We start from the raw sequence: 144,179 nt of genomic DNA, 5'->3' as shown, positions 1-144,179 counted from the left end.
CAGAATGGGAGAAAATATTTGCACGTTATACCTCCAATAAAGGTTTGATAACCAGAATCCACAGAGAACTCAAACGCATTAGCAAGAAAAGAACAAGTGATCCCATCTCAGGGTGGGCAAGGGACAACTCTTCAAGTTTCTCTTGAAGAGAAACTTCTCTAAAGAAGATAGATGTAAGATCTACAAACACATGGAAAAAAGCTCATCATTCTTAATCATCAGAGAAATGCAAATCAAAACTACTTTGAGATATCACCTAACCCCAGTAAGAGTAGCCCACATAACAAAATCACAAAAACAGAGATGTTGGCATGGATGTGGAGGAAAGGGTACACTTCTACACTGCTGGTGGGAATGCACACTAATACGTTCCTTCCAGAAGGATATTTGCAGAATCCTTAGGGACCTAAAAATAGACCTGCCATTCCATCCTATAATTCCTTTACTCGGTTTATACCCAGAAGACAAAAAAAATCACAATATAACAAAGACATCTGTACCAGAATGTTTATTGCAGCCCAATTCACAATTGCTAAGACATGGAAGAAGCCCAAGTGCCCATCAACTCACGAATGGACTAGCAAATTGTGGTACATGTATACCATGGAATATTATGCAGCCTTAAAGAAAGATGGAGACTTTACCTCTTTCATGTTTACATGGATGGAGCTGGAACATATTCTTCTTAGCAAAGTATCTCAGGAATGGAAGAAAAAGTATCCAATGTACTCAGCCCTACTTTGAAGCCAATTTATAGCTTTCATATGAAGGCTGTAACCCAACTATAGCACAAGAATATGGGGAAATGGCCAAGGAAGGGGAAGGGTGGGGGGAGGTTAGGGTGGAGGGCGGGTAATGGGTGGGACCACACCTACAGTGCATCTTAGATGGGTACAGGCGAAACTTACTAAATGCAGAATACAAATGTCTACATCCAATAACTAAAAAAATGCCATGAGGCTACATTGAACAGTTTGATGAGAATATTTCAGATTGTATATGAAACCAGCACATTGTACCTCTTGATTGCACTAATGTACACAGCTATGATTTAACAATAAGAAAAAAGTAATAAAATACAATGGAAAAAAAAAAAGTTCCCTAAGCTACCCTCTATTGTTATAGACAAAGAGACCAATATAGAGCAAGTGATTTGCCTGAAGGCACGTTATTTCTACATCTGAAATAGAAGTAGGGGCCTTAACATCAAACTCTATGCAGTTCCCTTAGCCCTAAACTAGCTGTAAGGACATTCCTTCTATTTATTTTTATATAAACAAAGAACCTCCACATTTATGTCTATGAAAATGAAAAATGGGAATTAAATGTATGCTGAACCCTATTTCATTATAGAAATTGGGCATATTTATGGATGGATACATGAACTGACTAGTGAAAAAATAAGTAGCTGCCAGTTTCATGGGAAATGTTCTTTCAACAAATTTTACTTTTATGTAGAATAATTGTTTCAATTTTTTTGTTGTTTTGAGCATTTATATCTGTTTTTGCATTTAAAGTCATGTAGTCACAGGAAATGGAAATTACAAAATAATTTAAGGTCTAGTGTGTATTTTTGTTATAGAAAAATGTGACAAGTTTTTTTCAAAAATAGAACAAAATAAGATAAAATTAGGAATGGGAAAGTAAAACAGAAATATAAGTACAAGGAGCTAACAAAACTATGTCAAACTTCTAACTAATAAGAAAAGTTCATATACATTTTTAATTAATTTTTACAATGTCTATAAGTTATCTTAAAATATTTCAAGGTATGTAGTATGTTTGGTTTGTTCCAATTAGTCTGAATTTTAACTATAGGAGAAGTTAGTTGCATTTATCAAAAAATTTACAATTCTGGGGTGGTCACACGGTGATTTAAAAGGAAAATCTCCCCACACCACCACCAAAATAAATAAATAGAAACCCTTAATTCAAATGCAACTAACAAAAGTGCCCTGCCATGCCTCCATCACAAGCAAGGCTTTCTAAATAATATTGTGAATGTCAGAGTGGGTTTTTAACTAATAGAAATATTGACCTGTTAAAAAAATAAAAATGAGAGAGAGGCAGAATTAAAAAAAAAAAAAAGAAAAAGAAAAAAGAAATATTGACCTGTTGATGTGGAAGATAGATATTAGAAATTGGCTCTTTGACATAATTAAAGGAATTCAAGATGTATAGTTTGGCTAAAAATACTTTAGAAACTCATCTATATTTCTATGAACAAGATACACAAAACCTTTATTTTTACACTTAGAGATAGTGCCCTCGGCTTTCCCTGAACCCTGACTCCAGCCATTGGTTTAACAGCAATACTAGATGGCTGGTACTGATTATTCATTAACAGAGTCCTGCCCAATATGCTGGAAAGCTGTTGTTGCCCTTAATGGAATCTTTTGGACAAAGAATAGTTGAAGCATCTTACTCATCAGGTACAATGTCAGGGTGTATGGCACACCTCTTGGGTGAAGGGCTCAGCTGCAACTTGGAATTTGTACAACAAATGCAAACAATGTAACCCAATTGTATGTACCCTTATATTAATCTGAAATTTAAAAAAAATATGTAACTTTTCCATTACCCCCCACACCCCGCCCCACTTTCCACATGCCCCTTTGCAGCCAGTCCCCGTCTTCTACCCCAGGCCCAGATAATCACTCATCTGATTCTTGCCCCTAATGCTTTGTCTTCTCTAAAATTTCACATAAATGGAATCGCACAATATAGAGGGGGGGAAAAGAGTAACCGAGCATATAAAAAAAGAGAGGACTGGTGTGTCATTGAGTCTACAGAATGAGTTGCTAAAATTGACTTGAAGCTGCTTTGCTACTAAATATTTGTTTCATCAATATCTGCATAGTGGCCAAATTTGGTAAGGTGAGTTTGTGAGGAATGGCTGTCACTCTTTCAATCATTTTTGCGTTTACCAGTACCATATCCATCACCATTTGATTGTGCTGTGCTTGAGCAAATTATCATCGGACAGTTGGCTAAATAAATGATGGACAGTGTCAATTGCTAGAGTGTCTGGATTCTATGGTACACATTTAACAGAATAACATAATCACATTAGAAATTACATTTGCAACAATTTACACATACAGGGGAAACAGTAGGTGTCAACTTCAAAATGTATAATGAAATCCACAGTTTTGCTGTAGTATTTTAAGTGGCAAATGAGTAAAACAATTTGACCATGATTGTTCTCAGCGACCTGCAGTTCAGTCTTGGCTAAGGACCCTCAATGTGTCTGCTAGACATGGCTTGTCTGAAGGCACCTATCACTTCTACCCTCCTCAGTTCAACCCCACTTGCCTCAATTGATTTGCCCTGGACAGAACAGCTCACCTGAACTCCCCTTAGCCTTCAGGTGCTGGAGCAGGGCAAAAACTACCCACAAACTGATTATGGTATGAGAAAGTGGTGGGAAGAGTTCTAGGAGGAAGTAAGACCTGGATGTCAGTGTGAAACCTGCACCTAGTGAACAGGCTACAGTGGGCACAGCAATCTCCCTTAGGGGCCAGTTCAGAAAGGCTGCCATGCACCCAGCAGAGCAGAGCTTTTGAGATCAGGAGATAGGACGAAAAGTCAGCTCTTCCACCAGAGAAGATCACTGGGTAATGGAGGGATTTGAAGTCTCTTGAGACAAGTAGTGTATAACCTTGATGCAAACTCAGGCTCTCCTTCCCCAGGCATAGAAATAGTCTGTGCAAGTGACGATTACAGCCAGAATGTTACTTCTAAAATACAAATGTATACATTTTTCTAACTTAATGACTTTCATGCTGACATTCAAACCCTTTAACTGATTGCACAAGAGCTTCGTGATCTGGCCTTTTTTTTAACCTGGCTTCGTCTCCTGCCCCTGCCAAGAAGCAGTCTACCAGCCATCCTCAGGAACCAGCAGGCCTCTAGCTGTGTCAGGCTGCAGCCCCACCTGTGGGGCTCTACAAATACCAGAGTGTGTGTGTCTGCCTGGAGATCCCTTTCTAGGGTTTCACCTAGCTAGCTCCTCTTCCTTCAAACCACAACTCAAGCATCAGCTCCCAGACCTCAAATTTTGAATTTTGTACTTCTTTGTGCCCCCAGGGCAACCATAATCTAACATTTATTATATTGTGCTGTATTTATTCATCCACTCACTTGCCAGCTATCCTTGTAATTTTCTAGTAGGCAAAGCCTGATACCCTGGAGGTAAATCAATAAACGAAAGAGGAAATGTTAATTATATAAATGAACAAAATAATTATATAAAAGGAGCTGGGAGATATAGGCATTGAGATAAGAAATAGCAGGACCTAAGAAATCTGGGTGAGGACAGGAAGAGGCAGAGACACAGAGGGGACCAGTGTCCTCCCCCCACCGGCTTCCCATTGCAAACCACAGGCCTCCATTCCTGCTTTGTGCTCTGTCATGACAGACCAGCAGGACTCAAAAACCAGCCCTGCCACTTAATAGCCGTGTAGCTTGGTGTGAATTACTAATCCTCTCTAAGCTCCAGTTTCCTCATCCTCTAAAATTTAAGTAATCATATGAACTTTCGTCATAGAGTTGTTATGAAGACTAAATCAGATAATTCTTATGATACATCTGACACTGTGCCTAGCACATAATAAACACACGAGGGTTGCTCACTGGAAATGTATTTCTAGCTCATGCTGACGAATAAGAGAAGACATTTTTCCCCAGGTCCCATGGGTTGGACTAGGATTTTGAACTAGTCTTATAAAAATGCTCTGAACCAGAACATTTTAGCTCAGTGCCGAACATGGCAGAGCAAACCCCAATTAGTAATGGAAACATCTATTTGATCCATTCTTTCACCAAAGGATGACAATAATGACAAGCTTGGGGATGGGGTTAGGAAGATTTTGATATTTCTGTGTTAACAATGTAATATTGGTGTCTTAGTCCTCAGAAAGAAATTTAAAAAAAAAAAAATCATATGAGGTTGATGAAAGATCAAAGGAGGACCCAGCCCCATAGCAACAGAAGCTACAGTAAGTGGAGCCTGAGCCACCCCAGCCTCCTAAAGTTGTCAAGAAATTCTTTTTCTTCTTGACTGAACAGTAACAGAGTGTTTTGCCTTCTGACCCTATCACTAGATTGTATTTGGAGGTAAACTATTATCTATCTGGATTATTTATTATATCACATTAGACCAAATTCCTTTACTATGCATCAGTTTTCTGGGTTGGTCACTTATTAATAATCATCATCTTGACATTCTAAACATGCTTCCTGCTTAGTAATTCCTGGTAGCAGTGGCTGATAGCAGTTACTGGAATCTCTGCTTACTGGTTGATTATGTATTAATAATATCTACACATAGCTGCACAGCTGGTCACAAGATGCCGTGATGTTTGGCCTAAAAGAGTGTCACATTCCCTGTACTGATTTCCTTATTATTCACTTAACGTGCTTCACTCTTCCCACCTTTCTCCCTTGCTCCCTCTTTTTCCTTCTCCAACAGCAGTAGCCTTTTTGCCTCTCTAATTCTTCAAATTCTAGAAGTCCTTTTAAGGCCCAATTCAAATGCTGCTTTTGTCCACCATCAACCAGAGTAAAAAATAACTTGTTTCTGAATTCCCACTGTACTTTATTTTATTTTCTGTACAGAGCTTTTTGCTTTATATCCTGTGTTCTCCTGAGGCACTAAGTGAGAGTTTATTGAAGTCATGAACTAGTGACCCACTACAACTAAGGCTACTATAAATTACTTGAAAATATAAATATATATATCATCTTTATGAAAAGAAAACACTTTATTTCCTGTGAGGAAGTCCTGCTTTGTAACCAACAGCTACGTCCATTTCCTGCTTATGTGCCTCTCAACGGCCTTGGGAATAGACTGCAGGCAGAATGAATTCTAGAAGTCCATTGACAGCTTATCACCAACACAGCTTGGCCTTGCTCTCACCTCATGGATATGGATGCACTGCCCTAAAGTAGTGCTAGTCAAGTTCAGAATTAAGGAAACTTAAATGGTGACTTTAAGTTAACGATTTGGACTGAAGAAAGAGCAAAGTACTCTCCACTTAGCCCCTTGGTGGATGTATTCATTTCTAGAAATAAGTCCTAGAAGAGTTAGCAGTAACAAGAGCTGGTTTAGGATAAAAACTGAGGGGTTAATAGAGGAGATTTATAGGGACTCAACATTCAAAGATATTCAGAAATTATTCTCATTGTTCTCAGATTGAGCAATGGCGTGGTTATTATGAAATGTAAGATCCTCACCACTTAAATATGCATGCTGCAAATTGACATGATTTCTGGGATTTGCATGAAATACTCAAGGGAAAAAAGGAGGAATGAAGAGAGATAAGGTTGGTAAAATATTGATAACTCTTGAATTGATTGATTGGTATATGGAAGCTCAATATAACCATTCTCACTTTTAAGTATCATAATATTTATACACTAAAGAGATTAAAAAGAAATAGTCTTTTAGGATAATAGTTATCTTCATATAGCTTATCTCCAAAGAAGAGTTTTGTCTGAAATGACAAATAAGGAGGAAAGGAAATTTTTATCTAAACAACCACCCTGCGCTGTTTGATTTAATCCAGAAAACTCTAAATCACTGCTATGTTATGAGCCTGTTAAGAAAGTCAAAAGCTATGTGTATACCCTGACCCAGAAAAGATAACTGTGGTTTTAATTTCAAACACACTAAAGTTATTTACATTATGTCCTAAGTTGAGATTTCAACCTTATCTCAGTAGACCAGTTCATTGGTGTCTGTTTTATGTTTTTTTTAGTGGATGGAGTAGAAAGAAGGGGAAATCAGAAGTAGCCTATAAGTTAATAAAATTTCTGACAGCATACTTGGTAATAACCTAGGCAAGCATTTAGTTATTCGGCATATCTGCCTTTATTTAAATTTAGCTCTGAGCCATTAATCAAATAATCTTCTACAGAAGTTAATTAATAACTCTCCCTTCTTCCACCTTTTCTTACAACATGAAGCAAAGGTCAAAGAAATTCAGAACTTTTCCCTTTAGCTTAAATCCAAATAACGCAAATTTCTAGTCGTGGAATAATCCAAGGACCAAATGGATGTGTCCCATTAAATGTTGCCTGTTGCCTTTTGTAAGTGTCACCAAGGACTGGGATCCTCATGTACCTGAAGAATGTTATCTCCTTCATTTCTAGAAAAACCTGTGCATTTTTAGTCCTGATTTAATAATCAGATGGTAGAAGATGGTAGAAGAAACAGGAAGTAGTTTCACTGACTCACCTAATAGAACTGGCTTGATAATGTATTTCATAAAAATGAATATTCTAGTTAAGTTTAAAAAATAAACAGAAAAACTTAGTAAGACCCTTCATCACGTGCTACTTGCATAGAACAAATTTTATAGGACATGAGGGCCTAATACTTTAGCAGATAGCTTTGGGAAGTGGAATTGTCTGAGCTAAACTTAAAGAAGCCAGCAGAAACATTGAAACTGGCAGGAGCCCACATTTTCACATTTCTCTGCACATTAGTCTATCATGTCCATTCAAATTCCTTCAGAAAAATCATCTAAGTCAGCATTTCCTAAACATGTTTACAGAACTGAGATATTACTGATCATTACCTGAAAAAGAGCTTCATGGTCAAATAAAGCTGGGGAAATTCAGGGTCAAACCAAGTTCAAATGTTTCTTTACTTTGGGACTCTCTAGTGTCTTTAATATGATAATAGGTATTGTGAATCTTCAAGAAGGGGAATGCTGTAAGACCAGAGCAGTGTTCAGAAATCATCTTGCAGAACTAGTGTCCCAAAAATATTTTGATGACTAATATCTGAAAACACACACACACACACACACACACACACAAGACAGGAGCACACTGGAAGGTGTTTGTGGACCATTTTCTTCATTGGTGTGAACAAATCTAAAGATGACTAAAATTTTGTGCCTCCCTGTCTTTCATTCAAAGAAACAGCAGCCCTTCAGACTGTGGATTTTAGGCAGCTGCTTCTCTCTCGCTCTAATGTTAGCAAATCCAGGAACTAAGAAACTGATAAAAAAGGAATGAGATGCCCTCCTTTCTGATTTTGGACAATGAATATTTTATTACTGTGACAAAGAAGCAGGCTCCCTATAAGCTCCAGGGAATTTACTAAGACCTGCCCCTAACTTACAGTAAAATTTAGAGAGCAATCAGTAAACAAATTGCTTTTTTCTTTCCTTTTATCGTTAGAATAGAGTATCATTTAGCTATCTCAAGGGCCATAGGTATTAATTCAAAGAGAATTTAGTAAGTTTATACCCTGAGTTATAATAATTACAGCTGCCAAATGGACTCTTGATGAATTGGACACTCGCGACTGTCCTGATATAACAGTCAAAATAATTCCACTCCAATGATCACAACTCAGTAACACATTCTTCTTAGCAAAGTATCTCAGGAGTGGAAGAAAAAGTATCCAATGTACTCAGCTCTACTATGAAGCTAAATTATAGCTTTCACATGAAGGCTATAACCCAACTATAGCACAAGACTATGGAGAAAGGGCCAAGGAAGTGGGAGGGAGGGGGGAGGTTTTAGTGGAGGGAGAGTAATGGATGGGGCCACATCTACTGTGCATCTTAGAATGGGTACAGGCGAAACTTACTAAATGCAGAATACAAATGCCTACATACAGTAACTAAGAAAATGCCATGCAGGCTACGTTGAACAGTTTGATGAGAATATTTCAGATTGTATATGAAACCCACACATTGTACCCCTTGATTGCACTAATGTACACAGCTATGACTTAACAATAAAAATAAATTTAAAAATAATAATAATAATTGAGATCATGACTAATGCTGATCCCTGAACTGGTAACCTATTTATTTAGACATTACATTTACAACCTCAGTTTCCTTTTCCATTTATTATTTGTTAAAAGGAAAATTAAAGCACAATAGCCTAAATTATTCATATCCTTGGGACACTCCACCAAGAGCTCATTTCCCCTCCATAGTCCTCCAAAGTAAATGCAAATTGTCATTGCCAACAATGCCAGCACCCTGACCCATCAGCCAACAATTTACCTCACTATAACTTATAATAGGAGAACAGGAGGGAGCATGGTAAAGCATCATTTAAAACCTATGAACACCTGAAACTTTTGGAATGCTTTCTTCTTTTTTGATTTTTTTTTCATTAAATATGAACATCTGTGGAGAATAATACATGCCTAGTATTACTTGTTGGACTTAGTTGGGTTTATTTCTTATCAGTTATATCACTAGCTAGATATAAGAAAAATGCCCATAGTGATCTTTTTAATATTTTAAGGAAATAAATTATTTTCTTTCTGGGAAAGTAAATAAAACATTAACTTCACTGGCATTACCCCACTGCTGCCATTATTTATTTTAGGATACCTGCCCTTCATGGCAAGGATCCTGTCTCCAGATATTCTCAAGGGTTCCACAGGGTGGAATACTAGAGAAATCAGTGCTGGGTTCTATAGGGAAAAGCAACTTCTCAACTGCAGTCCCAGGATGAAGGTAAAGGAGTAGACAGCAGAAAAGAGGGTGATAAGAAATTAACGGATGTGATCAAAAGGAAATGCAGAGGACTCCTGAAAGGAAACTAGAATATTTAAGTTTTGACAATTTCAAAACTATATGGTTATATATAAATTAGAACAGATTAAAAGGATACAGTAGCCTAGATACTCAATGCAAAGTACAAAGGCAATGCAAAGTACAAAGGCAATACAAACAACTGGTTGTGCCCCCATGAGCATAGCTCCATGTTTCTGAGCTCCTTACATGAGGATTTTGTTCTCCTGTGAATAAAAAATAATTGTTTTGTTGTTGTTTGTAAAAGTGAAAATTATAAACTCTAAATGTGAGCTATATCCATTTTGTTTGGCAACTAACCTTAACAATTAACTTGGAAACTCTTTGAAACTAAGTGTGTATGGACAGATATACCTGCACATAGTGGAGCTCAAGGATATCCTAACCAGCTCAGTGCCTGTAGCACAGTGGTTATGGCGCCAGCCACGTACACCAAGGCTGGTGGGTTTGAACCCAGCCCGGGCCAGCTAAACAACAATGACAACTGCAACAAAATAGCTGGGTGTTGTGGCAGACACCTGTAGTCCCATCTACTTGGGAGTCTGAAGCAAGTGAATCACTTAAGCCCAGGAGTTTGAGGTTGCTGTAAGTTGTAACGCCATGGTACTCTACTAAGGGCAACATAGTGAGACTCTGTCTCAAAAAAAAAAAAGGGATATCCTAACCAGTAAATGAGCCATCTGGGTAGAACAGAAATTGGGCATTTATTTTTTTGACATATATCCAACCCTTACAAATATGTATTATTTGAATTTACACTATAACCTTGAGAACACATTTTTAAGAACATATAAGGTAAAAAAAAATATGAACTCTATCAAGTTTTAATTTTGAATAATATGTAGCTGTCAGTTTCTAACTAATAAATTAATGGAAATTAGGTATTTCCAATTTAAGACCAGAGATAAAAATAACTTCCATACAATTTAGATAAAAATTAATATTTTATACTATCAGCATAGAACATCTTTCATGTTTTTCCCTTTTTCAGTTCTTCCGTTATACAAAGGAAAGATTTATTTCAGTAGAAAGTTATAAAAGAAGGCAGTCAGAGAGAATCCCTTATTTGGAAGCTGATGTATAATGCCAGCCCTGGGCATTATAGGCACAGAGATATAATGACTGTTAATATCAAACTAATTTGTATAAGCCCAGAAATCTACGCAATGTAACAACTTAATGGAAGGATCTGGGATAAGATAAATGGCAACGTTCAATCAAAATCTAAGAATAAAGCCAAAGTTATATTAAGCTGTGTTTACCAGTAGTCATATATTAGTGGCACAGGTACACAAATATACACAAACATACTTTTAAATATATATTACTTTAAATTTTTCTTTATAATGAGCTTTGTTAAATTGTTTGTGTTTAAGTAAGAAACTTTTTATGAAAAAAGTTAAAAGGTAAGAATATACGTTAATTTTAATTTATCAAAGATTTATACCTAGTTCCAGAATATAACTAGGGCTCCTCATTACTATACAACAGGAGCCTAATTACTTTAATTAAAAAGTAATTTAACCTTCTGAAAAGAGAATCTCCAAATCAGAAATGCTAAACAGTAATTTCAAATATCACAACTCCTTCAAAGTTTTCTAACTAGTGGTTACAACAGGCTAGAAAAAGGGCCCTTGAAACCTCAGTGAGCAAAAGGTCAGGTGCAATCCTACATGATGGAGGAACAGAATAAAAATTGAAGAGTGGAGGGTAAATTTCAATACGGCCAGAGGTAAGATCCAACCCTGACAATAATCTGCTATTTTTAGAGGGATAGTGATTGGGAAAGGAGGGGAAAGCAGCCAGAGCCTCAAGAACCACCATCAAACCTGATTTATTATTACAAAGCAAAGTACTAGCCATGGCAGAACAATGCAAACAGCAGGTTATCTGCAAGAATCACCAAAACATTATTATGCTATTGCCCACATGTTACTCTTCCCAGCAGAATATATCTCCCAACAACCTGAAGCTTTCTAGAATCATCACATTGAAGAAAATACCTGGAGGTCATAATAAGAAAGATATGAATTGAATCTTTGTCTTTTGCGAGTAAACATCCTGAAATGGATGAACTGGAAATGATTAATGCTTTTCTTCTTTCCTTGCCAAAAGACAGGCGTTTGTTTAATTGAATAGAGATAGAAAAACCTTTTTCTCCATATATGGAATGGAACCAAAGCTACTTTCATAGGCAGGAAAAGTGAAGTTCTCATCAGATTATCTGTGGAAGTGATCCAGCGCTGGAACAATAACACTCTCCTAGTAGTTTTCCATGGAACTATCACAATAGGTAGTTACGCATCAAATACAAAGCCAATTCAAGTGCATCCTCTTTACCATAACTCCATGAAGACCACAGAAACATGAGGATGGTACACAAGGTGAATGAGGACGAATAGAAAAAGAGGAACATAGAAGACATTGGAAAGATTTTGATGGAAGAAGTAGATGCATAAAGAGGATTTTTCTTTTCTCTGTGTCGTATTTCTGCCCTGTCTGTTTCCCTTCATGGTCATGTTTTCTTCTTACACCCATGAGAATCTAATTCAACTGAATTTCTTGCACACAACCTTTATTTATTTAGTATAGATTAAACTCTGCGTCAAAAGAATGAGTAATCAGATTAATGTGTAAAGTGAATATGTTTTATTGTTTTTCCCCCTCCTGGTATCTTAATGTCTTATCATTCTTTTTCACTTTCCAGAAGTTGAGGGAAATGCAAGTTATATGTAGGAAACTCTATGTGGTACACAATGAGTGGTTTTTCTTGATTGTGTTCTATGCACTCTGTAGAGTTTTTTGTGCTTTTTAAAATTTCACATAATCATTGGAAACTCAGGAAATGTATAGATCATTTTATTTCTACATTTGTTAATAAAATCCAACTAACTTTTCCTTATAAATCCTTCTTTTTTTCTGCCTGTGTGAGTTTGGAAGCTACAACAGTATCAATGTTATCTAAACATTAAATCTTAGTCAAAAAGGATTGTTTAGTAAACAATTCAAGCAATACAGAAAAATACGAAAAGAAGAATAATTACTACCTGAAGCTCAGTACTCAGAGATTTCCAATGTTAGCATTCTTTAGAACAGTGGTTCTCAATCTTCTAATGCCGCAACCCTTTAATACAGTTTCTTGTGTTGTGGTGATCCCCAACCATAAAATTACTTTCATTGCTACTTCATAACTGTAATTTTGCCACTGTTATGAATCATAATGTAAATATCTGATGGTCCTAGATGACCCCTGTGAAAGGGTCATTCGACCCCCAAAGGGGTTGCGACCCACAGGCTGAGAACTGCTCCAGAACATATACCTCAGTGTATCTCTGTGCCCACAGACACATACGAAAACAAATACAGAGTTTTACATGAAGGAGAAATTTCAACTCAGGCTGTTTAAATATACAGAAATTAAAAAAAAAAAAAACAACTACGTGCTACAATAAATATATTTTAAGTGTAATGATTCAGGTAAGTTAGAAACAAAAGAATAGAAAAAAATGTAACAGGCAAATATTATAGAAAGATTGGCTGTATATTATATTGACCTTCAGAAAAAAGAAAGTTTGTTGCAAAGAAAAATTTTGGGGTATGAAAAGAAACATTACTTACTGATAAAAGGATCAATAAATCAAGATGATATAATAAGCCTAACTATGTATTACCTAATAGCAGAACTTCAAACTACATGGGGCAGAAATAGATAGAATTAAAGCCACAATTAGAGACTTCAACACTCTCCCTCAGTAGTCCATAGAATAAGTATATAAATATTAGCAACAATTTAGAAAAAACAGAACTACACTATTAACTAACTGGAGTTAATTCACATTTATGAAACACCTTACAAAGTAACAGAATACACATATTTGAGATAGATCTTATCCTTGGTTAAAAAAACCTTAACAAATTTTTTTTAAATAAAACCATACAAAATATGTACTCTGATTATAATAGAATTAAATAGGAATTCAGTACTAGGAAGAGAACTAGAAAATCTCCAAATATCTTGTAATTTAATAACACAATTCTAAATAATCCATGGTTCCAAGAGGAAGTCATAAGGAAAATTAGAAAATATTTTTAACTGGATAAAAATGATAATTCAGCATATCAAAATTTGTGGAATGTAGCTGAAGTAGTGTTTAGAGAGAGAATTATAGCATTCAATACATCAGAAAAAATAAATTTCTCAAAAGAATAACTTAAATACTGACCATAAACTAGAAAAAGAAAACCAAAATATACCCAAAGCAAGCAGAAAGGAGGAAAAATAAATAAAAGGTATAAAATTGAAAACAAAATAAAATAGAAAATCAACAAAATGAAAAACCAGTTTATTGAAAGCAACAATAAAATTGATAAGCCTCTAACCAGATGTACACAGGAAAAAGCAAGAAGACACAAATTCCTGATATCAACAACAAAATAGGGGATATTCCTACAGAACCTTCAGACACCAAAAGGATAATAAGAGAATACTAAAAACAACTCTATACACAAAAATATAACAACACAAATGAAATGGATCAATTCCTTAAAAAACGCAAACTGCTACAACTCACCTAACGTGAAATACACATTAATAATTTGAATGACTCTGTCTATTAAAGAAACTGATTTCATAGTTAAAAAAAAACTTCCTAAAGTAAAAACTTCAGGCCCAAATGATTTTACTGATGAATTCTACTAAAGATTTAAAGAAAAATAACACTAACTCTATAAATGTCTTCCAGAAAATAAAAGAGAGAACACTTCTCAATTCATTGTGGATGGCCAGCCTTACCCTGATACCAAAACCAGACAGACAGTACAAGCAAGTAAATTACAGACCAATATACCTAATGAACATAGACACAAAAATTCTTTTGTTTTTAATTTTTCTATTTTTATTTCTATTTTATTTTATTATTAAATCATAGCTGTGTACATTAATGTGATCCTGGGGCACCATACCCTGGTTTTATAGACCATTTGACATATTTTCATCACACTGGTTAACATAGCCTTCCTGGCATTTTCTTAGTTATTGTGTTAAGACATTTATATTCTACATTTACTAAGTTTCACATGTACCCTTGTAAGAAAGGTACCATGGTGGGGTACCATGGTGGGGTACCATTGGTGTTATCCCACCAATCACCCTCCCTCCGCCCATTCTCCCCACTCCCTTTCTTCCCTCTCCCTCTTCCCCATATTCTTAGGTTATAACTGGGTTATAGGTTTCATATTAAAGCCATAAATTAGTTTCATAGTAGGGCTGAGTACATTGGATACTTTTTCCTCCATTCTTGAGATACTTTACTAAGAATATGTTCCAGCACCATCTTGCTCATGGCTGGGAAGAATCAACATTGTTAAAATGTCCATATTACCCAAAACAATATACAATTTTAATGCAATCCCTATTAAAGCTCCACTGTCATACTTTAAAGATCTTGAAAAAATAATACTTCGTTTTATATGGAATCAGAAAAAAACCTCGAATAGCCAAGACATTACTTGGAAATAAAAACACAACAGGAGGAATCACTCTACCAGATCTCAGACTATACTATAAATTGATAGTGATCAAAACACATGATACTGGCACAAAAACAGAAAGGTAGATGTATGGAACAGAATACAGAACCAAGTGATGAACCCAGCTACTTACCGTTATTTGATCTTTGACAAGCCAATTAAAAACATTCAGTGGGGAAAAGATTCCCTATTTAACAAATGGTGCTGGGTGAACTGGCTGGCAACCTGTAGAAGACTGAAACTGGACCCACACCTTTCACCATTAACTAAGATAGACTCTCAGTGGATTAAAGATTTAAACTTAAGACATGAAACTATAAAAATACTAGAAGAGAGTGCAGGGAAAACCCTTGAAGAAATCGGTCTGGGCGAGTATTTTATGAGGAGGATTCCCCACCCCCACCCCGGGCAATTGAAGCAGCTTCAAAAATACACTACTGGGACCTGATCAAACTAAAAAGCTTCTGCACAGACAAGAACACAGTAAGTAAAGCAAGCAGACAGCCCTCAGAATGGGAGAAGATACTTGCAGGTTATGTCTCCGACAAAGGTTTAATAACCAGAATCCACAGACAACTCACACGTATAAGCAAGGAAAGAACAAGTGATCCCATCGCAGGCTGGGCAAGAGACTTGAAGAGAAACTTCTCTGAAGAAGACAGGCGCACAGCCTACAGACATATGATAATCATCAGAGAAATGCAAATCAAAACTACTTTGAGATATCTAACTCCGGTAAGATCAGCCCAATCACAAAATCCCAAGACACAAAAATTCTTAACAAAATATTAACAAATCAATCCAGCAATATATAAAAATAATAATATGCCACTGTTTAATGAGATTTATCCCCCAAATGCAAAATTGATTAAATATTTGAAAATCAATAACCGTAATTCTTCATAGTAGTAACAAGTTAAAGAAGAAAAACCGCATGATCATATTAATTGATGTAGAAAAAGTATTCGACAAAATTCAAAAGTCACTCTTGATAAAAATTCAAAGCACTCTAGGAACTGAAGAAAACTTTGTTAGCCTTATAGAATGAATCCACAAAAATTCCACATCATACTTAAGGGTAAAGACTGAATGTTTTTCCCTAAGAACAAGTACAAGGCAAGGATTTCCACTCTCACCATTCCTATTCAGGATTGTACAGTATGTTCCAACCAATGCAATAGGCAAGGTAAAGGAATAAAGGCCTACAAATTAGAAACCTAACCAAAAAAAAAAAAAAACTATCTCTATTTGCAAATTTGATAACTATTACAGAGACAATCTGAAGGAATCTTTAAAAAAAAAAAAAAAAGGCGGAGGTGAAATCTTAGAACTAAAAAGTACATTCATCAAGACCTCAGCATCCAAGATCCAGATTTAAATATTCATAGCATTTCTGTACTCCAATAGTAAACCACTGGAAACTAAAATTTTTAAAAATATTATATAGAGAGATGGAGCCAAGATAGCAGACTAGAGACATTGCTTATCAGACCATCCAAGCAGGAAGGTAAGATGTTAGAGGAAAGTGAAGAGCCACAGCTCGGGTGTGGATCACAGAGAGGCAAGGAAGAGATGGCTGCAGACCCCACAGAGAAAAATTATGAAGCTGAGAAGGAAGAAGATAAAGAGGAGGAGATATTAGTGGGGATCAAACCCAGAGAGGCTTGAAGTCCAGTGAAAGGGTGAAGGGTTTCCCTCTCTCTCCAACATCCTTGGGTGAACAGCAGCCACTAAGTTTACTAAAGGCTTTGCCACCCACCAGGAGCCCGCACGGCAGCAAGTAAGCAACAGTGGGGTGAACTAGCATGTCCCCAGAGTTTGGGCAGTTTGTGAGGGGCTCCCCACAGCAGAGTGCCACAAGAGGCCAGAGTGCTGGCTTTCTTCCATCCAGACGCTTCATCCCCGGATCTTCCCTATCCCTGGCACAGGAGAAAGCAGTTCAAGCTCCGGCTGTCTGGGAGCTGCGGCCCCTCCCCCACCGGTTACAACCGTGAGAGCAGCTGGAGCCAGGAAGGGCGCGAATGGCTGCCTCTCTTTGGCAGGGGCCCCACTTCAGACTGAAGTCTCCCTAGAGACTGGGGTCCATAACTCTGCCTGTGAGGGCTTTTGAAACAGAGGTGCAAAACTTGGGAACTCCCCACCACACAGGCAGCTCAGATAAGCAAGCCAGTCCCAGTGTCCACCACACTCAAGAATTTTGAGCCCTACACAAGCCGCCACCCACTTCCTCTCTTCCTAAGACAAAGGATCTAATTAGGCACCCCAGACCCACCCGCCCACCCCAGTTCACACTTAAGGACCCTAACTTTCTGGGCAAACTATACAATTTGCCCATCCCCTATGGCCCCATATATAAGGGGTCTCTAACTGCCCCCAGATGCAGACACCACCTTAGCATTGCCAAGGTTCATCTCTGTCTCTGTCAATAAACCTGACCTAAACTTCTCTGCTCCCCTGCTGTCTCCTCTCTAGGCGTGACTACTTACACCTTTCAAAGAGGGGTACAGGGGGACAAAGGGTAGAAGTCCTGGAGCTGAACTTGGGTGGCAAGGAAGCCCAAACATAGATATCTGACAGTAGAGTGTGATAGGGTACTGAGGAATGGGGAATCCTAGAGCGTTGCCATTCCCTCAAATAACCACAGTGGATAAAGGTGTGGTATTTGAAGAGAAATAGCCTAGCCCCTGGTTGCATGGCAACCAAACACCTCACACCCAGGTAAGCTGGCTGAATGGGTGCTACAACCCCTCCCCATCTCATTACAATGGGAGATCAGTATGAACTGAGAAGTTTGCAAGCAGCTGTTATCTCTGGCACATGAGTGCTCCAGACTGAGGTTCCCACAGATTGTGGGGCCTAAACGTCTTACTTTGAAGATTTATAGAGGAAGAAAGGTGCACAGTCTGGGAACTCCCCACCTCCTGGTGTTTCATGGAGATGCATGCAAAAGGTTGAATGCTAGCCTGGGGGAGGATTCAAGGCTGGATTTGGGTAATAAGGGGGCCCACAAGAACTGACAGCAGTGTGCTGTGGGGGTCCAAAGAGCAGTGCTCTAGAGAAAAACTGTACTACTGGAGAAAGGCAAAAAGACCGGGGGCCATAGCATCCAGGTGTTTAAGACACTCCTCTGCAAACAACCCTCCTGGTTTGGAGACTTGCCCTGGCTCTCCTACCGGAAGCTCCCCCTAGTGGCTGAAAAAGCAACTTTACAAAGCCTTTCAGGTTCCCGCAACCTAGCCATGATCTGCCTTGTTCACCACCACCACCACTAGAGAGGTGGTGGAGATCAAGAAACCTCCCTGAAGCTACAAGGTTTCTCCTAAAGCGTGGGGTACTTAAATATTCCACAAAGGGACCAGAGCCTACCAGGGGCACCAAAGAACATCTTGACAACTGGCTGTTGCACACAAACATCACCCAATGACAGGGAAAATAACACTATAGCTCATCACAGCATCTTCCAACTCAAGCCAGCAGAATGTAGCTAGTTCGTATTCCTAAGTACCACCCACCATCTTAGAGATTAAGCTGGGAGACTCAACATAATTTACATTGCAGGGAAGAGGAACAACAGTAGGTCAGAGGCCACCCAAGAGGGTCAGCAAACATGCTTGAATACCCCATAGCATCAACAGAGTAAATAGCCTACAGAATGAGAGAAAATATTTGCTTGCTATACATCTTATAAAGTGCTAATAATCAGAAGCTACAAAGGAGCCCAAGCAAATCAGCAAGAAAAAAATCAAATAACCCCATAAAAAGTGGGCAAAAGATATGAAAAGAAGCTTTAAAAGACAAGATAGACTAATGGCTCAAAAACATGAGAAAATGCTCAACATCACTAATCATCAGGAAAATTCAAATCAAAACTAACTGATCAGCATTCAGGTGCATAGATAGAAGTAAAATTCAATGGAAATCAAGTAGGTGGGATAAGGGAGGAAGGGATGAGTGAAATAATGCCTAACAGGTACAATGTACACTGTATGATGAGCACACTTCAACTTTGACTCAAACCATACAAAAGCAATCCATATAACCAAAACATTTGCACCCCTCTAATATTCTGAAATAAAGTGTTCCCTGAAAAAATCAATTTTAAAAAGCATGCTAATTAAAAGACAAAAATAATACCACATAGAGCAGCTCCAACAAACAAATAAAAGAAATATTTAGGTATAAATCTAACGATATGTGTACAAAATGTTATGTCTGTAAAACTATAGAATGTTGATAAAAAAAAGTGATAAGTAAAAGGAGAGACATATATATTACTCAGGACTATAAAAAGAATACTGATGGAGCGGTGCCTGTGGCTCAAAGGAGTAGGGCACCGGCCCCATATACTGGAGGTGGCAGGTTCAAACCTGTCCCTGGCCAAAAAAATGCAAAAAAAAAAGAATACTGATGAAAGTGACAATATGAACAAATTTTTAAAACATTATGCCGAGCAAAAGAAGTCAAACATAAAGGAGCACATTATTATGTAATTTATAGGATGCAAAATTAATCCTTGTTGACTAATGTTCTGATCTCTCAGAATGTGAAAAATAGTAATTTTCTAGAAGGCAGCATAAGGAACTTTTGAGGGTTATGAAAAAGTTCTCTATCTTAATTTGTGCAGTAGTTATATAAATGCATTTATTCATCAAAACTCATTCAGTTTTACCCAGGGTATTTGTAAATTTCACCATAAACATATTTTCTTAGTTAATAATTATTTAGCAATTTGCCTTGGCACCAGTAGCTCAGCAGCTAGGGTGCCAGCCACATACACTGGAGCTGGCAGGTTCGAACCCAGCCAGGGCCTGCCAAACAACAATGACACCTACAACCAAAAAATAGCCGGGTGTTGTGGTGGGTGCCTGTAGTCCCAGCTACTTGGGAGGCTGAGGCAAGAGAATCACTTAAGCCCAGGAGTTTGAGGTTGCTGTGAGCTGTGATGCCACGACAATCTACCCACGGTGACATAGTAAAACTCTGTCTCAAAAAAAAAAAATTATTTAGTAATTTGTTTCTGTTTTTAGCTATTAAAGATTTAAAAATCTTGGTATCCAGATCCTATGCTCCTCATTAGAAATACAACTAAATTTTCTGTATACTTTGTGTTGCAGTTTCCAAGAAGAATATACTGTCATCAATTATAGCCTACTCTGTCTTCCTTGAGATATTGCACACTCTGAAAATGACTTTCTAGTCCAATCTTTTAATAAAGAGAATATGATAAAAACAAAAGCTGGGCCATGTGATGTACCAGGAAAATTAACTTTGTAAATTTTCTGAAGTAGCCCCTCACTAAATTTGAAACAAGTTCAGTGGGAAATGAAAGTATGGCATTACTAATAAACTATCTAATGAAAAAATTATCTAACAAAAAGAAAAAAGAAAGATCACAGCCCCTTATTTGATTAACCACCTGTGATTCAACTTCTTATCTTTAAGATTAACCACTGTGGCCTAAATTATTTTATTTGAGAGTTTATTTTTATAGCACTTAAAAAGAACTGAGATGATAAAAGGAGCCTGACTCTCCCCCATCTTCTGCTCTGGCCGGACCACATTATAAGGACCCTAATAAGCCAGACTATTGGAGAAGGAAAAAAGGGAAAGATAGATGCAGCCACTTCATAGCAGTCTCTTACTATCAACAGGCAACAATTACTTTTTCTCTTTCTCTTTATTCCCATAAAAATTCCCAGCCCCACATCCTTAGGGCTGGCACTTCTTTCTTTCCTGCTGTGCCCTTTCCCTCCCTTAGGAAGTAAAATAAATTTTCTTTCTTCAAAATTATTCTAATCTTTGTGTTGATAATTCTTTCTCAACTGGTATTACCAGTTCCACTCTAAATGGGAACTATTCATGAAAGAAATCAGAAAAGATAAAAAGAAAACTGATATTTGAACAAGTAGATCCTGATCTGAAGTTTGAAAATGAATGAAACTCCTCAAATCTGCAAGCTGCTGTTAATGAACTTGTCAGTGGAGAAAGTACAAGGGTAATAGCACAACTTAGGAAGGCAGCTGATAGAGATCAGTAGAATTAAGTTTTATTTCTACTTCTACAACTTTTCACCTTTACCCCTCTTTTCCATATAGGTCACCACTGAACAAAAGTGCTCTTATTAAAAGAATGTGTTTCAGATGATAATAGCCTTCTGTGTTAAGACAGCAAAACATATTGGTAGTGAGAGAAAGAAAACTTTTGCACAATACTCGATCCTTAATGTTTTACTGTGTATATACATGACTGCCTTTCAAATTCCATAAATCCTATTTGAAGATTACTAGTTTATACTCACAGATCCACTTTCTACCCCTGTCCATTTCTACCCCTGTCCCAAGAGCTGGTCTAGATTCTTGGAGATTTTTTGGTTTCTCCCCTCCTGCCAGGACTGTCCATCTCCAGCATCACCCCAGGTTTTTCTTCCCTCCATATCGCTTACCCTCATGGCTTGCCTGAGCCTTCTCATAGTGCCCCATGAAAAATACTATTTTATAATTCCTTCCTTGTGGACCTTTCTCTCAATTTAAATAGCTTCATAAACTAGTTCATGCTTAGGCAATTTGTGAATGCATGGAGTTGAAAGCTTCTGAAAACATCATGCATTGACACAAAGGGTTGGCTCTCAAAGTGGAGGGTGGAGGCACCCTGGTAAGCCTAGAACCTTGGTGAATAGAACTCAGAATGCAAGTGCCTTTTAGAACACCTTTCAAATTACATTATTCAATTGACCTGTTTACCTACTTTGGCCTTGGGTCAGTATGTTGATCGGTCTCCAAGGAATGTTGGGCTATCCTTAAGTGTTACCACAAGAGACGTAATATTTATGCATCTGACAAGACATTTATAAATACTAGGTCAAAAGAAATATGTTTGTTTTTCTCGCAACTGTGAAAGTTGTTAGAGTTCAAGGTAGGGTTGGTATCAGAGTCCATTTACTCTTTATCCATTCTGGGCCTTCTGCCAAGATATCACAAAAAATAACAGTTAATAGCGAAACTGGACATAATATAAGGCTCTGACTAATAGCTTGGCAAATATTTCCTTTTACCTCAGTGTAGGTCTCTGATAAAAACTGAACTGGCAAATGCAGGTGGAGTCATGAGACATGAATCAAAAATATGACTCCTTACCCCCTAAGAAAGAGAGCCTCAGGCAAGCAAACAGACTCTAATTTGCCCTATGGTCCATTCTTTGGGTTAGACTGGCTGCTGTGTCCCAGAGAAGAGCCCTTCTTTGTCTGCTTCCCATAAGCAACAAGAAAGAAAAGAAAAGTCCTCATCTCTTCACAAGGCCCTGGCTCTTTCTACATGTTTAAGGAAAAAAAGAAGATAGGCAGTCCCACCTCAGGAGACACTTATGTGCTGTATATAATGTCCCGCAGTCTGGACTCAGCTGACTGCTTCCTCACGATGTCATTTAACTTACCTTCTAGATACAGAAACGTTTATGTAACTAAGCTTAACTTCAATTCCCAAGAAAAAAATAATCAACGGCATCTCTTCAGTGTCTTTTTTTATTTGAGGGTTTTAATTAATTTTTATCACTCACTGAAGTTATCTATGCACATAGTTTTAATAGTGAAGTAGAACTAAAATGTTTACAGCAAAAAGCAATATTCTGGGTCACCCCCCTCCTTAGAAGCTACCACTTTGATCTCATTTAAGCTATTTTTTCTGGTAGTTACCCAGTTATATATTTATAAAGACATGAATGCATATATAAATGTGGTATAAATATGGTATATATTGAAAACATAAATACCTATATATGAATATGATATTTAACCCCTTGGTATTACTATTACTTTAAAAAACGTTTTGTTATGGAAAATTTCAAACATGTACAAAAGTTAGAGAGTAGCATGAAGAACCCACCCTATGTAGCTATCACTTAGTTTCAGTCATCATCAACACATAACCTCACTTCATCTATACATACACCCATTTATTCACCCACCCACCTCAACTGTATTATTTTGAAGCAGGACATGATCACGTAGCATTTTAACCATAAATATCTCACTCAGTGTACATCACTAAAAGAACAGGTCTCTTTTGAAATGTATATCACAATACCATTATAATAATTTAACAGTTATTCCTAAATATTATCAGATATCCAGTTAATGGTGTTATTTTTCCAATTGTTTCATAATTCTTCTTTATGGTTTTTATTAAGCTGCATTTTTCTGTATCATTTAAGTCTCCTTCCTTTTCTAATTGTGAAGGGGTTTGGGGTCACTAGATGAGGGGGTTTTGGCACAAGGAATGAAGAGGCTTGACACAAAGTCTGTGTCAGGGGACTGAGGAACTCTGGGGGAGCCCCCCTGAGTAAACCTCAGGTTGTATTTATTATCACAAAGCAGGAAAAAGTAGTTAAAAATTACTTATCAGACATCAACACTAGAAAGGAGGGACATGGAGAGTATCAGATAGGATGTCTCCAACTTGTTTTTGCAAAAGCTCAGACCTTACGCAAGACCTCTGCCTCTAGCATCAAGAGACCTTTAGAATCTAGAGAATCTTTACCATAACCATTAGGCCTGGAATTGCCACACCTCACATTTACATTCTCCCTTGGAGGCCGGTTTTCTGATCTCCTGCACATACACAACTCACACGCCAATTCTCGTGATTCTCTAGGGCTCTCAAGCAGGAAGCGAGTCAATACTAAAGATTCGGGCTCAGTTTGCCCTACAAATTGTATAGCCACGTCCTACCCAGATTACAGATTTATGAACAAAATGTTTGTTGTTATTTTAAGCCACAAAATTTTGAAGGCTTTGGTTAGGTGGCAATAAACACAACTGCATTCCGCATTATTCTTCTTTCCAATTTAGTCTTCACGTTCTTCATATAAAATGTATTATCAGTTTTGTCAATGGTAGATTCTGACTGGCATAATATTTAAAATATTGATTATTTGTGGAGAGAATTGATATCTTTATCATCTTTCCTTCCAAGAATACAGTATTGTATGTGTTGATATATTATGTTTTTCATTAAAGTTTTATACTGTTCTTCATATAAATAAGTCTTCCTAGACATTTTCTAGCTTATATTGCTATTGTTAATCATGATTTTTGGTACCAGTTATAAATAACTGAATAACCAACCACTCAAAATTTAGTCGTTTAAAATGCCAAACATGTCTTTGTTCAAAATTCTGTTGGTTGAAAATTTAGGCTAAGCTCAAATGGGATGAGGGTATACATTTTCTTTGTATGTGTGTGTGTGTGTGTGTGTGTGTGTAGTTTGCCTTTTTATTTTTTTATAGTATCTGTTCCTATAAATTTGTTTAAATTTCAGATTAATAAGGGTACAAATGATTAGGTTACAATATTTGCATTTTTTAGGTAAAGTCCAAGGTGCAGTTGAGCCCTTCGCCCAGGCAGTGTGCCATATACCCTTACACTGTGCCTATTAGGTGAGAGCACACCAATGCTCCCTCTCCATCCCCTCCCCCCACCCTTTCCCCTTCTCTCCTCCTCACTTGAGTTTAATTGTGCTTTTTTCTTATGTGGGCTTTACATCTTTATATTTACCTGGATGGACCTAAAGAACATTCTCCTTAGTGAAGTGTCACAAAAATGGAAAAGCAAGTATCCAATGTACTCAATACTAACATTAAACTAGTAGATGAACAACTACAGGCCTACATGAGGAATACTTTTTCTGATCTCACCAAGGTCACTCATGCTGCTGTGGTTACCTTGTGGTTCCACTGACACTAAATGTCCAAGATGGCTTTACTCATATGTCTGGTGGTTGGTGCTGCTTATCAGCTGGTTAGTTTACCAGGTATCCACTGATTCAGCTCACCTCTGCTCCATGTAGCCTTTTATCCCAGAGACTAGAGAATAGCACTGGACTCAACAAGACTAGAGACTAGACTTCTTCACATTGTGGTGTAGTGTTCCAAAAGAGCCAAAGTGAAAACTGCAAGACCTTGAAAGTGAGGTTCAAAATTCCATAGCATGGATTCCCTTCCATTCTGTTAGTCAGAGCAAGTTCAAAGCCAGCCCAGATTTATGAAAATGAAAAAATTAATGCCACTATCTTATGGAAGTGGCTGAAGGAATCTGTGATTATTTTAATATCATTAATAATCCTTTCCCCATCACATTTATAATTTGCTATTGATATAAGAGAAAATTTTTATTTGTACATATCAATCTTAATATGCACCAATGAACTGAGCTTCGTTTTACTGCTAATATTTTTAATGTATAGTCTCTTGGATTTTCTATGTATAAAATTATATCATTTGAAAATAATAATACCTTTTTTTCCTACCTAAAGTACATACTTTATATTTTATTTTCTTATTTATTGTATTGGCTAGAATGTCCAAAATTGTGATGATAATGAAAATATTTTAAACTTATTTCAGACACTAGAAAAAATATTAACTTTTAAAAAGCTAATATGATTTTTGATATTAGTTTCTGACATGTTTCCTCTTTTTCCAACCCCAAGTCCTGAATTAAATTAATCAAAATTCTTGGTTCATGATATATTTCTCATTATTGGGCTAAAGAATAGCCCTCTTTTCTGTTTTGTTTTGTTTTGTTTTTAGAGACGGGGTCTCACTATGTTGCCCATGCTGGAGTGCAGTGGCTATTCAGAGGCACCATTCCACTATTGATCAGCACGGGAGTTTTAACCTGCTCTGTTTCCGGCCTGGGCAGGTTCACCCCTCCTTAGGCAACCTGGTGGTCCCCAGCTCCCAGGATGTCACCATATTGATGCTGAACTTAGTGCGGACACCTGATCGGCATAGTACACTACAGCCCTGAACTCTAGCGATTCTCCTGTCTCAGCCTCCCAAGTAACTGGGATTATAGGTACACGTCACTGCGCCCAACCACTTTGGTTTTTTTTTAAGTGAACTTTTTTAAAATATCAGATTAATATGAGGGTACACACATTTAGGTTACACTGTTTGCATTTGTTAGGTAGAGTCCAAGTTTTAGTTGTACCCCTCCCTCAGGAGGAGTACCACATACCTTTACATTGTGCCTGTTAGATAAGAACACATCAATCTCCCTCTCTTCTCCCTTCTGCATCCCCTCCTCCACCTCACCCCACTTAAGTTTGTGTTTTTCTCTTGTGTGGGTATGTATTTCATCATTTACTCATTTCATATTAGTACTGAGTATATTGGATACTTGCTTTTCCATTCTTTACTTTCCTAAGTAAAATTTTCTCCAACTCCATCCAGGTTAATACAAAAAATGTAGTCTCCATCTTTTGTATGGCTGAATAGTGTACCATTGTACCCATATACCACAGTTTGTTAATCCGTTTATGTGTAGGTGGGCTCTTGGGTTGATTCTATGTCTTGGCAATTGTGAACTGAGCTGAGATAAATATTTTAATGCATATGTCCTTATGGAAAGTGATTTTTTTTTCTTCTGGATAGATATCTAGTAATGGAATTGCAGGATCAAATGGAAGATTGACTTTTAGTTCTTTGAGGATTCTCCATACTTCTTTCCACAGAGACTGTATTAATTTGCAGTCTCACCAACAGTGTAAAAGTGTTCCCTTTTCTCCACACCCTCGCTAGCACCTGTAGCTTTGGAACCTTTTTTTTTTTTTCTTTTTTTTTTTTTTTATTAAATCACAGTTGTGTGCTTTGGAACCTTGTGATGTGAGCTATTCTCAGTGGGATTAAGTAATATCTCAAGGTGCTTTTGATTTGCATTTGTCTGATAATTAGGGATGATGAGATTTTTTTATGTGTTTGTTGTTTGCTCTTTTGTTGTTGTTGTTGATTAATTTGAGTTTTCGGTAGATTCTGGTTATCAACCCTTGGTCAGATTTATGACTTGCAAATATCTTTTCCCATTCTGAAGGTTGTCTGTTTGCTTACCAGTACAGAATCTTTTTAGCTTATTTAAGTTCCATTTAAAATTTTTGTTGCTATTGTGATTGCCAATGGAGTCTTTTTCATAAAATTTTTCCCCAGGCTGATATCATTAAGCATTTTTCCCACACTTTCTTCTAGGATTTTTATCATTTCATGCCTTAGGGTCTGTTTACTGTGTTAAGGCTGTTCCTTCTATTCTTACTTTACTTTATATGGACATCAATAAAATTTCTTTATTTATTAATATGATTTTCCTCTTTTAATCCATTGTTGCATTACTTTTTGTTATGTTGGATTCCTAGATCAAATAAAATTTTACACATTATTTATAGAATACTTATTTGTAACTGATTTGCATATATTTGTTTAGATTTTTTTCATTTACAATTTTGCATGAATTTAGTTGTCTTTTTGTAACCTTACTGGGTTTTGTAATCAGGATGACTTATTCCTATTTTATTAAGGAGCCATACCTTGGTCAGTTTCAGATCAAGTCATCTCTTTAGTGAGGTAGAAACTTTGAATGAAGTAATTCAGCATCCCAAACGACCCACATAAGTTGGCTAACATGATTGTATAACTTAGGTCCATTAAACTATCAATATTCACTATTCCTTAAAGAAAATAATTATTTTTCTGTTCAACCCAGAACCCAGGTCTAGTCTCTGAATCTCTGAGGTAGTTGTTTAATGTTATTTATTTTGAGCCCCAATTTCTTTTTGCCAAAAATCTCTGTAGACTACGGTCTTCTCAGTTAGTGACAAAAATACACTACACAGAGGGAAATTCTATGGATCATCTTCCTCATATTATTTTCAAAATATGCACTTAAAGAACACCATCCATATACTTTATTTTTCTATGTCTTTGTCAGATAGTAATATTAACAGTTCTGCAGTAACAGCAGTTCAGCTCTTCTGTTTATTTCCTATGAATGGAGTTTACATTGATATTATGACTAGTTTGAAAGTTCATGGGATTTTGAATCTGAAGACTAGGTTCTAGTTTCTGTACTTCTCTAGTAACCAAGTCGAGTCCCTTAATTTTTTCCTCCTCCAATTGTAATAATGTCTACTTACTTATTTGACGCGTTTTCATAAGAAACATATGAGATAAGGTATATAAATGTTCTTTACTACATATTAAATGAAGGAAACTGCTAGTTATTATTTCAGCAAGCAATAATTCAAAATAACAATAGCTAGCATTACATGAAGTTCCGTGCTATGAACTCTACATGCATCATCTCAGTCCTCTTAAACTATGAGACAGATACCCTTGTTAGGTGAAGAACTGTAGAATTAAAAAACATAAATATTTTATTGAAGATTTCATTTTTGAAAGCTTAGGATTAAACTACATATATTAAAACAAGTTTGCCATCCTCCCTTTTGCTTCTTTTCTGAATTTCTTCTATAGTGTTCAGGATATGTTGTTTACTCTTACTACTTTTCCTCATCCTGCTTCGTGATGGGCAATACAGGCCTATATGGACAACATCAATGGACTCCCTTGTCCTCTGATTCTGGTTGGGCTCAGCCAGTGGACATTATGAAGCAACATATTTGTATTTCATTTGTGCTTAGGAAAAATTTCAAAAATATTGCTTAAATTTATACTACGTCCAGAAGTTACATAGCTCATCTTTCTCATCTTTTCCATCTTAAATCCTGGATGTCATTATTGTTCCTCTTTAAGAATTCCATAATTAAGAAATTATGTTATTTTTAAATATATATATCAAAATGATCCTAGTTATTTTTATCACAGCTTTGATTATTAAATAATTACTTTTAAATGCAGAACTTCTCAATTATTTTTAGAGATATGGCTTGACTATAAAATCAGTATTAAAGAATTGTTGTTCTGCTACCACAAAATGTATAGTAGATAGAATAAAAGAGGTAAAGTTTAATCTTGCCTGGTCAAGCCAGATATTCTCTGTGACCTCCCATTTTTAGAAGATCAGGGACAGGCCAGAGCAAGTTCAGGGAAAATGGACCTCAAACACCAAGAAAACATGAAATATGTCATATGAAGAATGATAAAATATCCTGAATGTGCTTAACCTGCAAGAGAGAATTTTGAGGGGGAGCAGGAAAAGAGCGCTGTCTTCAGAATTGGAAGGTCATATTGGAAGGGAATCATGCTTGTCCTTGTAGTCCTGATCAATGTAACAGAAACCTCTTGCGTGATAAATGTGGAGTGACTAATTGTAGCTCACTACAACCATGGTTTGAGTTCAAGCCCAACACTCCAAAGAGTCAGACCTTTAGGTCTGTCTAGTAAACCGGAAGGGACATGTCCAAGTCCATTTGCAAGAGAGATTAAAGAACTTCCTGAATGTCACCTCATTGTAAGTGATCAGTGGGCACAAAGCTGTCAACCCAAGGACAAAGCCTTCTTTAGCAAAGGGAGAGTGGACTCTGAGAAATGATGATGTCTTCTGATCTGGCCCCTTGAAAGAGTCATGACTAGATCTTAAGAAACAGAGTTGGATAGGTAGATGCGTGAGTGTCATAAGTAACAACCAAAAGTACCATTTTCTCTAACACTTCTATGAGACTTTGAGGCTAAGCAGCTCCAGTTTGGAGCTATACAGACTAAGTTATTTAAAGGGGAAAACATTTTTTCTGATGACTCACCACAGAGGAAGAAAGAAACAGGACAAGGAACACAGGCCACTCCATGGTAGCTGAACATGACTCACTGGCCTCATTTGTAAGCACATGTGAAACATCCCCTCAGTACACCTCAGTACATGGGGATCTGGGGGACATTTTAGGGTAATCGAGTCCTATATTATCAGGAGAGACATGACAAAGCAAAACTCAGGTTACTTAAGGAAGAGTTCTTCTACCAGTATGAAGTATCATAATATGAAATAAGCTGCCTAGAGAATACTCCCTCAGGGACAAAAAGGGCACATCCTCATATGTAACCCAGCACTGACATAGAGTCGGCTTTTAATAAATACTTGTTGAGTGGAAATTCAGCTTGTCTTACTGAAGATGTTTCTCTCTTCAAAGAAAGAAAAGAAAAGTTTGAGGAAGCACAAAAAGGAAAACTTAATCTGCCATTCTGTTATTTTCAACTTAATCCCAATAGACAATGAAGAGCTGGATGGTGAAGCAGAAGTGATAAGAATGTGTTAAAAAGTGGTGAGCATTCCTTGGACAACTGGTCAATTCCAGGACTGGGGTAGGAAAATACAAAAAAGAGTATTTTGTGGTGCTAGAAAATAAGAAATTTCTCAAAAATAACTATGCAAGAATACCAAAAGGACAAAGGAGCCTGAAAGAGTATCCAATGGCCAGCACTGAAAACCTTTAGCAAAAAATTAAATAACAATAATTTGGATTATAATCTTAATAATAAAAATAATATCCATGAACCCACCTTAATATAAATAAATAACTGAATAAATAAATGGGGAAGAAGAAACAACTCTTCCTTACAGAAAGACTTCAATTAATAGAAAATAACCACTATTATTGATAGTGATAGTAATTCTTTTATTGTTGTAGGCAAGGTCCATCAAAGTATGCTAAAACTAGCGAGTAAAAATTTAAGGAGAAACAGTATATTTGCAAATTCTAAAAGTACCTACCCCCAAATAGTGAGTAATGAAAAGAGGAAAACATTAATATTATAAGTGGAGATCCTGGCAGACCTCATCCTGGCCATGTGGTCAAAGTTAACATCACCCATAGTACATATGAACATCCTGTACCCCCTGACACGAGGCACTGAGAAGGGCACTTCATGTCTGAGGTATTCTTTCCAGTAAAGCAGAACGTCAATCTAATCATGAGAAAACATCAGACAAACCCAAGCTAAGGAGATACCTACAAAAAATAACTGACCGGTACTCTTTAAAAGTCAGGAAAGACAAAGAAAAACTGTGGAATAGTCACAGATTGGAGGAAATAAGGAGACATTACAACTATAAGAGGTAAGAAAAACCAAACCGTTTTTTCTACTCTCACACACAACACTCACCATACAACACAGTACACTACTTACACTAGATGGGAGGTGGAGTTCCATACACCAAGCAGTTCTCCACTGGACAACAACTATGTGTCCTATAATTCAATTCGCCGTTGGGCATCATCTACCTAGAGTTATAATCAGATCCTACAGGATAAGGTTCAGTCCCAAAATACTGCCCTCTACTTCAGATACCAATAACTAGTTGTAGGTTGTCACCTATACGTCTGACTGACTGGCTGTAACTTGGAGTATGCATGACTCCCTTCCCAGGTTCAATTAATTTGCCAGGACAGTGCACAACAACAAACACATTTGCCATTTTTTTGTATTAACAAAAGATATGATAAAGGATACAGGTGAAGGACCACATGGAAGACAGGCATAGGACAGTGCATGTGTGAAGGTGCTTGGAGCTTCCATTCTCTCTTCGGGTACACCACCTTCCAGCTACCTCCAAGTTCCCAGCAATCTGGAAGCTCTCAGAACCCTGCCTTTTTAGGTCTATGGAAGTTTCATTTTGCATTACATAGGCATAATTGATCACATCGTTGGTCATCAGTGATCAACTCAACCTTCTTCCCCCTCCCCTGTCCCCTTCCTGGATGGTGTGGCTGGGGATTCCAACCCTCAAATCACGTGGTTTGTTTCTGTGATAATCAGCCTCATCTTGAGATTGCCCAGGAGTCCACCGATGCTCAACATATTAGAACAAAAGATTCTCCCATCACCAAAGAACTCCCAAGAGATTTAGAAGCTTTGTGTCAGACACTTGTATTTCTCAGGAAATTGCAAAGATTTGAGGAGCTCTCTGTCAGGAACTGGGGTCCAAGACCAAACAATAGGGAAAAAGGTTATCATAGCATCCATACCTACAAAGATTTCTGTGTCAGGAACTGAGGACAGAGACCAATAGATGTATTTTTTTATTATTTTAAAACAACTAAACGTAATGTGCAATTCCCATTAGTGGGAAAATGGCAAAATCCAAATAAATTCTGTGGTTTAGTTAATAGTAATTTAGTTGTAAGGTTAATTTCTTAGTATTTATAATTGTTCTGTGATTATGTAAAATGTTAACAAAAGGAAGCTGGGTGAACAGCACGTAAGAACCCACTGAACTGTTTGTGCAATTCTTCTATAAGTCTAAAATTATCTCAAAATAAAGAAGTTTTAAAAAATGTGATGAGCACATCCTGGAATTCCTAGGACAGGAGCAGTGGAACACTGGGTAAATTTAGCACACACTAGCCGTTAGGAAAACCATTTCAAAAAGTTCAGAGAAAAAACAGACATGATCTCACATCTGGAGTTCCAAAAGAAAAAGTGATTCAAGAGAAATAGTGGATTCTTATATAAACAGGGGAACTGTCTGAGAAACTTCTGAATCATCTTCCTGCATCTTTCTGTCACCTATAACTAATCGGTTATCTAATTTTATCTCCTATACCTCATATATGTGGCTCCATTCTAACCCCTCCACTCTATTACTCCACACTGAAGTAGTTGGTACTTTCATCTTCCTCTTAACTAATAGTTTCCTCTCCACAAGTTTTCTGAAGCCCAGCACATCCTAAACTGATGACACTTGAGTTATTTTTCTAATCTAACCATTTCCCACTTCAGTTCAAGAATGTTCAAGTTTATTCCAATTGGAATAAATCCAAATTCCTTAGCATAACATCCGAGATCCCATTCCATTTAGTCACTCCTTAACTTCAGCCTCATTTTGGTTCAGTCCTCCTAAAAAGTACTCCATACTCCAGCTTCATGAGTAGTTATGAAGCCTGAATATATGATCTCCCCTGGTCTCTGTTCATGTTATTCGTTCTGCAAAGGATACCATGTTATCCTTCTCTATCCTGCAAACTCTTATTTATTCTTGCTCAAATATCATTTCTGTTTTAGACAAATTTCTCTGATTCTTTGCAATCTCTCTACCCCACTCTCCATGTTCTGCAAGGACATTAACCCTGCCCTCTACTATGCTCCCCCAGAACATTCTGAACATTGTTAATGAGCATAGACTGTGATGCACAAGGCCCGTGGGATATGAGCTCTGAGCATGAATCTCTTATTAGAGTATGAATCCTTTGATGGGAGGCTCCCTGTCTGATTCACCTATGAATCCCCAGCATTAGGTCAAGACCGGGCTTTTAAGGGTCAGTCACCGTCATTGCTCAAGTTTAACTGAATTAAAATACAATCAACTCTGGTTCCCAAGGGATGCAAAACAAATCTGAATGGCTACACATATTCCTATAGAACTCAAATTTTAAAATGGCACAAAAAACAAGGAAGAAATAAAAAGCATATGAATGTGGATGGTATAATGCTATTAATACAAGTATACTATTAGAAATGCTATTAACCAGAATGATCTAGGCTTGAAAAACAACAACACAAAAATGTTATTGACAACTGAAAGGGCCTATTAGCTATATCAACTTAAAAAATAATAAATAAGGAGAAAGCCCGCTCTTTGGAAAAAATGGAAATAATGTCAAAGAGGAAAAATTATTCAACTTTCTTTTTGCCTACCTTTTTTCTTTCAAGGAGGATGATATTCACATTATAAGGTGTAGAAAAGATCTTCTTAGAAGAAATTAAACCAATTTGCTTTGAAAGACATTATGTCACTAGATTCAATTATTTTCCAGGGTATGAAAACAACTTGCTGATATGAATCATTTTTAATGATTAATCATTTTTAATAATCATTTTAATGATTAATCATTTTTAATAAAATTACTGTCAGCAATTCATAAGAAATCATGAAGGATGGAATTATGCAAGGGCTAGAAATGAAAAAATAGTTGCAATTAAAAACAATGTAAAAGACAGAAAAGAGAGAGACCCATGTATTTCAGAAGCCATGAGTCTCGGTTTAATATTGAAATCCAATTATATTATATAATAGTTGTTTGATAAATGACTTGTCAGATTTTATAAACTGTGCTGTCCAGTATAGTCACATCTTACTATTTGAATTTAAATTATTTAAAATTTTTAAAAACTTAAAACTCATTTATTTTCTTAGTTGTACTAACTACATTTCTACACTCAAAAGCCACAAATAGTTAGTGCTTACCATATTGGACAGTATAGATCATGGAACATTTTCATCATTGCAGAAAGTTCCATAGCACAATGCTATTAAGGAAAGTAAAGATCATTTGAAATCAACATGATTTACCGAGAATGTTACACCGAACTAATAAAATTTCTATCATTTGATAAGATTGTCACACTGTTGAAGATAGGAACTGCTTATACTATATTGACTTCAGCAAAGCATCCAACAAAGTTTCTCCTGAAACCCTAGTTGACAAAAAAGGAAGAACTAGAGACATAATATACTACAACTGAACGAACAACTGTCCCCACGAAGTGTTGACAAACTAATATAATTTAGGGAAGAATGATCTACTAGCTCACTCCAAAATCATTTCAGTACCTTCTCAACATTTTAATCAATAATTTGCCTGACAAATAAAAGGAAGTGATTAATGTTTCAAATGATCAAATCATTATGAAATTATTTTATAACTGTCTGCAGATCAATTTGTTAAAATATGTCAAAGGCTTTTACAATTTTACTTACTCTTTCACTCACAGTTTCACCTCCTCAGGTAATAAACTTGTATGCTTGCAAAGACCTAGCTACATATTAATACCCTGTTTCCCCAAAAATAAGACAGTGTCTTATTTTAAGGTGTGCTCCCAAAGATGCACTAGGTCTTATTTTCAGGGAACGTCTTATCTTTCCTGTAAGTAGGTCTTATTTTCGGAGGATGTCTTATTTTCAGGGAAACAGGGTAATAACAAAATATTTAGCAAAATGTGAATGTCCAACAATAGGAGATCATTAAATAAAGTGTGATACATTTGCATGGATCACCACTGTGCTTCCAGCACAACACTGTGCACTTTGTGAGTGTTTAAAATAATATTATCACATTACTAGGCATCTACCCAGAAGAAAAGAATCTTTTTATTATAATGACATTTGCACTAGATTGTTTATCACAGTTCAATTCATAATTGCCAAGATACAGAAATAACCCAAGTGCCCATCAACCCATAAATGGATTAATAAATTGTGGTATATGTATACCATGGAATATTATTTAGCCATAAAAAATATGGAGACTTTACATCTTTTGTATTAACTTCGATGGAATTGAAACACATCCTTCTAAGTAAAGTATCACAAAAATGGAAAAGCAAATATCCAACTTACTCAATACTAATATGAAGCCAGTAGATGATCTAATACATACCCACAAAAGAGAAAACTCAATTCAAGTAGGGGAGACGGGGGAGAAGGGAAGAGAGAGGGGGGAGAAGGGAAGAGAGAGGGGGAAGAGGGAGGGGATTGGTGTATTCCCACTTAATGAGCACAATATAAGCATATATGCCACACCCCTTGAAGGGCAGAACACAGCTATAATGGGGACTTTACTTAACAAGTGCAAACATTATAACCTAATCATCTATACCCTTATACTAATCTGAAATAAAAATAAATTAAATAATATATAAAATCAAATTTTAATGCAGAGAGGAAAAAAGCAAAGCTATACTATATAATAATTTTATAATAAATGCAATGTGTACTACATTATTAATATAATAATATACATATGTACAGAGAGAATAGGAATAGGCAGACATATACTAAAATGTTAATAATATTTATCTTTTGGTAATAATATTTATCTCTCTGATAATGAGTTAAGAACCATCTTTGTTTCTTTTAGTTCATCAGTACTTTTTTTTTTATTAAATCATAGCTGTATACGTTAACGCAATTATAGGGTGCAATGTGCTGGTTTTATACACAATTTGAAATACTTTCATCAAACTGGTTAACATAACCTTCACCTCATTTTCTCAGTTATTGTGTGTACTTTCTAAAAGTTTAGTCATAAACAGATCATTCTTTACCTTAAAAACAATATTTTGATCAAGGAGTAATAGAAAATATTGTATGTTTGATAAAAGAGGAAGAAAGCATATCTCAATAGCTGAAATGATGGCCCAATAGCTGAAATGATGGCCCAGATACAAGGAGAATCCTAAAAGGTATATGTGGAAAGGCTAGCTTTCAAATTTTCAAAGTCCTCTGGAAAACGTACAGTTTGGAGAGGTCTGAGGTAACAATAAATTTGGTGAGATGTACACAGAACTGTTTAATGAATTGGGTAGCACAGTTTCGGAAAAAGTAACCATGGACTCAGATTACATTTATAGGAACTCCTGTGAACAACAGGGAGAATGATGGCCCCTCTGCACCAGGGGGCTGATTCCACTTTATCTACTCATTGGTCACCTTGTTTTATGCAGTAGCACTTACCCAGAGGTGGATAACCAGGAAACTCAATGAACTGAAAATTGTACAACATGAAAAATATTGGCAGAATTAGAGATCTTTAGCCCCACATGAAAAACCATAGAAAGCTCTGCATATTTTGTCTTTAGGTACTTAGAGCGTTGTTACATAGAAGAAAGCATACACAGTTGATCAGGTCATTAATGCAAAGAAGTTACAGGAGATCAGATGTCTAGTCAGTATAAGAAAAAATAAAGCAAAAAATATACTGAACTCACATGAATGTTTATAGCAGTTTTATTCATAACTCCCCAACTGGGCAGCAACCAAGATGCCCTTTAGTAGATGAACAGATAAATTAAACACTCTAAACAATAGAATGTTGTTTAATGCTAAAAATATGTGAGCTACTGAGATATTAAAAAGACATAGAGGAAATTTAAATGCGTATTGTTAAGGGGAGAAACACAATCCAACCATATACATGACATTCTAGAAAAGGCAAAACTATGGAGACAATAAAAATATTATTGGTTTCCAAGGGTTAGGAAATGGGGAAAATGAATAGGGGAACAAAGAGGGTTTTAGGGCAGTGCAACTGTTCTCCATGATACTGTAATGATCAATACATGTCACTACATCATGCCCAAACCCATAGGATACACAACACAAAGAGTAAAGCCTCAAGTGAACTATGGGCTTTGATTGTGAATGACATGTCAATGTTGGTTCATCAATTGTGACCAAATGTACTACTCTGGTGTGGGATGATGACACTGGAAGCAGCTATACATGTTATCAGGGGAGGGAGTTTGTGGGAGATCTCTGCGTTTTTTCCAATTTGCTGTGACCTAAAACTTCCCTAAAAACAATAGTCTATTAGTCAAAAAGAAAAACAAAAGATTAGGGAAAAAGACATTGAACTTCTTTGTGAGTTAGTGGTCTCCCTGTCACTGTAGGTAAAGGCTGAAAAAAATGGCTGTCAAGGAATTTTTGAATTAGAAAGAAAATTGTATTCCTAACATCTACATATCCTCCCATCTTTTAGTTTCTGTTATTTCTCAGGTACACATTGTCTTGAACTTCTTCATTTAGACAACAAAGTAATTGCTCACCAACTAAGTTACTCTGAGCAATACCTTCCAAATGATAGCAAAATTGAGCACAGGAAGTTAGCTAGTGTCTGTATAAAGTCTTAGGTTGCCAGTGTTTCCAGCAGTTCCAGTTTCTACACTCATTCATTCTTTTGTTTTTCACTCAAAAAATATATATTGTGCCCCTGTGGCAAGTACTGTGCTGTGTGGGTCCTTCCCCAGCTTGTACCACTACCATCCATTCATTGACACCAATAGATGTAAGTATAAATACTGCTTACGTCCATTTACAAAATTCTCCTAAAAGCAAATTAATAGTGAGGGAACCTGGCACATCAATAACTGGACTCCAGTTATATAGAAAGATATTAATAAGTATGAAAAATCTAGAGAATGCCCTTGGCATCTCCTTCTTGTGAATATTTAAAGTTTATATTTTCATTTTATTTAAGTTATGGGGCAGATGTATTTGTTTTCTCTCAATGCCCTAAAAGCAGTTTATCTACAAGTAACCCTACAAAATTTGGGTCAGGACCCCTACCTAACGAATAGAGCCAGATGATTAGCAAACTTCTACCACAAGATTTCTGCTTCCAGCAATGATGCAGAGCTACAACTTCATTGATATTTTACTGTTGATGGGTTCAGTTTTGGCTTTGGTTTTGTTATTACTCTGGTAATGTTCTAGTTAGGAAAAGTAAATCTAGAACTAAGATTTACTTAGTTCTAGCCAGGTGAGGAAACAAAGAATGCAAATCCCCAGCAAACTTGAGATTAACTGTAAGGACATAGCTCCGCTCACAGAGTAGGGTTCCTGGACAAGATGTGATGACTGTTGCTGGGAGTACTCTCTTTTCCTGAGAAATCAGGGAGAGGTGAAGTTGTGAAGATTCAGAAACAACCAGGAGGCCAAACTCATCTCCCTCCTATGCCAAGCCCTGAGGGGTCTTTGGCTCTTTGCTTATTTGGGGGGTGGGGGGGTGGGGTCTCAACAACTCCCTAGTGGAAGGCAGAATTTGCTTGGTACCCAGCAGTGGTAAGATCAAGTCATCAGCAAAATCAGATACACACACAATAGATTATTAACTGTCCAGAGGGTTTTTAGGGCTCAGGAGTAGCAGGTTCTCAGAGGGCTTGAAAAGATTTTTTCATTCAGTTTTTCATTCATTCAACAAATATTTATCTAGCATCTTCTGTGTGCCTAGCACCGTCCTTTCTAGCTATACAGCAATAAAGAAGTCTCTTTTATTTTTTAATGAAGCTTTCATTCTAATGGAGAAAATGAGCAAGGAGAAGAAAAAAGAAGGAACAACCAATAGCTACTGACAAGAGATCCCCAGGTAGACCACCAAAAAATACTCTTCATTCCAGAAGATTCCATCCCATCATCCTCCAGTTTCTAGTTTTCAGGAAGCCTATGCAATTTATGGAAGTCTAAACTAGATTTTTGAGACAAATGGCTATTTTCCAGCAGCATTCCAAAAATTCAGGTTACAATTTGGGAACACCTCTATGAAACACCAGTATTAATTTCTTAGCTCCAGGCTGTTTGTCTGTACATCTCCATTAACTGGTTCCTACAAGTAGCAGTGAACATAGTGGAAAGTGCATAAGCTTTGGAGCCACCCACACTTGCGGAGGCATTTTGCAAATTGAGTGACCTGAAACATGTTGCTTAATTTGAGTTTAGTCATATGTAAAATGTGGAAAATACCTACCTCATTATCTGAAGATAAAACAAGATAATGTACAGAATGTTTCTACTAGAATGGCCTTTGGGAAGTGCTTTTGATATATACCTAGTTATTATTATTAGAGCTTATCACTTCCTCCTTAAGCCTGCCAAACTCCTTGCAGAGCAAAACCAACAGATGCATGCAGGGCTGTGCAAGCCCCAGGGAAATGCGAAGGAGCTTAGAAACCACCCTGCAGGGGCCACTGGCATCCGCATGGAACTGCTGTATTCACATATACCCACGGAAGATCCATATACATTTTTTGTGGGGGGAGGGGAGGACAGTCTCACTACATTGCCCTTGATAGGAAGCCCAACCTCAAACTCTTGGGCTTAAGCAATTCTCTTGTCTCAGCTTCCCAAGTAGCTGGGACTACAGGTGCAGGCCACAAAGCCTGGCTATTTTTAACTTTTGGTTGTAGTTGTCATTGTTGTTTGGCAGGCCTGGACTGGGTTCGAATCTGCCAGCTCTGGTATATTTGGCTGGAGCCCTAGCTAATGAACTAAAGGTGCCAAGCTGACCCATATAAATTTAAATGATACTATTGCCAAATATTGCAAGCTTCTTCCAAAATCTACTGAGAAGTTAGTGCTAGAAGTTTATTTGTAAGCCCTCTTTTATGGACACTGAATTGGCAAAAAATACCATGTGCCTCCTCAAAGCAGGGCAACGTTTTGAGCATGTTAGGTATATTAGTCAGGATTCTCTAGGTAGAACCAATAGGACATTGATGGATAGAGATAGGGATATGTAAATGCAGATATATGAAAGGGAATTTATTAGGGAAATGGGCTCACACAACTGTGGAGGCCGAGAAGTCCTATGATAGGCTGTCTGCAAGCTGGAGAACCAGAGAAGCTGGTAGAGCGGCTCAGTCCAAGACGGAAGGTCTGAGAACCAAGGAAACTGATGGTGTAACTTTCAGGTTAAGGCCAAAGGCCAAAGAGCCCCAGGGAACTGTTGCAACTCCCAGAATCCAAAGGCAAAAGCACTTGGCATGCTGATGTCCAAAGGCAGAAAGAGAAGCGTGTCCTGCTCTGGGGGTGGGACAGAGAGAGATCATCTGTCTTCTACTTTTTTGTTCTATCTTGGCCCCCAGCTAATTGGATGACACCCACCCACGTTAATGGTAGATCTTCCCTGCTCAATCCACTGACCACACACCAATCTCCTCTGAAAACATTCTCACAGACAGACTCAGAAACAATACTTCACAGCCATCTAGGCATCCTCAACATGTTGACACTTACCATAAACCATCACAACTGGGTTTAATCAACAAGTGCCCAAACCTGAAGAATTCCCTGGTGCTCAGCCAGTATCCAGGGTAGGCCATGGGCAGGCAGCTTCCCACCCTGCACTGACCATCTTGTGGGGGCATGAGGTGAGCATTAATCTTATCTTACCTTAGCTACACAACTAAATGTATAGAAGTGGAAGTGAGTGAAAAGAGAAAGAAAGTGAACTAAAGTTTGTCAAGGCTTTGGTCACTTGAAGGCACCCAAGACCCAGGATGCTTCCCTCGTGCCTCTGTCACCAGCCCCTCATACTAAAGGACATTTGAATGGCTGCTGGGAAACACAAAGCAGATTACCTTTCTAGACACACATCAAAAAGTTCAGGAGAGTTCTGTGGAGGATAAAATAAAGGAGAAATGAAGCAAGGAGGAAGCCAAAAAGCAAGTAGAAAAGACTCTACTTAAATCAAGGAGCCAAAGAGAGTGTTCTCAAAAAATGCTTAAAGGAAGCTCAGGCTTGCTTCCAGGCAGGCAGGAAGAATCTCCAGATGAGGCTACTCAGTGACAGGGAGGTAGACAGACCACAGCCATTTCAGAATTTTGTACAAAAATCACAGCCAAGCCATCACTCATGCCTTTGTCATATATACAGATGAGAATGAGGTCCAGAAATCTACAATCCTGTCCACAGGAGTAATATCTGGGGATGAAGAAAGGTCTCTCTGCCCCAAGACAAAGCCTCCTGTGCCCAAGCTCAGTCAGCCACACATACTTCAGTGTCTTAGTGCCAGCCTAGGGAAGATGAGCAGAGCAGATTGCCCAGCATGCTTATCAGAGGAAAGCAGGAAAATGGTGTCTTGAGTGTTAGCGCCCCACACCCTGACCTGAGGAGATGCAAGGGAGAAAAGCATCCTGAATCTTTTTTTCACTCTAACTGGATGGTGTCTACAGCAGCTGTGGGAGTCTAGAGAAAAGGAAGACTAGGACATGTGGGAACCACTGGTGGCTCTTGGGACTCTGAGATGGGCCTGCTGTGACATTCTGATGTGCTTGATTATGTTTTGGAAACTGAGGTACAAACTACCTGAAGGCTCATTTTTATGTGCCTGAGAAGCCTGTAAGGAGAAAACTCAAGTTTGAGAAGGAACCATGCATAATAATATTGACTAATAACAAAGACTTAATTTTAGGATGGGATGGACAGGAGAGTATGAGTCAAAATAAGGGCTATGAACTCTGATACTCACTGGTTTGAGTCCAAAAGAGAGAAAAGAGAAGAGGCTGTAAATACATTCTAGAAAGGGTGTTTAAAACGCAGAAAGACTCAGTACAACTTTGAGGACTTTCCCCCAGAGTGTAGCACAGCAGAGAAAGGAAGGTTTCCCCTCTGCTTCAATCTATCTACCTCAAAGATTCTAGGCTCCATCAGTGCCTGCAGGACATGGGAGGACCAGTACTGCTGCTCCATGATAGGTAAGGGTTTGTGAGCACCTGTTAGATAATCCCTGCCAGCAAAAAAATATTTGCAGGCACTTCATAAGAACTGAGGCTCTTAGCTGGGGGGCAGAAACAATATGGCTAACTGAAGCCAGCTTTCCACAGAGGCTCCCGTCCAGAAGGAGAGTTACAGGACAGAAATTTAGCAAGTAACCCAGTGGATTTGTGCTGCACCAAGAGAGAAGGTTGAAGAACTGCACATCAACCCTGCCGAGGCAGCTGCGACCCCACAGATACAAACAAAAGGTACAAAATACATCACCAAGTGGATGGGAGTCCCCTCCCCCATGAGAATGGCTCCGAGTACCCCATAAACAAATGAGCAGAGTTCAAAAGTCCTCCCATTATATCCCACGGGAGAGACCCTCTAAAAACTGGACCTACTTCCCCTTTTAGGGTGCCATGGCACTCTCCTTCCAGGCATAAAACTGTATAAAACTGTATATAATCTCTACCTGCAATTCTGAGCTCCCAGCACTCCCCTCTACTCTCCCTATGAGGTCTGGTAGCCTGTCCCCCAGGAGTCCAGATTCCTGGGTATTATCTTAAGAGGTGTGGACAGGGCATGGACTGCACCTGGCCTGTGCTGATTCTGCGGCATGGGAGTGAGGAGAGGATGATTGGATGAGAGGGAACCACACCGGTGCAGCGGTGCCCCAAGGTGCAGAACAGGACTGTTTTTTTGCAACAATAGGGCTCACCCCTGGATATTCCAGAGTCACACCCCCTGTCTCTCTGGGCAACCAGAGGAGGCCAGGCATCTTCTCCGCTGGCAGCCACCAGCAGAAAAAATCTGGGATGAAAATGCAGGCCCCATGAGTAAAGGGTTTGCCTGAGGCAGTACCAGCCTGGGTGGAGTGCAGGGACAAGAAAATGTGCGTGTAGAGCCAGCAGATTCCAAGGGCAGGGCTGACCCAGAGGACCGCTTTACTGAGCCTAAGATGCACTTGGCCCTCCTGGGATCATCAGCCTAGACAAAGGAGGGCAGGAGGCTAGAACTGACAGCTAACCGTGCTGCAAATACAAACTACTAGGCAGCACCAAAGACAGGGCCTGAGGCACAGGTTCTGTGAACTCAAAACAGCTTCTCTTCTGCAGGGGAATTTACCCGGGACGGAAACAAATTCCGCAAAGTTGTTCTGTTCTGTCAGTAACATCAATCAGGGGCAGGGATGGAACTGAGTGAACAGCCCCAGCCTCCAGTAAGCACCTGAGGTTGTCAGGCCTCACCTCCCCATGCCAGATACTGGCAGAGAGCAGTGGCCTGGCTGAGGAGACATAGATCTCCCTGTGATTCAGGCATGTGCAAACCCCTAGAGTATCTGCTCATTGGAGGCAACTGGGTCACAGCCCTGAGGGGTTATCAGTGACTTGGTGTAACAGAGGTGCAACACAGGGAAGGAGGAATCACCTTCCCAGACTAATCTATTTGCTGGGTGGGTCCTCCTAAACTCACGGAGCACCAGAGCAAGTCGTATTTGAGTTCAGTTGTCAACAGACCCCTGCGATCTAGTTGCCAGAGACCTTTTAAACACTCCCACCTGAGACGGGAAATGGCTGAGACAATTGATTTGGAACTCTTCAACTGGGCCAATCACCCGAGGACTATCCAAGTGGTACCCTGAGTGTCTGGTTGTAGGAAGGTTTGATTTGCCTTTTCCAATTTTTGCCTGTGGGGGGCAGGGTGACATAATTACTAGTATTTCTCCACAGCTAAGACTTCAACCCAGAGTAACTGATTCACTAGGGTCGGACAGAGACAAGCTGAAAACAAGACAGAGCCACTTAGCCCAACCCATACCAAGCAGGTCCGCAGTTTCTCAGGCCATAGCACTGTATGGACCCTTGGTAAAGCTCCAGAGGAAAAGGTACAGACACTAGTCCCAGCTTTTGGGCAAAGGGCTGGATAATCACTACTCCTGGAGCCCTGAACCCAACTTTTCTTTATCCACTCATCTAGTCAAACGGCATAAAATAATCATAGGGAGAAATCAGCAGAAAAACTCTGGTTAACATGAATAACCAAAGAAGATCAACTCCCCCCCTCCAAGGAAAAATAGCACAAGTAACTGAAGATCCCATTCATAAACAGATGGCCGAGATGTCAGAAATCGAGTTCAGAGTTTGGATTGCAAACAAGTTTAATAGAATGGAAGACAAGTTGGAATTAGAAATTCGAGGAGAAATTCAAAAGTTGTCTCAAGAATTCAACGAATTTAAAGACAAGATCACCAAAGATTTTGACACATTAAAGGAAGAATTTGCAGCCCTCAAAGATCTGAAAAATACAGTAGAATCCCTCAGTAACAGATTGGAACAAGCAGAAGAAAGGATTTCTGACATTGAAGACAAAACTTTTGAACACTCCCAAACTCTCAAGAGGAAGAGAAATGGAGAGAAAAAACAGATCATTCTCTCAGAGAGCTCTGGGATAATTTGAAGAAGGGTAATATCTGCCTCATTGGAATCCCTGAAAGCGATGAAGTAGCTTTGCAAAGCACAGAGACCCTTCTCCATAAAATGATGAAAGACAATTTACCAGACATGCCAAGAGATTCTGAAATTCAAATAGCTGACAGTTTCAGAACCCCAGCATGACTCAACGTGAATAACACATCCCCCAGGCACATCATAATTAACTTCATTAAAGTTAATATCAAGGAGAAAATTCTGAAGGCAGCCAGACATCAGAAAACCATAATCTACAAAGGGAAGAATATTAGAATGACTGCAGATCTCCCTGCTGAAAGCTTTCAAGCCCGAAGAGGGTGGACATTGACTTTTAATCTCCTTAAACAAAATAACTTTCAACCCCGGATCCTGTATCCAGCTAAACTGAGTTTCATTTATGATGGACAATTTAAATACTTGAATGACATTCACATGTTGAAGAAATTTGCCATAACCAAACCAGCTCTTCAGGATATTCTCAGACCTATCCTCCATAATGACCAGCACAATCCTCTACCACAAAAGTAAACTTACTCAGAAACTTTTGATCAAACTCCAACTTCCACAGTGGCGAAAGGATTAAAAATGTTCACTGGACTTTGAAAAACTCGATACCCAAAATTTTACCAGGCTTATAAATATTCTCCATTAATGTGAATGGCTTAAACTGTCCTCTAAAGAGGCACGGGTTGGCTTACTGGATATAAAAACTCAGGCCAGATATTTGCTGCATACAAGAATCTCATCTTACCTTAATAGATAAATGTAGACTCAGGGTGAAAGGATGGTTGGCCATATTTCAGGCAAATGGAAATCACAGAAAAGCAGGTATTGCAATTCTATTTGCAGATACAATAGGCTTTGAAACAACAAAAGTAAGGAAGGATAAGAATGATCACTTCTTATTTGTTAAGAGTAATACTCAATATGATGAGATTTCCATTATTAATATTTATGTACCCAACAAGAATGTGCCTCAATTTATAAGAGAAACTCTAACAGACATGAGCAACTTGATTTCCTCCAGCTGCATAATAGTCAGAGATTTCAACACTCCTTTGGCAATGTTGGATCGATCCTCCAATAAGAAGCTGAGCAAAGAAATTTTAGATTTAAACCTAACCATCCAACATTTAGAATTAACAAACATCTACAGAACATTTCATCCCAACAAAACTGAATACACATACTTCTCATCAGCCCACAGAACATATTCCAAAATCGGTCACATCTTAGGTCACAAATCTAACCTCAGTAAATTTAAAGGAATAAAAATTATTTCTTGCATCTTCTCAGACCACCATGGAATAAAAGTTGAACTCAGTAACAACAGGAATCTGCATACAAAAACAAGGAAGTTAAATAACCTTATGCTGAATGATAGCTGGGTCAGAGATGAGATTGAGAAGGAAATTGCCAAATTTTGGAACAAAACGACAATGAAGACATGAATTATCAGAACCTGTGGGATACCACAAAGGCAGTCCTAAGAGGGAAATTTATAGCACTGCAAGCCTTCCTCAAGAAAATGGAAAGAGAGTAAGTTAATATAATGGGACATCTCAAGCAACCGGAAAAGGAGGAACATTTCAACCTCAAACCCAGTAGAAGAAAAGAAATAACCAAAATTAGAGCAGAATTAAATGAAATTGAAAACAAAAGAATAATACAACAGATCAATAAATCAAAAAGCTGGTTTTTCGAAAAGGTAAATAAAATAGATAAACCTTTGGCCAACCTAATCAGGAAAAAAAGAGTAAAATCTCTAATCTTATCAATCAGAAACAACAAAGACGAAATAACAACAGACTCCTCAGTAATCCAAAAAATCCTTAATGAATATTACAAGAAACTTTATTCTCAGAAATATGAAAATCTCAAGGAAATTGACCAATACCTAAAAGCATGTCACCTTCCGAGACTTAGCCAGAATCAAGTAGAAATGTTGAACAGGCCTATATCAAGTTCCAAAATAGCATCAACCATACAAAACCTCCCTAAAAAAAAAGCCAGGGACCAGATGGCTTCACGTCAGAATTCTACCAAACCTTTAAAGAGGAACTAGTACCTATATTACTAAACCTGTTCCAAAATATAGAAAAGAAGGAATACTACCCAACACATGCTACAAAGCAAACATCACCCTGATCCCCCAAACCAGGAAAAGACCCAACAAGAAAAAAAAATTATACACCAATATCACTAAAGAATATAGATACAAAAATATTCAACAACATCCTAACAAACAGAATCCAGCAACACATCAAACAAAATATTTATCATGACCAACTCAGTTTTATCCCAGGGTCTCAAGGCTGGTTCAATATATGTAAATCTATAAGTATAATTCAGCACATAAACAAATTAAAAAACAAAGACCATATGATTCTCTCAATTGATGGAGAAAAAGCTTTTGATAATATACAGCATCCCTTCATTATCAGAACACTGAAGAAAATTGGTATAGAAAGGACATTTCTTAAACTGATAGAGGCCATATACCACAAATCCACAGCCAATATCCTATTGAATGGAGTTAAATTGAAACCATTTCCACTCAGATCAGGAACCAGGCAAGATTGCCCATTGTCTCCACTGCTCTTTAACATTGTAATGGAAGTTTGAGCCATCGCAATTAGGGAAGAAAAGGAGATCAAGTGTAACCATATAAGGTCAGAAGAGATCAAACTTTCACTCTTCGCAGATGATATGATTATATATCTGGAAAACACCAGGGATTCTACTACAAAACTCTTAGAAGTGATGAAGGAATACAGCAGCGTCTCAGGTTACAAAATCAACATCCATAAATCAGTAGCCTTTATATATACCAACAATAGTCAAGCTGAAAAAACAGTTAAGGACTCTATTCCATTCACAGTAGTGCCAAAGAAGATGAAATATTTAGGAGTTTATCTAACAAAGGACATGAAAGATCTCTATAAAGAGAACTATGAAACTCTAAGAAAAGAAATAGCTGAAAACATTAACAAATGGAAAAACATGCTCATGGCTGGGAAGAATCAACATTGTTAAAATGTCCATTCTACCTAAAGCAATATACAATTTTAATGCAATCCCTATTAAAGCTCCACTGTCATACTTTAAAGATCTTGAAAAAATAATACTTCATTTTATATGGAATCAGAAAGAAAAACTTGAACAGCCAAGACATTATTCAGAAATAAAAACAAAGCAGGAAGAATCATGCCACCGGACCTCAGACTATACTATAAATCGATAGTGATCAAAACAGCATGGTACTGGCACAAAAACAGAGAGGTTGATGTCTGGAAGAGAATAGAGAACCAAGAGACGAATCCAGCTACTTACCATTATCTGATCTTTGAAAAGACAATTAAAAACATTCAGTGGGGAAAAGATTCCCAATTTAACAAATGGTGCTGGGTGAACTGGTTGGTGACCTGTAGAAGACTGAAACTAGACCCACACCTCTCACCATTAACTAAGATAGACTCTCATTGGATAAAAGATTTAAACTTAAGACATGAAACTATAAAAATACTAGAAGAATGTGCAGTGAAAACTCTTGAAGAAATCTGTCTGGGTGAATTTTTATGAGGACCCCGCAGGGAATTGAAGCAGCTTCAAGAATACACTACTGGGACCTGATCAAACTAAAAATTTTCTGCACAGCCAAGAATACAGTAAGTAAAGCAAGCAGACAGCCTTCAGAACGGGAGAAGATATTTGCAGGTTATGTCTCCGACATAGGTTCAATAACCAGAATCCACAGAGAACTCAAACGTATTAGAAGAAAAGAACAAGTGATCCCATCGCAGGCTAGATTAGGGACTTGAAGAGAAACTTCTCTGAAGAAGACAGGCACACAGCCTACAGACATATGAAAAACCCTCATCATCCTTTATCATCAGAGAAATGTAAATCAAAACTACTTTGAGATATCATCTAACTCTAGTAAGATTAGCCCATATCACAAAATCCCAAGACCAGAGATGTTGGCGTGGATGCGGAGAAAAGGGAACACTTCTACACTGCTGGTGGGAATTCAAATTCATATGTTCCTTTTGGAAAGACGTTGGAGGACACTTAGCGATCTAAAAATAGACCTGCCATTCAATCCTATAATTCCTCTACTAGATATATACCCAGAAGACCAAAAATCACATTATAACAAAGATATTTGTACCATAATATTTATTGCAGCCCAATTCATAATTGCTAAGTCATGGAAGAAGTCCAAGTGCCCATCGATCCACGAATGGATTAATAAATTTTGGTATATGTATACCATGGAATAATGTGCAGCCTTAAAGAAGGATGGAGACTTTACATCTTTCATGTTTACATGGATGGAGCTGGAACATATTCTTCTTAGTAAAGTATCTCAAGAATGGAAGAAAAAGTATCCAATGTACTCAGCCCTACTATGAAACTAATTTGTGGCTTTCATATGAAAGCCATAACCCAGTTATAACCTAAAATATGGGGAAAGGGGAGAGGGAGGGGAGGGGAGGAGGGAGGATGAGGGGAGGGAGGGTGATTGGCGGGATCACACCTACAGTGCATCTTACAAGGGTACATATGAAACTTAACGAAATGTAGAATATAAATGTCTTAACACAATAACTAAGAAAATGCCAAGAAGACTATGCTAACCAGCATGATTAAAATATGTCAAATGGTATATAAAACCAGTGGATGGTGCCCCATGATTGCATTAATGTACACAGCTATGATTTAATAATTAAAAAAAAAAAAAAGAACTGAGGCTCTGTGAGAACAGGAGGCCACAGAGCCAGTGTAATGGGTGTTGTTCCTGTCACAATGAGACCATATCATGCTCTTGTTAATCATGTGGGCTTGGGTATCAAAAGGCCTGTGTTCAAATTCAGGTCCCACACTAACTGGGTGTGTGACCTTATGCAAATGATTTACTACTGTCTCTGGATCAGTATTCACATCTATAAAATGGGAATAATCAAAGGACTTAACTCAAGAGCTAAAAAAAACCCCACCAACTAAATAATTAAGATACATACATGTGTTAGCTAAGCTACATAGTAAAAAAGATTAAAGGTCCTCAAAGAGAGGTGGGATCCTGCTTTGATGTGCCATCTGACTAGAGAGGATGATACAGAGCAAATTAATGGATATCGATGTCAGCTTTTTTATATTCCCACTGCACAGTAGAGATGGAGCTAAGCATACTGTAGGTCTCCCCCACATGGCTCATGGACAGAGGCCTACTGGAAGTTGAGATGAGAGAAAGGAAGCAAACAAACCAGCTCAAGTTCGGCTTCCCTGCCTCAGTAACACCCTATGAAACGAAATCATTGGACTAACTTAAATATGGAACCCCAGAGAATGAAAGGCAAGCTGAAGATGGTAATTAGATGACGTCAAAAAAGAAGGAAGGGCGGTGCCTGTGGCTCACTGAGTAGGGCACCAGCCCCATATACCAAGGATAGCAGGTTTGAATTCGGCCCTGGCCAAACTGCAACAAAAAAAAAAAAAAAAGAAGAAGAAGAAGGAAGAAGACAAAAAGGACAAAGAAGGAGAAGGAAAAGAAGAAGAAATAATAATTAATATGAGTGCTAATCAAACATCTTCATGCCTCTTAAATACACTGTACCATTTAGGAATGGTTCAGCAATTGCTAATGCAAGCCACTCTACAAAGTAAATATATTAATGAATTGAATGATGCGTGTAGGTTACCACACAAGCAATTTTCCCACAGTGATCAACACTAATCAGAAATTGTGGACTGGTAAAGTTGGGTTACAGTTTGGCAAGCATAAAACGATACTCCTTTAAACGTGAAAAGTAGGCAACATTATTTAAATTTTTAAAGAAAAAAACTTTGAAAATGTGAAGTTTAATTTGCCTCACATTTGGAAGATGTGATTTTAGTAATTCAGGCTCAGGAATATGGAAGAGATGGGATAATGAGGAAATGTAAATTCTCACTGCATTTTATCTTTTTTTTTTACATTTAAAATTTTTACTGTTTAATTTTTTAAACATTTCATATTGGACATTTTCTTCTGAACATATTTTATAGTTTTCATTTATTTTTTATTTTTTTTTATTAAATCATAGCTGTGTACATTGATATAATCATGGGGCATCATTCACTAGCTTCACAGACCGTTTACCAAGTTTCACATATACCCTTGTAAGATGCACCGCTGGTGTAATCCCACCAATCCCCTTCCCTCTACCCACCTCCCCCCTCCCTGCCCTCCCTTTCCCCCTTCCCCCTATTCTTAGGTTGTAACTGGGTTATAGCTTTCATGTGAAAACCCTAAATTAGTTTCATAGTAGGGCTGAGTACATTGGGTACTTTTTCTTCCATTCTTGAGATACTTTACTAAGAAGAATATGTTCCAGCTCCATCCATGTAAACATGAAAGAGGTAAAGTCTCCATCTTTCTTTAAGGCTGCATAATATTCCATGGCGTACATATATCACAATTTATTAATCCATTTGTGGATCGATGGGGACTTGGGCTTCTAACATGACTTAGCAATTATGAATTGGGCTGCAATAAACATTCTGGTACAAATATCTTTGTTATCTTGTGATTTTTGGTCTTCTGGGTATATGCCCAGTAGAGGGATTACAGGATTGAATGGCAGATCTATTTTTAGATCTCTAAGTGTTCTCCATATCTCTTTCCAAAAGGAATGTATTAATTTGCATTCCCACCAGCAGTGCAAAAGTGTTCCCTTTTCTCCACATCCGCGCCAACATCTCTGGTCTTGGGATTTTGTGATATAGGCTAGTCTCACTGGAGTTAAATGGTATCTCAAAGTAGTTTTGATTTGCATTTCTCTGATGATTAAAGATGACGAGCATTTTTTCATATGTCTGAAGGCCGCACGCCTGTCTTCTTCAGAGAAGTTTCTCTTCAAATCCCTTGCCCAGCCTGCGATGGGATCCCTTGTTCTATTCTTGCTAATGCGTTTGAGTTCTCTGTGGATTCTGGTTATTAAACTTTTGTTGGAGACATAACCTGCAAATATCTTCTCCCATTGTGAGGGCTGTTTGCTTGCTTTACTTACTGTGTTCTTGGCTGTGCAGAAGCTTTTTAGTTTGATCAAGTCCCAGTAGTGTATTTTTGAAGCTGCTTCAATTGCCCGGGGGGTCCTCCTCATAAAATACTTGCCCAGACCGATTTCTTCAAGGGTTTTCCCTGCACTCTCTTCTAGTATTTTTATAGTTAAAGTTGAGTTTCACATTGCCCAATGGATCAGAACTACAAATTAAAATCAAAGGCTGTCACAAAGTGATTGGGAAGAGGTTTGCAACTAAATACAAACCAGACCTTCTCTCAGCCTGTCCTGGCAGACAGCCTAATTAGACCTCCATCCCCACCTCCTCCACAAAGTGTGTGGGGGGACACAGAACACCTCATTCCTACTACCACCACCAAATGGAGACTACTAGTTACCTTGCCCCTAGTGGCAGCTCCGTTTCCTCAGACTCAGAGACCTGAAGCCTGAATCATCTTTGATTCCTCCCTCTGCTTTCTCTTCACCTTCTTTTCATACATCCAATTAGTAGCCTAATCCTTCTGTCTCAGCTGTGTTCTTGCATGAATCTCCTATTTTCTCTCATAATATTTCACCTGGATCATTATAATGCCCACCTGAGTACACCTGGCTCCTTGTCCATCCTCCATATAACTCTTACTATGCATTGCAAACACAGTGACCTAAAACGGTAGCCTTTTAAAGCAACAGGTGCATTTCCTGACCATCATATAGCAGAAAGTGGAGCAGCTACTGATTGATCTAAAAAGTAAAATGTCTTGACTTGCTCAATGTGACTCTTAAAGAACCACAAATAGTTCACATCTCTTAACACCCTACTCTTAATCTTCCCCAGTTCAGTGTTTTTCATCTTCCTGCATCTCTTCGTATAAACTTATGAAATCCCAGCAAGGAGCCAACTCAGGATGAGTAATGGTATAGTGACACATACAAGAACAAGTTGTCTCTGAGTGAAAGGAAACAGTATGCTTCAACCTCAGGAAACCAGAAGCAGTAATCACCATGACAGCCAAAGGCAGGCTTGAAGCATCACATTTGCCAAGTACCAAAACATTTCCTTGGGTTGCGACTGAATTAAAATAGTGACTGTCCTCTGTGGACTCCAGTGTCTAAAGTGTGCTGCATTCTCGGAGATCCTTAAACAAGGTTATTTTTGAGATATACTATTTAAAAATTCCTTTGGGGCAGGAATTTCCAGAGCTGCTATTTCACTGTGTTCTCAGTGTGCTATCTGCCCACTGTCGGGTGGCGGGTGGGGATCTGTCAATTCACAATTTTTTCTAGCTCTGAGATGTAGTTGTGACACATACTGCTAGCTTACAAACCAATAGCAATTTTTCTTCTTTCTTATTAAAAGAATTCACATTTTAGAGGAATCATTAATGTTTATAGATAATACTTATATTTCTCGGATTTCCACACAGATAGCAATAGTCACGTGATACACAGTTCTGGTTCATAAAATGTAAGCAAAAGTCACTGGGTAAGACAAAGTGTATAACAGTACAGAAAATGCATAATGTTAATGTTTAAAAGTAGTAAATGTAAGTGTGTACATGGCCCTACTCCGTAAGTATGGGCTATATGTAATTATTTCCTTCCAAAGAGTAAAGTGTGGAAAAGAAGAAAAAAACTAACTTTAAAGTGTGAAAATCAAATACCACCTCAGCCAGGCAATCAAGCTTAACATCAAGTTGATAATAGGGGCTCCTGATATGACATGATAAAAATGACACTTTATCTCCTTAGGCATCCTCCCCCAAACCTATAGCTGTAATATAATCATGAGAAAAACATTACGCAAATTTTACCACACAAAATACCTGACCAGTGATTCTCAAAACTGTCAAAGTCATTGAAAACAAGGTAAGTCTGAGAAGTGTGACAGCCAAGAGAAAATTAAGGAAACTTGAAAACTAAATGGAATGTTATGTCCTGGATGGGATCCTGGAATAGACAAAAGACATTATAAAAAATGAAGGAAATCTGAAAAAACTATAGGCATTAGTTAATAATAAGTATTAATATTATAATATTGGTTAAATAATTACAATAAATGCCAGAATAATATATCAATAATATGGAAAATCAAATATGGGGTATATGGAAATTATACTACCTTCTAAAGTTATTTCTATAAATCTAAAACAGTTCTTTAAAAGTCTATTTTTAAAATACTACACATTGTGCATGTAATAGGAAGTAGGTGATTGTTCTCCTTTTCCTGATACTTTTATATATTTTCAAAATTATCTGCAATAAACATTATTTTAATAATGTGAAAATATATGCCTTGAGACATTAATTAATGTAACCAAGCTATGTAGTTAGAAGTTAATAGACCAAAAGTTGCATGTGAACCCAGAATATCCAACTATAAGTCACTGATTCTTTTCATTATCTTGAACAAACTTACTTAACCTCCTATTCTCAGTTTCCCCACTATGAATTTGGAATATTTGCATGACCTATTTAATGTAACTATTTGAATAGTAAATGCAATATTTATAAATTTCTTAGAATAGGGCCAATCAAAAAATGTATGTTCAATAAAAGCTACTATTATTATTGATGTTAATGATAATGACAATGATGATGATGCCCTGAATTATATAACTGTCCCTAAATTTGCTATATTTAGCAATGGAATTGATACTCTGGGGGATGGTGATCATATTTTGTGCTTTGTGATAAGTGAAAGGAGGCAGTACCAAGAGTATACGTCTCTCCCTGAAAGCAATAATGTACTTGTGCATATCTGTTATTTTGAAGAGTCATAAAGGGAAATCAGGAAAATAAAAAAACCACAAAAGACATTAAATGACCTCAATGGCCTATGACAAGGAGTTCTTATTTATTTACCAAAGGGCTCAAAGGAAATCATTGTGTCCTAGTAGGACTCAATAACAAAAATTATTTGGTTTCCGTATTAGAAATGTTAAGTACAAGACAACGGCTTAAAGCCTAGATTTTTGGAATCAGATCTGGGTTTGAAGTTCAGTTTCAACACTTTCATTCTATGAAATCAGGCAAGTTTTTAACCTCTTCAATAAAAATACAGTACAAGGTTAATGGGAGGGTTAGATGAAAACACATGGGTAAAAATCTTAATGTGCACAACAAATTGGCACTAATATGATGCATTATATTTTGAATGATTTGTTAAATTCACAATACATTACAGAAATTCCCACTACACCATCTTTCTCTGCCTGTTATAGCTCAGACTTGTGAAAAATAGTGATCATTTTGTTGAGCCCGCCGGAGTAGCTTAGCAAATATAATCTATCCAAAGACCAGTTCTCAATACCAATAGTCCTAGGACATCTGAAAATTATCATCTCTTTATCATTATAAACACACAGGATCATCCAGAATGTGATGGATTCCAATTAGGTCAACAAATTCATTCTACTGTTGTTTAGATGTATCTAAAACTTAATAGGAAATTGTTTTGTCATCTTAATAAAGGCTAACCAAAAAAACTACCAGTGAAAATACATTGAAAATTAAGAAAGTGAATTATCCAAATTAAAAAATGGATTAAATTCAAAATCATTTAGATGGATAGAAAGGACTAGTTTCTAGAAACAAAACTTCAAGAACACTTTACATGTTACTTTTGTTGATTAAGATGAGTGACTTATGAGTTCAGTTCAGTGACATAAAGGAAAAGCTCTGGACCTCTGGCAATGTTTGTTTGAAGAGTTTTCAAAAGTAACAGAAGCACTGATTAGAAAACTGAACTATGGTCCTATGTCTAAAATATTATCATTCTTAATCTCACAGTTCAGAAAGCACACAGATAAAACAATGTACCATAAATTATGGCCTATAATATTCATAAGCACAGTGGCTATCATCAGATTACAAAAGTCCTATTTGGTAAAAACAAAAATGACTTTACATGTTTTCCTCCCTCCCCAAGGCTCCTAGGGAGGTGAGGCTTCTTTTTATTAAACAGGTTCTCACACTTCCAGTTATGACACAGTGAGCCAATTGTGTAATAACATCCTTAACACTGAAGTCAGCCTAACTTTGTTTTGGTTTCTAAGGGGTGTGTTTGTTTTTCATTCTAACCCAGGACTGTGCATGTTTGTCTTGAATTTTACTACTGAATTTGAAGCATTCATTTTCTTCTTAAATTTGTAGGCTTATCATTTAAACTCTGAGTATTTTAATTTAGAAAGTTATTTCAATATAGGATTGATTTATAATCACTTATCAAATGAACACCGGGGTGGACATAGAGATAATAAAAAACACATTGAAGACAGTAAGAAGGATAGTTTCAGACTACCCAGTCATCCCTCCTCTGAAACCTTGCAGCACAGTGCTAAAAGAGATAACCTCTGCTTGGAGGAAGAGAGTAAGGTGAGCACCTGACTTAGTCATTAACCAACCCTGACCCAGTGAATACTGGTGCCAAGTTGGCCCCCATGGACCTGAGCTCTAGGCCAGCCCTCATTGTCCCAGGCTCCAAGCCTGCCCCAGCATCAGGCCCTCCCTCATGAATCCACACTCTATGCTTACCTCAACAACATGATGGCCACTGTAGGCTAAGGCTCCATGCCAGCCCCTACATACCCAGAACTCAGGCCAGCATCAGAACAAACCTAGTGCCATGTAAACTCCTATGGATCCAGCTTCCAGGCTTTCCCCTAAAGACTCGGGCTTCAGGGCTACCCTAATTTTCAAGCAGCCCCTATGGCACAAAACTCCGGGCTTTCGCCTGTGTATCCAGGCTCCAGGAGCATCCAATGCCCCACCAACCCTCTGTAGGCTTAAGTTTGAACTCCGTACCAGTGCCAGATCAGCACCTGTAGACCCAGGTTTCCGGCTGGCACCTAAAGACCCAAGATTAATGCCTACTCATGCAGACCCAAGTTCCAGGCATGCTCCAGTGGACCAACGTTCCAGGACCACCCTCACACCCTCACACCCTCACAGACCCAAGTACCAGGTCACACCTTGTGGACACTGGAGCCAGATCTACCTGCTTCATGAACTAAGCACTAGGACAGCTCACCTAAGGACTCCAACATCAAGTTCATCTATAGATGTCACCCAGAATCTCTGGATAGACTGCCTGAAGAAGTGCTTTCCTGTCAAAACTAGTCTGTAAAGACTTAAAATGTTAGAAGACTACCTAAAAGACTACCTCTTCAAATGGGCAGACATTAATTTAGGATATAAGAATCATGAATAATAGGGGAAATAGGATATCATATACTCTAATTTGGTTAGTCCCCCCCAAATCTCATGTTAAAATTTGATGCTCAAAAAATGAAAAAAAAAAAAAATTTGATGCTCAGTGTTAGAGCTGAGGTCTAATGTGAGGTGTTCAGGTCATGGCAACCAGATCCCCCATGAATGGCTTAGTGCTTTACTTGCAGTAATAAGTGAGTTACCATGAGAATCAGCTGTTTTAAAAAAGCCTGACACCTCCCTTCTTGCTCTTTCTTGCTTTCTCTCTTGCCGTGGGATCTCTATACACACAAGTATACAAGGGGACTTCCTCTTCTGCCATGAATGGAAGCAACCTGAAGCTTTCACCAGAAGCATGTTGGTGCCATGCTTCTTTTACAGCCTGAAGAAGCATGAGCCAAATTTTCTTTATGAATTACTCAGCCTCAACTATTCCTTTACAGCAACACTAAACAGACTAAGGCCAAAGAATTCAAAATAATTGTCTTAAAACAACTCAGTGAGCTACAAAAGAATATAAACAGACAAGTAAACAAAATCAGAAAAATAAGAAATGAACAAAATGAATAAAAGAAATCAAAATTGTAAAAAAAAAAAAAAAACAGGAATTCTAGAGCTGAAGTATACAATGACTGAACTGAAAAATTCTGTACAGAGCTTCAACAGCAGACCTATTCAAGTAGAAGAATCAGGGAGCAAAGACAGGTCATTTGAAATTACTCAACTAGCATAACAATAAGAAAAATGAATTTGAGTGACAAAAGCCTACAGGACTTATGGGCATCATTATACATATGGAAGTTACAAAAGGAATAGAAAAATAGGAAGGTAGGGGAAGCCTATTTAATGAATTATTAACAGAAACATTCAAAATTGGGGTAAGGAAATAAACATTCAGATCCATGAAGACAAAAAAATCTCAAAATAGATTAAACATAAGGAGATGTTCACCTAAACACATTATAATAAAATTCTCAAAATTTAAAAGTAAAGAATTTTGAAAGTGGCAAAAGTGATTTATCACACACAAGGAACCTTCAAAAAACTATCAACAGATTTCTCAGCAGTAGCCTTGTAAACCAGGAAAGAGTGAGATGATATATTCAATGTGCTTAAACATGAAAAACTGGCAAGCAAGAATATCACACCTGGCAAAGCTGTCCTTCAGAATTAAAGAATAGATAACGACTTTCCCAACAAATAAAAGCTGTGGGACTTCATTCCTAGATTTCTCTCATAACGAATGCTAAAGAGAGTTCTTCAAATTGAAATAAAAATATGCTAAATGACATGAAAACATGAAAGGATATAGCTTACTGTAAAGGTAAGAATATAGTCAAATCAGAATGTATAGTGCATAAATCAGTTTTTCTCTAGTATAAAAGTTAAAAGACCAAAGTACTAAAGAATAGTTATAATAATTTGTTAACAGGTACACACATAAAAATGCAAATTGTGACATCAATAACATAAAATATTGGGTGAGGATAATTTAAAGTGTAGATATTTTATGTGGCCAAAGTTAAGTTGTTATCAGCTTAAAATAAAACATTCTAACTATTGCTTGTCTTACATGATAAAAAAAAAGAAAAAGTCTTTGGTAGATACACAAAAGAGAAAGAGAAAGAAATTACAACTTATCATTACAAAAATATCAAATCACAATAATACAGCAATTTCAAAACAGTCAGAAAATAAATTTTAAAATGGTAAAGTAAGTCCTTATCAATAATTACTTAAATGTAAGTTGACTAAATTATTCAATCAAAAGACATAAAACACATCTACCCCCAATATTCTGAAAAGATGTCCAAAAATAATCTGAAAACTATAAAAAGCCAAAAACCAAAAAACAAACTAAGTTCCAATTATATGCCTACAAAAGACTCATTTTACTTTAAGGACACACCTACTGGAATGGCAAAAGGTATTTCTAGGAAAAGGTATTCCTGGCAAAAGGTAACCAAAATAAAACAGGGTATAGTTTCACTCTTATCAGGCAAAATACACATAAGTTAAAAACTATAAAAAGAGACCAAGCAGATCATTATAAAAACAATGCAGGGTCCAATTCATTGAGTGGTTATAACAATTGTAATATATATGCACCCAGCATCAGAGTACCTAAATATATGAAGTAAATACTAAGAGAACTAATGGAAGAAATAGGCAGCAACATAATAAAGTAGGGAATTTCAGTGTCTCACTTTTAGCAATGGATGTATCATCCAAACAAAAACTCAATAGACTTCCACAAAACTATAGGCCAAATGAACATATGCAGAATTTTCAACCTATACCAGCAAAATACACATCTTTTCATTAGTACATGTAACATGTTCTAGGATAGATCATATGGTAGGCCACAAGTCTTAACAAATTTAAGAAGACTGAAAACATATCAAGTATCTTTTCTGACCACAATGGTAGAGAAATAGAAATTAAAAATTTAAGTAAAATTGGAAAATTCACAAATATATGGAAATTAAACAGCCTTCTTCTGAACAATAAATGAATCCAAGAAGAAATCACAAAGGAAATTTTAAAAAACTTTCAGACAGCCAAAAATGGAAACACAATATATCAAAATTTATGGAATGCAGCAAAAGTAATTTTAAGAAAGTTTATAGCAACAAACACTTAAAGAAAAAAGAAAGATCACAAATAAACAATGAAACCTTTTGCCTCAATGAACTAGAAAATGAAGAATAAACTGACCTTGATGTAAGAAAAAGAAGGGAAAGAATACAAATCAGCAGGAAAAAATGAAATAGAGCATAGAAAAATAACAGAAAAGATTAACAAAACTAAGATTTGCCTTTTTAAAGTGATAAACAAAATGACAAACCTTTAGCTAGACTTACCAAGAAACAAAGAGAGAGAAGATTCAAATAAAAGTATTAATAAAAAAGAAGATGTCAGAAATACATAGAATCATGAGAGACTTTGAGAAATTATACACCAATGAATTGGATAACCTAGAAAAAAATGAACAAATTCTTACAAATATCCAACCTACTAAGATTAAATAACAAATAAATAGGAAATCCAAACAAACCAATAATGAGTAAGAAGGTTGAATCCATAATCAAAAACCTCCCAAAGAAGAAAAGCCCAGCACCTTATGGCTTCAATGGTGAATTCTACCAAATATTTAATGAAGATATAATGACATTCCTTCTCAAATTCTTTCAAACAATTGAAGAAGAGGAAAGAGTTCCATACTAACTTTATGAGGCCAGCATTACACTGAAATGAAAGCCAAACAAGGACACTGTAAGAAAATAAAATTACATGCCAGTATCTCTGATGAACATGGATGAAAAAGTCCTCAACAAAACACTAGCTACCCAAATTCAGTAGCACATTAAAAGGATCAATTAGAATTTATCACTGGGATGCAGGAATGATTCATCATATGAAAATAAATCAGTCTGATATACCACATTAACAGAATGATAAAAATTGTACATTCATCTCAGTAGAGGCCGAAAAAGTATTTAACAAAATTCAACTTTTTATGACAAAAATAAACCTTAACAAATTAGGTATAGAAGGAAGGTAGCACAACCCATTAAAGTAATCAGAAGAGCATGGAGCTAGCATAAAAACTGACATAAAATATAGACCACTAGAACAGGATAGAGAGCCCAAAAATGAATTTATGCATTTATGATGAGTCAATCTTCAACAAAGGTATCAAAAACACACAATGAGAAAAGGATAGTCTTTTCAATAAATGGGGCTTGGAAAACTGGTTACCCATACATGCAGAAGAAATAGAATAGACCTCACCTCATAGACTAGACCATAAATAAAAATCAAATCAAAATCTACTAAAGACTTAAAAATTAAACCTGACATTATAAAACTACTAAAGGTAAACATAGGAAAAGTCTTGATTGGCTTGGGCAAATTTTTCTCTAGATGTGCTTCCAAAAGGACAAGCAACATAAGCAAAAAGAGACAAACAGAATTTGTCCAAATTATAAAGCCTCTGAACAGCAAAATAATCAAAGAGTGAAGAGAAAACCTATAGAATGGGAGAAAATATTTGCAAGTATATATATGATGAAGGTTTAATGTTCAAAATATATAAAGAACTCAGATAACTAATGCTATAGTTTATACGTATGTGCATCCTCGAAATTGATATGTTGGAACCTGATGAGATGATATCACCCAATGGGATAATATCAAGAAGTGAGGCTTTGGGGAAGTGATTAACTCCTGAGCACTTCAATCTCATGAATGGGATTAAGGGCCTTCCTTATAAAAGAGGTGGAAGGGAGAAAGAAGTAGACACAGACACACACACATGCTGCCTCGGTAACCAGTGCTGACTAATGAAGCCTGAATTCTCTGATAATACACAGGCAGGAGCAAGTTTCTCCCTAACTAAGCCACCAGTGAATGTGTGAGTCTAGCCGCCCACACCACCACCTTCCAGCACATATGCCACACTGGTCATGTGTCAGGATTCCTCCTCAAATGCAGAAGTTCGGGCAGTGCCAGGGTTGGCATTGCAGGGCCTGCTTTAATGACTGCATAACTAACACCGGGTGGATTCTACCAACTGCCACTGCTCAAGTCCTTGAAAAATAGTCCCTACCAAAGATGCTGACTGAAGCCAGCTTTCCACAGAGGCTCAAGTCCAGAATGAGAGTTAAAGGACAGAAATTTAGCAAGTAACCTGGCGGATTAGAGCTGCACTAAGACAGAAGGTTGAAGAATGCACATCAACCCTGCTGAGGCGAGCTGCAACCCCAAGGATACAAACAAAAGTTACAAAATCCATCACCAAGTGGATGGGAGTCCCCTCTCCCATGAGAACAGCTCGGAGTACTCCATAAACAAACAAGAAGAGTTCAAAAGTCCTCCCATCATACTCTACAGGAGAGACCCTCTGAAAACTGGACCTACTTCCCCTACTAGTGTGCCATGGCGTTCTCCTGCCAGGCATAAACTGTGAAAAACTGTATAGATTCTCTACCTGCAATTCTGAGCTCCCAGCACTCCCCTCCACTCTCACTCTGAAGTCTGAAGGCCTGTCCCCCAGGAGTCCAGATTGTTGGGTGTTTTCTCAAGAGATGAGGACAGGGCATGCTAGCCAGTGCTGATTCTGCAGCACGGGAGTGAGGAGAGAATGGTCAACTGAGAGGGAACCACACAGGAGTGGCAGTGCCCCGAGGTGCAAAGCAGCAGCCGTTTTTGGCAACAATAGGGCTCACCCCCGGATATTCGGGAGTCACACCCCCATCTCTCTGGGCAACCAGAGGCGGCCAGGCATCTTCTCAGGTGGCAACCACAGGCAGAACAGATCTGGGATGGAAACGCAGGCCCGTGAATAAAGGGTTTGCCTGAGGTGGTACCAGCCTAGGTGGAGCACAAGGACTAGAAAATGCACACATAGTGCTGCCTGACTCCCAGGGTGGGGCTAACCCAGAGTACTGCTTTACTGAACCTAAGATGCACCCGGCCCGCAGGGGACCATCAGCCTAGACAAAGGAGGGCAGGAGGCTAGAACAGCTAACCATTCTGCGAATACAAACTACCAGGCAGCAGCAAAGACAGGGCCTGAGGTGCAGGTTCTGGGAACTCAAAACAGCTTCTCTTTTGCAGGGGACTTTAGCTGGGACAGAAACAAATTCCGCAAAGTTGTTCTATTCTATTAGTAACATCAATCAGGGGCGGGGCAGGAACTGAGTGAACACCCCCCAGCCTTCATCAAGTAACCGAGGTTGTCAGGCCTCACCTCCCCCTGCTGGATAGAGGCAGAGAGCAGGCCTGGCTGAGGTGACATAGATTCCCTTGTGATTCAGGCAGGTGCAAACCCCTGGAGTATCTGCTCATTGGAGGCAACTGGGTCACAGCCCTGTGGGGTTATCACTGCCTGGGTGTGACAGAGGTGCAAGGTAAGGAAGGAGGCATCAACCTTCCCAGACTAATCTATTAGCTGGCTGGGTCCTCCTGACCTCACAGAGCACCGGAGCAAGTCATATTTGAGTTATCAGCAGACCCCTGCGATCCAGTTGCCAGAGACCTTTTAAACTCTTCCACCTGAGACAGGTGCTGACTGAGACAGTTGATTTGGACTTTTTGAACTGAGCCAATTGCCCGAGGACTGACCAAGTGGTGCCCTGGGTGTGTGGTTGTAGGAAGGTTGGATTTTCCTTTTCTAATTGCTGCCTGTGGGGGGCGGGGTGACTTAACTGCTGGTATTTCTCCACAGCTGAGACTTCAACCCAGAGTAACTGTTTCACTAGGGTCAGACAGAGACCAGCTGAAAACAAGACAGAGCCACTTAGCCCCACCACACCAAACAGGTCCCCAGTTGTTTAGGCCATAGCACTGTACAGGTCCTTGGCAAAGCTCCAGGTGAAAAGTCAAACGGTGTAAAATAATCATGGGGCAGAATCAGTAGAAAAACTCTGGTAACATAAATAACCAGAGTAGATCAACCCCCCACCCAAGGAAAGATACGTTGGATTTAACTGAAGATTCCATTCATAAACAGATGGCCAAGATGTCAGAAACCAAATTTAGAATTTGGATTGCAAACAAGATTAACAGAATAAAGGAAAAATTGGAATTAGAAATTCGAGGAGCAATTCAAAACTTGGAATTAGAAATTCAAGGACAAATTCAAAAGTTCTCTCAAGAACTCAATGAATTTAAAGACAAAACTACCAAAGATTTTGACACATTGCAGCCCTCAAAGATCTGAAAAATACAGAAGAATCCCTCAGTAACAGAGTGGAGCAAGCAAAAGAAAGGATTTCTGACATTGAAGACAAAGCATTCAAAAGCTCCCAAACTTTCAAAGAGGAAGAGAAATAGAGAGCAAAAACGGATCATTCTCTCAGAGAGCTCTGGAATAAATCGAAGGAGACTAATATCTGCCTCATCAGAATCCCTGAAAGCAATGAAGTGGTTTTGCAAGGCACAGAGGCTCTTCTCCATGAAATGATGAAAGAGAATTTTCCAGACATGCCAAGAGATTCTGAAATTCAGTTTCAGAACCCCAGCATGACTCAATCCAAATAAGACATCCCTCAGGCACATCATAATTAACTTCACTAAAGTTAATATCAAGGAGAAAATTCTGAAAGCAGCCAGATGTAAGAAAACAATTACCTACAAAGGGAAGAATATTAGAATGACTGCAGATCTCTCTGCTGAAAATTTTCAAGCCAGAAGAGGTTGGTCACTGACTTTTAATCTCCTTAAACAAAATAACTTTCAACCCCACATCCTGTATCCAGCTAAACTGAGTTTCATTTATGATAGCCAAATTAAATACTTAGTGACATTTACATGTTGAAGAAATTTGCCATAACCAAACCAGCTCTTCAGGATATTCTCAGACCTATCCTCCATAATGACCAGCACAATCCTCTACCACAAAAGTAAACTTACTCAGAAACTTTTGATCAAACTCCAACTTCCACAGTGGCAAAAGGATTAAAAATGTTCACTGGACTTTGAAAAACTCGATACCCAAAATTTTACCAGGCTTATAAATATTCTCCATTAATGTGAATGGCTTAAACTGTCCTCTAAAGAGGCACGGGTTGGCTTACTGGATATAAAAACTCAGGCCAGATATTTGCTGCATACAAGAATCTCATCTTACCTTAAAAGACAAATATAGACTCAGGGTGAAAGGATGGTCGTCCATATTTCAGGCAAATGAAAATCAGAAAAAAGCAGGTGTTGCAATTCTATTTGCAGATACAATAGGCTTTGAAACAACAAAAGGAAGGAAGGACAAGAATGGTCACTTCATATTTGTTAAGGGTAATACTCAATATGATGAGATTTCAATTATTAATATTTAGCACCCAACCAAAATGCACCTCAATTTATAAGAGAAACTCAAACAGACATGAGCAACTTGATTTCCTCCAGCCCCATAATAGTTGGAGATTTCAACACTCCTTTGGCAGTGTTGGACAGACCTCCAATAAGAAACTGAACAAAGAAATTTTAGATTTAAACCTAACCATCCAACATTTGGATTTAACAGACATCTACAGAACATTTTATCCCAACAAAACTGAATATACATACTTCTCATCAGCCCATGAAACATACTCCAAAATCAATCACATCTTAGGTCACAAGTCTAACCTCAGTAAATTTAAAGGAATAGAAATTATACCTTGCATCTTCTCGGACCACCATGGAATAAAAGTTGAACTCAGTAACAACAGGAATCTGCATACAAAAACATGGAAATTAAATAACTTTATGCTGAATGACAGCTAAGTCATAGACGAGATTAAGAAAAAAATTGCCAAATTTTTGGAACAAAATGACAATGAAGACACGAATTATCAGAACCTCTTGGATACCGCAAAGGCAGTCCTGAGAGGGAAATTTATGGCACTGCAAGCCTTCCGCAAGAGAACAGAAAGAGAGGAAGTTAACAACATAATGGGACATCTCAAGCAACTGGAAAAGGAAGAACATTCCAACCCCAAACTCAGTAGAAGAAAAGAAATAACCAAAATTAGAGCAGAATTAAATGAAATTGAAAACAAAAGAATTACACAACAGATCAATAAATCAAAAAGTTGGTTTTTTGAAAAGGTCAATAAAATAGATAAACATTTGGCTAACCTAACCAGACAAAAAAAGAGTAAAATCTCTATATCTTCAATCAGAAATGACAAAGACGAAATAACAACAGACTCCTTGAAATTAAAAATATCCTTAATGAATATTACAAGAAACTTTATTCTCAGAACTATGAAAATCTCAAGGAAATTGACCAATACTTGGATGCACATCACCTTCCAAGACTTAGCCAGAATCAAATGGAAATGTTGCCTATATCAAGTTCGGAAATAGCAACAACCATACAAAACCTCCCTAAAAAAAAAAGCCAGGGACCAGATGGCTTCATGTCAGAATTCTACCAAACCTTTAAAGAGGAATTAGTACCTATATTACTCAACCTGTTCCAAAATGTAGAAAAAGAAGGAAGACTACCCAACACATTCTATGAAGCAAACATCACCCTGATCCCCAAACCAGGAAAAGACCCAACAAGGAAAGAAAATTATACACCAATATCACTAATGAATATAGATGCAAAAATATTCAACAACATCCTAACAAACAGAATCCAGCAACACATCAAACAAATTATTTATCATGACCAACTCAGTTTTATCCCAGGGTCTCAAGGCTGGTTCAATATACATAAATCTATAAATATAATTCAGCACATAAACAGATTAAAAAACAAGACCATATGATTCTCGCAATTGATGCAGAAAAAGCTTTTGATAATATCCAGCATCCTTCATGATCAGAACACTTAAGAAAATTGGTATGGAAGAGACATTTCTTCAATGACAGAGGCCATCTACAGCAAACCCACAGCCAATATCATATTGAATGGAGTTAAACTGAAATCATTTCCACTCAGATCAGGAACCAGGCAAGGTTGCCCATTGTCTCCACTGCTCTTAACATTGTAATGGAAGTTTTAGCCATCGCAATTAGGGAAGGAAAGGCGACCAAGGGTATCCATATAGGGTCAGAAGAGATCAAACTTTTGCTCTTCACAGATGACATGATTGTATATCTGGAAAACACCAGGGATTCTACTACAAAACTCTTAGAAGTGGTGAAGGAATACAGCAGCATCTCAGGTTACAAAATCAACATTCATAAATTGGTAGCCTTTATATATATCAACAACAGTCAAGCTGAAAAAACAGTTAAGGACTCTATTCCACTCACAGTAGTGCCAAAGAAGATGAAATATATGGTAGTTTATCTAAAAAAATACATGAAAGATCTCTATAAAGAGAACTATGAAACTCTAAGAAAAGAAATAGCTGAAAATGTTAACAAATGGAAAAACACACCATGCTCATGGCTGAGAAGAACCAACATTGTTAAAATGTCCATACTATCCAAAGCAATATACAATTTTAAGGCAATCCCTATTAAAGCTCCACTGTCATACTTTTAAGATCTTGAAAAAATACTTCATTTTATATGAAATCAGAAAAAAACTTGAATAGCCAAGACATTACTTAGAAATAAAAACAAAGCAGGAGGAATCACGCTACCAGACCTCAGACTATACTATAAATCAATAGTGATCAAAACGGCATGGTACTGGAACAAAAACAGAGAGGTAGATGTATGGAACAGAATAGAGAACCAAGAGATGAACCCAGATACTTACTGTTATTTGATCTTTCACAAGGCAATTAAAAACATTCAGTGTGGAGAAGATTCCCTATTTAACAAATAATGCTGGGTGAACTGGCTGGCAATCTGTAGAAGACTGAAACTGGACCCACACCTTTCACCATTAACTAAGATAGACTCTCAGTGGATTAAAGATTAAAACTTAAGACATGAAACTATAAAAATACTAGAAGAGTGTGCAGGTAAAACTCATGAAGAAATCGATCTGGGTGAGTATTTTATGAGGAGAACCCACCTGGGCAATTGAAGCAGCTTCAAAAATACACTACTGGGATCTGATCAAACTCAAAAGCTTCTGCACAGCCAGGAACACAGTAAGTAAAGCAAGCAGACAGCCCTCAAAATGGGAGAAGATATTTGGAGGTTATGTCTCCGACAAAGGTTTAATAACCAGAATCCACAGAGTACTCAAACATGTAAGCAAGAAAAGAACAAGTGATCCCATCGCAGGCTGGGCAAGGGACTTGAAGAGAAACTTCTCTGAAGAAGACAAGTGCATGGCCTACAGACATATGGAAAAATGCTCATTCCTTAGCCATCAGAGAAATGCAAATCAAAACTACTTTGAGATATCATCTAACTTCAGTAAGATCAGCCCATATCACAAAATCCCAAGCCCAGAGATGTTGGCATGGATGTGGAGAAAAGGGAACACTTCTACACTGCTTGTGGGAATACAAATTAATACATTCCTTTTGGAAAGATATTTGGAGAACACTAGAGATCTAAAAATAGACCTGCCATTCAATCCTATATTTCGTCTACTAGGTATATACCCAGAAGACCAAAAATCACATTATAACAAAAATATTTGTACCAGAATGTTTATTGCAGCCCTATAAACATGGAAAAAGCCCAAGTGACCATTAATCCACGAATGGATTAATAAATTGTGGTATATGTACACCATGGAATGTTATGCAGCCTTAAAGAAAGATGGAGACTTTACCTCTTTCATGTTTACATGGATGGAGCTGGAACATATTCTTCTTAGTAAAGTATCTCAAGAATGGAAGAAAAAATATCCAATGTACTCAGCCCTACTATAAAACTAAGTTATGGCTTTCATATGAAAGCTATAACCCAGTTATAACCCAGGATTATGGGGAAGGGTGAGAGGGAGAGGAGGGAGGGAAGAGGATGGGCAGAGGGAGGGTGATTGGTGGGATTATGCCTATGGTGCATCTTACAAGGGTACATGTGAAACTTGTGAAACTTAGTAAATGTAGAATATAAACGTCTTAACACAATAACTAAGAAAATGCCAGGAAGGCTATGTTAACCAGTGTGATGAAAGTATGTCCAATCGTCTATAAAACCAGTGTATGGTGCCCCATGATCACATTAATGTAGACAGCTATGATTTAATTTAAAAAAATAGGTTGAAGGGAGTATTCTATTCCCTTTCATGATCTTGTACCATGTAAAGACACAGTAACAGGTGCCATCATGGAAGCAGAGCAAGAGCCTTCACCAGATATTGAATCTGCTGGCACTTTGACTTTAGAATTCTCATGCTCCAGAAACATGTGAAAATAAATTTCTGTTCTTTATAAATCACTCAGTTAAATATAAATAAATAAATTACTCAGTTATAGGTACTTTTAATATATCAGCACAAACAAAAATAAGACAACTTGATAGCAAAAAAATAAATAACTCTATTAAAAAATGGGCAAGCAAAGAACCTGAAAAGACATTTCCCAAAAGAAGACGTACAAAATGACCGATAGATGTCTGAAAAAATGCTTATCACTAATCATCATGGAAACACAAATCAAAAGAACACTGTCTCCACCGTTACCTGTCCTCTTTGTGTGTTGGGGGGTGTCCAAGTATCCCTCTTCTTGTGAATCCAATATGATGCCAGTCATATTGGATTTGGAGTCCATCCTAATTCAGTATGACCTCGGCTTCATTACATCTACAAAGACCATATTTTCAAATAAAGCTCCACTCACAGGTTCTAGGTGGACATGAATGTTTGGAGGGTGACATTTACTCAGTACCTCTGGTATGGAACTGGAAAGAAGTCTAACTACTGAATTTGTCAGTCGTATTTCTGAACTCTTTCTTCCAACCAGATGAAATCGACTTGGCAGAATAAAATATTGCAAAGCCTATGGACAAAGATAAGAAACCCCAAAACTTCAGAGTAACTGTGGCATAGAAAAAAGAAAGGGGTGGTTGGGGTAAAAAATATATATACATATATATGAATGAGAAATGCATGGAACAGCTTTTTTTTTTTTAAGCAGAACAAAATGATTCCTATGAGTGCTAAAAATTTTGTCTTGTTCATTTATTTATACTTTCATTCATTCAAAAAATATTGATTGCCTACTAAATGCCAGACACTAGTTTAAGGTGTTGAAATGCATCAAAAATCAAACAGACAGAGCACCTTACCCATACAGAGCCTGCATTCTAGTTGATCTCTTTACTCTCATACCTGACCTAACATCTGACACAAAATTGGGATCTGAGAAATGCCTTGTAGAATAGAATTGAACTGAATTAAAAACTGATCCCAATAATCAGGTATGGTGTAGATTTCACCAAATTTTTAATGAATCAATAGATTGAAATGTCGAATTGCACAGGAGAGAAGCTACTCTATCAGACATTAATAGAATTACCAATATGTGCCAATCAAGGGAAGTAAAAAGATAAAGAAGACAAATTCCCTGCCTTTGAAGAACTTATTGTCCAGTAGGAGAAATAAGTAACTGGGTTACTTCAGTAACTCTATGATGGATAATCAAAGTACTTCTAGGGTGCTGTATGGGCCACAAAGGAAGGGTCCTTAACTCCAATAAAAGACTTTCTTAGGATATAACATCTGAGTCAAGTCTCAAAAGATAACTAGGAATTAATCAGTCAACGAAAGGTAAGAAGGAAAAGCATAAGCAATGGAAAACTTGAAAGTAATGATACAGTTTCTCCTAGTCTCTAGCAGGAGACAAGGGTAATTCTAGGGTGTAAGGAGAGTAGTGTAGTGCAGGTGTGACGTACTGCCATCTTGGGAGGGCTATGAATGCTAATCATTCACTCTTGCTTAGAAGTCACTTCCAAGCCTTAGTATCTGGGCGGTGCCTGTGGCTCAAGGAGTAGGGTGCCAGTCCCATATGCCAGAGGTGGCGGGTTCAAACCCAGCCCCGGCCAAAAAAAAACCAAGCCTCAGTAGCTGAGACTATTGGGGTGTTTAGAAGTGGCAGTGGGAGAGCAGAGCCAGAAGCCAGTGAGCCCAGGAAGCCCACACATTCTTTTTTTTTGGAGGGGGGGATTTTCTTTCTTTCTTTTTTTTTTATTAGTATTAGATCATAGCTGTGTACAGTAATATGATCATGGGGCACCATACACTGGTTTTATAAACAGTTCGACACATTTTCATCACACTGGTTAACATTGCATTCCTGGCATTTTCTTAGTTATTGTGTTGAGACAATCATATTCTGCATTCACTAAGTTTCACATGTACCCTTGTAAGATGCATCGCAGGTGTAATCCCACCAATCACCCTCCATCTGCCCAACCTCCCCCCTCCCTACCCCCTTTCCCCATAGTCTTAGGTTATAACTGGGTTTTAGCTTTCCTATGAAAGCCATAAATTAGTTTCTTGGGCCCTGAAGCCAGAGCATTGGCAAGAGAGGCTGGAGCAGATCAAAACTTCTGAGGACTCCAAATAAAAGGGGAAATTACAAAGGCCCTGGTGGGTTTGATCCTTAGGATAGTAGAAAGGCATAAACTTTGTATATACCATTTGACTAACTGACTTCTTTCTAGCTGAGCAGGATGAGGTACATAGAGTGCCCACGGTAGAGAATATAATCTATGTAGGCTCTGAAGATACACCCTTTTCTTTTCTAGAGCGCATATTTGGGGGAAACCCTGATCGGTCTTAACTGGTTGTACTCAGTTTATAGTCTTTCCAGCTATAAGTTAGCCATCTTTCTTTCTGTAAGGAGAAACGAAAGGGCAGGGAGAGCTTCGAGGCAGTGGGCATTCAGCCTAACTCAGCAGGGACCATTCATGGACATCTCCTTATCCATCAGATTCATGCCAAAGCAGTCAGAAGATGGCTTTCAGCTATTCTGAAAGACTTTTTAAAGATTGTTTGAGATTGATGAGGATCCACAAAGTACATGCAAAGTTATCTTTAGTGTATCGTGTAGCTACTAATGTACCTGAAAATGAGGGGGGTGGAAAGCAGAATAATAATAAATAAATGAGATAATTTCAGAGAGAAACAAGTGGCATTAGGAAAATAAAATCAGAAAGTGTTTTAAATAGAAGTAGTTATGTTGCAATAAGACACAACCCTAAAAACCTCAGTGTCTTGATAAAGTTGGGTTGGGTTTATTTTGTTCTTACTCACACCTCTGTATACCATACATCATGGGGGTCTGCTCATGTTGTTCTCATGGCTGGACAGCACCAAGACTAAAGAGACTACACCATCACATCATTTCTGTCTATGTCCTATTGGTCAGAACTTGTCCCTGAGTCCTTCCCAAATGCCAGAGGGTCAGGCAGTATAATCTTTCCACATGTCCCATTAAGAAGAGAGCCAAAAATGAGCACATGAGATGGAGGGGTTGGGGAGGCACAGGGGCTGATGACAGCAGGCTAGAAAAGGGTTTCAAACCCATAGAACAAAGGGCAGTAGGAAGGGCAGAGGGAATGGCATTGCAAAAGTTCCTTGGGTCAGAGCAAATGTGGAAGGAAAGTAATGAAGGCCAGTGTGACAAGAGCACTGTGAGTGAGAGAGAGCGGCAGGCAGTGCAGCCAGAGAAGCCAGGTGATAAAAGGCCTTCAGGGCCAGGATAATGAACGTAGCTTTTATCCAAAGTGCACCCTAAACTCAATTTGATTGATGTTTTCTCTTTTTTAATGAAAACAAAAGTCTGTCTTTATATTATGCTGAAAGCAAAAATCTACTTTTTGCTTTTTAGAGTTTTCTGATTCTCAGACTAAACTGAACTTCTACCTTTTTCATATTCACCTCGAATTCACCTTTTCTAAACATTTGAAATACCACAGAACATCGTGACAGGCTTCTACTGTTTCCAGGAACTTCTTACCTCAGTTCTGTGTTCTCTCAAGCCTCACTTCAGAGTCTTGATCAGCACCCAAGATCTGTCCTCATAGCTGCTGACAGAACACACATTTTCTCAAAAGGCAAGAAACAAGGAAGTTACCATTCTGAGAAATAAATACTTTTTTACCTGTGATATAACTCTTCTTTATTAGAATCAGTTTTAGAATGGACACCAAAATAGAAAGCATTTTAATCTCTAACGAAATTATCTAAATTGTTGATGTTCTAGTTTTTACTGAGTTTCCAGAGTACCTTTCCCAAAGAAGGTCTTGAGACCTTTTATCTTCCATTCCATTTATGTTTTATGATAACATCTTTAAACCTAAAACATTGTTGTCTTAACAAATAACAAACATTGCATAAATCTTTCCCTCTGAGCCTCAAGCTTTTCATTCACAAAATGAGATCATATGACTGATAATAGTAGTGAAGCCAAACATTTGGATGACAGAGCTGCTGCTGAGGGGTCAGCCTCCTTCCCATGTCTGGCCATGTTGGCTGCCTCATGAAGGTACCAGGCATTTTCTCAGTAGTCTAGTGGAGAAGTGAACTTGGCTCAATATCCTGCATAATGGTGGGGGTGTGGGGTTTCCCCATGCTGCTTTATGCAGGCCACAAATGTGAATGACCATTGCCTTATATGAAATTTAACTGAGCAGTTCACCTGGTTAGAACATACTGCAAAATAGCAATTATATTTCTTCAGACAACTTTGCTGGGGTGTCCTTAATATCTTCCCAGCAATAGAGAATAATCATTAAATATACAAACTTTGAAGTCAGGTAATCTGACATCCAGTCATCTCATCCACTCGATAGCTGTCATTTAACCTCTCTATGCTTAATTTTCCTTGTTTGGAAATGGAGATAGTTGGGATTGTTTCATCAGGTTATTGCAAAGGCTATGACATATTTCCTGTAAATCTGTCAGCACAATATGTGATCCTTGATAAATCTTAGTAAACATTAACTTCATCATCGTCGTCATCAGCCTTGAAGAGTGAAGAGTCACTGCTTAAAAATCTCTGCCCATGACATGGCTGTGTAAATTATTTAGTTTCTAGCTGTAAGGTTTAAAGATTTATGAACTATTTCAAAAAGTAGATTCATCAGCAGAAGGGAGGAGCAAGATGCTAAACAAGCAGCCTGCACAAGTCACTCTCATGGAGAGAATCTAAAGTGACGAATGCACTGACACAGGAGCTAAGTGCACTCTATTCAGAGAGAAGGCACAGAGAGACTCCACTGGCTTACGAACCTTGAACACTGTGGCTGGCACCATTCTGAGGTCCCAGTCCCAAAGGGCTGGGTCTGCCCAGGGGTCAGATCTGTTACTGCCATCTCCCCATTGCTGTTGCTGAGACAAAGCAGGAATAAGGAAGCAAGACACTCTCACATGTCCTGTGGGCAGGTTGCACACACCCCACTGCTGCTGGGGGAGTTGTGCAGGGCATTGTTTAAGCTGCCGTGGACCACACACATACCACTAGTGGACCGGCGCAGGGCGGCTGCTCATGCTACGGCACACCACCACCCATGACAACCACAGGAGGATGGGGAGGCAGGAGAGCAGCATGTTAAAGGCCCGCAGTGCATCCGCCCCTCTCTTGCCTGGTTGATTTTCTGGAGTAGGACTCAAGCATGCCATCCAAGGACCTCTCCCTCTCTTCACTGAGAAACAGTGTTTCCAGGAAAGGTGAACAAGTGTACTTTACAGCTATCTCTCTTGGACACAGAGAAGTGGTTTCAGATGAGAAGGAACTAGCACAAGAATTTTGGGAACATGAAAAAACAGGCTGCTTTGATGTCCCCAAGGATGACAACAGTTCTCCTGCAACAAACTCCAATAAAAGAAAACTGTTGAAATGTCAGATATGAAATTCAGAATATGAGTGGTAAGATCAATGCAATTGCTAATAACCAACACAAGACCAAGTGTGGCAGCTCATGTCTGTAATCCTAGCACTCTGGGAGGCCAAGGTGAGAGGATCCTTTGAGCTCAGGAATTCAAGGCCAGGCTGAGCAACAGAGAAACCTTGTCTCTACTACAAATAGAAAAAATTAGCTTGGCATTGTAGCACCACACTTGTAGTCCCAGCTACTTGGGAGGCTAAGGCCTGAGTTTGAGGTTGCTGTGAGCTAGGCTGACACCATAGCACTCCAGCCTACAACAGCACAGTGAGACTCTGCTAAAAAAAAAAAAAAGAAGACATGACAAGAATTTTCAGAAATAAAATAGTCATTTAGGGAATTTCAAAATACAGTGGGAAGTTTTATAAGGAGACTAGACCAGTTTTAGAGCTTAAAGAGGCTTTTGAATTAACCCAATTAAAAAATATTGAAAAAAGAATCAAGAAGAAAGAGAAACCTTTCTGAGAAATCAGAGACTATGTAAAGCAAAACAATATAAGAATCAGAAAAATCCTTGAGGGAGAAGAAGAAAAAGCAAAAATCTTAGAAAACTTATTTGAGAGAATATTCAAGGAAAACTTGTCTGGCATTGCTAGAGATGTACACATCAAAACAAGGTCTTCAAACATCTGGGAGATTCATGGCAAATAAGACATCACCACATGACATAGTCATAAGTCTGGTCAAACTCAAAAGTGAGGGAGAAAATCCTATAAGCTGCAAAAGGAAAGCAACAAGTAAGTAATTTACCAAAAAACAAAAAAATGCATCAGACTTATGGGAAAAGCCTTATGAGCTAGAAAAGATTGCAACCCCACTTTCAATCTTCTTAAAACAAATAACTACCAGCCAAAAATGTTGTATCCTGCAAAACTACATTTCATAAATAAAGGAGAAATAAAATCTTTCCCAGACAACCAAACACTAATGGAATTTGTCACCAGTAGACCCACCCTACAGGAAATGCTTAAAGGTGTTCTATACACAGAACAGAACAACTGATACCCACCAGTGTAAACATACCTAAAAGTTAAAACTCATAACTCTTATAGAATGGTAAAAAGAAGGGAGAAAAGAAAGGATCTAGGTAGCAATGAACATGATGAACAGAACAGTATCTTGAACATCAATACTAACATTAATGTAAAGTCTTAATGGTCTATGTAAAAGATATAGATCAGCTGAATCGATGTTAAGAAACACAACTCAAATATCTTCTGCCCCCAAAAATCTATTTAACCCTCAAAGATTTGCATCGACTCAAAGTAAAGTAATGTATAATATTATTTCTCATAAATGGAATCCAAAAGTAAGTAGAAGTAGCAATTTTCATATTAAATAAAATATACTTGAAATCAACAATGCTTAAAAATAAAGACAAAGATAGTTATTATATAATAATAAAGAAAAAATTCAACAAGAATATATAATAATCCTAAACATATGTTCACCTAACACAGGAGCTCCCAGATCCATAAAACAAATTCTACTACATCTAAGGAAAGAAATAAACAGCAATATTATAAAAGCCAGGGATTTCCACACTCTGTTGACAGAACTGAACAGATCATTGAGGCAAAAAATAAACAAAGAAATATTGGACTCAAAAAAGACTCTAGAACAAATGGAACCAACATTTATTTACAAAACATTGCACCCCAAAACTGTAGAATATGCATTCTTCTCATCAGCACATGGATATTTTCCAAGATAGATCATATGGGTGGCCACAAAACAAGTCTCAGCAAATTTTAAAAAATTGAAATGATACTGTGTATTATCTCAGACTACAGTGTACTAAAGCTAGAAATCAATTTCAGGGGAACTTTCAAAACTATCCAAATACATGAAAATTAACCTGTTGTAGAACAATTCTTGGGAAAGTCAAAATATTTTTCAGATTGAACCGCAAAAAATGGCACAAGCTTCTAAAATCTCTGGAATAGAACAAAAGCAGAGATAACAGGAAATTTTGTAATATTAAATCCCTTTATCGAAAAAGACAGAAAGATCACAAATTAACAACCTTATTTCATGATGCTCTAAGGAACCAGAAAAAGAAGAATAAAGCAAACCCAAAGCTAGCAGAAAAAAAAGAAACAACAAAGCTTAGAGCAGAACTAAACAAAATGGAAACTAAACTGAGTTGTTTCTTTGAAAAGATAAACAAAACCAATAAACCACCAGCAACATTAACCAGAAGTAGAAAAGAAGGAACCCAAGTTAGTTCAATCAGAACTGAAAAAGAAAACATTACAACTGATACAACAGAAATACAAAATACCATCTGTGCCTACTATGAAAACCTCCGTACACACAAATTAGCAAATCTAGAGGATGAAATGGATAAATTTTTTGAAACATTTAACCACCCAAATTCGAATCAAGAATAAATAGAAATCTTAAACAGACCAGTAATAAGTAGTGAGACTGAAATAGTAATTAAAAAAAAAAATTCCCAACAATAAAAGCCCTGGACCAAATGGATTCACAGCCAATATCTAACAGACCTACAAAGAACTGGCACCTATCCTACCAAAACCATAGCATCAAGAAGGAGGGAATTCTCCCTAACTCATTCTATAAAGCCAGCATCACCCTATCAAAGCCAGGAAAAGGCACAACAAGAAAAAAGCAAAGAAAAAGAAAGAAAGAAAACTACATTATCAATATCCTACATGAATATAGATGCAACAATCCTCGACAAAAAACTAACAAACTAAATTCAACAGCACATTAAAAAGATAATTCACATGATGAAGAGGGTCTCATCTCAGGAGTACAAGGAAGTTTCAAATATGCAAATCAATAACTGTGATTCACCTTATAAGTACAATTAAAGACAAAAAATACATTTACATCAATTATGCAGAAAAAGCCTTCAGTAAAATCCTGCACTCCTTCATTATAAAAACCTTCCATAAACTAAGTATAGAAGAAACATCTCTCAAAATAATAAAGTCCATGTCTGACAAACTCATGGACAACACACTACTAATGCAGAGAAACTGAAAACATTTGTCCTAAGAACTAGAACAAGACAAGGGTGCACACTGTCGCCAGTTCTATTCAGATAGTACTAGACCTACTAGCCAGAGCATTCAGGTATGATAAAGAAATAAAAAGTATCCAAATCAGGAAAAAAGAGGTCAAATTATACCTATTTATTGATGATAGAATCTTAGATATCTAGAAAACCCAAAAGATTCCTCCAAAAGACTCCTATATTGATAAATGCACTGAAGTCTCAGGCTAAAAATTAACTTGTACAAATCAGTTGCATTTCTATATACTAATAATAGTCAAGCTGAGAGTTAAATTGAGAACTCAATACCATTTACCATGGCTGCCAAGAAAACAAAATACTCAGGAATATACTTACTCAAAGACGTGAAAGATCCTTATAATGAAAACTATAAATCACTGATGAAAGAAGTCAGTGATGACACAAATTGAAAACCATCCATGTTCATGGATTGACAAAATCAACATAGTTAAAATGTCCATATTGCACAAGGTTATTTATGAATTCAATGCAATTTTCATCAAAATAACTGATGTTATTGTTCACAGAACAAGCAAATGCAATTCTAAATTTCATATGAAATCAAAAAAGAGTCCCAATAGCTAAGACAATCCGAAACAAAAGGAATATATCTATAGACATTATATTACCTCACTTCAAATTATATTACAAGGCTATAGTAATCAAAACATCATGGTACTAGTACAAAAGTGAACACATGGATCAGTAGAACAGAACAAAGAACCCAGAAATAAAACTATACAGCTACAAATGATTTTCAATAAAGCAGACAAAAATATATACTGAAGAAAGGATGACCTATTTGATAAGTAGTTCTGGGAAAACTAGATACCCACATGCAGAAGAATGAAACTGGATAACTATCTCTCATCATATTCAAAAATCAACTCAAGATGGATCAAAGATTTAAATGTAAGACCTGAAACCATAACAATTCTAGAAGAAACATTGAAAAAACTCTTCTGGACATTGGCATAGGCAAAGAATTTTTGACTAAGATCCCAACAGCAAACCTGCCAAAAACAAAAATAAATAAATGGAACTTAATTTAACTAAAAATCTTCTGCACAGTGGAAGAAGTAACAAACAAAGCAAATAGGCAACCCACACAATGGGAGAAAATATTATCAAACTAGGGCTCCAGCAAAGGGCTAATATCCAAACTCTACAAAGAACTCAAATCAGCAAAAAGAAAACAAATGATATCAGCAAAAAGTGAGCAAAAGACATCAACAGGTTTTTCATAGTCAACAAATATGAAAATAGTCAGGGGGGAGACAAGATGGCGGACTGAAGCCAGCTTTCAACAAAGGCTCCCGTCCAGAAGGAGAGTTAAGGGACAGGAATTTAGTAAGTATCCTGGTGGACTTGAGCCTCACCAAGAGAGAAGGCTGAAGAACGCACATCAACACCGCTGAGGCAAGTTGTGATCACAAGGACGCAAAACAAAAGGTACAAAATCCACCACCAAGCGGACGGGAGTCCCCCTCCCCCATGAGACCGGCTCTAGAGCCCCATAATTGAACAAGCGGGCAGAAATTGAACAAGCGGGCAGAAATTAGAGCCCTTTAATTTCCACGGTCTCTCCACGGGAGAGACCTTCTAAAAACTGGACCTACCTCCCCTACTGGGGTGCCGTGGCGTTCTCCTGCCGGACATAGGGCTGAATAAAACTTTGGGAATCCTCTGCCGGCAACCCTGAATCCCCGGCGCTCCCCTCCCGCCCACTGAGGTCTGGAGGCCTGTCCCCCAGGACTTCGGATCCTTGGGTGATTTCTCAAGGGGAGTGGACAGTCCCCTTGAGTGCGACTGGTCAGCATTGACTCTGAGGCGCGCCGAGTGAGGAGAGGGCACCGGGCTGAGGGGGAGTCACGCCTCGTGGCACTTCCCTGCAGTGCAGTGCAGCAACCCTCCCCGGGCATACGGGGCCCAAGACTGAATCAGACTCTGGCCTCCCCGCTGAGAGCTGAGAGCCCCTACTCTCACTCGGGGTCTGAGGGCCTATCCCCCAGGAGTTCGGATCCTTGGGTGATTTCTCAAGGGGAGTGGACAGTCCCCGAGTTGCGACTGGTCAGCATTGACTCTGAGGCGCGCAAGTGAGGAGAGGGCACCGGGCTGAGTCACGACTCGCGGCACTTCCCTGCGGTGCAGTGCAGCAACCCTCCCCAGGCATACGGGGCCCAAGACTGAATCAGACTCTGGCCTCCCCGCTGAGAGCTGAGAACCCCTACTCTCACTCGGGGTCTGAGGGCCTATCCCCCAGGAGTTCGGCTCCTTGGGTGATTTCTCGAGGGGAGTGCACAGTGCCTGAGCTGCGTCAGGTCAGCGCTGACTCTGGGACACGTGAGCGAGGAGAGGGCACTCTGCTGAGGGGAAATCAAGCCTTGGCGGCACTTCCCTGCAGTGCAGTGCAGGAGCCCTCCCCAGACCGTAGTATTGCGTGAAACTGAATGAAACTCTAGCTTACCCCCGCCCCACTCCCAATCAGGGTCTGGGGGCCCATCCCCCAAGAGTTCTGATTCTTGGGGGATCTCTTAAGGGGTGTGGACCCAGCACAAACTGCGGCCGCTCAGTGCTGACTCTGGGGCGTGGGACAGAGGAGAAAAGGGTCGCCTGAGTGCCCACACCAGAGCAGCAGTTCCCTGGAGGTAGATCAACAGCCGTTTTTTCTTTAACGGCAGAACACTCACTTCTGGATATTCTGAGGCCACACCCCCTGTCTCCCTGGGCAACCAGAGGAGGCCACCGGTGACACGGCTCACAAACCCGGAAGCCTCCAGGGCGGGGCCGACCCAGAGAGGTGTTCAGACGCAATTCTCCAGCAGCAAAGACGTTTGAACTCAAAACAGCCCGTCTCCTGTAGGCGACGACAAGAACAGAGACAGAACCTCACAAAGTTGTCTGTTCTGTTCTGTTCTGTTAGCAGCATGCATCAGGTACGGGGCTAAGCCTGAGTGAACACCTCCTTCCCATCACCTGCATCAAACACTCAAAGATGTCAGGCCCCATCTCCTCCTGCTAGATAGCGGCAGTCTGCGGGGGCCTGGCAGACTTCCTTGCGATTCAGGCAGGTGCAAACCCCTGGAGTGTCTGTTCACTGCAGGCAACTGGGTTAGCCATCTGCAGAGATACCAGTGACTGGGTCCGACGGAGGGGCAAAGTGGGGAAGGAGACGTCAACCTTCCCAGACTGCTCTGTTTGCTGGGTGGCTCCTCCTGACTCCACGCTGCACTGGGGTGAGCTGTGTCAGAGGAGTCACCAGGCCCCTGTGATCCAGTTCCCAGAGACCTCTTGAACCCTTCCACCCGAGACAAGTGCCGATTGAGACAGTTGATTCAGACCTTTTGAACTGGGCTAATAGACTGAGGACTCTTCAGGCAGTGCCCTGGGTGTGCGATTGTAGGAAGGTGTGATTCTCCTTTTCCAACTGGGGCCAGAGGTGGGCAGGCGGGGTGACTTAATTGCTGATTTTTCCACACAGCTGAGACTTCAAGCCAGAGTAGAAGTTGCAATAGGATCAAACAGAAACCAGCTGAAAACAAGACAGAACCACTTTGCTCCACCACACCAGACAGGGCCCCAGTTTCTCAGGCCACAACACTGTACGGGCCCTCGATAAAACCCCAGGGGAAAAACCAAAGGGAGTAAACCATGGGGCGGAATCAGCGGAAAAACTCTGGTAACATGAATAACCAGAATAGATCAACCCCCCCAAGAAAAGATACGGCAGATGTGATTGAAGATCCCATTCATAAACAACTGGCTGAGATGTCAGAAGTCGAATTCAGAATTTGGTTTGCAGACAAGATTAATAAAATGGAATTAGGAATTCGAGGAGAAATTCAAAAACTGTCTCAAGAATTTAACGAATTTAAAGACAAAACCACCAAAGACTTAGACACACTGAAACAAGAACTTACAGCCCTCAAAGATATGAAAAATACAGTAGAATCCCTCAGTAACAGAATGGAGCAAGCAGAAGAAAGGATTTCTGACATTGAAGATAAAGTCTTCGAACGCTCCCAATCTCTCAAAGAGGAAGAGAAATGGAGAGCAAAAACGGATCACTCACTCAGAGAGCTCTCAGATAATTCGAAAAAAAACAACATAAGGGTTATAGGAATTTCGGAGACTGATGAAGTAGCTGCCAAGGACACAGAGGCCCTTCTACATGAAATTATGAAAGAAAATTTTCCAGACATGCCTAGAGAATCTGAAATTCAGATAGCAGACAGCTTCAGAACCCCAGCACGATTCAACCCCAATAAGCCATCTCCCAGACATATCATAATTAGCTTCACTAAAGTTAACATGAAAGAGAAGATTCTCAAAGCAGCCCGGCGAAAGAAAACTATAACGTACAAAGGTAAGAATATTAGAATAACTGCAGATCTCTCTGCTGAAACTTTTCAAGCAAGAAGAGGCTGGTCATCAACTTTTAATCTCCTAAAGCAAAAAAATTTTCAACCCAGGATCTTGTATCCAGCTAAACTGAGTTTCATCTATGATGGAGAAATTAAATACTTCAATGACATTCATATGTTGAAAAAATTTGCCATAAGTAAACCAGCTCTTCAGGATGTTCTCAGACCTATCCTCCACAATGACCAACCCAATCCTATACCACAAAAGTAAACTCACTCAGAATCTTTGGATCAAACTCCAACTTCCACACTGGCGAAAGGATTAAAAATGTCCACTGGACCTTTGAAAAACTCGATACCCAAAATTCCACCAGACTTATCAATACTCTCCATCAATGTGAATGGCTTAAACTGTCCTCTAAAGAGGCATAGGTTAGCTGACTGGATACAAAAACTCAAGCCAGATATTTGTTGCATACAAGAGTCACATCTCAACTTAAAAGACAAATACAGACTCAGGGTGAAAGGATGGTCATCCATATTTCAGGCAAATGGTAATCAGAAAAAAGCAGGTGTTGCAATTTTATTTGCAGATACAGTAGGCTTTAAACCATCAAAAGTAAGGAAGGACAAGAATGGTCACTTCATATTTGTTAAGGGTAATACTCAATATGATGAGATCTCAATTATTAATATCTATGCACCCAACCAGAATGCACCTCAATTTATAAGAGAAACTCTAACAGACATGAGTAACTTGATTTCCTCCAGCTCCATAATCGTTGGAGATTTCAACACTCCCTTGGCAGTGTTGGATCGATCCTCCAGAAAGAAGCTGAGCAAAGAAATCTTAGATTTAAACCTAACCATCCAATATTTAGATTTAGCAGACATCTACAGAACATTTCATCCCAACAAAACTGAATACACATTCTTCTCATCAGCCCACGGAACTTACTCCAAAATTGATCACATTTTAGGTCACAAGTCTAACCTCAGTAAATTTAAAGGAATAGAAATTATTCCATGCATCTTCTCGGACCATCATGGAATAAAACTTGAATTGAGTAACAACAGGAATCTGCATACCCATACAAAAACATGGAAGTTAAATAACCTTATGCTGAATGATAGCTGGGTCAGAGATGAGATTAAGAAAGAAATCACCAATTTTTTGGAACAAAATGACAATGAAGACACAAACTATCAGAACCTCTGGGACACTGCAAAGGCAGTTCTAAGAGGGAAATTTATAGCACTGCAAGCCTTCCTCAAGAGAACGGAAAGAGAGGAAGTTAACAACTTAATTGGACATCTCACGCAACTGGAAAAGGAAGAACATTCCAACCCCAAACCCAGTAGAAGAAAAGAAATAACCAAAATTAGAGCAGAATTAAATGAAATTGAAAACAAAAGAATAATACAACAGATCAATAAATCAAAAAGCTGGTTTTTTGAAAAGGTCAACAAAATAGATAAACCTCTGGCCAACCTAATCAGGAAAAAAAGAGTAAAATCTCTAATATCATCAATCAGAAACAACAAAGACGAAATAACCACAGACTCATCAGAAATCCAAAAAATCCTTAATGAATATTACAAGAAACTTTATTCTCAGAAATATGAAAATCTGAAGGAAATAGACCAATACTTGGAAGCACGCCACCTTCCAAGACTTAACCAGAATCAAGTGGAAATGTTGAACAGACCCATATCAAGTTCAGAAATAGCATCAACTATACAAAACCTCCCTAAAAAGAAAAGCCCGGGACCAGATGGTTTCACGTCAGAATTCTACCAAACCTTTAAAGAGGAATTAGTACCTATATTACTCAACCTGTTCCAAAATGTAGAAAAAGAAGGAAGACTACCCAACACGTTCTATGAAGCAAACATCACCCTGATCCCCAAACCAGGAAAAGACCCAACAAGAAAAGAAAATTATAGACCAATATCACTAATGAATATAGATGCAAAAATATTCAACAAGATCCTAACAAACAGAATCCAACAACACATCAAACAAATTATACATCATGACCAAGTTGGTTTTATCCCAGGGTCTCAAGGCTGGTTCAATATACGTAAATCTATAAATGTAATTCAGCACATAAACAAATTAAAAAACAAAGACCATATGATTCTCTCAATTGATGCAGAAAAAGCTTTTGATAATATCCAGCATCCCTTCATGATCAGAACACTCAAGAAAATTGGTCTAGAAGGGACTTTTCTTAAACTGATAGAGGCTATCTACAGCAAACCCACAGCCAATATCATATTGAATGGAGTTAAATTGGAATCATTTCCACTCAGATCAGGAACCAGACAAGGCTGCCCATTGTCTCCATTGCTTTTCAACATTGTAATGGAAGTTTTAGCCACCGCAATTAGGGAAGAAAAGGCGATCAAGGGTATCCATATAGGGTCAGAAGAGATCAAACTCTCGCTCTTCGCAGATGATATGATTGTGTATCTGGAAAACACTAGGGACTCTACTACAAAACTCCTAGAAGTGATCAAGGAATACAGCAGCGTCTCAGGTTACAAAATCAACATTCATAAATCGGTAGCCTTTATATACACCAACAACAGTCAAATTGAAAAAGCAGTTAAGGACTCTATCCCATTCACAGTAGTGCCAAAGAAGATGAAATATTTGGGAATTTACCTAACAAAAGACGTGAAAGATCTCTATAAAGAGAACTATGAAACTCTAAGAAAAGAGATAGCTGAAAATGTTAACAAATGGAAAAACATACCATGCTCATGGCTAGGAAGAATCAACATTATCAAAATGTCTATACTACCCAAAGCAATATATAATTTCAACGCACTCCCTATTAAAGCTCCACTGTCATATTTTAAAGATTTTGAAAAAACATTACTTCGTTTTATATGGAATCAGAAAAAACCTCGAATAGCCAAGACATTACTCAGAAATAAAAACAAAACAGGAGGAATCACACTACCAGACCTCAGACTTTACTACAAATCGATAGTGATCAAAACAGCATGGTATTGGCACAAAAACAGAGAAGTAGATATCTGGAACAGAATAGAGAACCAAGAGATGAATCCAGCTACTTACCGCTATTTGATTTTTGACAAGCCAATTAAAAACATTCAGTGGGGAAAAGATACCCTATTTAACAAATGGTGCTGGGTGAACTGGCTGGCAACCTGCAGAAGACTGAAATTGGACCCACACCTTTCACCATTAACTAAGATAGACTCTCATTGGATTAAAGATTTAAACTTAAGACATGAAACTATAAAAATACTAGAGGAGAATGCAGGGAAAACCCTTGAAGAAATTGGTCTGGGTGAGTATTTCATGAGGAGAACCCCCCGGGCAATTGAAGCAGCTTCAAAAATACACTACTGGGACTTGATCAAACTAAAAAGCTTCTGCACAGCTAAGAACACAGTAAGCAGAGCAAGCAGACAGCCCTCAGAATGGGAGAAGATATTTGCAGGGTATAACTCTGACAAAGGTTTAATAACCAGAATCCACAGAGAACTCAAACGCATCAGCAAGAAAAAAACAAGGGATCCCATCGCAGGCTGGGCAAGGGATTTGAAGAGAAACTTCTCTGAAGAAGACAGGCGCACGGCCTTCAGACATATGAAAAAATGCTCATCATCTTTAATCATCAGAGAAATGCAAATCAAAACTACTTTGAGATATCATCTAACTCCAATGAGACTAGCCTATATCACAAAATCTCAAGACCAGAGATGCTGGCGTGGATGCGGAGAAAAGGGAACACTTCTGCACTGCTGGTGGGAATGCAAATTAATACATTCCTTTTGGAAAGATATATGGAGAACACTCAGAGATCTAAAAATAGATCTGCCATTCAATCCTGTAATTCCTCTGCTGGGCATATACCCAGAAGACCAAAAATCACAACATAACAAAGATATTTGTACCAGAATGTTTATTGCAGCCCAATTCATAATAGCTAAGTCATGGAAAAAGCCCAAGTGTCCATCGATCCACGAATGGATTAATAAATTGTGGTATATGTATACCATGGAATACTATGCAGCCTTAAAGAAAGATGGAGACTTTACCTCTTTCATGTTTACATGGATGGAGCTGGAACATATTCTTCTTAGTAAAGTATCCCAAGAATGGAAGAAAAAATACCCAATGTACACAGCCCTACTATGAAACTAATTTGGGACTCTCACATGAAAGCTATAACCCAGCTACAACTTAACAATAGGGGGAAGTGGGAAAGGGGGGGCGTGGGTAGAGGGAGGGGAATCGGTGGGATCACACCTGTGGTGCATATTATAGGGGTATTTGCGAAACTTGGTAAATGTAGAATGTAAATGTTTTGGCACAGTAACTGAGATAACGCCGGAAAGGCAATGTTAACCACTGTGATAAAAATGTGTCAAATGGTTTATGAAGTGAGTGTATGATGCCCCATAATCATATCATTGTATACAGTTATGATTTAATAAAAAAATTAAAAAAAAAAAGAAAATAGTCAACACCACTAATCATCAGGGAAATGCGATTAAAACCACAATGAGATCTAACCTTACCCCTGTCAGAATGGCCATTATCAATAAGCCAAAAAACAATAGATGTTGGTATGGATATTGTGAAAAAGACATGCTATTCCACTGTTGGTGGAAATGTAAATTGCTACAATCTCTCCAGTAAATTATTTGAAGAAGTTATATAAAGAAAAAATAATAATGTTAGAACTTGATGTTTATAATAAAAACAATCTAAAAGATGAAATAGACACCAATATCTCCCCCCCCTTTGGTTTAGGAAATGAATATGTTTACTTTCTTTTGTTATTTCAGATTAATATGAAGGCACAAATGATTAGGTTACATTGTTTGTGTTTCTAAGGTAAAGTTCAAATTGTCGTGGAGCCCTTCACCCAGGGGGTGTGCTGTGTTCCCTTACGTTGTGCCCATTAGGTGACAGCTTATCGATCCCTCTCCGTCTTCCCTTTTCCCTTGCTCTCCTACCCCCCTACTTGTGTTTTTCTCTAGTGTTGGTGTACACACCAATATTTTCAATAGCTATCATTTGCACAGGGTACTATTCATCTACAGTACATAAAAGATCATACAAATTGGTAAGAAAGATCATTGCTATTCCAATAAATGAACTGGCAAGAACCAGACAATTCTATACGAGGAAATAAAATTTGTAAATTAATGTAGAAAATGCTTAATGTAGCTAGCAATAAAAAAGAAATAGAACTAAACAATGATGGAGATAAAAATAAACTGTTGCAGAACACAGGTTTAGGGTCAGATTTTGCCTCATCTCCTAGCTTAGCCACCTAACCAGCAATAAGATCACATTAACGTACACAGCTATGATTTAATAAAAAAAAAAAAAAAAGATCCTTACAAAGTGCTTCCATCTCTAAATTGCAGTTCCCTCCTCACATGATCATATTGACCTTACAGGGTTGCTTGAGGCATTAAATAAAATCATCTCAGTGAAGTCTCTAATAGAATGCATAAAGCAAAGTAATTTCAGGTACTTAATAAATGGTTGTTATTATAATGATTATTGCCACTGTAACTGCCACTATGTAATACTTAAGAAATTAACATTTAAGTTAATACTTAAAGTCTTTCATTCAATATTTCTGAGATGGTGGTAAAATTAGTGTACCCATTCAATAAGAGTGCCTTTTTTAATGGGTCAAATTTTTGCCAAGTTAAAGTTTTAAAAATGTTCATATATGAGAAAATATTTGCAAACCGTATATCTGACAAGAAGTTAATATCCAAGGAGTTAGTATATAAAGTATTCAACTCAACAGTAAGAAAACAAATGACTCAATTATAAAATGAGCAAAGGATGTGAGTAGACATTTTACAAAATAAGACATATGGCCAACAGACATATGAAAAATGCTCAATAATTTGATATTTGTCAGCAAAATTTGCAGAGAAATGCAAATTAAGACCACAGTGGGATATCACTTCACATATGCTAGAATGACTGTTAATAAAATGACAAAAAAGATTAGTGTTGGTGAGGATATGGAGAAAGGAAAACCCTGGCACACCACTAATGGGAATGTGAATTAGTACAGCCAGTATAGAAAAAAGTATGGAGGTTCTTTGAAAAGTTAAAAATAAAATTATCATGTGATTCATGTCCAGAGAAAATTAAATCCACACATCACAGAAGTATCTGTACTCCCATTACTATTTACAATAGCCAAGATATCAGATCAACCGAGGTGTCCATCAATGGATGAATGAATAAAGAAAATGTGGTATAAATACAAAATGGAATACTATTGAACCTTAAAAAAGAAGAAATTCCTGCTATTTGTTGCATCACAAATGAATCTGGAAGACATTATGTTAAGTGAAATAAGTCAAGCACAGAAAAGTAAATACAATGTGAACTTGGTAAACGGTCTGTGAAGCTAGTGAATGATGCCCCATGAATATATCAATGTACACAGCTATGATTTAATAAAAAAAAAAAGAAAGGTAAATACAGACTTACCATGTTTTAGTACACGTTGCTTTATTGCTACTTCACAGCTAATGCATTTTTTACAAATTGAAAGTTTGCAGTAACCCTGCATCAGGCAAGACTATTGGCACCATTTTTCCAACAGCATGTGCTCACTTCATGTCTCCGTATCACATTTTGGTAATTCTTGCAAATTTCAAACTTTTCATTATTATTTGATCTGTTAAGGTAATTTGTGATCAATGATCTTTGATGTTACTATTGCACTTGTTTAGAGGCACTACAAACTGCATGCGTACAAGAAAGCGAACTTAATAAATGTGTGTATTCTGATTGTTAGAACAACTAATCAATCCTGTTTCTTTCCCTCTCCTCAAGTCTCCCTAGTCCCTGAGATACAGTAATATTGAAATTAGGCCAATAAAGAGCCCCAGAATGGTCTTTAAGTGTTCAGGTAAAAGGAAGAGTCATATACACCTTTCACTTAAATAAAACACTATAAATGATTAAACTTACTGAGAAAGCTGTGTCAAAAGCCAAGATAGTAAAAAGCCAGGCTTTTTATGCCCAAACAGTAAGCCAAGGTGTGAATGCAAAGGAAAGTTTAGATGTGCAACATGAGAAAATCTTCTCCCATTCTGCAGATTATCTCTTTGCTTTGTTGATTATGTCCTTAGCCATGCAGAGATTTTTTAACTTGATCAGGTCCCATTTATTCATTTCTGTTGTTGCTGCATTTGCCTTTGGGGTCTTCATAAATTCTTTCCCTAGGCCAATATCATTTCCCACATTTTCTTCTAGAATTTTGCAGTTTTGTGTCTTACCTTTAAATCTTTTATCTATCATGAATTGATTTCTGTGATTAGTGAGAGGTGCTGGTCCAATCTCAATCTTTTACATGTAGCTAACCAGTTCTCCTAGTACCATTTATTGAATAGGGATTCCCCAGTGTATGCTTTTGTTTACTTTGTCAAAGATCATATGGTGATATGAAGCTGGTTTCAAGCTTAGATTATTTTTTCTATTCCATAGGTCTGTGTCTCCATTTTTATTCCAATACCATGCTATTTTGATCACTATAGACTTACAGTATAGACTGAAGTAGGGTGAAGTGATGCCTCCAGATTTGTTCTTATTTCATAGAATTGTCTTGCCTATTTGTATTTTTCTGCTTCCACACAAAGCACAGAACTATTATTTCATGACCTGCAAAATGCAATGTGGGCATTTTAATGGGGATTGTGTATCATCTGTAGATCATTCTGGGTAGTCTAGACATTTTAATAATGTTGATATTCTGAGCCATGATCAATGTTTTTCCATCTCTTAATATCCTTTGCAGTTTTTTCTCAGTGTTTTATAGTTCTCTTTATAGAGATCCTTCACACACTTTGTTAAATTGGGCTAATAACCAGAATTTACGAATAAACCAAGCAAATCAACAAGAAAAGATCAAACAACCCCGTTAAAAACTGGTCAGAAGACATAAACAGAAACTTTCCTTATGATGATAGACTAATGGACAAGAAACATATGAAAATATGTTCGTTATCCCTAATCATCAGAGAAATGCAAATCAAAGCTACATTGATATATCACTTAACCCCAGTGAGAATGACTCACATCATAAGGTCCCAAAAGCAACAGATGCTGGCATGGATGCAGAAAGAAAGGAACACTTATACACTGTTGGAGGGACTGCAAACTAGTACAACCTCTATGGAAAGTAGCATGGAGATTCCGCAAAGAACTAAAGGGGGGGTGTTCACTCAGTTCCAGCCCCGCCCCTGATTGATGTTACTGATAGAACAGAACAACTTTGTGGGGATTTGTTTCTGTCCCAGAAGAGAAGCTGTTTTGAGTTCCCAGAACCTGCACCTCAGGCCCTGTCTTTGCTCCTGCAGGTTTGTATTCGCAGCACGGTTAGCTGTCAGTTCTAGCCTCCTGCCTTCCTTTGTATATAGGCTGATGATCCCCTGAGGGCTGGGTGCATCTTAGGCTCAGTAAAGTGGTCCTCTGGGTCAGCCCTGCCCTAGGAATCTCCCAGCTCTGCATGTGCGTTTTCTAGTCCCCAGGCTCCACCCAGGCCGGTACCGCCTCAGGCAAACCCTTTACTCATGGGGCCTGCATTTCCATCCCAGATCTGTTCCGCACTGGTTGCCACCTGAGAAGATGCCTGGCCTCCTCTGGTTGCCTAGAGAGACATGGGGTGTGACTTCAGAATATTCAGGGGTGAGCCCTACTGTTGCCAAAAACAGCTGTTGCTCTGTGCCTCGGGGCACCACCGCTCAGGCGTGGTTCCCTCTCAGCCAACCGTCCTCTCCTCACTCCTGTGCTACAGAATCAGCACTGACCAGCTGCAGTCCATGCCCTGTCCACACCCCTCAAGGAATCACCCAAGAATCTGGACTCGTGGGGGACAAGCCTCAAGATCTCAGAGGGGAGTGCTGGGAGCTCAGAACTTTTGTTTATATCCTTGGGGTCACGGCTCACCTCAGTGGGGTTGATGTGCACTCTTCAACCTTCTCTCTCGGTGCAGCTCTAATCCACCAGTTTACTTGCTAAATTTCTTGTCCTTTAACTCCGTAAGTCATATGTTAATCAGCTTGATTTATCCATTCACAACATATAGTAGCACCTCTGTAAGTTGACCACTCAAAAAACTGTAACAAACTGGTCAACATCTGGAGAAGGTCAACATAAGGAACTATTCCTGCTGTACTGACATGTACATGGGTGCATGTCTGATCTATTAAAATAAGGTCACCTTAAGGAGGTGGTCAGTGTACGAAGATGGTTAACTATGGGGGTTCTACTGTATTTCAAAACAACATGTTGTATATCATAAATATATGTAGAATTTTTGTACATTTAAGTGAATAAATAAAAGGAAAATGTTCATACACATTTTGTGAATGTATCCTGAGATAATAAAATAAGGAAAAGGCTGAATTATTTATTGTAGAATTCTTTATAAAATTAAATTGATGGGGGAAGGAGACAAGATGGCTGACTGAAGCCAGCTTTCCACAGAGGCTCCTGTCCAGTAGGAGAGTTAAAGGACAAAAATTCACCAAGTAACCTGGTGGATTTGAGCTGCACTAAGAGAGAAGGTTGAAGAATGCACGTCAACCCCGCTGAGGCAAGCTGCGACCACAAGGATACAAACAAAAGGTACAAAATCCATCACCAAGCAGACAGGGAGTCCCCTCCCCCATGAGAATGGCTCAGAGTGCCCCACAAACAACAGGGCAGAGTTCAAAGGTCCTCCCACTATACTCTGGACCTACCTACCCTACTAGGGTGCCATGGCATCCTCCTGCCAGGCATAAAACTATATAAACTGTATATAGTCTCTACCTGTAATTCTGAGCTCCCAGCACTCCCCTTCACTCACATTAAGGTCTGGAGGCCAGTCCTGGTGGGCAGAGAGGGGACCGCACTGGAGTGGCAGTTCCCTGAGGCACAGTGCAACAGCCATCTTTTGGTGACAATACGGCCAGGCATAAAACTGTGTAAAGCTGTGTGTGTCCTCTGCCCACAACCCCAGGCTCCCAGCGCTCCCCACGCTCCCCTCCGCTCTCGCTCCAAGGTCTGGAGGCCTGTCCCCCAGGGGTCCAGACTCTTGGGCGATTGCTCGAGGGGTGTAGACAGTGCTGGGCTGCAGCCGGTCAGTGCAGACTCTGGGGTACGGGAGTGGAGAGAGGACGGTTGGCCAGAAGGGAGCTACACCAGAGCAGCGGTTGCCTGAGCCATAAAACAGCAGCTCTCTTTTGCTAGCAATACGGTTCACTACCAAATATTCTGAAGCCAGACCCCCTGTCTCCCTGGGCAACCAGAGACTCTGAGTATAGGATTTGCCTGAGGCAACTCCAACTTTCAAACCGGGAAACTCCCAGGGCGGGGCTGACCCAGAGGTCCGCTTTACTAAACCTTTGTCAGTACCACGTGCGCTAACCAATTGTGCAACTGGAGCACTCGCTTTACTAAACCTAAGACGCACCTGGCCCTCAGGGGATCGTCAGCCTATAGACAATACAAGAGCAAAGACAAGCTGATTTGGAACTCAATTCAGCTTCTCTTCTGCAGGGGAACCGCAGAGTTGTTCTGTTCTGTTCTGTCAGTAACATTAATCAGGGGCGAGACTGGACCTGAGTGAAAACCCCACAACCTTCATCTAGTGCCCGAGGTTGTCAGGCCTCACCTCCTCCTGCTGGAGAGAGGCAGAGCGCAGCGGCCTGGCAGACTTCCTTGTGATTCAGGCAGGAACAAACTCCTAGAGTACCGATTTACTACAGGCAACTGGGTCAGCCAACTTTAGGGCTATCAGTGACTGGGTGTGAAGTGGTGCAAGGTGGGGAAGGAGGCAGCAACCTTCCCAGACTGATTTATAGGCTGGGTGGCTTCTCCTGACTCCACACAGCACTGGAGCAAGCCACACCAGAGTAGTCACCAGACCCCTGTGATCCAGTTCCCAGAGACCTCTTAAACTCTCTCACCTGAGACAGGTGCAGACTGACACAATTGATTTGGACATTTTTGAACTGAACCAATCACCTGAGGACAAATCAGGTGGTGCACTAGGTGCACAGTGGTAGGAAGGTTTGATTTTTCTTTTCCAATTGTTTGCCAGTGGGGGGGGGGGGTGACTTAATTGCTGATATTTCTCCACAGCTGAGACTTCAATCCAAAGTATCTGTTTCACTAGGGGGGAACAGAAAACAGCTGAAAACAAGGCAGAACAATTTAGCCCCACCACACCAGACAGGGCCCCAGTTTCTCAGACCACAACACTGTACGGGCCCTCGACAAAGCCCCAGGGGAAAAAATCAGAGGGAGTAAAACAACCATGGGGCGGAATCAGCGGAAAAATGCTGATAACATGAATAACCAGAATAGATCAACCCCCCCAAGGAAAGATATGGCAGATACAATTGAAGATCCCATTCATAAACAACTGGCTGAGATGTCAGAAATCGAATTCAGAATTTGGATTGCAAACAAGATTAACAAAGTGGAATTAGGAATTCGAGGAGAAATTCAAAAGTTGTCTCAAGAATTTAACGAATTTAAAGACAAAACCACCAAAGACTTAGACACACTGAAGCAAGAATTTGCAGCCCTCAAAGATATGAAAAATACAGTAGAATCCCTCAGCAACAGAATGGAGCAAGCAGAAGAAAGGATTTCTGACATCGAAGATAAAGCCTTTGAACGCTCCCAAACTCTCAAAGAGGAAGAGAAATGGAGAGCAAAAATGAATCATTCTCTCCGAGAGCTCTGGGATAATTCGAAGAAGGCAAATATCTGAATCATAGGAGTTCCAGAAACAGATGAAGTGGTCTCGCTGGGCACAAAGGCCCTTCTGCATGAAATTATGAAAGAGAATTTTCCAGACTTGCCTAGAGATTCTGAAATTCAGATAGAAGACAGCTTCAGAACCCCAGCACGACTCAACCCCAATAAGACATCCCCCGGGCATATCATAATTAACTTCACTAAAGTTAATATGAAGGAGAAAATCCTCAAAGCTGCCAGGAGAAAGAAAACCATTACCTTCAAAGGGAAGAATATTAGAATGACCGCAGATCTCTCTGCTGAAACTTTTCAAGCCAGAAGATGGTGGTCACTGACTTTTAATCTCCTAAAGCAAAATAACTTTCAACCCCGGATCTTGTACCCAGCTAAACTGAGTTTCATTTATCATGGAGAAATTAAATACTTTAATGACATTCATATGTTGAAGAATTTTGCCATAACCAAACCAGCTCTTCAGGATATTCTCAGACCTATCCTCCATAATGACCAACCCAATCCTATACCACAAAAGTAAACTCACTCAGAAACTTCAGATCAAACTCCAATTTCCACACTGGCAAAAGGATTAAAAATGCCCACTGGACTTTTGAAAAACTCGAAACCCAAAACTTCACCACACTTATCAATATTCTCTATTAATGTGAACGGCTTAAACTGTCCTCTAAAGAGGCATAGGTTAGCTGACTGGATACAAAAACTCAGGCCAGATATTTGTTGCATACAAGATGCACACATCTTAACTTAAAAGACAAATACAGACTCAGGGTGAAAGGATGGTCATCCATATTTCAGCAAATGGTAATCAGAAAAAAGCAGGTGTTGCAATTTTATTTGCAGATACAATAGGCTTTAAACCAACAAAAGTAAGGAAGGACAAGAATGGTCACTTCATATTTGTTAAGGGTAATACTCACTATGATGAGATCTCAATTATTAATATCTATGCACCCAACCAGAATGCACCTCAATTTATAAGAGAAACTCTAACAGACATGAGTAACTTGATTTCCTCCAGCTCCATAATAGTTGGAGATTTCAATACTCCTTTGGCAGTGTTGGATTGATACACCAACAAGAAGCTGAGCAAAGAAATCTTAGATTTAAACCTAACTATCCAACATTTGGATTTAGCAGACATCTACAGAGCATTTCATCCCAACAAAACTGAATACACATACTTCTCATCAGCCCGTGGAACATACTCCAAAATTGATCACATCTTAGGTCACAAGTCTAACCTCAGTAAATATAAAGGAATAGAAATTATTCCATGCATCTTCTCTGACCACCATGGAATAAAACTTAAGCTGAGTAACAACAGGAACCTTCATACTCATACAAAAACATGGAAGTTAAATAACCTTATGCTGAAGGATAGCTGGGTCAGAGATGAGATTAAGAAAAAAATCGCCAACTTTTTGGAACAAAACAACAATGAAGACACAAACTATCAGAACCTCTGGGACACCGCAAAGGCAGTTCTAAGAGGGAAATTTATAGCACTGCAAGCCTTCCTCAAGAGAACAGAAAGAGAGGAAGTTAACAACTTAATGGGACATCTCAAGCAACTGGAAAAGGAAGAACATTCCAACCCCAAACCCAGTAGAAGAAAAGAAATAACCAAAATTAGAGCAGAATTAAATGAAAATGAAAACAAAATAATACAACAGATCAATAAATCAAAAAGCCGGTTTTTCAAAAAGGTCAATAAAACAGATAAACCTTTGGCCAACCTAATCAGAAAAAAAAAGAGTAAAATCTCTAATCTCATCAATCAGAAACAACAAAGACGAAATAACAACAGACTCCTCAGAAATCCAAAAAATTCTTAATGAATATTACAAGAAACCGTATTCTCAGAAATATGAAAATCTGAAGGACATTGACCCATACCGGGAAGCACATCACCTTCCAAGACTTAGCCAGAATCAAGTGGAAATCTTGAACCAGCCCATATCAAGTTCAGAAATAGCATCAACCATACAAAACCTCCCTTAAAAGAAAAGCCCGGGACCAGATGGTTTCACGTCAGAATTCTACCAAACCTTTAAAGAGGAATTAGTACCCATATTACTCAACCTGTTCCAAAAGGTAAAAAAAGAAGGAAGACTACCTAACACGTTCTATGAAGCAAACATCACCCTGATCCCCAAACCAGGAAAAGACCCAACAAGAAAAGAAAATTATAGACCAATATCACTAATGAATATAGATGCAAAAATATTCAACAAGATCCTAACAAACAGAATCCAGCAACACATCAAACAAATTATACATCATGACCAAGTCGGTTTTATCCCAGGGTCTCAAGGCTGGTTCAATATATGTAAATCTATAAATGTAATCCAGCACATAAACAAATTAAAAAACAAAGACCGTATGATTCTCTCAATCGATGCAGAAAAAGCTTTTGATAATATCCAGCATCCCTTCATGATCAGAACACTTAAGAAAATCGGTATAGAAGGGACATTTCTCAAACTGATAGAGACCATCTACAGCAAACCCACAGCCAATATCATATTGAATGGAGTTAAATTGGAATCATTTCCACTCTAATCAGGAACCAGACAAGGCTGCCCATTGTCTCCATTGCTTTTTAACATTGTAATGGAAGTTTTAGCCACCACAATTAGGGAAGAAAAGGCGATCAAGGGTATCCATATAGGGTGAAAAGAGATCAAACTTTCACTCTTCACAGATGATATGATAGTATATCTGGAAAACACTAGGGACTCTACTACAAAACTCCTAGAAGTGATCAAGGAATACAGCAGCATCTCAGGTTACAAAATCAACATTCATAAATCGGTAGCCTTTATAAGTACCAACAATAGTCAAGCTGAAAAAACAGTTAAGGACTCTGTCCCATTGACAGTAGTGCCAAAGAAGATGAAATATTTGGGAATTTATCTAACAAAGGATGTGAAAGATCTCTATAAAGAGAACTATGAAACTCTAAGAAAAGAAATAGCAGAAAATATTAACAAATGGAAAAACATACCATGCTCATGGCTGGGAAGAATCAACATTGTTAAAATGTCCATACTACCCAAAGCAATATATAATTTCAATGCAATCCCTATTAAAGCTCCACTGTCATACTTTAAAGATCTTGAAAAAACAATACTTCATTTTATATGGAATCAGAAGAAACCTCGAATAGCCAAGACATTACTCAGAAATAACAACGAAGCAGGAGGAATTACGCTACCAGACCTCAGACTATACTACAAATCAATAGTGATCAAAACAGCATGGTATTGGCACAAAAACAGAGAAGTAGATGTGTGGAACAGAATAGAGAACCAAGAGATGAATCCAGCTACTTACTGTTATTTAATCTTTGACAAGCCAATTAAAAACAGTCAGTGGGGAAAAGATTCCCTATTTAACAAATGGTGCTGGGTGAACTGGCTGGCAACCTGTAGAAGACTGAAACTGGACCCACACCTTTCACCATTAACTAAGATAAGACTCTCACTGGATCAAAGATTTAAACTTAAGACATGAAACGATAAAAATACTAGAGGAGAGTGCAGGGAAAACCCTTGAAGAAATCGGGATGGGCGAGTATTTTATGAGGAGGACCCCCCAGGCAATTGAAGCAGCTTCAAAAATACACTACTGGGACTTGATCAAACTAAAAAGCTTCTGCACAGCCAAGAACACAGTAATTAAAGCAAGCAAACAGCCCTCAGAATGGGAGAAGATATTTGCAGGTTATGTCTCCAACAAAAGTTTAATAACCAGAATCCACAGAGAACTCAAACACATTAGCAACAATAGAACAAGGGATCCCATGGCAGGCTGGGCAAGGGATTTGAAGAGAAACTTCTCTGAAGAAGACAGGCATGAGGCCTTCAGACATATGAAAAAATGCTCATCATCTTTAATCATCAGAGAAATGCAAATCAAAACTACTTTGAGATACCATCTAACTCCAGTGAGACTAGCCTATATCACAAAATCCCAAGACCAGAGATGTTGGCGCGGATGTGGAGAAAAGGGAACACTTTTGCACTGCTGGTGGGAATGCAAATTAATACATTCCTTTTGGAAAGAGATATGGAGAACACTTAGAGATCTAAAAATAGATCTGCCATTCAATCCTGTAATTCCTCTACTGGGCATATACCCAGAAGACAAAAAATCACATCATAACAAAGATATTTGTACCAGAATGTTTATTGCAGCCCAATTCATAATTGCTAAGTCATGGAAGAAGCCCAAGTACCCATCGATCCACAAATGGATTAATAAATTGTGGTATATGTATACCATGAATGTTATGCAGCCTTAAAGAAAGATGGAGACTTTACCTCTTTCATGTTTACATGGATGGAGCTGGAACATATTCTTCTTAGTAAAGTATCTCAAGAATGGAAGAAAAAGTACCCAATGTACTCAGCCCTACTATGAAACCAATTTAGGGTTTTCACATGAAAGCTATAACCCAGTTACAACCTAAGAATTGGGGGAACAGGGAAAGGGAGGGCAGGGAGGGGGGAGGGGGTAGAGGGAAGGGGATTGGTGGGATTACACCAGCAGTGCATCTTACAAGGGTATATGTGAAACTTGGTAAACAGTCTGTGAAGCTAGTGAATGATGCCCCATGATTATATCAATGTACACAGCTATGATTTAATAAAAAAAAAGCTGAAAAAAAAATTAAATTGACAACATAAATATTTGATAATTAAACTCAGACCGCAGTGGAAGATTATGTAATGACATAGCTGAAATAATACTGAATGGAATAAAAGCAGATGTTCATGTGTGTGTGGTATGGTTTCAACTATGTGAAGATGTTTATAGATATTAAAAGAACACCTGAATTTACTTGATAGCAAATGCTTTAGGGTGGATTCCCCAAAAACAGACCCTGGAACAGGACAAAAATCTATATGCAAATAATATATGACTAGGGGAAGCAGCCAAGTGCAGGGAGGGAGCCAAGCTTTACTCTAATAAAGTCTCAACCTGATTTTGTAGGGGATTTCTGATGTGTAAATTACACTTCATGGTTTTTCCTGATCAAGGCAACAGGGCTGAGCTTTCATATTCTGGCACTAGTCAGTCATTAGCAAATAGCTTCCTAATGAGGTGGAGGCTGGGGGAGAACTCCCAAGCACTCCAGGCTCCCAGTCCCTGTGATAAAGTGGGGCAACCTCAAGGCAATCCTCTGAAGAGTGGCAGGCTCAGGTGTTAGAAGGAACAGCTCACAGAAGCTGGGGAGGGTGCACAGAATCAGCAAAAAGCCTGGGAGGGGATCTGGGAAGAATATAGCTGGAATCAGCATAGTGAATTTTTTTCCAGCTTCGTTTCCATCATATGTGATCCATGTGTAAATATTGAAAGAAGTAGACATTTTCAGTAGCATCCCAATGCTGCAGGGTAAAATCCAAATGTATTGAGGTTATAATCAAAGTCCACTATAATCAACTTTATATGGGGAGATTTGTAGTCACCAAAATGAGTGGCCCCTTCACAGACACCACCATTCTACCCATCTTCCACTAGAGGCGGTGGTTACACACATGCCCCACCACCAGCAACTCCTCAAACACCACCATCAGACTGGATCACCCAGCCTTAAGACCCTCTGTCCACCAACCACATCCTCTCCCCCTTTCCTCTCTTGGGGCCCAGAAGAAGTAAAGATTCAAAAACATTTAGGTCTCAATGGACCAGGATCATGAGGCCTCTGGATTTCACTTGAACTTTGCAATCAGGTTCAAGATTCAATCATTGAATATCTTAGACGGAATTGTCATTTGAGGCTATAGTGATACTTCAGCCAGTTCTGTGGATGAAATCAAATTTAGAAAGCAGCCTGGTAACCCAACTGCAATTTAGAATGTTGCTTCTATGAGAACGCTAAATGTCAGGCAATTTATTTCAGAAATATCTTTTTTATTTATGTATATGTATAAATCTGTGTATCTACCAAACATAAAAATTTGTGTAAATATACATATACATACAAGTATATATAAATTGAATCACTTTTTACAGTGCTTTGACCTCATATTTGAATAGCCTCAAAAACCTGGCTAATGAGGTAGAGGCTCAGTGGGACAGCCCTCTGGCACAGCTACTTGGGAGAATGAGGCAGAAGGAAAGCTTGAGCCCAGAAGTTTGAGGCTGCAGGGCAATATATTAGCACCTGTGAATACCCACTGCACTCCAGTCTCGGCAATATAGCGAGACTCCATCTCTAAAAAGTAAGTAAATAAATAACCTCAAAAGCGTTTGAATATGATTTAATCCTATATAATTCAAAAGACAAAAAAGAACTTTGTGTAAAACAGTGTTCCATGAAGCATTCTTTTTAAGAGCAAAGAAAGGGGGAGGGAAGGAAAGAAAACAATAAGAATAAGCCTGAGGGGAATTGTACAAAATACTTAAATTTTTTCAATTAAATATTACATGACATTAATGCTGCCTATATAGTTTTAATTGTATTTGGAAATGCTTACATGCTAATACGTGCAAAAGTATCATATAAAATTTATTAAGTATATTTTATCTATTCTGTAGGCCTTGGTATACATGGGGGATTGGTTTTAGGACACCACCACCACCCTTGCACTCCCAACCCTGCTTATACAAAACCCTCACATACCCAAGTACCTTCCTATTTGCTGGTTTCATATCTCCCAAGAATACCATATTTTTTTTTTTTTTGTAGAGACAGAGTCTCACTGTACCGCCCTCGGTAGAGTGCCGTGGCGTCACACGGCTCACAGCAACTTAGGCGATTCTCCTGCCTCAGCCTCCCGAGTAGCTGGGACTACAGGCGCCCGCCACAACGCCTGGCTATTTTTTTGTTGCAGTTTGGCCGGGGCTGGGTTTGAACCCGCCACCCTCAGCATATGGGGCCGGCGCCCTACTCACTGAGCCACAGGCGCCACCCAGAATACCATATTTTTAATTTGTATTCAATTGAAAAAAAAAAATCTATGTATAAATGGACCTGTTCAGTTCAAGCCTGTGTTGTATAAGGCTCAACTATTTTAATTAAAATACTAAGCACGAATTGAAGCCCACTGATACTTCCAACCTTAAACATTTACCCAGAGTTACTTTGGTCTCTAAACATACCTTGACTTTATAATTCAGACTTCTGATCATTCTATCCTATTTCCTGGAACATACCCAGTGCCATATCTGTTCATTCATCAATTCAAATACAGATAGATCGTTCTGGGAACTGGGAACACAAAAATGAGTAATATTTTGTGCCTGATCATCATGGAATTTACAATCCAAGCAAGGAGCCACACATGGCAACAGAGCAACCTGGTAAATACAATGGGGAGACTGTATAATTTAAGAGGCATTAGCAAGGCACCCTGGAAGCCCAGCTCAGTTATACATTTGATTATTTTTGGCAGAGCCTTGCTTGAGTAAGTATTCAGAAAATATTTGTTGATAATTTAATTGATTGAAATCCACATACACTAAATACATCCATTTTACTGAGCAAATGATTCACCCAGAATCTTTAGAATATCTGGTCATATTATCAACATGATGGATAGCAACTGATTTTACTTCCATTAACATAACATGGAAAAACAGCTGGCAAGAAAAACATCAGTGTATCTTAAGGGATAGGAATGTTTTTAAACTTAAACTCTTTTCTCCCTTCAAATCAGAGGTTCTCAAAATTTTATGGGCATAAAATTCATCTCAGATTTATTAAAAATGCAAATCTGGCAGATCTGAGCTGAGCCCTAGAAATAATCAATGGAGCTTATTCAGATGCAATAAGGACTATACCTTAAAAATATATAATTTTAAATAATTTAGTAAACATATTTTACACAGATAATATTCTACAACACTTGAAAGATAATACCTTAAGTAAAAAAAACACACTTTTACAAAATGCTAAAAGTAGAAAAAAGTTAAATGTGTGTTCTGTTTAAGAAATGTCATTACTATATATTATAGACTCAGATATTAATTAAAGAATATTGTATCTACTACTTAACATCTGTCAACACGACAAACTCTGTCTATTCTGTCACTTGTTAAGATGAAAGACAATATTGTAAAATTGGATTTTTACCATCTAAGTGGGTCTAGCTCTAAGCTAAACTGAACATAGCATCCTTAGACAAGACGTGAATCAAATTTCCCAGTGGTGACAGGCACACCTAAAGTTTTACTGACTGATGAGTCAGAATTCTGAAAGCAGAAAGCTACGGAAAAAATGAGTTACACCTAACTTTGGAGAACACGTTATCTAACTCCTAACTGCCCCTATTCGACACATTATGATTTGCACGTGAAAATTGTAGTTTTGAAAATCTGCCATCATAAACAGAAGGGAAAATGCTTAAGACGAAAGAAACTTTTCAAGTTGAAAATGGGCTCTAGTATGCAACAAGTGGTGTTTGTCACAAAATCTAGGTTTGTTACACAGGATGTGTAAAGTCATGTAATTGCTACAGTGATGACAATGTGAGGGAAGCATAATGTACTGGGAGGCTGAGGCAAGGATCACTTGAGCTCAGGAGTTGGAGAGCAGTCTGAGCAAGAGTGAGACCCCATCTTTACTGAAAATAGAAAAAATTAGCCAGGCAGGCCTATAGGGCCAGCTACTTGGAAGGCTGAAGTAGGAGGATCATTTGAGCCTCGAAGTGAGTTAGAAGTTGCAGTGAGCTCTGATCATCCCACTGCACTCTAGCTCCATGACAGACTGAGACCTTGTCTTAAATAAATAAATAATTTTAAAAGTTAATTGAGCATTTCTTTCAACAATAAAAATCCCCTGAAAGGAATACCAAAAAAAAAAGGATTACCTCCTTGTAATGCTAGATCCAGTCTAGTATATTTAGTCTTGTTTTCTGCACAGATGATCAAATAATTTAGATCAAGTAAAATGACAGATGACTTTATAACTTTCCTAAAGATAACACTTTCTAAAAGTATCAGATTGTATTTCAGCTTAAAGAACGTTTGTTCTTCTCTCTTGGTTTTATATGCTGAACTTCTTACTCTTTCAGTTTCAGATAAAAATGACCTTTCAGTTGGGGATTTTCCATGCACAATTCTTTTTCCGGAATAAGAGCCAACTTCTTTTTATTTACACCAAGTTATGAAAGGATTTCCTTTCTTCTAAAGGAACTAAAGAAAAAATTCTAAGTGACTTGTCTTCAACTATTTCTTATACTTCTTATCCTAACAAGAGAAAGCATAAAATAAAGATCTGTCCAGATGCAAGTACTGTCTTTTAATAGCTTGTTAATTGTATCCTTCGTATGACTCTTCTAGGAACCTTTAAAAAAAAATAATAAATGCATCCCTTGGATCTTAGAGTATATTTTCTGCCTAATGGAATAATGAATCTGCCTCCATGCCACACGAGTGACTACAAGTGTGTTTTACTAGGGAATATGTTATGCATAGTAAATCTTACATAGAATCCTAAAATGGACATTGCTTAGAAGGAAGTATTGCAGGGTTGAGGTACGAATGAGAGGTTCAAAGTCTGCCCCTAAAAGGAGTTCTGGGGACCATAATTTAAAATCATTTGTACCTGCAGCTCACACTCTTCCTATCATCTTTGACATTAGGTTTAAGATCATAAATTGATGACCTACCCTTTAAGCGTCTATAGCCATCATAGTTTACAGAAAACAACTTTTCCAGAAAGGCACTCAAGAGCAAAAAGCATCCTGGATCCCCTGAGAGAATGGGCTGTGAGACTAAGCAGACCACAGTTCTCCCACAATCCAGGTTGCACATCCTCTGAAGATTTCAGGCCCAGTGGCTGGCCAAGCCCAACCACTTTGCACTTCTCTGACCAGGAGGTGAGAGAGTGCAGCTATGACCTAATTGCCATGTCATGCTGCTGGCCTGCTCAGCCCACCCTGGGCCAGGTCACAGGTAGGATTGGCCTTGCTGCCCATGATGCTTACATACCACTGGGGATCAAGGATACCTGGCTAAGTATGAATGAAATGACAGACTTTATCTTTTAATCATTGCTTATAAACTTTTTCTTCTATCATATAGTTCTTAGAATGTGCTCACTTCATAAAAGAGTGAGCTACCGCCACATTGTTCGGCCACTTGTGTGGTGCAATAAGTGCAAGGCTCTTTAAGCCTATTTCTTCACCTGCAAACTCAGAATGATAACAATAGTATATACTTCACATATTTATTGAGGAGTGTAAATGCAATAATTTATAAAATATTTAATCCATTCATTGATCGATGGGCACTTGGGCTTTTTCCATGACTTAGCAATTATGAATAGGGCTGCAATAAATATTCTGATACAAATATCTTTGTTATGGTGTGATTTTTGGTCTTCTGGGTATATGCCCAGTAGAGGGATTACAGGATTGAATGGCAGATCTATTTTTAGATCGCTAAGTGTTCTCCAAAGGTCTTAGCAAAATAACTAAGAAAATGCTACGAAAGCTATGTTAACTAGTGTGATGAAAATGTGTCAAACGATCTATGAACCAAGTGTATGGTGCCCCATGATCATACTAATGTACACAGCTATGATTTAATAAAAATAAATAAATAAATAATATTTAACACTAATAATAACTATTAACATTTTTATCATATAGAAGCTGTGTTTTTCTCATTTCTATTATTTATTTCTTAAACAGTTACGAAATTAGTGTGTGTATATGTACACATACCTAGTGTTATGAGAATACTATATAAGCTATTTCTCAGATGGGAAGACTAAAGTTGAGAGAAATGAATAATCAGTTGGAGTTGCCTTTTACTAAAATACAGCCAGTCAGTTTTGATAAATATACAATTTTCTGGACTCTTTGAAAGAGTTATTCCATAAGGCTGATTATCTACCAGACCATGCTTTGTGGTAAGCATTATTTATTAGCAGAAGTCAGTGCTAAGTTCGTCAGGGATTAACTTGTATATAATAGTAACTGGATATGACACATTAAAGCCTAGACTCTCCTAAAGTAAATAAAAAAGTTATTACCACCATTAAAAGTTATTACTTGGTCATTTTTACACCTGTGAAACAAAGTGTCTAACACATTATCTCAATCCTGCTACCTCCTTTCAGTGGTTATCTTGGGTCTTAGATATGGCTGTAAAATTTTGAAATGAATAAAGTGAAAATAACTCAGGGAGATTATTTTCAGCTGATAATCATCTACCCACCTATTTCACAAAAGACTTGCCATGTCAAATTCTTAAGAAGACAAATACTGTAACCTATTTTTACATGGGATCTTTCGTCTGTGACTTTCAAAGAAATTCATACCATTTCCCAGAAGTAAACATTATTTTTCTTCTGTATCTGGCCCAGAAGCAAAAGAGGTACCCAAGGTCACACAAAACAAATTACGGGACCAAAAATAGGAGCCCCCTTTGTATTACTGCCCCAGGGGCCTCCCAATTATCTTAACTGGTTCTTCACAGAGTGAAATGGAATGGAATTGGGGCATGCTGAGTTAGCACTGGATAGTCTTCAATCTCTTCAGATCCCAGTTGTGTAGAGATAGATGTATAAAATTGGAAATTGTATTACATAATTAAAGCCAGCTATTACTAGACACTTAAAATTTTAAAGTTCTAGTCTAAATATTGGTTAAACAAAGGTGCCACCATTGGAGTAAGTATCAACCTTCTTAAGCTGACAACTTTGAAATATATAGTAGACCTCATATGGTATATATACATGTGTTTGTATACACAGAGAGAGAGAGAGATATTCCTGTGTGTTCATTCTTCCAGCAAAGATATTTTGTTCTCTATTGTATTCCAGGCTCTGTTCTAGGTAGTACTGAGGATATCACAATAAGCAAACAGTAAAATTCCCAGCCTTCCCAGAGTTTACAATCTAGGGACGGGAATATATAAACAAGTAAAAGAATATAAAATACTCTTCACAATGTGATATGGATAAAAGAATGGAATCAGGGTGCCCCAGTGATGAGCAACTGTGTGGAGATCAGCATTCTTATCTCTGAGAGAGTTTCTCGGCTTCATGCAGGGACAGACAGGAGCAGAGGTGAATGCATGCGATGAGACCCATCCTATTGGTTTCAAGGCAGAAGGTGATGTTAAAAGAGTGCAAATATTGGGGCTGGTGTGGCAGCTCACCCCTGCAATCCCAGCATTTTGGGAGACTGAATCAGGAAAATTGCTTGAGCTCATAAGTTTGAGACCAGCTTGGTCAACATAGTAAGACCCCATCTCTTTTTATCAATTTATAAATAAAAAGGCTGTGAGTATTGAAAGGAAAGGAAAATGAGGGTCTTGCTAGAAACCCTCAGAATTCTAGGATACCCTCTCCTTCCCTTCTATAAGTCACAGAGTTTGATAATGCAACAAACTTGTAAACACAAAGATTTTTTGTTTGGGTGAGTGGGTTGTTTGTTTTTTGCCCATGCCCTCTCATATCCTGCCATTAGTACCTAAACACTTATCTACAAATAATACTAGTTCAGCTTAATATAATGAAGGGTGGGAGAGGGAAGGAAGTTAGTAAGGGAGGGTGGGAGAGAAGAATGCATATGTACTGCCAATCCATGGAACTAAATCAATGCTGAAGTTTGAGGCAATCTGCATCAACTATAACCCCTTTCCTCCGCTCTCATTGCTTTGGCTGCATAGACCAGTTTAAAGAAGTAGGTGATGAAGAATATTAACCTCACTTGAGAAATGAAGGAAGTTGATGTTAGAGAGTTAGTATGCTTTCCATTACATTGAAGAAAAACAAAGGGGAAATGCACAGTAAATCAGTCCAAGATGAATTGAATCATTGGAACTATAGTTTTCCAAAGTGCATTAAAGCTTTGCTGAAGAATCTGAAGACACTGAGGTCTACCCGTTTTTAGCCACTTCACCATCATCCACATAGAAAAGCAGATGACTCCAGTCTGTATTAGTGCAACTATTTCAGGGGGCGATCTTGGCCAATATGGAATAAACAGCTTCATGTGTGGCACATAGTTGAGAAGATAGAAATGAAAATCACATTTTCTCTCCAAATTAAGCACTAACGCCCCCTCATTTCATAGCATGTAAATGAAATGCATAATTTGCATATTTTCCAGGTTAAAAGATCAGTTGAAAAGAGTGGCAGTTTTTTCATTCCACAGGTGTTTATCTCTTAAAAACAAATGATAAGGATTAAACAATAAACTTGTGAGTCAAAGACTGATGCTATTAAATACATCAGCCATACCTTTAGAATCTAAAAATACACCCAACACCAAACTATAGAAGGCTATTGACGTCAATTGAAGACTTAGTAATCAGTTGGGATCACTTTATAACCTGCCCACAGCTGGGTGACAGATAAACTTGCGCTTTTGTCAGAACCATAAAAATGCCCTTCTGGACTGCACAATCACCCATTAGCTATGCAACACAAGAAGTCCTTCTAGAGGCGGTGCCTGTGGCTCAAGGAGTAGAGCGCCGGCCCCATGTACCAGGGCTGGCAGGTTCAAACCGGGCCCCGCCCAAAACTACAAAAAAAAAGAAGCCTTTCTAATCCATGAGTTAGGAGACCATTTATGGACAACAGATAAAATCTTATGATCTGAACATAATGTAAATTATGCCCAGAAACCTAAAGAGAAGCTTCACTTGTCTTTTTAAATCTGCATTTGTTGTTTTTAAGAAAGTTAGGTTTAAATCTATGCTACCAAAAAATATCTTCAAAGCTAAAAGTTTTTGCAATTTGGCAAAAATTCAGTAAAAGTCATGCAATCATTTTAATGTCCAGCTAGCTGTCTCAGACTTCTGTCTATCTCAGGCTCTAAAAGAATTGTCTGAAGTCACTTTTCACAGCTAATGTCACTAACCATCTTTTCATCTGGAGCTTAACAACAGCAACTACAAAAGGAAAAATCGATTCCCTTTCTCCTCTCCCAGCACTCACTCACCTTTGAGGCTTTTTCCTCTCTTTAGTTACACTTGAAATAAATAGACTCTCCTGAAAACAAGTGATTAATTCAATGGAGAAAACAACAGGCCCCAACTTTTGTACTGAACTGGCCTGTGAAAACCTCAAACTTCAATTTGAATCTACGTTTGTGTGCCATGTGGACATAACCTCTGGCATACCTGATGCCCCTGGGCTGATCTTCTCCCACTGAAATTATGTCCAAAGGCCAAATACAGAAAGATATTTTATTTGTGTGTGAACAGAATAATGTCTTCATAACTCACCATCTTTGGAGCAGAGCCATAATTCATGACATTCAGTCAGTACAAACAAGGATAAAGAAAGATATTATTTTCACCATGGAGCTCTGAGTAGAGAAGAAATAGAAATGTTAACCCACCTGGCACCACTATATTGCAGTATATCTGATTTATGTTCTGTGTGAAATAAGATATTTTTAAAAGTGCTTTTAGATACCAAACAAAAATGTGAAGACCGGGGGGCCTTCAGGGTTCTACATGGTGGCCGATATTTTCAGGAGAAACTACACATAAAACAAAGTGGCGTTGTAAAGTTTGGAAATCGCCTGATCCAATATAGTAAGAACAATCAGACAAATGATACAGAAATCACAGTGAATTTAAGCATGTGAATGGCAGTCTAGATGAGACAAGGAAATTACTCTCAGGTCCAGGTAGACAAAATGTATTAGACGATTTCTGATTTCCATTATGTTACAAAGACATGGCCTCCAAATTCCAGAGCTGTTGATCTGCGTTCCCCAAACTGAAGCTCTGTTTGAGCAAATTCTCTTGGAAAGATCGGTCTTGAGGTCACAGGCCCTAGTTTGTTTGCGAACTTCAAAATAACTTGGAGTATTATACTCCTAATAGTAGAGAAGATGCCACACGTTTTCTTCTGTTTTCTTTGCCTGTTTTTCCATGAGACAGTTTGATTTTTACTATGAATTTGCAATGTCTATACACGTTTTGTGGATGTTTTTGCCAGTTCATCATTTGTCTTTTGACTTGTGATATCCTTCGCACAAACAAAGATTAAAAAAAAAAAAACACATTAATGAAGTCAAATTTGTCCATATTTATCTTTGGTTAGGAATGTTTTGGTTTTATGCTTGAGAGTGTCTTCTCCCACACGTAGTTAAACAAACTTTCTCCTAAGTTGTCTTTGAATATTGTCATTATGTTTTCTTCATTTGTATCTCTAATCTATCTGGGATTTTGTTTTTGCACATGTTGCCATAAATAAATCCTGCGAACATGAAAAGATCTCATCTTACTAACATCACTGAAAAGAACATTACAGCAATATGATGCACTACTTTACTCAAATCAGAGTGACAAAAATTATAGAGTAATCCCTGCTGCTTAGTATATATGTAAAGAACATTCTTACATACTGCTGCTTGGCCTGGGATTTGCTACTGGCTTTCTGAAATGTAATGTGATGACACATTGAGTTTGGGAATCTAACAGTTAAAAATAAAAAATCACTGATGTATAAAATAAAAAGGAAGGAAGTTTAATGCATCATGTTTTATTAATAGTAAAAATCAATTGTATGTCTGTCATCTGAGAGGACTCGTGAATAGGCCATTTATTTGGAAGGTGACTCCAGAGATGGGGGTGAAGGGCCAAGGACAGTAAAGCAGGAAAGGTTAAAAAGCCAAAACAAGAATAAAATTTGATCACTCCTGGGAGCAATGGGCAATTAATTCTGCCCCTGAATGACTTAGGGAATTGTCCACTCAAGATCAAGAGGTGGGAGCACAATCAGTTGAGAAGCTCTAGAGGGAAAAAGAGCAAAGACTCAAGACACATGATTGAGGCAAAATGCTTTCAGCTCAAGCTGATTTTGCAGTCACATGGAACTGGCCACTACAAATGTGGCTGAAATAACAGTTCGTCCAAGGGGCTCTGTCAAGAGGCTGCTTAATGGTGAATGCTTGAAAAAATTTTGATTTATCAATGATGCAGCCGTTTAAAAATTAGATACACATGTATTGACCAAGGAAGATGTCAATAATATACTAATAAATGAGGAAAAGTAAACTGTGGAATACCTTTTATTTTATATTCTCATTTTTTAAATTAAAGATACTGTGTTTTGCTTATTTTTATATGAATACAGAAGAATGTCTGGAAAGGTAGACACCAAACTGTACTCGGAGTTGGAGAATAAGAGAAAGAACATTATTAAACATGTCTTCATACAACTTGGCATTGTCTAAATGTTGCCCTAAAATGCTTTACTTTTGTAATTGAGGGGCCTTACATGTCAACTTATGTACTCCATGTCCCAGAAGTATGTACAATTATGACGTGTCAGCTAAATGTAAAAGAAAAAAATAAAAGAGAAATTTTTTAAGTTAACTATTAATAATTTATCTGCAGCTTCGGCCTCATTCCCATTCAAGAGCTTCCTCTGGAAAGAAGTTTGTTGCATTGCTGGACCATAATAATTCTTAATTGTTAGTAAAAATCATTCTATTTCTAAGCTAAAAAGTGTCTGTCTTTTATTTGTTCTATTTCTACTCTCCAGATTGGCACTGTTCAATATGACCACTGAACACATGGATTATTAAGTATTTGAAACGTGGCTAGTCCAAACTGAAATAAGTTTTAAGTATAAAACGCACAACACTATACAGATATACATACAGATTTTTGAAGACTTAGTACCAAAAATGAATGTAAAAATCTCATTGATAATTGTATATATGTTAAAATGATAGTAATATTTCATACACAATTTTAATATCTAATATTTTAAATATACTGAGTTAAATAAAATACATTAGATTAATTTTTCTTTCTTTTTTTTTTTTGTAGAGACAGAGTCTCATTTTATCACCCTCAGTAGAGTGCTGTGGCATCACATAGCTCACAGTAACCTCCAACTGCTGGTCTTAGGCAATTCTCTTGCCTCAGCCTCCTAAGTAGCAGGGACTACAGGTGCCCACCACAACACCTGGCTATTTTTTTTGCTGTAGTTTGGCCAGGGCTGGGTTTGAACCTGTCACCCTCGGTATATGGGGCCAGCACCCTACCCACTGAGCCACAGGCATCGCCCAGATTAATTTTTCTTATTTCCTTTACTTTTAAAATGTAGCTTTTAAAAAAGTGAACAGTTTATGGTGGTGCCTGTGGCTCAAAGGAGTAGGGCGCCGGCCCCCTATACTCCCCGGCCAAAAACTGCAAAAAAAAAAGTAAACAGTTTAAAATTTATACATAAAAAAATAAAATTTATACATATGTGGCTTGTATTTATTTCTACAGGATGGTATTACTCTGGAACATTAGCTTTTCTTCATGTCAATTGATTTAATCTTTACTTATCAGAGTCACACCTGCAGTTTCTTCCATCATTTGCCAGCTAGTATCTTGGTTTCTATAAATATAGGAATTATTGACACATAATAAGCACTATATATTAATGTGCCACTGCTGAAATGAATCCTGCTTTGGAGGTGCTTTCCAGAAAGAGCTGTCATCAAAGGAAATGCTACACAGAGGACTTGGTGATTAAGGGGTCATTAATGTTCTCGGAAGCAACATGCCCTTCGTGATGTGTAGGACGGAAGTTAGACGGCATGAGGTTACAAAGTGAATGGCTAGTGATTAAGTGTAGGCTGTAATCTTAGATTCCTTTATTGGCAAAGATACAGATCATAGTTTAAGAGGTCTAGAGAAAGTTTTTCTTAAATAAAGTATAATTTTTGTGAGTGGAGATACAATTTCTAAGCCTCATTCCATCATTCCACTAATCTCTCCGTTTCCTTTTTAGTGAGCTTTTAGCCAAAGAATGTTCACATTGACATCAACAATTAGTAAGAGCTTGCCTAAAGATGGAAAATACCAAACTATTTAGCACATATTCCATTTCAGACCACTTTTATTTTGGTATTGGTGACGCACTACTGACCTAACAGCACCATGCACTTAGGTAGCCCTGATTCAAGGAGGTGGACGTGGATAGAAGTCAAGGAAGAGGTAAGATTCAGGAATATGGGCCAAAAGCAGCAGCTCACCCCTGGAATCCTAGCACTTTGGGAGGTCAAGATGTGAGGATTGCTTGAGGCCAGGACTTCAAGACCAACCAGCCTGAGAACCCATCTCAGGAAAATTAGCTGGATGTGGAGGTGCACACCTGTAGTCTCACCTACTTGAGAGACTGAGGTAGGAGGATTGCTTGAGTCCAAGAGTTGGAAATTACAGTGAACTATGATAATGCCACTGTACTCTAGCCTGGAGACAGAGCAAGACCCTGTCTGAAAATAAAATAAAATAAAATAAAATAAAATAGGGGCAGCACCTGTGGCTCAGTGAGTAGGGGGCTGGCCCCATTTACTAAGGGTAGAGGGTTTGAACCTTGTCCTGGCCAAACTGCAACAAGAAAATAGCTGGGCATTGTAGTCCCAGCTACTTGGGAGGCTGAGGCAAGAGAATCACCTAAGCCCAAGAGCTGGAGGTTGCTGTGAGCTGTGACACCACTGCACTTTACTGAGGGCAAAAAGTGAGACTGTCTCTTAAAAAATAAAATACAGATTCAGGAATATGATAATGGCATATCCATTAGTAATTCAAAACATCTAAAAGTTTAGTAGTAGAAAACTTCATGGCATTGATCTTGGCGACAATTTCTGTTATATGACACCAAAAGCACAGGCAACAAAAGCAAAAGTGGACAAATGGGATTGCATCAAACTAAAATGCTTCTGCTCAGTAAAGGAAATAATCAACAAAGTTAAAAGGCAAACCTACAAAGAGGGAAAAATATTTGCAGACCACATATCTGATACAGGGTTAAAATCTAAAATATAATAGAAGCTCTGTAAGTTGACCAGTCAAGGGACTATAACAAAGTGGTCACTATATGGAGATGGTCAACATAAGGAACTTCCATTGAGTACATGGGTGCATGTCCACTCTATGAAAATTAGGTCAACTTAAGGAAGTGGTCAATGTAGGGAGGTGGTCAACTATTGAGGTTCTATTGTATAAGAATTCATACAATTCAATGGAAAAACAAAGAACACAATTAAAAATTGGCAAAGGACTTGAATAAACATTTCTGAAAAGAAGACATACAATTAGTCAACAGGAATAAAAAGATGGCCAATGTCACTAACCATTAGGGAAATGCAAATCAAAACTGCAATAAGATATAACTCCACACTTGTTAGGATGGCTATTACAAAAAAGAAAGAAAAAATAACAAGTGCTGGCAAGGACACAGGGAAATTGAAACTCTTGTGCATTGCTGGTTAGAATGTAAAATGGTGCAGCTATTATGGAAAACAATATGGAGGCTCCTTCAAAAAAATCAAAAATAGAACCACCTTATGATCCAGAAATTCCACTTCTGGAATTTATTCAAAGGAAATACAATCACTATTCCAAAGAGATATCTGCATACCCATGTTCATTGTAGCATTACTCACAACAGCCAAGATGTGGAAGCAATCTAAACATCCAGCAACAGATGAACAGACATCTAAACGTCCATTTGTTAATAAATAGATAAAGAAAATGTGTTTTATATATATACAGAGTGCCAAAAAATGTATACACATATTAAGAAAGGCACCTGTGGCTCAGCAGAGTAGGGCGCCAGCCCCATATGCTGGAGGTGGTGGGTTCAAACCCAGCCGCGGCCAAAAACTGCAAAAAAAAAAGAAAGAAAGAAAGAAAACTGTATTAAAATTGTTATACTCAAGTTATGTTTGACTTCTACTATTATAAGGGATGCAAGATACAATATACAAGATAACAAATGATTATTAGTATACATTGAATATTAACATTTTAATACAGATTTTTTTCCACTTTCTTAAAATGTGTACATGTTTTTGGCACCTTCTATACATACAATGAAATATTTTTCAACCTTAAAAAATTCTGTCATCTTCTAACATAGATGAATTTTGAGGACATGAAGCTAAGCCAAAAAAGCCAATCCCAGAAGGGAAATACTGCGTGACTCTACATATTTAAGGTGTCTAAAGTAGTTAAACTTATAGAAACAGAAAGTAGAATGGGAGTAGCCAGGAGCTGTCATGAGGGAGAAACAGGGAGTTGCTTTTCAATGAGCATAAAGTTCAGTTTTGCAAGATGAAAAAGTTCTAAAGAACTAGTTTACAACATTGTGCTAGTTAAAATAGTGCTTTGTACACTTAAAATTTTGTTACAAGGGTAGATATCATGTTATATTTTTATCATAATAAAAAATAATATATTGGCTTCTTCATGAGTTAATAGGTGACTTTTTCCTGATGAAATTCACTGTTCAGTGCCACTGGCATATAAATATTCAAACTGATTACGTTGCTCAATTCCTTATAATGGAATTGAATAAAAATTTGAATTAAAAGATAAACTTTAAGATTTACACAATAAATTCTGACTAAAAGCTAAAAAAAAGTCTAAAGTTTAATGATTTCCTTTGGCGGACAGAGGGAGTCATTAATTAAATATGAAAACATATGGTATTTCCTGCTAATGCCAAAGTTTTATTACATCAGCATTAAGATAAAAATAATTGTAGTTTTCATGGCAGCTAGAATTCCTTTTAGGGGAATAATTGCTTTTGTTGGAAAAATATTTTGTTAAACTAATGAGCTAAGCCTCATGAGCCTTGGCATTGGGTGGTAACAAAACTTTGTAGGAAGACAGCATTTGCTCTGTATAACTGAGACACTCCAGGGAATCATCAGGAAGTAAGAGTGGGAAATAGAGGCAGAGAAAGAGCCCAAACAAAATGATGACTTGCCGTGTGTGAGGTGACCTGTCCGAGGACCCACAATTCTTTAGGAAAGTCTACAAAAAAAAAAAAAAAGAAGAAGAAGTACTTATGCATTACATTCTTATGAAGTCTAGTGAGTTTGGCTGCATTTTAAAAGCAAGATAGGGGCAGCGCCTGTGGCTCAAGGAGTAGGGCGCCGGTCCCATATGCCGGAGGTGGCGGGTTCAAACCCAGCCCCGGCCAAAAAAAAAAAAAAAAAAAAGCAAGATAGGTTTATAAAATTATCATTTCTGAAATAAGCCAGATGTTATTTCTATCTTCTGAATAAAATGCCAAATTAATGGAAACAGGTTTATTACAATGATACGGGGCAATGTACTTCTATTTTACCTAAATTAGCAAGAAAATTAAAGAAAGGTAAATATTTGTATCTAAATTATATGTATCTTTTAACCATAATTCAACCATACTACACTATTCATTTTTCCAGGGTTTTGTGTATGTTTTGAAAGTGACCCAATACTAAATAATTTATGGACCTTTTTATGCTTATACGTTTTTGGCATTCAGAAAGACAAACTCTTTTTTGTACTCCTGGACTGTCAAAATTTCATTTAGCAACCATCTCCATTTGCCAAGCTCAGATGCCTCCTGGAGCAGGGAGTTCAAAGTCCAAACCATTCTGAATGGAGCAAGTGGTGGGCAAAAGGTAAAACAGATCTATTTGGGAAATTTCCATCTCACTTTTCTCAACTCTTCCTTTTAGGATTTCTGCCCAAGACCTTTATCAATCATCTGATGTAGCTTAATTCTAAAACTTAAGAGAATCAAATCACCTTACCAAACTAATGCAAGCTGAAAGATTTTCTGTAATTAACTAAATTCTAGAGGAGGTTACTGGAAGTGGTCATTGCTAAGCATGAAGCAAGGAATCAGAAATAACAGAGTATCCAGTGCCAGGGCCAAGCCAAGGAGAGAAGTACACATAGTACAGTGAGTCAGGTCCACACAGTTGACTACCTCTATCCTAAGCTCGGTCTAGTCTTGAGCCTTTGGACATCTCTTGTGTTTCAGGAATAATAGTAATAAAGGAGAAAATATTCAGTTTTGAAAGATCAACATTTTCTATAATAAAAATGCTTCTTCCTTCTCTTATTTTGAAGAATAGAAGAATAAAGCAATAGAGTTGAACTTTCTTGGGTTTCATCAGTACAGAGAAGCCTCTGTGTGTATCATTAATAACAAATTAGTTTGGTTATGTGATTAGCCTGAGAAATAGGCAAATCAACAAAGTATCACAGAATACCAGAGCTTACCAGAACTGTTTCTGGGAAGCAGAGGCTATGTCTTTGTATTTCACCCAAGTGTTTGATCCTGAGTATTGCTCAATACCATTTGCAGAACAGGTTATCTCAAGCATTGTGTGTAAAGCTTTGCACCCAATGTGGGCATGAATCCCTGCCACAAGAAATAAAGATCTCTATTCAAGTAAAAGCATCTTGAAATTAATATTTTGTTCACCAGTGTCTGGCAAAATACCTGGCAATAGTAAGATCTAAAAAAAAAAACTTGGAAAAAAATGTGTAAAAATATACTAATTGGCTAAAACAATGGACCAACAGTAATGAAATTCAATGGAAAAGACATGTAAAGTCCAGAATCTTGTATAATATATGAATATGCACTGTGAATAAGTAGAGGATTAGACTAAAGTACAGATTGAGAAAACATGACAGACTTCTTTATATATCTGACAGGCAATCTCATGGGAAGCAGCATGGAACCAATGTGTTGATGTTATAAGGTAACATTAAAAAGGCTTTCTGATAATTAAAGATGACCAATGGAAGATACTACTTGTATTCTATTATTATAGTCTACTTATTGATTCTATACATTGGAACACCAAAGATTGTTTTTACTTAACTTTAGGATTATGTATGCATAATTCCAAAAAAATGAGTGAAAGTTCAAATTCCATTCAATCATAACATGAATTGAACTTTTTTCCTTTCATTCGGCTGCCTTGTTGTCATACACTGTCACACTTAACTCCCCCTCAGTATTCCTGCTGATTGGACATTCCTAGCAATGGGGCTAAGTCATTGATTTCCAAGGCAACCCATTCCATCCCTAAACACCATGTCATTATTCTGGTAAGCAGAATAATGACTTCCCCCCTAAAGTTTCCATGTCCTAATTCCTCAACCTATGAATATGTTACTTTATATGGCAAAAGGAACTTTACAGATCTGATTAAGTTAAAGATTTTGAGATGGAGAGTTTATCCTGGATTAGTCACATGAGCCCAATATAACTATAGAGTCCTTATAATAGGGAGACAGGGGCATCAGAGTCAGAGAAGTTAGAGGTGCTGCACTGCTAGCTTTGATGATGGAGGGAGGAGTCACAAGACAAGGAATGTGGACAACCTTGAGAATCTGGGAAAGGCAAAGAAATAATCTCTCCTAGAGCATCCAGAAGAAACTCAGTCCTCCAACATCTTCATTTCAGACCAATTAGACCCATGTCAGTCTTCTGACCTCCAGAACTGTAAAATGAGGAATTGTTGTTTTCAGCCACTAAGTTTGTGGTGATTTGCTACCACAACAAAATAAAACTAATGTATCTTTTATTGAACCAGAATGGTTTTCCCCAAAGTTTCCGATCATTGGTCTCCTTTACGTATGACAATTCTTCAACTATTTGAAGACCAAAATCTTACATGACCAAAACATTCCTTATCCTTTCTCTCTCTTTTTCACTTTTCTTTTCGTCTTCTTTTTTTTTTTTTTTTTTTTTTTTATAAGATAGACTTGCTCTATTGCCCAGGCTGGAGAACAGTGGCCCAATCATACCTCACTGTAACCTCAAACTCCTGGGCTCAAGTGATCTTCCCACCTCAGGCTTCTGAGTAGCTGGGACTACAGGTGCACACCATCACACCTGGGTAATTCTTTGTTCACTTTTGTAAAGACTCAGTCTCACTATGTTGCCCAGGCTTGTCTCAAACTCCTAGCTTCAGGTGATCCTCTTGCCTCAGCCTCCCAATGTGCTGGGATTACACATATGAACCACCACACCCTAATTTTGCATCCTTTTCATTCTTTTCCCATATTCGGGAGTATACTCCTATTTGATTCACTTTCCTATTTTCTGTATTCTCCCTTTTAGATCTGTGACTTAGAACAGAATTCTGTTATCCACATGTCATCTGCAAGCACATTGTTATAAATCTTTGGAGGCAGCAAAGCTTGCTGGCGCAAATCACATTTAGTACAACCTCTCATTTCCCTCTAACTTTTATTGACTATGAATGGAGAATGTACCACACCACACTAAGTGTTATGGCATTTAATAATTTGAGTTAGAGACCAGGCATGGTGGCTTGTACCTACAATCCTAGCACTTTGGGAGGCTGAGGCAAGAGGATGGCTTGAGTCCAGAAGTTCAAGACCAGCCTGGGCAACATAGTAAGACCTTGTCCCCACAAAAATTTAAAAATTAGCTGGGTGTGGTTGTGCATGGGTATAGTCCCAGCTACTCAGGAGGGTGAGATAGGAGGATTGCTTGAGCCCAGGAGTTTGAAGTTGCAGTGAGCTATGATGATGCCACTGCATCAACAGGGTAATGGAGCAAGACCCTGCCTCAAAAACATAGTGATAACTTGGCTTAGACCCAGAATGACTCATTGTTCCATTAATAGAAAAGTTCTGGGTAAGCGTGGTAGACCATACCTATAATCCTAGCACTTTGGGAAGCCAAAGCAGAAAGAATGCTTAAGGCAAGGAGTTCGAGACTAGTCTCTGAAATATGGCAAAACCCCCATTTCTATAGAAAATTTTAAAATTAGCCAGGCATGGTGGTAATTGCCTGTAGTCCCAGCTACTCTGGAGTCTGAGACAAGAGGATCACTAGAGCCCGGGAATTCAAGGCTGCAGTGAGCTATAATTATGCCACTACACTCTAGCCTAGGTGACAAACTGAAACCCTGTCTCAAAAAAGAAAAAGAAGAAGGAGGAAGATGAAAAAGGAAAAGAAAAGAGAAAGGTTCTGTGAAATTTTCCAAGATATGATCATAGAAAGAAATTCAATTACTAAAATGAATTATAATTATACACAAGTCGTCATGTATACTTTCTCTTCTTGAGAAAGTAAGCACCATTTTGGTTTCTGATTCTTTGTGTATGACCAAGCCTTGTTTTACTTTTTCTTTTTCATTCCCTCTGGAAGGTTGTAAGATTTGCTCTTCATTCCCAGAGTTCTGAAATTTCACACTGACATGATTTGTATGTGTACGCTGTCTGTTGTTTGCATTTGGCAGGTTTGTACTTGGCAAAACTTCTTAATATGATTTTTAATTTGTTTTACAATTTTCTTTCTTCCTTTTGTCTGTTTTCTCCCAAGGATATCTTAATTCACTTGGGCCATTTGTCTGATTTTCTCCTTTAGTCCCTTGCTTTCCAATTTCTTGTTCTGGTTTGTTTGTATGTTTCGTTGTTGTTATTTTGTTATCCGGGAAATGTACTGTATCAGTTTGCTAAGGTTATTGTCATAATACCACACATTGGGCAATTTAAACAACAGAAATTTATTTTCTCACAGTTCTAGGGGCGGGAAGTCCAAGGACAAAATCCCAGCAGAGAGGGCGGCACCTGTGGCTCAAGGAGTAAGGGGCTGGCCCCATATACCAGGGGTGGTGGGTTCAAGCCTGGCCCCGGCCAAAACTGCAAATAAATAAATAAATAAATAAATTCTTTAAAAAAAAAAAAAATCCCAGCAGAGTGAGCTTCCGAGCCTTTCTCCTGTGAAGATGGCCATCCCTGTGTGCGCACAGCCTTGGTGTCCCTCTCCTCACATGTTCTTACATGGATAGCAGTCATCTTGGATTAACACCTGTCCTGAAGGCTTAATTTTAACTGAAGCACCTTTTGAAAGCCCTATCTTTGAATCTAGTCACATTCGGAAGTCCTGCGACTTGGGGTCCAACATATGGATTTTGGGAGGGACACAATTCAATCTGTTATATTTATTCCATCTGTCAATCAAAACTTTCACTTAATTATTAATGTCTGCTGTGATCATTTTGATATTTGGAAGTCTTTTTTATTCTCTTTGTATTCATTTTTATAGCATCCTGTTCATGGGTTGATCATCTCTCTGAGAACCTTAGATTGGTCTCTTTTTTCCATCTATTGTCTTTATTTCCTCTGAGTTTATTTCATGTTAAAGTTTTCCCTCGAATATCTAGGCATCTTTGGCTGCCCATTCATACTAAAGAGGTACTTATTTAAGACCCTGAAAAGCTGCGTCGAAGCTCTGTGGAAACAGGTAAGACTTGATGGCAGACTCCACCGTGGAGGCTCAGGCTGTCTGCCAGCTTCTGTTGTTGGGTCAAGGGAAAGGAGCACCTTCAGGGGATGAGAGATAAGCAGTGAGCGTCACCATGAGCACACGGGAGACAGCATGGCAGCCTTGCTTGTGACAGTTCCCTATATGATGGGGCCCTTAAGTTTTAAGGAATTCAAATGTTCAACAGCAATGGGGAGAGGTAGCTTTTTCACATGGTCCAAAGAAATGAGAAGCTTCACGTTAGCATAAAACTCATAGTTCAGCCAGAGCTAAGAGGAAGAGGACTTGACAAGACCAAAACAGAGTGGCCTCCTGACGTAGCAACCGTAGGATGGGCAGTATCACACTGCAGACGTTTTGAGGTACTCCATGCAGGCCATCAAATGTTTATCCCTGTCACTTTGTCTCTATTCTCTGCTACTTTTGTGTAAGGAGAGATGGAAGAAAGAACTCATTCTGTGTTGCAATTTAGTATCAAAATTCTAAATCAGAGGGGAAAAATCAATTTTTTTTTTTTTTTCAGAGACAGAGTCTCACTTTGTCTGCCCTGGGTAGAGTGCTGTGGTGTCACAGCTCACAGCAACTCCAGCTCTTGGGCTTAGGCAATTCTCTTGCCTCAGCCTCCGGAGTAGCTGGGACTACCGGTGCCTGCCACAACGCCCAGCTATTTTTTTGTTGCAGTTTGGCAAGGGCCGGGTTTGAACCCACCACCCTTAATATATGGGGCCAGCGCCCTACCCCAAATTAATTTTTAAGAGACTATTCCAAATCAAGGCTAGTCTCCATAACCTTCAGTCAGTTACAATAACATTTTGTATTTGTTAAATAGAAAATTTTCCACTTGACTGTTCAATTAATATGCTTTGCAAACATTGTTGCACTCTCTAAATCCTTATCAGAACTGTGAGGGAAACGACTTCCTCCATCCCTTGAGGACACTTGGTGGTAAAAACCTTGCCCAAATCAACAAGCCCCAGAGCAAAGGACGGCTCCATTTCCTTAGAATCTCATTTTTTTCCCTGCCACGCAGAGTGAAAAATGAGCCTCAGGCATCATCTGACAAAGTAGAGCTGCCAAAATCCACCAAAAGAAAAAATCAGTAAAGAAGTGACTACCTTCAAGTCTTTTCTCCTTCAGCCTGTCTGCTTTGGAGCAAAGAGGAGGGATAGGGGGCTCATCCTATTCAATTCCTTCCTCGGGTCCCCTTCCTCCCTCCACCCGTCCATCTCTCTACCCCTGCACCCCCAGGTTCCTCAACCTGAAATTCCTTTAATTGGAAAAAACATATCTTTGGTCCTATTATTCAAGATGTAGCTGAGAATGTAAATACCCAGAGATTAGAAATCACATTGACTTTAAATCATACAAGATTCTTGATTGGGAAGAAAGGAAAATTAAGTCTGACTTGTACTTTATTTTATTTTTCTATAAAAACCAAAGAGGCAGGGAAAAACCTGGTGAGGAAGAAGCTGGGAGCATGAGGATACGCTTGTTTTCAGATGTCAGCCACTTCACTGTTGTGCTTGGGGCCCACCTCAGCAAAGGGGGCTGGTGCTCACGCAGGGACAGAGGAGTGTGACAAACAACCACTCAGAGTTCCTCAGAATCAGGAAACCAAAAAGCCGTAGATGGAAAATATTTTTACAGACTACACTTTTGCTTTATTCTTTCTATTGAGAGACTGTAATAAAGTTTTATTTTTTTAAGATAAACCACTCACCTGCCCCCATATTCTTAAGAAAATACAGAGTATGAGATTTCAAAGAACATTTTGACTAGGATGTGGGTTATTCTCTGCTAACTAGAGTTTTGCAAAGAGCTTTACTTCATTAAAAAGTAATTTTAAGAGAATAGAGCCCCTATTGGAATAAAGACTTTATCAAAGATAAAGCCTCTGAGAGCTTTGATTTCTGAAATCCCCATCAGAAATCATTGCTTGGAATTACCGGATCAAAAGCATTATTACCATGCCTATGCCTTATTGCAGAGACCTGTGGTCCCATTCTAGTGCTGGCACTTACAAGGTACCTGACCTTTGCCCAACCTATTTCTATTACTAGGGTTTCTTCATCCTCCTACATGTCAAACTGGCAGGATTCTCAACTACAGCACAAAATGTGCTCACCCTCGTATGTCCAGAAGACTGCTAAGATGGCCCAAAGGGGACCAGGAGGAGGGAGGTTGACATGCATGAGAAACTGAAAATAACTCTTATGAAACAACTTATTCTCAGAGAAGAGAGGGCTTCACATAAAATGCTTGACTTGATAATAAAGCTTCAATGTTGAAAGTGTAGGCAGATTTTTAGGTGATACCAGCTAGTCAAATTTTCCAGTGGTCCAGGCCCCATGGACTCCTGATGAGGTCCCCAAGAAGAAAGTGGCTGAAGGGCGGCGCCTGTGGCTCAGTGAGTAGGGCGCCGGCCCCATATACCGAGGGTGGTGAGTTCAAACCCGGCCCCGGCCAAACTGCAACCAAAAAAAAAAAAAATAGCCAGGCGTTGTGGCGGTTGCCTGTAGTCCCAGCTACTCGGGAGGCTGAGGCAAGAGAATCACTTAAGCCCAGAAGTTGGAGGTTGCTGTGAGCTGTGTGAGGCCACGGCACTCTACCGAGGGCCATAAAGTGAGACTCTGTCTCTACAAAAAAAAAGAAACAAAATAAACTTTGTTAAAAAAAAAAAAAAAGAAAGTGGCTGAAAATACAAACACAAAAAATTAACACAAAGACAGAAAAGAGAGTCTCACCATGTCAGGAAAGAAAATAACGTGGTTTTAGTGCACTATAGAAGCCATGTTGGTAATGGCTCAGTGAATGGCACTGTCATTGTAAACATCCAGCCTCGATGACGGAAGGTGGAAGCTGGCAGTGGTAGCAGGGAATTTCCCAACACCTTCCCAAAGTCACCAGCAGGTTCTTGGCACCTTTGCATTTGCTTTACCATAATCAGCAGACCCAAGAGCAAATGGTCATGCAAACAGCAAAGAACAAGCAAAAGGTGCACTCAGGACACTGGTTGTGAGCCGAGAGACACAATCCCAGAGACTACACTTCAGGGAGGAATGCATTTTTTTTTTTTTTTTTTTGCAGTTTTTGGCTGGGGCCGGGTTTGAACCCACCACCTCCAGTACTCCTTGAGTCACAGGCACTGCCGAGGAATGCATTTATTTTGTGCTCCCCTTTTTACCTTCAAGCTGGAATGGCCTGCAAAAAAAGCGATATTAGTCATAAAACAGTTCACCAGGGAAGAGGAGTTCATATTTGCTTATTACCTACAATATATTAACATTAGGTACTGTGATAAGTATGTTGATATATATCTCCTTTAATCTTTAAAACAACTATACAAATCAGGTACTTTCATCCCCCTTTAATTAACAGTGAAGCATCTGAGGTTTGGATGTCTTAAATTACCTGCTTAGGATCATGTCACGGGCCACGGCGGCACCAGGTTCACATGAATGCAGAGTTCTTGCTCAATCGTTATATTTGCACTGTGAAGGAAAAACTTCTTCCACCATGACTGCAACCAAATGGATAACATCAGAACATCAGATCCACACCATTCTACAGTAAGTATTGGGTCCTGAGTATTCTCTGTTAGCATCACAAGTTGTCATTAAATATAAACAACCCTAATTTAGAGACCCATTATGTTATTTTTACAAAAACATTTTATGTGCAGGAAGGAAAATAGAGCAAAAGAGAATAGTTGCCAGATCCCAGTGACAGCTGTGAATCCTCTTATCTACACCATCAGTGAAATTCTGGAAAGGATGTATTACAGTGACAGGAAATGAAATGAACTTGGCCTTGGGCTTAGTCAAGCTTCTTGTCAGTGCTCTTCATCTGAGATTTTGTGTCCCTTGGAAACAATCTATCCCATTGCATTCAACATTCTTTGACCCGAGGTAAGTAACTCCTGTTTGAGACAAGCACATATTTCAGTAATTCCAGGATCTACCTCTAAACTCCACATTGCATTGATGCAGTAACACCCCTGAAGTTGAGGAAACTTTTCTATGTGTACATAGAAACAAAGTCAGAAAGTGGGGGGAGGACAGCGCCTGTGGCTCAGTGGGTAGGGCACTGGCCCTATATACCTAGAGTGGCAGGTTCGAACCTGGCCCTGGCCAGTGAAAACAGCAATGACAACTGCAACAACAACAACAACAAAAAAAAAAAACCAGGTGTTGTGGCAAGCGCCTATAGTCCCAGCTATTCAGGAGGCTGAGGCCAGAGAATCGCTTAACCCCAAGAGTTGGAGGTTGCTGTGAGCTGTTACACTATAGCACTCTAACAAGGGCGACAAAGTGAGACTCTGTCTCACAAAAAAAAAGAAAGAAAGTGTGTGTGTGTGTGTGTGTGTGTGTGTTTCCACTAGAAGAGAAGTTGCTGAGGCTGAAGAAAGAAATGTTAGTCCCTTCAGTGTCTCACAGACATCTCAAACTTGTCTCAGGCTAAGCCGACCTCCCCAGGTTGTCCCCCATCTTGCTCCTCTTCTTGGGTGTCCTGTCTCAATAAGTGGCCCCAACATCTACCCAGTTTCCCAAGCCTGAAAGCAAACGCCAAAAGTGGCTTCTCCCTCCCTTTCCACTCACATCTAGTTAATCACTAAGTTCTCTTGTTGCTATCTTCTAATTATTTCTCAATCCTTCACTTTCACTGCATCCTCACCTACACTATCAAAGTCACCACTATTTCTTTCCTACTTTGCACAAAAATTTCTCAACTGGTCTCTTGCCATCATATATATGTCCCCATTAAACCACTCTCCAAAGTACATCAATGGGAGGCTCTTTATTTTTATTTCAAATTGCCACAAAATATACATAACGTAAAAGCACCATCTTAGTCATTTTCACATGGGCATTTCAGTGTCATTAAGTATGTTCACTTTGTTGTGCTACCAAAACTGCCCTCCGTCCACAGAATCCTTTTCATCCTGCAAAACTAAAATTCTATGCTCATTATATCTCCCCTCACCCTCCCATCCCATGGAAACCATCAATCCACTTTCTGTCTATATGAATTTGCCCACTCTAGGTACCTCATATAAAGGGACAGCAGTTGTCCTGTCATGACTGGCTGATCTCACTTACCATATGTCCTCAAGAGTCATCCATGCTAAGCACATGGCAAAATTCCCATCCTTTTTAAATACTGAATAATATTCCATTGTTATGTATGTACCACATTTTGCAAGCCCTGTGCTCTTTTTTAGTTTGATTTTTTTGTTGTTGTTAAAAATAGTCTCATTTTTCTCTTCCACTATGATTTTTAATTTCCAAATATAGTTGTATAAGACCTGCGGTGCATCTTACAAGGGTACATGTGAAACTTAGTAAATGTAGAATGTAAATGTCTTAACACAATAACTAAGATTTAATAATAAAAAATAAAATAAAATAAAAAAGATTTTTCCTTATAATTTAAGGTCATATTTAAGGTGCATAAAAGTTAAGGACTGTTCCATCTTTTTAGTACACGTTCCTTTTATCAAAATGAAATGCCAACTTGTTTCTTCTAATGTATTTTGCCCTGAATTTTATTATCTGTAACACTAATATTATCTAATAATACCTAATAATAGATATTTGTTGTTGCTATTAGTAATTCCCTGGCACAATTTTTTTATCCCTGGATTTTTAAACTCTCTGGGACGTTTTTTTAAATGAGTCTCATTTCACCAGCATATAGCTGGATTTTTTTAAAATTCTGATTTGAGAGATTCTCTTTTATTAAAAAAACAAATACCATTTTTTAAAAGACCTGGGAGCAAGGACAGAAGAATGGGGCAAGGCACTGTGGCTCACGCCTATAATCCTAGCACTCTGGGAGGCCAAGGTAGGTGGATTGCTTGAGTTCAGGAGTTCAAGACCAGGCTGAGCAAAGCAAGACCCCCGTCTCTACAAAAAATAGAAAAACTAGCTGGGCATTGTGGTGTGCAACTGTAGTCCCAGTTACTCAGAAAGGTGGAAAGGGGACACTTACGCCCAAGAGTTTGAGGTTGCTGTGATGCCATGGCACTCTACCCAGGGTGACTGGGTGAGACTCTGCCTCAAAAAAAAAAAGGATATAAGAATGGACAGGAAAGAAAGTGCCTGCTCTCACAGGGACAATTAACCTGTTCACATTTACTGTCATCACTGTGACATGTCAGTGTCCTTGTTTCTAATAAATTATCCTGTATTTCCTACTTAATCTGCCTTCTCTTGGTTTCTATTCTTGGTTCCTCTCCTAAGTTCTTTCATGGTGACCTAGTTTCCTTTTTGTGTTGCTGTTGGATGTCTTGGAAAGGACTGTTATCTACATTCTAATCTTATTCTTTTAATGATTGCCTTTAAATTTTCATCACATGTTCTTAAACACATTTTTCTAAGAAGGTTTAAATTTATTCAGTATTTCTGTCTTCTTCTTGAACAAGATAAGAGACTTAGAATGCTTTTGAGTCCCTCAGTATTTCTCCCTCACCATGACCATGGAATTCTCAGTGAAATTTTAGTTCTAGCTTGTTTCTATACTAAATTTTCCCCATTGTTGTTTTTAAAATAAATAAATATTTTAATTCACCAGTATGTTTTGTCAACTTGTTCGCTTACCTTTACTTCTCATGGAAGTATATGCTTTAGAATTTCTTTCAGGAAGGTTATATGTGTGACAAATTCTAGCATCTTTGCAGTCTGAAAATATTCTTCGCCCTAACTCCAAATGTACAATTTAGAATAATAAATGTTTCTGTATTAAAAGATTTTCCTCAGAGATTTTTAGTTATGACCCTGTTGTTTTATGGTATCTAATATCATTAATAAAAATGACATTATTTTAATGCTTATTCTTTTAGTCTATATTATACCTGTGACAGAATTTATGGTGTTCCTGTTATGTGAATGCTCCAAAGTGTTGAACATAGTATCTAGATTCCGGGGGGAGGAGTGTTAATCTCATTATGTCATGTAATTTTTTCAACTTAAGGGTTCATATCTGTCCTTCCTTCTGGGAAATTATCATTAACATATTCTATGTTCAAAATTGTCTCTTGTGTATTTTATTACATGTATGTTGGATCTTCTGAATCCATTCTCACACTCTTTTAACTTTTCTTTGATATTTCTCTTCTCTATTTCTTCATGCTACATTTTAAGTGACTTCTTCCTGCTGATATTCAAGTTTACTAATTTGTTCTTCAGCTAATTTTACAATTGCCATTTCCTACTGTGTCTCTTGGGTGATAATATAAGTACAATATTTATTTTAAAAGACTTTCTCTTCCTGTATTAGCTGTGATTCCTCAAGTATCCGTTATTTTGCTTATGGTGTCTTTGTGCATCTATCTTCTGCAGCGTTGCTCTTCCTCAAATCCTTTACAATTTTCCTCTGTGTGCTCATCTTTCACAGGCTTCCCCTACTTAGTTTCTGAGCTGTGACAGCCTCCTGATGAGTGGTCCTGCAATGGCCTCATCCACAGCCCTGCATCAGGGGTGGCACTAGACCAGGCCTGGACCAGGTATACAAAAGATTGCATCATTTTCAGACCCAACTCCTGCATGGCAGAGGAACCCAAAGACTCTCCTGAGTGGCCCCTCCAGCCATGCACATATGCCATAGTGTCAGACCTGTCCCCAAATGTTAAAAGGCTCTGCTCCTACAGTCACATTCCTCTGGAAGTCCATGGCTTGCAGCTTTCATTTTGTTTTTTTTATTGTTAAATCATAGCTGTGTACATTTCTGCAATCAAGGGGTACAATGTGCTGGTTTCATATACAATCTGAAATATTCTCATCAAACTGTTCAATGTAGCCTTCATGGCATTTTCTTAGTTATTGTATGTGGACATTTGTATTCTGTGTTTAGTAGGTTTCTCCTGTACCCATTCTAAGATGCACCATAGGTGTGGCCCCACCCATTACCCTCCCTCCACCCTGACATCCCCCTCCTTTCCCCTCCCTTGGCCCTTTCCCCATATTCTTGTGCTATAGTTGGGTTATAGCCTTCATATGAAAGCTATAAATTAGCTTCATAGTAGGGCTGAGTACATTGGATACTTTTCTTCCATTCCTAGATCTCTAAGTATTCTCCAAACATCCTTCCAGAAGGAACATATCAGTGTACATTCCCACCAGCAGTGTAGAAGTGTGCCCTTTTCTCCACATCCACGCCAACATCTCTGGTTTTAGGATTTTGTTATGTGGGCTACTCTTACTGGGGTTAGGTGATATCTCAAAGTAGTTTTGATTTGCATTTCTCTGATGATTAAGGATGATGAGCTTTTTTTCATGTGTTTGTAGATTGTGCGTCTGTCTTCTTTAGAGAAGTTTCTCTTCAACTCCTTTGCCCACTCTGAGATGGGATCACTTGTTCTTTTCTTGCTAATATGTTTGAGTTCTCTGTGGATTATGGTTATTAAACCTTTATCAGAGGTATAATATGCAAATATTTCCTCCCATTCTGAAGGCTGTTTGCTTGCTTTACTTACTATGTTCTTGGCTGTGCAGAAGCTTTTTAGTTTGATCAGGTCCCAGTAGTGTATTTCTGATACTGCTTCAGTTGCCTGGGGAGTCGTCCTCATAAAATATTCACCCGGGCCAATTCCATCAAGAGTTTTCCCTGAACTTTCTTCAAGTATTTTTATAGTTTCATGTCTTAAGTTTAAATCTTTTATCCAGTGAGAGTCTATCTTAGTTAATCGTGAAAGGTGTGGGTCCAGTTTCAGTCTTTTACATATCGCCAGCCAGTTCACCCAGCACCATTTGTTAAATAGGGAATCTTTTCCCCACTGAATGTTTTTAATTAGCTTGTGAGAGATCAAATAATGGTAAGTAGCTGGATTCATCTCTTGGTTTTCTATTCTATTCCAGACATCTACTTCTCTGTTTCTGTGCCAGTACCATGCTGTTTTGATCACTATCGATTTATAGTACAGTCTCAGGTTCTGGTAGCGTGATTCCTCCTGTTTTGTTTTTATTGCTCAGTAATGTTTTGGCTATTCGAGGTTTTTTTCTGATTCCACGTAAAATGAAATATTATTTTTTCAAGATCTTTAAAATAAGACAATGGAGCTTTGATAGGAATTGCATTAAAATTATATATTCCTTTGGGTAGTATAGACATTTTAAAGATGTTGATTCTTCCCAGCCATGAGCATGGTATGTTTTTCCATTTGTTAACATCTTCAGCTATTTCTTTTCTTAAAGTTTCATAGTTCTCTTTATAGAGATCTTTCACATCCTCTGTTAGCTAAACTCCCAAATATTTCATCTTCTTTGGCACTACTGTGAAAGGAATAGAGTCCTTGACTGGTTTTTCAGCTTAGCTATTGTTGGTATATATAAAGGCTACAGATTTATGGGTGTTGATTTTGTAGCCTGACACATTGCTGTATTCCTTGATCACTTCTAAAAGTTTTGTAGTAGAATCCCTAATGTTTTCCAGATATACAATCATGTCATCTGTGAAGAGTGAAAGGTTGATCTCTTCTGACCCTATGCAGATACCCTTGATCGCCTTTTCTTCCCTAATTGCAATGGCTAAAACTTCCATTACAATGTTAAAGAGCAATGGAGACAATGGGCAACCTTGCCTGGTTCCTGATCTAAATGGAAATGATTTCAATTTAACTCTATTCAATACGATATTGGTGGTGGGTTTGCTGTAGATGGCCTCTATTAGTTTAAGAAATGTCCCTTCTATACCAATTTTCATAAATGTTCTGATCATGAAGGGATGCTGGATATTAACAAAAGCTTTTTCTGCATCAATTGAGAGAATCATGTGGTCTTTATTTTTTAGTTAGTTTGTGGGCTGAATTACATTTATAGATTTACGTATATTGAACCAGCGTTGAGACCATGGGATAAATCCCACTTGGTCATGGTGTATAATTTTTTTGATATGTTGTTGGATTCTGTTTGTTAGGATCTTATTGAGTATTTTTGCATCAATATTCATTAGTGATATTGGTCTATAATTTTCTTTTCTTGTTGGGTCTTTTCCTGGTTTAGGGATCAAGGTGATGTTTGCTTTGTAGAATGTGTTGGATAATATTCCTTCTTTTTCTATATTTTGGAAGAGGTTTAGTAATATAGGTACTAGTTCTTCTTTAAAGGTATGACGTAAAGCCATCTGGTCCTGGGCTTTTCTTTTTAGGGAGATTTTATATAATTGATGCTATTTCAGAACTTCATATAGGCCTGTTCAACATTTCCACTTCATTCTGGCTAAGTCTTGGTAGGTGGCGTACTTCCAATATTGGTCGATTTCTTTCAGATTTTCATATTTCTGAGAGTAAAGTTTTTTGTAATATTCGTTAAGGATTTTTTGAATTTCTGAGGGGTCTGTTGTTATATTTCATCTTTACCATTTCTGATTGATGTAATTAGAGATTTTACTCTTTTTTTCCTGGTTAGGGTGGTGAAAGGTTTATCTATTTTATTGACCTTTTCAAAAAACCAAATTTTGGATTTATTGATCTGTTGTATAATTCTTTTGTTTTCAATTTCATTTAATTCTGCACTGATTTTGGTTATTTCTTTTCTTCTGCTGTGTTTGGGGTTGGAGTGGTCTTCCTTCTCCAGTTGCTTGAGATGTCCCATTAAGTTATTAACTTCCTCTCTTTCTGTTTTCTTGAGGAAGGCTTGCAGTGCTATAAATTTCCCTCTTAGGACTGCCTTTGCAGTAGCCCAGAGGTTCTGATAATTCATGTATTCATTGTTGTTTTGTTCCCAAAATTTGGTGATTTCCTTCTTAATCTCATCTATAACCCATCTATCCCTCAGCAAGGTTATTTAGCTTCCATGTTCTTGTATGGGTATGCAGATTCCTGTTGTCATTGAGTTCAACTTTTATTCCTTGATGGTCTGAGAAGATGCAAGGGATAATTTCTATTTTTTTGAATTTGCTGAGGTTAGATTTGTGGCTCAGGATGTGGTCGATTTTGGAGTATGTTCCATGGGTTGATGAGAGGAATTTGTAATCAGTTTTGTTGGGATGAAATGTTCTATAGATGTCTGTTATGTCCGGGTGTTGAATGGTTAAGTTTAAATCTAAGATTTATTTGCTTAGCTTCCTTTTGGAGGATCTATCCAGCACTGCTAAAGGGGTGTTAAAATCTCCAACTACTATGGAACTGGAGGAAATCAAGTTGCTTATGTCTGTTAGAGTTTCTGTTATAAATTGAGGTGTGTTCTGGTTGGGTGCATAAATATTAAGAATTGAAATCTTATCATATTGAGTATTACCTTTAACAAATATGAAGTGTCCATCCTTATCCTTCCTTATTTTGGTTGGTTTAAAGCCTATTGCATCTGCGAATAGGATCTCAATGCCTGCTTTTTTCTGCTTTCCATTTTCCTGGAGTATAGATGACCATCCCTTCACCTTGAGTCTATATTTATCTTTCAATGTAAGATGAGATTCTTGTATGCAGCGGATATCTGGCTTGAGTTTTTGTATCCAGTCAGCCAACCTGTACCTCTTTAGAGAACAATTTAAACCATTCACATTAATTGAGAATATTGATAAGCCTTTCGAGAGTCTGGTGGACATTTTTAATCCTTTTGCAGCTGTGGAAGTTGGAATTTGATCAAAATTTTCTGGGTGGGTTTACTTTTGTGGTGGAGGATTACACTGGTCTTTATGGAGGATAGGTCTGAGAATATCCTGGAGAGCTGGTTTAGTTATGACAAATTTCTTCAACATGTGAATGTCATTGAAGTATTTAATTTCTCCATCACAAATGAAACTCAGGTTAGCTGTGTACAGGATTCTGGGTTGAAAGTTATTTTGTTTTAGGAGATTAAAAGTTGATGACCATCCTCTTCTAGCTTGAAAGATTTCAGCGGAGAGATCTGCATTATTCTAATATTCTTGCCCTTGTAGGTGATGGTTTTCTTTAGTCTGGCTGCTTTCAGAAATTTCTCTTTCATATTAACTTTAGTGAAATTGATTATGATGTGTCTGGGGGAAGTCTTATTCAGATTGAGTCATGCTGGAGTTCTGAAACTGTCTGCTATCTGAATTTCAGAATCTTTTGGCATGTCTGGAAAGTTCTCCTTCACAATCTCATGGAGAAGAGATTCTGTGCTTTGTGAAGCCACTTCATCACTTTTGGGGATCCCTATAAGACGAATATTGGTATCTTCGAATTATCTCAGAGCTCTCTGAAAGAGTAATCTGTTTTTGCCCTCCATTTCTCTTCCTCTCTGAGAGGTTGGGAGCATTTGAAAGCTCTGTCTTCGATGTCAGAAATCCTTTCTTCTGCTTGCTCCATTCTGTTACTGAGGGATTCTACTGTGTTTCTCAGATCTTTGAGGGCTGCAACTTCTTGTCTCAATGTATCAAAATCTTTGGTAATTTGGTCTTTGAATTTGTTGAATTCTTGAGACATCTTTTGGGTTATTGCTTGGAATTCTAATTTGATCTTATTTGCTATCCAGATTCTGAATTCAATTTCTGAAATCTCAGCTATTTGTTTGTGCATGGGATCTTGTGCTGTGTGTGCCCCATTGACCCTTCAGGGAGTTGATCTGCTCTGATTATTCATATCGCCAGAGTATTTCCTTTGATTTCGTCTCATGATTGCTTTTCACTGTTGCTTCTGGCCATCCTCAGAGTTGGGGTGGTATCTTTCCAAGATTAGATCACTCTATTGTTGCTGCATCTTTGTAGGGAGTGACCCTGTGTAGCTCTTCTGGGGCTGCCCCAGCCAGGAAGTTCTGATTGTGGGAGCAGCTCCGGAGTGTGATGCCCCCAGATCCAGCAACAGGGTGGGGGGTGGTGCATACAGTTCTGGGAGTGCCTGGTGCCTAGTGACTTTGGCACAGAGGGCCCAAGACTCCAGCAGTCTCTGGCCAGGAGAAGGGCTCCGCACAGAGGCAGGGAGGGCTCTGGAGGGCAGGCAGGAGGTGTGGAGGCAGGGAGGGTATAGGAGGGAGCATGTGGGGTTTCACGGCTCCCGGAGTTCCTGGTCAGGGTGTGGGGAGGCCCAGCGGGTGGGGTAGCAATTCCCTGCACAGCTCTTACCAGGTCCAGGAGGGTGCTGTTTGGGTCCCGGTGCAGCTCTTCCAGATGTCCAGGAGGGTGCCGATCATGGATCCCTGCACAGCTTTTCCAGAGGTGGGAAGGTTCCGATCACGGGTCCCCACAAACTCTATTTCCTCAATGTATGTATTCTCCCCTTCTCTCCTTCATGAGAGGGACTCACTTCCAATTCTCTTGGAAGAGTTCTAAACTTTCACTTCCTAAATAAAATCTGTGTTATCCCAGGAAGGCAAATGGAAAGTACAGTGGGAGGAAGATGAACTGCAGCAAAGCCTTTGTCATATGATAGTGACTTTTGTCGCAATGAAGTATGGGGCTTCCCGGGTGGCCACCAGCTGCTGCCAGTGTGAGGGCTCTGTTGTTTTCCTGGGGCTGCTCTAGCCCGCGCCCCGGCTCCTTCTCCCTCTCGGGCACACCGGGCGTGAGGGCGTGTATGTGGCTCGCCCTCAGTGGCCAGTCAAGGTTTCTCTATGGGAAAGTGGAGAGGAGCTTGTGGAGCCGCTCTGCCTCTGCTTCACTGCACACTGCTCCACATACAGTACATGCAACCCCTCAGCTTTCTTTTCTCCTGGAGCCCTCTCTACTTTCCTTCCTCTAATTTTGGGAAAACTTCTGTATTTCTGATTTATGGATTATAAATTTCTGGGTTTTATTCCCCTTTCTTACAATTATACAATTCTAATATATTGCTATCATTTCTCTATGATTAAGTGGAAGGATGAGGTTTCCACCTGCATTCAATTTGCCATCCTCAGGTAGAAGAAGTGACTAGTCCAAACATAAAAATGACTGCTCACATATACTTTTTGGCTTCACAGATTTTGTGGTCTGACTTTCGCCAACCTCTTCAGACTTATTTCTCACTGTTTCCGAACTCTAGGTCACAATCATGAACTTTATCTCCAGACTTCATGTATTGTTCACTCTGCATGAAAGACTCTTCTCTACCCATTTTTGCTGCCATCTATTAGTTCCCAGCAAACCTGGGAGCCAATTCCTCCAGAGGGCTCTCCATGACTTACAAAAAATCAGATTGGGTGCCCTTCCTGAGAGGAGGTTTATCCCACAGCACTAACCACATTGTACTTGATAACCAAGGTACTTGACTGTCACCCCCTGTGGCTGGGATCATGCATGCCTTTATGCCTGGCACAGTGACCAGCTCACAGAAAGAACTCAGCACAACATGCATGCAACCAAAAAAGGAAAGGAAGGAGGGAATTAAGGACATCAGTAAGAACTGAAGGGAAAAAAGATCTGGAGGTTAAGAATGTCTCAGACTATAGACTTTATTAATAAAAATTTGACTTCTTTTAATCTGAAGACTTTGCAAACCGCCTGCCCTTGTTTTATCCCAGCTACTTTCTCTTGCTCACTCTTGGTTTTCAAATAGTGTAATTCTTTCTAAGTGGACTTCCCAACTGTAACAGTTTGCTAGGCTATAACAAAGTACCACATACTAAGTGGTTTAAACAACAAAAATTTATAATTTATTATCTTGCAGTTCTGCAGGTTAGAAGGCCAAGATCAAGGTGTGTGCTGGGTTGGTTCCTCCTGAGGGCTGTGCCTTTTGCCTGTCTCTGGTGGTCTTGGACACGCACGGCGTGTAGGCGATCTTCTCCCTGTGCCCTCATAGCACCTTCCCTCTGTGCACCTCCTCCTCTTTGCATGGCATTTTTTTATAGGGATACCAGTCCTATAGAATTAGAGGTCCACCCTATTCTGGTATGACCTCATCTCAACTAATTATATAGGGTAGTTATAAAGTTTAAATTGCACACTATTTTAAATTACACACGGACTTTATGACCACCCTATATCTGCAATGACGGTGTTTCCAAATAAGGTCACATTCTGAAGCACTGGGGGTTAGAACTTCAACAGATGAATTGTGGGGCAAGGAGAATAATTGAATCCATAACACTGATCAAGATTTTGTGGCCAGTGTTCCTGTGCCATTGCCTTTAGATTCCTCTCAAATGCCTTATGCTAAAAGTATCTACAGAAGGGAAATTCAAACCTTTTTGTTATTAATGTTACCTTCAATAGAAACAATGTTGATGGTACATGAAAGAGTAATTTCAACATACTTGCTTCTTGCAAAGTTGCTTTCTGCAAGGATAACAATAAGGACATAAAACCATGATGATATAATTAATTACCAATCCAATGAGAAATCTTGATAAACTGTGTTTTACTCATCTGAATGCTAAAGAAAGAACTACTTTTAAGAATAGCTTCCCTCAGAAATAAGCCCCACTTATGTGTTTATGTCAGAAACTATTTATTCTCTAGAAACAGGTTTTGTCAAATAAGTGGAAAAGATTACTTTCAACTACAACGTTTTAGAATTCAATTACAGTGCCCTCAATTTTGAAGTCGGTAACATAACTTTGTTACAGATCTTGGCACTATGTTTTTTAGCTATTGTTACTTATACAACACTGTCAGTCAACTAAAGTGAACATTTCACTTAACTCTCAGTAATTTTTCAGTAATAATGGAGATACAAATTTGCCTAAGGCAGGTAGGCTTTTGTTTAACAGCCAATGTATAGAATACTTATGCTGATAATCCAAAAACAAATCATCATTCAAGATTCAAAACTAACAAACCTAGGAGAGGCCAGATGGATACAAAAATAGTCTAAGATTTTTACTCTCATCTTGGGATTGCTTTTTAAAAATAATAACAGTCTAAGATTCTACATTAGATTTGGGTGAATTCAAAGCATCATATCACCTCCCTTTTTCTTTGTCCTGGCCTGCCTTCGAGTATAATCTACCCAACACATGACTCCTTAGTATATGCCATAATCCCATGTCAGGACTCTCCCTGTCACCATGAGGACCAGCTCCTAGTAAGATCTCTAACCTCCCCTTTCAAAGTCAGGTCTCAGACAATCATCAAAAATCATATTCAACTGATATAATAATGCACTGATAACTTGAATATATTTCGAAAGAGATCCACACCTAGATCAAGGAAGAGAAGAAATCTCTTTTGGAATTTTAAGTCAAGGGGGAGGTTCGATTTCCCAGTAACCCTAAAGTTATCCACTTTTTCTACAAGATTGAATTGAAAGATTCGATTTCCCAGTAACCCTAAAAGTTATCCACTTTTTCTACAAGTAAGTTTAAAACCTACCACATACGACATGCACCATTCAAGTACAGGGTGTTCCTGGCTGGGATGGGGCTTGGGCACTGTTTTAGTTGAAGCCCAGATGACCCAATATATGGTCTGAAAAGTGATAGTTTGGGTTCAGAAGACAAGCTCATGTCTCCTGAAAGACCAGAAGCTTAGCATACCTGGTAGCTTTTTGTTTAATAACTACACAATAGGTCAATGAGACATATAATAAAATGAAATATGAAAGAGGGGTAAGGAATTCAATTAATGCTATTCCCTCAAAAAGGAAAATGTTACAATAGGGAAGGAGAGAGCAGAATTCAAATAACTCTAAACACTCAGCAAAGAAATTAACTGCGACCTGTACAAGGGATACCAAATGTGACTTACCCAAGACAAGAGATTTTTTTTTTCTGAGACACAGTGTTACTTTTTTGCCCTCAATAGAGTGCTATAGCATCATAGCTCACAGCAACCTCAAACTCTTAAGCTCAAGCGATTCTTTTGTCTCGGCCTCCATGTAGCTGGGACTATAAGCACCTGCCACAACACCCAGCTGTTTTTAGAGATGGGGGGTCTCACTCTTGCTCAGGCTAGTCTCGAACCTGTGAGCTCACTCAGTCCACCTGCCTCAGCTTTTCAGAGTACTAGGATTATAGGCATGAGCCACAATGTCAGGCCAAGTCAAGCAATTTTAAGAAGGCTGAAGACACAACCAGATTTTGCTTATGATGGGATAATCCACTGCCTAGGAATATGTCTTGGTAAGATTATATACACACATACCCTTAGATCACATGCGAATTTGCCTCTAGATCAAACACCCAATTTATATGAAAAACAAAGGCTGAAGAAACTTCAAAGGAACTGTTGTTCTTTTGAAGGAACATAATTTTTACTGGGAAACTCTATAGACCAAAACCAACACATAAATGTCAAGAAGAAAGTAAAAGATGGAGGAAAAAACATAGGTTAAAACAGATTTAAGAAGAATATCAACCAATCACAAAAATCTTATTTGGATACAGATTTAAACAAACTAAAAAAAAAAAAAAATCTGTATATAAGACAATTTGAATATGAATACTTTCTAAACAAATATATTAAGAAATTATTAGTAATTTTAACTGAGATAATGGCAGTCTGAGTCTTTTTAGTTTTAAGGCCTTATCTTGTACAGACATGTGGATGACCCAAGTGGACTGTAAAATGACAGGGTGTCTGGAATTTGCTTCTAAATAACAACCAGGGTGGAAGGCAATGAGTGGAAGTGTAGAGAAAGGAAAATATGTCAAAAGTTAATAACTGTTGGCCAGGCATGGTGGCCCGTAATCCCAACATTTTGAGAGGCCAAAGGGGAAGACTATGTGAGCCCAGGAATTTGAGATCAGCCTAGGCAACATCATAAGACCCCATCTCTATAAAAAATTTAAAAGTTAGCCAGGCAGAGCCTGTAGTCTCTTCAGGAGGAAGAGGATCACTTCAGCCTACAAGCTCAAGGCTGCGGTGAGCTATGATCAAACAACTGCACTCTAGCCTGGGCAGCAGGGTGAGACCCTGTCTCAGAAAAAAAAAAAAAAAAGAAGAAGAAGAAGAATTAATAATTGTCACATCTATTATAGTTAATGAGCATATTATTCTCATTACACCTTTCTGGCTCTTTTTTGTATGTGCTTAAAATTTTCCAATAAAAATACGTTAAAATCTTGAACGAATATACAATGAAGTTTTGGAGAAAAAAAGAAAAACTTGAAATAGATGTAGTCCACATGCAATTCACGTGGTGTCAAACCCAAATGCTAGTTGAAAAGTTTAGGGTTGGGGTCTCTGTTGATACAACATACTGCTTATAGTTTTATGTGCTCTGGATTTGGGAATAAATTGTTTTAATCATCAGAATAATCTAGGAACATTTGTTCTTCTACTTGAAACAATCTGATAATTTCGATTTGAAATTTATGACTGATATTTGATTTGATATTTTAATCTAAAAATATTAAATCCTTTGACTTGTTTCTGAAGGGCATTTGGGGAGGACCTAATTTACTAGAGTTATAAGTTGTTGCATATACGAGAGTTGCTTAAGAACTTGGAGAGGTAATACCACAAAAGTCATTTGAAGTGCTTGATAAAAATCAAGATTCTTCTCTTTTTTCTTAATGTTAAGGGAATTCAACTTACTAAATTTTTTTTTTTGCATTCTATAACATATTCTGTATGTTTCTTTTTTTTTTTTTTTTATTGTTGGGGATTCATTGAGGGTACAATAAGCCAGGTTACACTGATTGCATTTGTTAAGTAAAGTCCCTCTTGCAATTTTTTTAATAGGGTCAAGCATTTAATTAACTTATATTCAAAAAACAAGCAGAGGTGATGATATATCTAAAAAACCTCAAAGACTCCATCAAGAGACTCCTGGAATTTAATAAATAAATTTAGCAAAGTTTCAGATTACAAAATTAATGTACACAAAGCAGTAACATTCCCGTACACCAATAAGAGTCAAGGTGAGCATCAAATCAAAGAGTCAATACCATTCACAATAGATAAAAACCAAGACAATGAAATACCTAGGATTATACTTAACCAAGGAGGTGAAAGATCTCTATAAAGAGAACCATGAGATATTAAGGAAAGAAATTATTGGGGCAGTGCCTGTGGCTCAAAGGAGTAGGGGGCCAGCCCCATATGCTGGAGGTGGTAGGTTCAAACCCAGCTCCGGTCAAAAACTGCAAAAGAAAAGGAAAGAAATTACAGACAACGTAAACAAATGCTCATGGACCAGTAGAATCAACATTGTTAAAATGTCCATACTACCTAAAGTGATTTACAGATTCAATGCAATCCCCATCAAAATACCAATAGTATATTTTATAGACCTGAAGAAAAGAATTCTATGCTTCATTCAGAACCAGAAAAGAGCCCAAATAGCCAAAGCAATCTTAAGCAAAAAGAACGAATCTGGAGGCATCAAATCACCGGGCTTCAAACTATACCACAAGGCTGTAGTAATCCAAACAACGCAGTATTGGCACAAAAATACAGACATAGACCAATGGGACAAAGCAGAGAATCCAGGTATAAAACCATCCACATACAGCCATCGATCTTTGACAAAGCAGACAATATGCGGTTAGAAAAAGAAGCCCTACTCAACAAATGATGCCGGGAAAATTGGATAGCCACATGTAGAAAATTGAAACCAGATCCATACTTCTTACCACCCACAAAATTAATTCAAGACATATAAAAGACTTAAATTTAAAGCATGAAAACATAAGAATGCCTGAAAAAATATTGGAGAAACTCTTCTAGATGCCTGTCTAGGCAAAAAAAATTATGAATAAGACTCCAATGGTAATCACAGCAATAACAAAAATAAATAGGTGGGACTTGATTAAATTACAAGGCTTCTACACAACTAAGAAAACAATGAACAGACCAAATAGACAACTACAGAATGGGAGGAAATATTCACAAGCTACACATCTAGTAAATGTATAATAACCAGAATCTACAAAGAACTCAAGCAAATCAGCAAGAAAAACACAACCCATTAAAAAGTGGACAAAAGACATGAACAGAAGCTTTTCAATAGAAGATAAACAATGGCCAATAAACATATGGGAAGTACTCAACATCAGTAATCATAAGGGAAGTGCAAATTAAAACCAAAATAAGGTATCACCTTACGAGAATGGCTTTTATTAAAAAGCCTGAAAACAATAGATGCTGGTGTGGATGCAGAGAGAAAGGATTGCTTATACACTGTTGGTGAGACTGCAAATTTAGTACAACCTCTGTAGAAAACAGTATGGAAATTCTTCTAAGAACTAAATATAGACCTACCATTCAATCCAGTAATCCCACTACTAGGTATTTATCCAAAGAAAAAGAAGTCATTTTATCAAAAAGAGATCTGCATGGGAATGTTGGTTGCAGCACAATTCCCAATTGCAAAGATGTGACATCAACCCAAGTGTCCATCATTTCACGAGTGGATTAACAAAATGTGGTAGATGGATACTATGGAGTACTATGCACCATGAAAAAGGATAAATTAAGGCCTTTTGCAACTATTTGAATGAAAGTGGAGACCATTATCCTAAATGAAGTATCTAAAAAATGGAAAAACGAACATCATACTTACTTGCTATTAAAAATCAGAACTAAAAAATAAATAAGTAATAAAAATTGGAACTAAACCGATAAGCAGACACATGCAAAGAGAGAAATAAAATTCAGAGGAAATCAAGTAGCAAGGAGGGTGGAGGAGGGGGTAAGCAAAAACCTACCTAATGAGCAGAACGAACGCTATCTGGGTGACGGACACCTTTATAACCATGACTCAAACATAACAAAGTCAATACATATAACCAAAAATATTTGTGCCCCCCAAATATTTTGGTATTTAAAAAAAGAGAAAAAATGTTGCAGGGGTCCTCAAACTGCGGGTCGCAGGGCACATGAGGCGGTGTGATTGTATTTGTTCCCTTTTTTTTTATACTTCAAAATAAGATATGTGCAGTGTGCATAGGAATTTGTTCATAGTTTTTTTTCTTAAACTATAGTCTGGCCCTCCAACGGTCTGAGGGACAGTGAATCAGCCCCCTGTTTAAAAAGTTTGAGGACCCCGAATATGAAAAGTTCATTGATAGTGATTTTGGATTCCACATTGCAACTAACATTGAAGAAAGTGTTGCTTGTCAAAGGTTGGTGTAGTATTGAAGAAGAATATCTACCATTATCTAAAAAGCTAGTATTTACCAAGTTTCGCAAATACCCCTGTAAGATGCACCACAGGTGTGATCCCACCGATCCCCCTCCCTCTACCCACCCCCCCCTTCCCACTTCCCCCTATTGTTAAGTTGTAGCTGGGTTATAGCTTTCATGTGAGAGTCCCAAATTAAATGTTTTGGCACAGTAACTGAGATAACGCCAGAAAGGCTATGTTAACCACTGTGATAAAAATGTGTCAAATGGTTTATGGTTTATGATCATGATGCCCCATGATCATATCAATGTATACAGTTATGATTTAATAAAAAAAAAATAACAAAACAAATAAAAAGCTAGTATTATTTGTGTAAGAACAGATTTTTTTTTTTTTTTTTTTTTAGAGACGGAGTCTCACTTTATCACCCTTGGTAGAGTGCTATGACATCACAGCTCACGGCAACCTCCAACTCCTGGGTTTAGGCGATTCTCTCGCCTCTTTAAAGACTAAAGAAATTAAAACAACTAAAACAACATAGTTCAATAGATTAAATGGAGAAGATAAGAAAATCAAGCTGACTTCTATTTATCCAGACATCAGAAAGATTTGCAAAAATAATGAATTAATGGGTACAAATATGTGGTTTGATAGAAAAAAGAAGACCAAGTGCTAGACCAGTAGGTTGACTATAGTTTACAATAATCTATTGGCTCTGTATTTCAAAAGAGCAAGAAGAGAAAAATTTGAATGATTCATAGCACAAAGAAAAGACAAATACTTAAGGTGATGGTGACTTTTACAAATTATATGAATGTGACTTTTCAAATATACTGATGTGACTTTTACAAATTATATGAATGTATTAAATTATCACATGCTCCCTCAAACTATGTACATCTATTGTGCATTAATAAAAAAAATTAATGTTATGTCTCACTAAAAAACAAGCAGAAATAATCATTCTTTGAATAGAAAATGTGTTCACTTTATAAATAGAATACAAATTTAAATGTTGAACTTAAAAGTTTAAAAAAAATGAAGTTTTTTAATTGGTAACTTTAATAAGTTGAATACTAATTTAAGATCCAAGTAACCACAAATAGGTCCTTTCCAAACACAAAAGCCTCTCCCAGAAACTAAAAAACTTAAATGACACTGTGATTGCGACTTTGCATAGACAAAATCAGAACAATCTTAAAAACACTCCTTATTAGCAAAGAAAGAGCAAAAGGGGATGGTTTCGAACACATATCTTCATGAAGTTGAGTTTCTATGAGATCACAATAAGCAAAGACAAGAACAAGGAAAATATTCAGCTTTCTTACATGAACATTGGACTAATTTGTTTTTAATTTTCAGGATTAGATTGACAGATGAAACTAGATCAGTGTTTTAAAAATGCAGGTAAAGGGCCAGGCATGGGAGCTGATGCCTGTAATCCCAGCACGCTGGCAGGCCGAGGTAGGTGGACTGCCTGAGCTCACAGGTTCGAGACCAGCCTGAGCCAGTACAAGACCTTATCTCTAAATAGCCAAGCATTGTGGTGGGCACCTCCTGAGCTATGACACCACAGCTCTCTACCGAGGGCAACAAAGACTCTGTCTCAAAAAATACAGGTAAAAATCCAACCATAGTTTGTGAAATAAATTTAGTGATTCACTATGTCACATAACAAGGTGAAATACTGTTTCATAAAACTTTTATTTTGGTTGTGTTTACTAAGTAGTTATACATGTGTTTGCTATTGTGGACAGTGTTCAAATCAGTTTGAAAGCCAGGACTATGAATTTCAAGGATTATTTTAAAGCCCGTAGCTTTTTTTTTCTAAAGTGAAATTGTGTGTTTTTCCTAATTAAAAACATAAAACCATGTTTTTTCATTGTCCCATTAAAGAAATGATACATTTTTTAAATAACCTATAATCTCATCACTCATTTTGTTGTATAAAAAGGATAGACATTTTTATCTACCAAAATTTCTCTTTAAGAATTGCATATGGGGGAATAAAATGAGTACTAGAGATAAAAACTAAAGTCTCAAGAGGCCCTAGTTGAGCAGACCCATTCTGCGTGAGACAAGGAAGGAAGTTTTCCGTTGCTCAGAGTAATGAGAGAGGAATTTAAGAACAGAATGAGAGTGAAACCAGTAATGCAGTACAGGGTGTGTGTTCTACAATGTGACTTTCCCCCAGGACTCCCTTGGTCACTCTAATAAAATTACTAAACTCATAAAATACTTGGGTACAAGGGAATTTTTACAGGAACTGATGAAATTTTCAACTCCATGGTATTGAACATGAGTCCCATAGCACATAAAAAGGTAGGAATGTGAAGGCAGGAAGGAGCACAAGAAAAGTATCCCCAAGAATTAACAAATGTTTTTAGAACTTTTTTTCCAAACTCTTTCAAAGCCAAGATATTGGCCAGGTTTAATCATATCATTGACGAATAGGGGATTTGTAGTGTCACAGCCTTCCAAAACAGGTGTGTCAGTGTATGTATAAAACAAACGTGTATATATCCACTTTCTCCCAAAGAGAAATAATTCTGTGTATGTTACTTTGTCATCTGCCTTCTTTGCATGTCATTTTTTGTGTCAGAAAACACAGATTTATTTATTCCATATGAATAAATAACTTGTAGTATGTTCATATAATGAGATATTACAGCTATTCATATCAACAAGGATGAATCTTAAAAACATGGATGGGTGGCTCCATGAGCCAAGGAGGAGGTCCCAGGTTGGACAGGGCTCAAAAGCACTGGCGGTGTGTTGGGTGACCTTTGAAACATGACCTCTGCACCATGGAAGTCAGCCAGGAGAATAGGGCAGGCAGTCAGTGAGGCCAGAAACGAGCATAAGGGAGAGTAGAAGGTATACTGCAAAAGGGCAGGTGTCTCTGAGGAGGTGACATTTCAGCTGAGATGTGCGTGGAAGGGTGGGCCTCACGTAGGGACCACCAGATTCAGAGGTGCAGAAGCACACTGTAAGAAGGGAAAGGAAGCCAGGGAGGTGAGTGAGGCAACTTGCAAGCTGGGGGCTAGGAAGGTGGGATCCAGCCCTGGACAGACATGGAGGATGTTCGTGACACAGTGCCCCAGCTTCATCCCAGCAGATGGTGGCGATTCCAGGCCAGGAGGTGCTGTCAGAGCCTCTTGGCAAACGCAGAAGGAGGGTGTGAGAGTACAGAGGCCCCGGCAAAGGCAGGAAGCTGCTGCAGTAAAACCCAGTGGTGACAGGCGGAAGGCCTTGCAGATTCTGCCCACTGCTGTGCCTGAGGCCTCCTCCCTGTGCCTGGTGAACAGTGGCACCTCCATGATTATTTGCAGAAAGAACTAAGGTACTTGCAGCCTGACATGGTGTCTGAACAGGTTGATGGTGGTGAGGACAAGAAACAGGAACAGATCCAAGCCAACATTTTTAAGAAGGCATCAACATGACTTGGAGACCAATTCAACGTCAGGGATTGGGAGGACAGGAAAGAGGCTCGGGGATGGCGCGGATGGTGCAGACCTGGCGCGCAAGTCATTGCACGTTGTTTTTCCAGCAGGTAGATGATGGCTCCTTTCGTTTGCTCCAGTTCCTCTGGTCACATCCAAGGGTGTCAAGTGTGTCCTAAATATTTCACTCTGGGCTGAGGGGTGTCTGAGGAGTTGGGGTACAAAAGACAGTCTACTTCACCGACATGGTCCTGGGGGTGGAGGTTGCAGACCCAGTCCCTTTGGGTCCTGATACTCCCTACTGGCCTTAGATTTGTTGTGGGGGAATTTAGAACAAGTTAAATTCTCTGCATTACTGTCATATCCCCTGCTGTGGCAGGCACGAAGGGTTAAGTGGAGTAAGAGGGCAGCCCCTTGTCCTGGCTGCAGTGCAGGGAATTCAGAATGTGGGCAAGGGGATAGGGCAGCCTTGGGGATAGGCACCCAGCCATGGTTTCTGAAGAGCCACGGCAGCACCTCTGAGCCCAACCATTAGTATGTGCCTCAAGGGGTCTGAGGGGTCAGAAACCCATGGCCTATACACATGCCCTAGGTGGACAGGGGCAGCCTGATGGCGGTACCATGGCAAGAGAAGTGTGGTAGAGAGAAAACCAGCCGGGCTGACAGTGCCCTCCCCGATACACTCACTTTTTCTTAATGCTCTAAAATGATTTAATTGGCACACATATATAACTTTAGCATATTATATCATGATTTATTCAGACAAAAAAAAAAGGATGAATCTTAAAAAATCT

This window comes from Nycticebus coucang, chromosome 16, assembly GCF_027406575.1.
Source record: "Nycticebus coucang isolate mNycCou1 chromosome 16, mNycCou1.pri, whole genome shotgun sequence".
In the NCBI taxonomy this organism is placed as follows: domain Eukaryota; kingdom Metazoa; phylum Chordata; class Mammalia; order Primates; family Lorisidae; genus Nycticebus; species Nycticebus coucang.
This window is presented reverse-complemented; position numbering follows the sequence as displayed.